The sequence below is a fragment of the Oryza brachyantha genome, chromosome 1 (assembly GCF_000231095.2).
Source record: "Oryza brachyantha chromosome 1, ObraRS2, whole genome shotgun sequence".
In the NCBI taxonomy this organism is placed as follows: domain Eukaryota; kingdom Viridiplantae; phylum Streptophyta; class Magnoliopsida; order Poales; family Poaceae; genus Oryza; species Oryza brachyantha.
Window position 1 is genome coordinate 6726462 of NC_023163.2, and position 110983 is coordinate 6837444.

General features: G+C 39.7%; 12 protein-coding genes and 1 non-coding gene across 18 annotated transcripts; 4 read left to right on the plus strand and 9 right to left on the minus strand.

Moving 5' to 3' along the window:
- Window positions 1-2752: 2752 nt before the first annotated feature.
- On the minus strand, window positions 2753-10098 carry LOC102721870 (serine/threonine-protein kinase RUNKEL). Its single transcript, XM_040529936.1, has 11 exons — window positions 10051-10098; window positions 9833-9922; window positions 9107-9159; window positions 8845-8920; window positions 8383-8444; window positions 8222-8300; window positions 8073-8132; window positions 6388-7974; window positions 5157-5472; window positions 4603-5063; window positions 2753-4391 (listed from the first exon to the last, which is right to left on the minus strand). The coding sequence occupies exons 1-11, from the start codon at window positions 10096-10098 to the stop codon at window positions 3273-3275; spliced, it is 3951 nt and encodes a 1316-aa protein (XP_040385870.1). The 3' UTR covers window positions 2753-3272.
- Window positions 10099-11548: 1450 nt separating this feature from the next.
- Window positions 11549-18781, minus strand: LOC102722152 (FAD synthase-like). Its single transcript, XM_006643952.3, has 16 exons — window positions 18376-18781; window positions 16693-16738; window positions 16421-16584; window positions 16216-16333; window positions 15989-16071; window positions 15832-15891; window positions 15342-15569; window positions 14596-14692; window positions 14365-14415; window positions 14210-14290; window positions 13804-13875; window positions 13631-13693; window positions 13156-13302; window positions 12685-12742; window positions 12504-12556; window positions 11549-12096 (listed from the first exon to the last, which is right to left on the minus strand). The coding sequence occupies exons 1-16, from the start codon at window positions 18474-18476 to the stop codon at window positions 12013-12015; spliced, it is 1506 nt and encodes a 501-aa protein (XP_006644015.1). The 5' UTR covers window positions 18477-18781; the 3' UTR covers window positions 11549-12012.
- A 4502-nt stretch (window positions 18782-23283) lies between these two features.
- Window positions 23284-26032, minus strand: LOC102717482 (probable FAD synthase). The gene is made up of 7 exons (XM_006645665.3): window positions 25901-26032; window positions 24715-24760; window positions 24456-24622; window positions 24217-24334; window positions 24022-24104; window positions 23878-23937; window positions 23284-23629 (listed from the first exon to the last, which is right to left on the minus strand). Exons 1-7 carry the CDS (start codon window positions 25999-26001, stop codon window positions 23413-23415), a joined length of 792 nt encoding a protein of 263 aa, XP_006645728.2. The 5' UTR covers window positions 26002-26032; the 3' UTR covers window positions 23284-23412.
- Window positions 26033-28467: 2435 nt separating this feature from the next.
- Window positions 28468-30835, minus strand: LOC102717757 (probable FAD synthase). The gene is made up of 7 exons (XM_006645666.3): window positions 30631-30835; window positions 29843-29888; window positions 29590-29756; window positions 29352-29469; window positions 29157-29239; window positions 29013-29072; window positions 28468-28764 (listed from the first exon to the last, which is right to left on the minus strand). The coding sequence occupies exons 1-7, from the start codon at window positions 30729-30731 to the stop codon at window positions 28569-28571; spliced, it is 771 nt and encodes a 256-aa protein (XP_006645729.2). The 5' UTR covers window positions 30732-30835; the 3' UTR covers window positions 28468-28568.
- A 173-nt stretch (window positions 30836-31008) lies between these two features.
- Window positions 31009-34174, plus strand: LOC102722430 (mediator-associated protein 2). Its single transcript, XM_015832705.2, has 6 exons — window positions 31009-31209; window positions 31518-31623; window positions 31719-31803; window positions 32516-32599; window positions 32865-32969; window positions 33564-34174. Exons 1-6 carry the CDS (start codon window positions 31181-31183, stop codon window positions 33839-33841), a joined length of 687 nt encoding a protein of 228 aa, XP_015688191.1. The 5' UTR covers window positions 31009-31180; the 3' UTR covers window positions 33842-34174.
- Window positions 34175-35520: 1346 nt separating this feature from the next.
- Window positions 35521-38941, minus strand: LOC102718041 (probable FAD synthase). The gene is made up of 7 exons (XM_006645667.3): window positions 37859-38941; window positions 36966-37011; window positions 36709-36875; window positions 36461-36578; window positions 36264-36346; window positions 36115-36174; window positions 35521-35888 (listed from the first exon to the last, which is right to left on the minus strand). Exons 1-7 carry the CDS (start codon window positions 37957-37959, stop codon window positions 35696-35698), a joined length of 768 nt encoding a protein of 255 aa, XP_006645730.2. The 5' UTR covers window positions 37960-38941; the 3' UTR covers window positions 35521-35695.
- A 12791-nt stretch (window positions 38942-51732) lies between these two features.
- On the plus strand, window positions 51733-58870 carry LOC102718321 (pentatricopeptide repeat-containing protein At5g56310). 2 transcript variants are annotated; one of them, XR_005811391.1, is made up of 4 exons: window positions 54508-54601; window positions 56547-56675; window positions 58560-58703; window positions 58786-58870. XR_005811391.1 is itself a non-coding variant. In XM_015832615.2 (2 exons), the coding sequence occupies exon 1, from the start codon at window positions 51798-51800 to the stop codon at window positions 53289-53291; it is 1494 nt and encodes a 497-aa protein (XP_015688101.2). In that variant the 5' UTR covers window positions 51733-51797; the 3' UTR covers window positions 53292-53808; window positions 56547-56613. The 2 variants fall into 2 exon arrangements, 1 of the variants encoding a protein (XP_015688101.2); XM_015832615.2 differs by lacking the exons at window positions 54508-54601; window positions 58560-58703; window positions 58786-58870 and adding an exon at window positions 51733-53808 and having other exon boundaries at window positions 56547-56613.
- On the minus strand, window positions 53915-60090 carry LOC102722710 (kinesin-like protein KIN-14B). Of its 2 annotated transcripts, none has more exons than XM_006643954.3 (12): window positions 60004-60090; window positions 59459-59754; window positions 59299-59382; window positions 59022-59186; window positions 58824-58930; window positions 58513-58691; window positions 57343-57504; window positions 56908-57123; window positions 56764-56801; window positions 56526-56653; window positions 55126-56191; window positions 53915-54512 (listed from the first exon to the last, which is right to left on the minus strand). In XM_006643954.3, the coding sequence occupies exons 2-12, from the start codon at window positions 59664-59666 to the stop codon at window positions 54397-54399; spliced, it is 2469 nt and encodes an 822-aa protein (XP_006644017.1). In that variant the 5' UTR covers window positions 59667-59754; window positions 60004-60090; the 3' UTR covers window positions 53915-54396. The 2 variants fall into 2 exon arrangements, with proteins under 2 accessions (XP_006644017.1, XP_015688099.1); XM_015832613.2 differs by having other exon boundaries at window positions 59459-59751; window positions 60004-60066.
- Window positions 60091-67235: 7145 nt separating this feature from the next.
- On the minus strand, window positions 67236-68144 carry LOC121056270. Its single transcript, XM_040529940.1, has one exon. It carries the CDS (start codon window positions 68142-68144, stop codon window positions 67236-67238), a length of 909 nt encoding a protein of 302 aa, XP_040385874.1.
- A 2800-nt stretch (window positions 68145-70944) lies between these two features.
- Window positions 70945-76002, plus strand: LOC102718605 (transcription factor Pur-alpha 1). The gene is made up of 5 exons (XM_006645669.2): window positions 70945-71372; window positions 71488-71535; window positions 74772-74924; window positions 75010-75252; window positions 75585-76002. The coding sequence occupies exons 1-5, from the start codon at window positions 71034-71036 to the stop codon at window positions 75735-75737; spliced, it is 936 nt and encodes a 311-aa protein (XP_006645732.2). The 5' UTR covers window positions 70945-71033; the 3' UTR covers window positions 75738-76002.
- Window positions 76003-82019: 6017 nt separating this feature from the next.
- On the minus strand, window positions 82020-82158 carry LOC121053335. Its single transcript, XR_005811018.1, has one exon. It is a non-coding gene; the product is annotated as a small nucleolar RNA Z247 (small nucleolar RNA).
- A 15194-nt stretch (window positions 82159-97352) lies between these two features.
- LOC102699906 lies at window positions 97353-103056 on the plus strand. Of its 3 annotated transcripts, none has more exons than XM_015832560.2 (5): window positions 97353-97595; window positions 99018-99450; window positions 101372-101403; window positions 101519-102462; window positions 102630-103056. In XM_015832560.2, the coding sequence occupies exons 2-4, from the start codon at window positions 99120-99122 to the stop codon at window positions 102437-102439; spliced, it is 1284 nt and encodes a 427-aa protein (XP_015688046.1). In that variant the 5' UTR covers window positions 97353-97595; window positions 99018-99119; the 3' UTR covers window positions 102440-102462; window positions 102630-103056. The 3 variants fall into 3 exon arrangements, with proteins under 3 accessions (XP_015688046.1, XP_006644020.1, XP_015688045.1); XM_006643957.3 differs by having other exon boundaries at window positions 97354-97595; window positions 101369-101403; XM_015832559.2 differs by having other exon boundaries at window positions 97354-97581; window positions 101369-101403.
- Window positions 103057-104247: 1191 nt separating this feature from the next.
- LOC102700187 (NAC domain-containing protein 74-like) lies at window positions 104248-109143 on the minus strand. 2 transcript variants are annotated; one of them, XM_015832659.2, is made up of 6 exons: window positions 108899-109143; window positions 107283-107457; window positions 106665-106942; window positions 106273-106444; window positions 106076-106173; window positions 104248-105257 (listed from the first exon to the last, which is right to left on the minus strand). In XM_015832659.2, the coding sequence occupies exons 2-6, from the start codon at window positions 107446-107448 to the stop codon at window positions 104568-104570; spliced, it is 1404 nt and encodes a 467-aa protein (XP_015688145.1). In that variant the 5' UTR covers window positions 107449-107457; window positions 108899-109143; the 3' UTR covers window positions 104248-104567. The 2 variants fall into 2 exon arrangements, with proteins under 2 accessions (XP_015688145.1, XP_006644021.1); XM_006643958.3 differs by having other exon boundaries at window positions 106076-106444.
- Between the last annotated feature and the right edge of the window lie 1840 nt (window positions 109144-110983).

Sequence of the window (110983 nt, forward strand, 5' to 3'; positions counted from 1 at the left end):
TCGTCTCATAATTTCTCACATAATTATGCAATTAGTTTTTTATTTCATCTATATTTAATGCTCTATCTAAATATCCAAAGATTCGATGTGATATTTCAGGGAAAAAAATTTTGGAACTAAATAGCGCCTAAATGTTTCTTTTTAATTTCTTGTGATTCATGTAGGATGTTCCAATGAATTGAATACTATAATTCTGTGCTTGATAGCGAAAGTAAAACACGTTTTGCCGTTAGGTGATGCGTGCTTAGTTTAATTGTGGGGTGGGTGTGATCACGTAAGGCGGTAGTGGGTGTAGTGTAATTGCCTGGCCGAATGGTACGGTGTTTTGGTTGGTTTTTGTTCAAGTTTGGTGAGATTTTAATTTCTGCCTAAATTGCTAGCTATCTTGTGGGAAGAAATCGTTGGAGACTCGTACGTACCAGCTCATACGTTTCAAAGAATATCTTTTTTTTTGGGGGGGGGGAATCAATCTTGATAGAAAAGAGTTCATCGAACGTTACTCTTGATACAAATTTGATTAAACATACTTCAAGATGTTCATTAAATCTACTTTAAATAATGGGAGAAGAAATTTCTAGTGGATCTTCTTCCAACTTGTAACTCGTCAGTCTCGTGGACCACATCTCTTTTATTTATTTATGACCATTTTTTTCATCCTTCGGAATGTACCACGAGGTATCACTATTTTCTATGTAAAATTTGGTATTTTCTAGTATCTAAAGTATCAGGAGATACTAAATTTTATATAAAAAACAGTCGTACATCCTGATACCTTCTCAAGAATAGTAAAATTACTTTTATTTATACCTTGATAGTGTTTTTTTTCTTTCTGTTTCACGAATCATGAACTTAACGAGAAAAATCACTCAGTAATTGACAAGGACATAACTAATAAACTATCATGTATTATTGAAGAAAAAAAGGCTGGTGCAGTAGGATTACTAATTAATTATCACAAATTTCACAGCAATACAAGTTGCAACAACGCAGCTTGAAGAAGTCCGGTGGCATGTGCATATATCATCCTTGATATGTCACAACCGTTGACATGATAAAAAACGAAGACATGAGATCCGAGTTGTAATTACAAAAATATGTGGTGCAAAGCACGGCTAAACAAATTAACGTGCCCTGTGTTGATCCCACAATCTAATAATCATATTTAACACATATTTTTTTTGTGGGGATCATAATTAACAAATTAATTGAATGGACATGTGATCCAACGACACCTGTGCTGTAAAGTAGTGAGTTTGATGATACTATATATAATGCAATAAGAATCTGGTTAATGGACGACTGGCATCAAGTATTCAAGTGTTTGCTCCAAATCAAGGCAACATTAGCAGGTGTGAGTGTGACTGAGTCGAAATATCCGAGAGGCTTCGTGTTTCTACCAAATACATGGCCTGGAATAGGCGTCAAATTGTGGACGAAATTCTCACGGGCCACAATTAGTGCGCTGCCACGGATAAGTCGCTCTCATTAATTTATTGATCATACTCAAGGGTAACATCTCGCTATTGTGTTGCACTATATATTGTGGTTTTTTTCCTAGTCTATTTAAGTGATAATTGACTAATTGAGATGCACTTGTTAGCATACTGTACGTGGTATCAACCCTACAATTCAATGTGTTTCTAATTATTTTATTTATCTTCTTCTAGGCCTACTTTTCGCTCTAGTTCAACAGAACCAACAAAAATAAGGGTCTTTGCCATACTCCCTTCATTTTAAATATGATAAATTTTATTTTGTTAGAACAAGAGTCTGATCCAAGTTTACTTTATGCGACACAAAAGTATACTCATAAGAAAATACTTTCGACTACGAAACTTATAATACTAATTTTGTGTCATAAAAAATATATCTTAATAGATTAATTTTTAGTCAAACTATTGTTCTAATGAAATAAAATACACTCTATAACAATGACAGATAGGGTTCAATATATTCGTTTGCACATTTTCTTTTGTGTGTGGGTGGGTAGGGTGGGAATTAAAAAGGGAATTGCGGAAATGTTAGCCTGAGCTAAGTCAATTTGAGCAAATTTTGATTAAATATGACTAAACTGTTTACTTTAAAAAATTGAATATGCCGGCTGACATTGACAGGAGGACCGATCCAGAATTTCTGAAATTCTTTTCCGGATATCGAACCCTATTGGGACCGTCCGCTCTCCCTCGATTCTACTCAAACATTTCTAACCACAGCACAGGTCTTTCTCAGTGGCGGTTTTGTGAAGGAAAAAAAAATAAAATACAGAAGCAAACAAGTGTGTGGAAGATGCAGTGGAAATGAGGGAGAAGAAGACTTGCCTAGTCAAAAGTTACAGCCATCTGCAATCTTCTGGGACGGAGACGAGATCAAACTGTCCTTTCGTAATCTTGAAACAGGGCATAACAAAGACCTGGAGGGTATCTATGGTCAGAGTCACCGTCTTCTGCTGCTCCACCACACACCACAGGATACGCACAACTGCAATAGGCAGACAGACATTCAAACATGAAAGCAAAGTTCTTGTCTCAACTTGTTTACCTTCTACTTTAGTAGTAGTATCATGCAAAACAGTGTATCAGTCCTGTGCTTAGAACATTATTATTGTGTAGCAAAACACAGATACATTTTGGAATGTTTAGTTCAAGATAAATAAACGTCCAAAAAATAGCATAGTAGTTAAAACTCAAAAGAGAAAAATACAAGGTCAATGGTGATCATATAAATATTATAATCACCGTAAATTTTCCCGGCCAAGGACTTAAACTTTGGCAGCTGGATTCATAGCACAACGGTCCAGTAGTCCTCTTGGTTCACATAGTCACAGGCATTCATAACAAATAAATTTCCATCCATTGCTTGGTAAGTACTGAAAGGGAGTGTACAAATATACATGTTTATGGACTATGAAGTACTACTACAGAATTACATGGTGAAACTGAAAACTGAAGAATGAGATGCCAACCAAAATTGGCAGGGGAAAATACTGAAAGGGTGTTCGGCCACCGGCTGCTTTTCCCAAATCTGGCTTGAAATAGTATATTGAAATGGCAGCTCCATGTTGCACATAAATAAATGATCGCACAGCTGATCTCCTGCACATTGGTGAGTGAAGGTTCCATCACTTCGTGGGCATTTAAGGGCAACCGATGGTGAGCCCATGTTCAGAGCTTGGTTGAAGAAACTAAGAAATACAAGGCCAAAGCCCTCTCTTATGATCCCCATAAACATCACTTGCACAATGCCGACCAACCTGCATCTGACCAAACTTCTGCTCAACCACAGCGAGGTAAGCGCTGCAGTTCAGCGCCCAGATATGAGGCAGCGTCAGCAAGGTGGCCATCATGTGAACCCTTGAATGTTGACACAAGTGCTTCTACTCGCATCAAGGCTGATAAAGATATCGAGACAATCATCCCTTGAGCTAGATATTGCCGGCAAGAGAAGGCTAGGCAATACAGCAGGCGAGTCAGCCTTAGGCAGGTGCCATGCTTCAGCAGGTCCAGAACAACACTCAGTTTAGGAAGATTGGTCAACAAGCCCACGGTAGCCTCTCGAGGTGCTGCTTTGAGTAACAATACCAAGCAATCTGATGCCAAATCGCTTATATGCGGATCTGAACTTCCAACCAGGTCAATATAAATACCCATATTGCCTCCAAAGTCACATATATCCATGACGCATGATTGTTGATCGACAGCAATGCTCATACTGAAGGCACTATCAACAATGAGTGCAGGCTGTTTGGAAAGGGCCAGAATTTTGTCGCTGCCAATGCCACGGATAATGAATGCTCTGCAAAGTTCCAAGGTTGGTTCAAGAAAGTCATCCATATCCTTTGCAGTCACAAACTCAAGCAGGTTGCCTATTCTTCTGACGACTTGAAGCTGAGAAAGAATATTGGTTTCCATATCGGGAGCGGATGCCAGAGCAAAGCAAAGCTTGACATTACTTACGTTTGCATTTGACAAATCTCCTAACAAGAACTCAAAGCACCTGGACACTGTAGCTTCATTGAGAATATCAGAAACCTTAACATAATCATGCTCCATCAGCATTACCAAAAGTTTCTGGGCATATATAGGTATTGGATCCTCATCCTCTGAAAATAAAGGATACATGGGGAGAAAATACTTTTGAGAGATCGTTTTCAGATCAGATACCGTTTGTCCATCGGACGTCAATGAAGAGTCACTGAAGATCACAATCATCACATCAGACAGTATCTTTAAACACAAGAATCTTGCATCACCATCTTTGTTGCCTTTGTACAAGACAGATAAGCTTGGGAGGATTCGACTTGTGAATATTTTGTGTTCAATAAGTATAACCTTAGGCTCCTCCGTGGCTGCCTCAAGAACCCGCAATAGTGTCATTTGAAAATCATCCCGAGCCTGGACATGAAAGATACACGTAAATAATCATACAAGGTCAAGATTTGTTAAATAATAGTACAATGGCAATGAAAAACTGTCAAGGCAGGAGCCACAACACAGCATCAAAACAAGAATGGAATTGGTTTCGCATCACAATGAAGTTACATAACAAATGTGGTGGTCGTATTTCTCATCATGGCATAACCCTGGGAAAAGTTATAGATCATACCTGAAATGGAGCTTCCAAAATTTTCATAAGATTTGCCAGCTGAAGCAATACATGACTCGTAACAACTCTGTGATTGAATGAAGCACTCCCAAGAAGATGAAGGATAACAGGAAACAAATGTATTGTGCTCTTTGGATGAGCTCGTCCAGTTAAAGCAGTAGCAGCTCCATGACGCTTACCTCCCATAACCTGCTGTATATCACTGGAGACAGTATCGAGGATGCCTGGGACCAATGAAGCAACCAACTGCACAAATGACTCTGTGCACTGATGAATGAAACCTTCCTTCTCCTTTCCCAATCTATCAACTGCTGATAGTAGCTTTGCATTGCAAAAGAAATGAGGAAGCCATCTTCGACTATTCTTGCAAAGAAGAGCAATAAATAGAAGGGTTTTGCCACGCAGAACATCAGTTCCCTGTTCTACAATAGAGATGAGTCCAGGAACCAATTGTTTCTCTTCTGTTAATGACAGAATATAGCGATTCATGGTTGGTATGATTTGGCTGTTAACTAATGCTGAGTTCAGAAGATTCAGACTGATTTGCTGCTCACGTGAATTGCCTTTAATGAGTGTGCATGCTATATCCTTGAATGATAGCCTCTCCAGTATTAAATGAATACAGGATGAACTGAAGCGAGCTAAGCGTGCCAAACAAGATCCTGCAATAAGTCTTGTATTCTCCAGCTTCCCAGTTGCTCTATAGATGTAGCACAGGTGACCAATTACATCTTGGGAAGCAAAACGTGAAGTCCAATCTGTCCCTTGGCTGCAGATGTTATCGATTGTTCGTAAAGCATAAAGCTGGGCAAGATCATCTTCGCCTTTACGCAAGATTGATGACACTAGCGCAATTACAGAACTTGGAACCTGCACAGTTTGACAAAAAAATCATAAATGAGACACAAAGGTGTTAATGTTGTAGTTGTAAATCAATAGAAATGGATCCTTCACATGTATATATCTCATATATACACTGATTGACCAGTAAGATATGAAAGTAAAGTCTCAATCATCCATTTAAAACTATTACACAGCTAACCTATAAATGGTTCCACAAATACAAGAATATATCCATTAAAAGGAAAAATGGTTAAAACATTTGAAAGAAAACTGGTATGGAATTATGTCCCCTAATCAGTGAAAAAATCAAAATGCCTTAAGTTGATCAGGCCCAGTCACCACTAATTTGTGTGGAGGGCTGGAGGAAAAGTTCAACCTAAACCTATAGGTGAGAGTGAAGTTATCAAGTTGCAGAAACAGAAATTCACCAAGAAATCGACCCTCAATTCATGGAGTCATGGACATGCAATCACTAAAAGTAACAGATAGATGTAATTTGAATAACTGCTGCTTAGGTTATCCATAAACTGGATTGGTTTGTGGCTTTCTATTAAATCATACAGGCTGATGAACAATAAACATGTATATAGACACAAAAACAAAGAGAAAGAGCATTCATATAAACATTATTTAGTCTACATATTGGAATAGTTATGAAGGTGGTCTGTGTGATTATGTGATTTTGTAAAAAATCAATACTTCAGTACATACTTTCAACTCAAAGAAGCTTCCACTTCATAATATAAACAGTTAGTAATGCACCTAATTTCCATGAAGGAATCAGCACACAGCTCTTAGACATTTCTAGTACCAGTAACATGCCTCTTCTAACCACAGGGTACTACATAAGATAGCCTAAGTACATCAACCAACATTCCAACAACATGCAAATAACTTAATAAAAATGCAGGCATAGAATACTCTTCATTTTGAGTTTCTGACCTGCCAAGAAGCTGTGGGTCTGTTATCCTTCAAAGGGGATTCTTGGGCATTGATTTCTTTGGTATCTTGATCTGATTGAGTAGAAATGTAGAACAATAATTCTCCTAGTGTTGCCATACAGAATCTCCTGAGTTTATCATGCTTGTCCCTTAGACCATCTGATAATGCATTAAGGATGCCTGAACTTGCCAGTTCTACATCAAGGATAGTCGAGTAGCGTATCAACAAACCCATAAGTGAGGCAATTTGGACACGCAAGACAGAAGTTTTTGACAGTCGGAGCATTTTTATAAGCAACAGCATAATTGGACCATTTGTGATTATATTTGCAGCATCAGAATTGATGCTTAACATCTCCAGGTATTTGATGATATTCTGTTTCTCTGAAACCTGATAAGTTCCACTTAAGCTCTGAAGTATCTGACCATTGAATGCATTCATCTGTTCCCGTGGCAATTTAATATAATCTGCAGCAGGAAGAGCTTCAAATGGAAGCATGGGGACTGTCTCTACAGCTTTATCTCCTTTCCTACTAGGCATAACTGGTTTAACAGCAAGATCTGTTGGATGCCAGAATGCTGCAGAGATGTCAGATGGCTCAGAACCAGCTGTGGCAACTGAGGTTATCTTTGCTCGTTGTGCTTTTCTCATACATATACTTGGTGGAGTGGCCACAACATCAAGATTTTCTGCACAATTCTGCTCAGTTTTTATCGTGGCTTCAGCCTTAATTGGAGCTTCATCTGTTAGCATATCCATCTGATTTATCATGCAATTCTCTTCATTTCCATCAGTCCCTTGAGTGGAAAGTTTTTCATCTTCTGTGGATCCAGGATTTTCTGGTCCATCATTATCATCAGGTGCATCACCTTCTGGATTTTCACCAAAATCAAGTTCCATATCATTGTTTTCAATCTTAACTTCAGTCTCATTCTCAGATGCTTCTGTAGGATGTCGCCTGTAGTTCTCCTTGTCCCTTTCCCTCTGCAAATTCTTCTTAGCTATGCGAGACATCCTGAGGATATTTACACCCTTCAACCCGTCAGCCTTGCAGGAAGGTTTTGTATTATTTTTCTTGCTGCTTTGCATATTCTTAACAGGGGTGGAGAACACCTTAGCTGAATTTTCATCTTTCTTCCGTAGACCATCGCGGGGCTTGGGTGGTGTAGCCTGTCTTAAAGGCTTATCACCATTTCTCTCAACTAAATATGGTGTAGCAGAAAGTTCAACCATGTTCTCAAAGGCAGGTTGAGGAGGTAAAGGAATAATTGACATTCTGCTCCTCCAAAAGTTATGCTCACACAGTTCAGACCACTGTAATCTTTCAGCGGGATCTTTCATGAGTAAGCAATTGATCAGGTTTTGGAAGGACCTTGATGGGTTATCAGGCAAAGGTGGTGTAGGATCTGAAATTATAGATTTGACAAGCTGGGTAAATTCATTACCCACGAAAGGGGGGCGTCCAGCATAGCATTCATACAACACACAACCAAGTGCCCAGAAATCTGAAGCATATGAATGCACTCCTCCCTCTCGGAACAACTCAGGAGCCATATAACATGGAGTTCCCCTCATAGGTTGCGGCACCTGCACAGAGGAGAAATTTAAAAGTTGGGAAAATAATCAAATGTAGAGGGGGAAACAAGAAAATCGAAATGAGGTACAAAGGTCAAATGGAAACTCACATCTCCAGGATCTGTCTTCTCTATGTCTTTTAAACGCCTTGCTAATCCAAAATCACACAACTAGAAAATTAAAGAAATGTACATCATTAGTTCCAAGCTACTGTCTCCTGTTTTGCTATAAGTGTATTACTTTCCGCTCAAGCATGTACCTTCATACACCCAGATTCATCAAGTAGAACATTTGATGGTTTCAGATCACAATATATAATTCCTTGTGAATGCAAGAACCTGTCCAACATGTTTTTGACAAATCAAATTTCACACATAATACAACAGAAATAATGAGACAAGGTTATCAAAGGAACTTTACTGAAGAGCTTTCACGAGATCATAAGCCAGGTCATGTATAGAATTTTCAGGAAGCTTCTTATCCTGCAGACCATTGAAGTGAAAGTGTGAAACTGAAATACATACGCAAATATACTAACAGTCTAACATGAAGTACTGATAGGTTGGATGTGAAGGGTGAGAGCATACTTAACTGAGAAAACAATAGATTCATAGAAAAAACAAAGCAGAAGTTTTTAACCTGTCAGTTTGACTATTGTTTTTCATTCCATCGATCCATTCTAGCAACTACAAACAATACAGGATGTTTTTCCCATTTTCTTTAAGAGCAATACAGAAGACATCTCAGCATGCAAACAGACAGCACAAACTTTTAAATAAAGTAAAGCAAGTACAAACATATACAATTATACAAGCAAACAGTTGACAGCATGCTTTGAACTAGAAAATTGCACGTGGTGCTTAAAACTGACAAGCAAGATACCTGCTCAAGCAAGCCCTTTAGATCTCCACCGACACAATACTCCAGTATTAACCAAAAATGAGCTGAGGTTTCGTACCTGGTACAACGGATACAAGCATAAATATGTTTTAAGGTGCAATGTCAAGGGAACAATAAGTATGATTGCACCCAAACTGCGGAATTACTTGTCATTGTTTTTTTAACAAATGAATCACTTGCTATTATTGCAGAGCAAGTTCTGCCAACATGAAAATAGATCAATACTAGTCTCTAAGAAACGTACCAAGAGTAAAATTTTAGAACATTCGCATGATCTAAGGAATGAAGCATTCGGACCTGCAAAGATAAGTTCAAAAGTATTATTAGGGAAAAGCAAAAAAGTAAGTGAACATCCTCATTTGAAGACTAGAAAATAATACCTAAGCTACTAATCTTCACCCTTAAATACTTTGCTTAAAGGGACCCAATAAGGATGCATGTAGCTCAAAATAAAATTAACAAAAAGAAGGAACATTCCTGACCAAATACCACACCATTTGACAGCACGCCAAATGTAACTTACATTGCTTTGGCTACCAGAAATAAATCATTTTGCACAATCATCAGGAAACCAAATTTAAACAGCATTCCCAGCTCAATCATATAAGGTGCTTTTCCCAGGAAATACTAAATAGCAATGCACTTGGTACAGCAAGACATTGCATGACGAACAGTGGCTAAACTCTGCCCATTTAAACATCATCAGCTTACAGGTTAACTCTACAGAAGCAGGAATGCAGGCTCAGAGAACAGCAGTTCATGAAAACCATGGTATCTATAGAGTCTAAACAGCTACGAATTCATCAATTCAATTCAAATCACTCCAAGGACCATTCACGGACCAAATTAAACAGTCCGCCCGGAGGCTAACCATCGGAACGCAAACCGGGCAGCCTCCGGTTCAAAATATCCCCCAAAATTTGCCTACCAACTAGCGCTGAGGAGGAGCAGGGAGATGCCGCCGCCTCACCTCATTGAGGACCTTGCCCCGCTGCGACTTGTCGACGCTCTTGACGGCGAAGTACTCGATGCTCTTCTTCTTCCGCCCCTTGTACACCGTCTTCCGGACCCCCAAAACAAATTTTTAAAAAACACCAAAACAATCAGAAATCCCTCCAATCTGCACCCGATCCGAGCGGATCCGAACCCAGCGGGAAGAGGGAGGGTAGCGTAGCGTAGCGGGGTTACCGAGTGCTTGCCGCGGCCGATGGCCTCGTAGACGTGGAAGTTGTTCATGGCGGAGCAGCCCCCGCCCCCGCCCCCGCCCCCACCACCACCACCTGCAGGAGAACAAGGGGTGGCTCCTCCTCCTCCTCCTCTCGTCGCCTCAGGCGGAGCTAGGGTTTGCGGTTTGAGGCGGACGAATTGGGGAGAGAGTGAGCGGGATTTGGATTTGAGAGCTGGGCGGGCGCTCGGCTAGTTTTGGAGGTTTTGGGTTTTTTTTTCTTTTCCGTTTCGGCGGAGGCGCTCCCGGTTCGATCCCGGCTCGGCTCTCTCTTTTCAAACTTTTTTTTATTTTCTTTTCGGGACTCCGGGTTGTGGTTTTTTTACGTATGGGACCTTGGATTTGTACCGTATTAGGAGGAAGTCCCTGAGTTGCAACTGTCCAGTGGACAACGGCTACAAGATGTTTTGTTTTTTTTTTTTTTGAACGCAACCGCGATGGAACTTTCAAACTGGAATGCATCTAGCAGGAACGGCTTAGGATGAGTTCGAAGATGATTGAGGAAGAAGGAGATGACCGCGCAAAACGAGGGACCTCATTAGTAAATGATTAATTAAGTATTAGATATTGTAAAAGTAAAAAATAGATTAATACGGTTGATTTTTAAAGTAACTTTTATATAGAAAAAATTAAAAAAAAATACCGTTTAGCGGTTCAAAAGTGTGTTCATATAAAACGATGAAAGTTTTCACCCCTTCCTCCATACCGAACATACCATTAGTTACTAAGAAAATATGTTTCTTCTGCAAAAGAATATTCCCACATTTAAAAGTATATGCATATTATAGCTAAAACGAGCCATTCATTCTCTCCTCTCTCACTCATATCGCTTAACCCTAAAAAAACAGTTCTAACAAAACAGAAAAAAAGTTTGGCTAAGAAAAAAAATAGTGCTTAATACACACTCTCCCAATGTTAGTCTGTCATTGGTCGTATGAGTTAGTGCTACACGGACATGTTACTGTGTGGTAAAATGTAGGGTTTAATCCCCAAAGTTTGAAATGAAATTTTGTTCAAATTGTAGGGTTACATGAAGTTATTGTTAAGTTTGTGATTACTTTTCTTTCAGTGGTGACTTTATCAACATGTGCCGATCCATCTTAAAAAGATACTCACAGGATAGGACGTATACGTGCGTGTATATAAGCTATGTTCGAATTTGTCATATTTCATGATTATTTGCATGCTTTCACATCTTGAGGGTTAAACCGGTCTTAGATTCTTCAACATATGCACATAGTAGTCAACAAGAATTTAAAATGCATTTTGGAACATGAAATTCGATGTTATCCATCATTTCACTAAATTTCAGCTTTAAACACAATTTGCACGGAGATAACTAAAAGAGAGATGCAATCAATGAGCTGGCAGCAAAGCGAATCTGAAAACGCACGAGAAAAATAATTTCAGGGAGTGAATCAGTGAACAGGTTATGAATATTCCAGTAACGAATTGTGTATATTTCTTGTTGACATGCTGGAATTTATGGCTTCTAGTAACACAGAAATTACACATTGCAACGTGCTTGTCGTAAAAAAACATGATAACGGATTTATGGAGCTATGGAATGACTCGATGCTATAAATTATAAATTTATAATATACTTTGAATTGAATTCCAAAAAGAATAATTACGAGCCCTTAGCCCGGTCAAAATATCGGCCGTGGAAAGCTGCCATTCGTTATATCAGCTGAAGGCCAGAACACCTCCATTGGTTCAGTAATTCCCTTCTAAACTTCTAGGACAAAATTTCTATATTTCTTTTTTCCTAAATAATATTTGGAGCTCCAGAGTCCAGATTCCATTCCAGCCGCTGGTGATCAAGCCATCCGAGCAACATGACGCGTCATTAGCCCTGCACGGTTTCAAACTTCCAGGCTTCCAGCAGGAAGAATGCGGAAGAATATTATGTGTTCCCAGACAACTTATTTGCAGCTGTCAACTTGGGAGAACTGTCCTTCAAAGCTACTCGTCAGCTTCTGCGCAGCTGCTTCCACCCTCTGGTTATCCTGAAATTAAGGTTGAAAATGTGAAAATCTGTAAAAATAAGTCTAGTACTCCGTAATGGAAAGCACACTGCTAGAAGCTAAGTTGTACTCATTGGCGCATAAACAGGACAGGCCTACATCTATATGCAGATCAGTTGGCGGCTAACAACTGTCTTGCTTTGATGAAAAGAAGGTGTCACCCTCCACAGATTCCTGTCGTGGTTTCAGTAACCTTGTAAATTCCCCCTTCTATCTTAATGAAAATCCAGTTGACCAGCTTCGGTCAACCGAGCAAAAGAAAAGGTGTCAAAACGTTGACTTCGCTAATGTTATTTCCAAGAGCTTGCAATGATGAAATTTTGTACATGCTAGTATCACGTTGTTCCGTGGAATCAATGGGGTCTGCTACAAAGAGTTCAAGCATATACCTTTCCAATTAAACTCACGACCAATGGCCCAGACCTTGAGATCCGATGGCAACCTGCATGTCAACATTAACCATCAGAGAGATCAGACAAGTCAGAAAGAACATATAAAGCATAGGAAAATTTTCAAAACTCATTTCCCACAAAGAAAAAATATAGGAGCATCAAATCCACAATGTCATACCTATGTAGACATCAGAAAAATCTATACATAGCTTTGCGACCACTGGAGAGATTTTAACCTGAAAATGACCACAAGAAAATTTTATATAAATACATAATGAAGTCCTCCAAAAGTAAAAAATTAAGTAAATTTGATTTTTTTTTTTTTGAAATTAATGAGAAAGGTGAAAATTAAACATATAATATAGTTAACAAGTGTGGACATAAAATCTAGAATAGAAACACAAAGAAACAATCACAAGACATAAAATTTGGTCCCAATCAAGATTATTGACATAAGTTTATATAGGTCATCTACATTTTTCTATTTTATAAATATTGATGTGTGAAGGTGAAATTAATTTATGCCTCATATATATATAGTATAAAGATCAACTTTGAAACTGATAGGGATAAAATCTGAAGAATTGTTCCCCATAAAACGTCTTGAATAAAAACAGAGCAAATTCTGACAACAGTCAAAAAGACATACATCTAATAGTGATGTGCTGAGATGCTTTGACACAAAAGGTTTAGCCATGACTAAACCGCTTCCTTGTGTGTCTAGAAGACAACCCCACTCCGTTTCAAGCTCATCCACATTAGTTGCAGCAAAAATGACCACATTTTTGCATTTGATCTGCATAAGAAACCAGTTATCGAAAAGCAAAGGCAAAAAAAGGGGATTGCTAACTCCTTGTTTTTCCAAACATAGTTTACAGTAGGCACCATCGTATCACTTCCTAAATTGCATGTCAGATTTTTCATTCAGGCATACTAAACTTTGGGTCTGTGTTACCTAACAAATGTGCATGCACTTTGTCTGTCTGTACTACATCAGTATCATATCATGTCATTGACACATGGTAGCTTTGGGGATATTACATCCCTTGGAAAGCCAAAAACTATGTTCACCAAATAAGTATTTCAGAAGAGATTAAGAAAAACATCAAAACAACATGACATACCATTGGCAACGGTAGCAGTTTGTGATGCAATAAATCTGTAATACCTTCTGGCAACAAAGCCATCTGAAAGAGATGTGGAATTATATGATAATACTGCAGCTTGCACTATGCTAGAATAAGCATCAATAGATATTCGAGAATTTAATTGTATTTGTATTTTTGAACCAGATTACCTCATTTCGATCACCAGTGTAATTGTCACCTATCAGTTGACTAAGATACTCTTCAAACTCTTCATCAGGAGCCTATCAAAATTAAAAGCAAGCATTAATTGATAAAGTGAATGGCATTTGTTCAGTCAGTGCAATTCATGAAGCAACCAGACAACAATTCAAGGCTATGCACATATTTCCAGCATAAGCAGCAGGAGAGCTGAAAGCTACGCATTGGCATTTCTACATTTCAAAGGGCAGCACAAACCACAAAACAGTGGCACAGCAGAACTAGAGCAGAAGCTCAGTACAAAGTACTAGCACACCAGAACAAGAGCAGAAGGACAAAGGTGATCATAACAAACAATTAGGCTGGGGAAAATCCTACTATGAGAAGTCCTGTAGCAAAAAAATACAATGAACGCACCAGACGAACTCCAAATGCTTTTGCAACACCAGCCAGTGAAATGTCTGAATGTAAAGGCCCGAGTCCTCCAACAATAAACACCTATAATACGATGTGAATGTCATCACACACATTAATCCAAACACTTCATAACATGAAAAGGCCTACAAACTAACCATGTCATCTGTAGATTTACAACGTTCAACTTCTTCAGCAACAGAATCAATCTGCATCACAAACACATGTAATTTCCGTTAGATTTATATGCCAGAAAATTGACAAAAGTTGGCAAGAAAATTGTATAGTGCATGACAGATGCAAATATCAATTTGTGGCCATGCAGGGCTGCAAGCTCCCACATGGAACCTATACGACATACAACTATTTTGATCCATTAACTGTCTTACTTCATTGGAAACAACTGCTACATGAGAAATTCGCCAGCCAATTGCATGGAGCTTCCTGCACAAGGCTGAACCAAGTTTATCCTCAACCGTGCCGAACCTGAAACACCATGCATATGTATCAATAATTGTATAAAACAACAGTCAGTAAGGAGTCATTTCGACAAAAACAACAATCCAGAGTATCAGCATGGTAGCACCAAATTCGCCGACAGTAGTGAAGAGGAATCCTTATTATTCTGAGCTTTGAAATGCCTGGTTACACTTTGAACTTAAGACTATTCTGAACACAGACAGATGACTCTGCCCCCCCCCCCCTCCCCACCCCACCCCACCCCACCACACACACACACACACACACACACAACAGAACAAAGATGTTTCTATTGTATCAAATAGCTGGAGAGATATGATCGTTGACTACATTGCTCTTTAGTGTCCAAACTACAAAGCAATATAACTCCCGTATTTATCCAAAAGGCAATAATGCCAACAAACTAAAGTAAATTATGCACCATAAATTTCAAAAACTAAACACCAAATTAGTTTCATTAAATCCACTGTTGAATATATTTTTATAATATATTTGTATTGTGTTGGAAATGCAGCTACACTTTCATACAAACTTGAAGTTTGACTTAGGACAAACCTAAAACATTTTATAATTTGGAGCAGGGGGGATATTGGAACTGCAAGAACCTTGAGAATGGAAATTAAATCTGTAGGGACAAACTTGAAAGATTACTCACAATACTTCATCACCGACTACAATGATTGATGCTGAGCGTGAGATTGTCTGTTCCACCTCAGTATTGTTAGTACCATTGCTTGAAACAGAGGTATTCTTCTTTGTTCTACCAGCTCTTTCAAGCCTTCCATCTGATAACATGTATGCTGGCCTAAAGCTTTTCCCAGCTGATGAATCACTAAGAAGCGCATTTGGAACAGTATCATATATGCTTCCAATGGAGGTATACCTGGAATCAATGCAAGTGCATTACATATAGTAAGGTAAACTAGAAAGTTTATATGAAAATCTGTAGTACCCAAGTGGTTTAAAATTACAAGGTAGCTTTACATGACCTGATGTACCACAAGCCATTTCAGATAAATTTATTTAAAGCAACAACACGGTAAATGGTATTTTTGAACCACAGTTAACGAAATGCTAAACATTCACTAGAAGGTATACATACAGTCAACTACAAATTTGGGTTCCGAACATGGAAAAGAACCCACCCTTGATCATAGAGGCTGCAGTATTTCACCTTACAGGTCAAGAGGAAAGACCAAACATCCCTGAGGCAGAAGTATAGTATTACTTAGCAGATGAGTTAGCAGACTAGAAGGCATATTTTGCTACAATTTGATTGATTTACATGATAAGGAGGAAAACCTGTATGACCAATCCAGTATAGGATTGACCCTCATGAAAGGAGGCCAGCCAGGTGAACTAGGCGAAAACTGTTCTTGACCAACCTATAATCCCAAAAAAACTAGTAAGTAATAGATTTATCAGGAGTCAGGGGCATCAATAAGTGAAAGGCCTATGGGCATGAGTATTGGACACAATAAGTCTATCGAGATCTGAAGAACAACTGAAGAAGAGAAAAAGAAAATTACTGCATTTGGATCGCCAATTCTAGTACCAATGAAAATTGCTTTAGTAGGCCTCTCTTTCAATAGGCCTTCTAGGCCAGACTTAAAATCAGAGTGGATAGTTTCCAGTGGCAAACCATAACTGCAGAAATCAGAGGACAAAGAATATTTCTTTAACTTCTCAAGGATAGCAAATAAACCAAGAAAACAGATCTTAGTGGTTTCTTACGTCGAGACAGTTTCATAAGTGAATGAGTTGATTTCAGGGAAAGCACAAGGGCTCTCAAAATAGATGGTGCGCAAAGGACAATTTTGGATAGTATTCATTTCATCTTCACCACCAAAGCTTGATTTGTGGAGGAAGTAGCCAGCCCGAAGTAAATGCAACAGAACCTATTGATATATAGCATCGGTATCTTGTGAAACTTGCTAATAGACCAAACACCATCATTTAAAGTACAGACAAAAAAAGACAAGCAAGAGAGATCATAAGGATATTACAGTTGAATCCTTCCCACCATTAAAGCTGAAGGCAACTTCCTCAAACCTGGAAAATGAAATTTCTAAGAATGAGATGTAGGATGTTCCCATATTCAATGTATATATAAAATGAGATCATTCAAACCAAAACCTTCCCTTCTCAACATTTATCCTGGACATGTGCAGAACCATAGAAAAACTAAAAAGGAAAATAAAGGATAGGCTGCAAAAAAACACTATCAATATGCATTCTGGGAACCTCTGCCTTGTGCCTTATTCGCATAATGCAGGTATGACTGGTCTAAGTTTTCAGAGAAGACTAAGGGGCAGTGCACTATGATGATATTTCACCTTCCCATTAGCTGTTACTTATATCATGTTCAGCACAACCTGGACATTCCACATTCCAGTTATTTAAGAAGTTTGCATGATTTGTAGGTATAATTCATCATTCATTGAAAAAATTCTTCAGCATCCTACAGAAATGTCACTGTGACTTCACCGAATGTACTTTGCATTGGAACAACATGAAGATTTGAATCAGAACATGTATATCGTCATACTTACAAGCTAAAAACATAGCAGTCAGAGAACCCAATTGGCATGAAAATTAATAAATGTGCCTGATTGCACGGTTAGAAAAATAGGTCGCCTATGGGTCTCAAACACTCAATATCCTCAAGAAATTTTCTTGGTAGACAGCATTGCATTTCACCCGAATTACATATTCTGAGCTGCTTGCAGTACAGAAACTGAAACAAAAAATTCAAGTTTATGAATCAATCGATGCAATCTTGGAAGCTATTTTAAAGACTTTTGGCACATACTCTCAACGCAAGCTCAAATTTTGTTACTATATAATACTAAGCTATTTAACTCAAAATTTTCATATGCATTGCTCTGCAAAAGAAATGTGTTATCACTGGATGGACCTTCCCTGAAACACCTCCGGTTTAAGATGACATGATAAACATGCATCATGGGTTTTCATTCCCTATATCAATGTAGTTTGATTTAGTTTCTCTCTTCTCATCCAAAGAAACTCAGTTTTCAGTTAACCATAGTTTAAGAGTTGACTGAAAAAGAAACAGCTTACAACTCACAAAACGAACATATAAATCTTTTGATCATCAGAACTAGTGTAAGAACAGCCAAGGCAACCTGACTAAGCTACAACAATAACAATGTACCTACTCCGGTTGTTTCAGGACAGCAGTCAAAACACATCTACTTCAACTGGTGGTCTGAAGAAACCAAAATGATAATCTGTGGCCAGGGAGTCCAACCAAAATCCAAGCAATTGAAACTAGCAACTTAACCTTGCTGTTATGCCAGCCAATCCAAGTAATTAGACTGTCCTAAATCACCAAAAATTACAAGTAGATACCGAATGCATGAATTAAACAGCGGCAGAGAGCTGCAGATTGAGATCTAAGCAAAAATCTCCCCAAGTCGATCTTTCCTCCCATGCGTTAGATACCGCACATCCCCAAATCCGAGGTGGATGAAAACCAACCCTGTCAGTCGTTACAGGACACGCGGCAACCCAGCCCAACCCCCACCCAATCGCGCCACGCAGCACTCACACCGCGGCTTCCCCCCCCCCCCCACAGGAATCCCAGCGTTCCCCCGTGGACCGTCACGGAGCTAGGCCACAATCACCACTACCCCCAATCTAGTAGCAGCGAGGGAGGAGAGGCGTACGGGTAGAGCGCGAAGGCCCGCTGCACGACGTAGACGGCGTTGTCGTACTTGGTCCGCAGGCGGCGGTCGCTGCTCGCCCGCACCGCCCGGTCGATCTCCATCCCCCCCACTCCTCCTCCAACCCCTGCGGAGAGAGAGAGAGAGAGACTGAGAGAGATCGCCCGCCCCGCCCGCCCTCCGCGGAGAGGACCAGCGAGCGTCTAGCAGCGGAGGAACTCGTCGGCCGGCTGGCTTCGGAGGGCGTCGTCCGCCGCCGCAGCCCGCGCTGCGCCGGAGGAGAGAGAGAGAGAGAGAGAGAGAGAGAGAGAGAGAGAGGCTTCTCCTTCCACAAGAGAAGGGAAGGGAAGGGATGGATAGAGGGGGGCACGCTGCGGATGCTATTTCTGCGTTGGAGATCTCTCTCTTTCTCTTCTCACTTCTTCCTCGGCTTCCGCTTGGCTCGGGGAGGATATCTGGTGCGGATCCTCCGCAACCGCTCACTGGCAACTGGGCCCTACAGGCTATATGGCCCACCTGTCAGTGAGCAGTGCCGCGGAGGATCTGAATGGCTCGCTCGGTCTCTCCCCATTCTTGCGATGTTTTTTTCTCCGGCGCGCGAGTCTCCTGGCGCGCACGGGGGACGGATCATGGACCCGGCACGCCGCTGACGTGGCCTGGGAGGGTGAGGCCTTCGCTGTTTGCTCCAGCTTCCACCGATTTTGGTGCGTTCTTTTTATTTTTTCTCCACATTTTTATGGGTGATTTCCGGATTATAGTGTTTTTTTAAAACGGTTTATTTATTATACTCCGAATTATCTTTCTTGGATAGATTTTTTAACTCTGTAGAGTTAATCTTTATCATTTATATTAAATAATATCTATCAAAAGATAAGATGATCGTGGGAAATTTAAGTTTTTTTTTCTACTTTTACGGGTGGTCAAAATAAATTTATCACTCGCTGTCTATGACATGTGGGTTCTTATGAGTCTATGGTATATGGGTTCAGTGTCAAATCTGTTACGAAAGTCCGTACGAGTGGCAAAAAGTTAAATGTCCCGATGATCTTTCGGCTTCATCTCGCAAAAGAGCACACCGCAGTCGTGTCACGTCCTATTTTTCGAGATGGCAAACAAGTTGAGGCTCTTGTCACACATAGAGATGTACAAGAATCCAAATCTTTTAGCCCATAAAATTCAATAGCCATATATAAGAAGCGATTGAAATTGTACGGAGGTTTGAGCCAAAAATATATAAAGGATAAGTTATGTTACGAAAGGACTCGTTGACCTTGGTTCTTTACCACCCCTCATATGAGAGATAAAGTGTGTGTTATTTTGGATAAAAATGTGTGGAATCAATTTGCTCACGTAAAATGAGCTAAGGTATTATCACATGATTAATCATGTATTAATTATTTTAAACTTGAAAATTAGTACAAATAAATGTAGTTATTTAAAACTTACCGTGATATTTATTAATTTGTGTGTAATGTGTGTACGCGGAAAGCTTATTTGCATTGGAGTATTCTAACTCTATCTCATAAAGACTTCATTTTTAGTATCCCTCCTTTGTCATAAAAATATTATTTCTTGAGTAATTATTGTAGTTATTGTATTGGAGTTTGGTAAAATGAGATAAATTTATTAAAAGTTAAAAAAAGTAGGGAACAAATAAACTGATATTTGAACAAACGAAGGATGTTCCAGTCTTTTATGTTTTTATACTGGTGTGCATGAGATACGTTAAAAATCAAGTTTTCTTTCATGAAGAGAGTATGATGTGTTCCCCTTTTATATATTTTCTGAAGAATAAATTGATACAATATATTTAATCCCAAATGACAAATTGATCGAGCATATGTCGTATGCACCAAGGGTATAGGTTCGAGCATTGAGAGTGTGGAATTTCACAGTTATGGTATAATCAGAATCAGATCCTCTGTCATTGCATATTAATGACAAACAAGACACAGTGTAGTGACATTGACATTGGCAGAATCTCATGCGTTATTTAGAGACGGATGGCTATGGATTCCCTACTACAGTACAAAACAATAAATTTATTATTATTTTGTCTAGAGTGATTTGTTATGGTATCGCACAACACGTCTGCTCCATTGTCCTGCCATTCTTCTCTATGTGTTTTACTATACTAGCCTGCTATTGCTTTAACATTAATATCAGGTGATCCAAATTCGGTCTAATCAATTTCTTTTTCAACAACGGATTTCTATTTTGACGTGAAAATCCTAAATATCCTCTTACTTAGTCATATTTTACCAGCCTTTTCATCCAAACAATGAAACATATTATTTGCTCCACACTTCAAAGCACATGTTTTCTCAAAAAAACAAAAACTTATCATGTGTTGCTTCCACCACTTATTTTAAACTTTGCTAAGTTCATCTCTTAAAATATTGAACCTATCCCTAACAAACCGATAAATTCATGGTAACAACCTGCTCAACGATGCAAGTCACTCGAAGTAACTAAGCGGGTGTTTGTTTCCCTGAATTTTTTTTAATCCCCTTGGACACTAATTAGAAGTATTAAATATAAACTATTTATAAAACTCATCACATACTTTAGACTATTTCGCGAGACAAATCTATTGAGCCTAATTAGTCTATAATTAGCGAATGTGAGGCTACGGTAAACATTTGCTAATTGTGGATTAATTAGACTTTAAAAATTTATCTAATGAAATAGTCTTTATTTATGCAATTAGTTTTATTATCAGCCTATATTTAATACTGAAAAAAATCCCTAGATCCAAATAGCCCCTAACTTTAGCGATCTGATTGGTCTTCACATATGTATATAAAATCGAGCACATGGCATTTCCTTTGGCGCATAAAAGAAACGGTTTGGACTTAGCCCTTTGGGTTAGGTTAATTACTTTACTTGCTCTACTCCTTACCGAGTCTTCAGATTAGGTAGGTGTTGGATAGATTTTGGATGGACATGCACATTCGCATGACGACGTGCCCATGCTGCTGCGGGTAGCCAGCCAGCGAGCAGCGACGTCCATAGACGAAGCTACTCTCACATGCGCACAAAATGCACCATCGTTGTGCCGTGGCGTGGCTGAATTGAACGAGCGTGAGAGAGTTCGTTACTCGAAAGTTGTGGCCATACATTTCCATTTATCTAAAAAAATGCGGTAGTGACCATACGTCCAGGGTTCGCAGTTCGTAGCCAGAAATTAATTTATTTTTAGGACGGATGAAGCATTAGTACTCCATTATTTCGAATTATGTGGTGAATTATTTCGTTAGTAGAAGAATTTAACCAAATATTACTCTGTCAGGATATAATTTTTATGAAAAAATTGATGTTATTAGATTCCTATTTGAAAGTATTTTTTTATGATTATACTTTTTATCGCGTAAGTGATAATTAACAGAATATTTTGGTTAAACTCTTGTACTAACGAAATAAAATATATTATATATTTTGAAATAAAATGAGTACTGCTTTTTTAATAAACTATCGTTTTGGTTCTTGTGAGAAGGAAAGCCAAAGACGAAAGAGGTGATGCCCAACAATCTCACACAGATGCTAACTTAAGTGCATTGTTACTAGGCGTGGGTATAGTAGCGTAGTAAAATTTAGATTTAGTTGCGTATTTTTATAAGAATATTAAGTATATTATCTGAAACTTTGATACGATATATTTATTGATTCATCTATTTTAACATGATATATGATGCGCATATTTATCATCAAATTATATATTTTAGTTTTAATTTTACCCTTATAAGATTTCTGCTACACATACTACCGTTATAGTATAATAAAATCAGATCCGTTGAATCTAGAGGAATGAACAGCTCATAATCATTCCAGTGTACCAAAAAAACCCTAACTTAATGGATAACGTGTTACGATGGGGAAGACCGTATGATTGGAATAAGGAAATGAGTGAAAGGTTAAGATTAAATGAGACATGACGAATCCATGGCTAGGATTGGAAGACACACTTCCAAGGTGGGAAAATATTTTCCAAGTCCCATCATATAAAACAAACCCAAAGAGTAAAAGGCATGAGGGTGCATACAACTTAAACTTATAGTTGTACCATCTAAATCTATAAACTTAAAAATTACTACCTCCGTTTCATAATGTAAGATGTTTGACTTTTTTTATTATAACATTTGATCATTCGTCTTATTTAAAAATTTAGTACAAATATAAAAAATGACATGTCATGTTTAAAGTTCTTTTGATAATAAAATAAGTCATAAGCAAAACAAATGAAATTTTTATAATATTTTGAATAAGACAAATGGACAAACATTGCAAGGAAAAAAGTCAAACATCTTATATTATGAAACGGAGTGAATATATCTTTAGACCCCAAACATGCTGAAGGTACCATTGATGGTCCAAAATCCCACGTAGCACACCAAATGGATGCTGACGTGGCATGATTACTAACCCTAAGCTGACTAACGTGTGCGGGCCAGTTGCATGATTTGTTTCCCCTATTTTTTCTTCTTTTTATTTTTTTCCTATTTTCTTTACGAGCCAGAATTTAACTTTAAAACTTAATTTTAGATTTGTTTTGAGGTTTTCACCGGCTCGTTTTCAACATTTGCCTCTAAATCGCAATGGACACATAATAAAAGTTATCCACGTACTATTTTTATTGCTAATAAGTGGTTTCGTCTATAATTTTCAACCGTTTACAATTATATACAAGCACAACTGTACCAGTTTCCAATTGGATTATATGAGCATAGTATTCACATAGGAGCACCCATGAATTAATATATACTACTCAGTCCGTTTCATTCTGTAAAACTTTTTAGCTACGCCTATATTCATCTATTATCTATTGATCAATGTATGTTAATGGTATATATGTCTAGATTTATTAGTATCCATATGAATCTAAGTAATGTTAGAAAGTCTTATATATTATGAAACAGAGGTAGTATCGTTTTTGTACACATGATACGTCAAAAGGTTTTAAGTGTAAAACCTTGCTTTATTTTTCCCTAAACCTTCACAATTGATGTGTATTCCATTTCTCTAAAATTTCATGAGTTTGATCTACAAACGACTCATCTGTTGTTGTCGTGGCTTGGCACTCGTGATTGAACTGGTTTCAGAATATCCATCAACTTCCTTCTTTTTGTTAACCTTATTTGCTCTACCGGCCCTTTCAAGCGTTCCATCTGTCAGCATGTACGCCGGTTTAAACCCCCCTAGCCCATCACTCAGCTGTGCATTTGGGACAGTATCATGTATGCTACCAATAGAAGTATACCTGAAACCATAGCAAGGGCAAATGAATTGCATCATTGATCTAAAAGTTCACATGAAAGAGTGAAAACCTCTATGGCAACCTAGGTTACAAGTTAAGAGTTTTTACCGAATGAGCTGAAGGTTTAGAAATCAGAATGTCCACATGTATCGATAATTTTGTAAATGATGTGATAAATTGTGCCCTAACCCACAAGGGAACATGAAGATTAACATCTACCAAAAAATGTGTGACAGTTGAAAAGAACATACCCTTGATCATAAAGGCTACAGTAGTTGACCTTGCAGGTCAAGAGGAAAGACCAAACGTCCCTATCAAAGCAAAGCATTAGAATTGGCAACTCTCAAAATTGAAGGTAAAGTACTTTGATTGATTCACATGATAAAGAGACCAACCTATAAGACCAATCCAAGATTGGATTCACCCTCATGAAAGGAGGCCAGCCAGGGGAACTAGGAGAGAACTCCTCTTGACCAACCTGAAATTGCACCATTTAACTACTATTACTACTGGCAAGATTAAAACCAAAACGGTACATGGGAAGTAAAATAATTTTAGACTAATGCAGAAGAATCATTCAGGAGAGTTACCGCATTCGGATCGCCATTTCTAGTGCCAAGGAAAATTGCTTTGGTAGGCTTCTCCTTCAGCAGGGCTTCTAGGCCAGACTTGAAATCTGTCCGGATAGTTTCCAGTGGCAAACCGTAGCTGCATAATTGAAGAAGTGTACAGTTCAATTTTTTTCTTCTTACAGACAATCAAAATTCAGGGCAACAAACAGATAGACAAAAGAAAACAGGAACAAGAACAAATCTTATCGAATCATTACGTCGAAGCAGTATCATAAGTGAACGAGTTGATTTCAGGAAAAGCAGTAGGATCTTCAAAGTAAATGGTCCGCATGGGGCAGTTTTGAATGGTACAGTCCGTTTGATCCCCATTGCCTGAACTTGTTCTGTGCAGGTAGTAGCCAGCTCGAAGCAAATGCAACAGCACCTATCGATTTGTCACGTTGTTATGTTGTCAGTTGGAACTGGCCATCAGTAAATTAATTGAAAAACAAGCAAAGGGAAACGTAGAGGTGTTACAGTTGAATCTTTGCCACCGTTGAAGCTAAAGGCGATTTCGTCGAACCTACAACAAAAGTGGGCAATGATAAGTACAGTGTGCAATTAAAAATTATGTAACAATACCGAAATACCAGTCCATCATATTCAGAGAAAAAAATAAAGACGACTGAAAGTTGTCTCAGGATTAAAATTAAAATTAAGAGCACTACTATTCGGGGTTTACAAAACCGACATAAACCGGTCCGGATTCGCATAATAAAAAATTCCCCGACCTTATCGTTAGCATAAACCGTTTGGTTTTTAAAAAATGATTCGTCAACGTTTTCGTGGAATGCGGATTTTATCATCTATGCCTTCTCTGACGCAGAGAGACGTGTAGGCTGATTATTTAAAATTTTTGACATTGAAATTGGATTTGATTTGGGGTTTCTTCGTTGTAGGGGGTAATTGTTTGGATTTCATGAAAAACTCCAAACGATATATTTAGAAACAAAAAATAATTTATAAATAAAACTTTTATAACCGTATTTTTAGCGATCTAAAAGCCAAATCTGAAAAATAAATTCAGTGAAAAAATAATCATAAAATCAACTCTGAATTCAGTGAATAAAACTTTTATAACCGTATTATAAGCACATTGAAGAAAAAGATGAGGATGCTCGTTTATTTTTTAGCCTTTTCCTTGTTCGCTTATAAATAGGCCAAGTTAATTTTCCTCAAAAGCCAAACTATGCGAGACATGACAAACTAATAGCTGCAGTTAAAAGAGACGACACGCTATAATATTTGCACTCATCGCTTCAAGTTCAAGCAGATGGTAAGGAAAGATGTAACGTATTATTATATATGTTGTATCTTTGCTCTATATTTTTTTTCCAATTTTTTCATGGCTTTTTCGTGACGCTTTCTAAACTACTAAATATTATATCTTTTACAAATTTTCCTATATAAAAGTTTATCATCTTATCTTTTTAAAATAGAATTTTAAGTTTGTAGTTTATAATTCTATAGTTTACACTATTAAATAATTATCCCAGGAATCAGATAATCTTTTATCCGAAAACCGAAAAAGAACACACCACATAAGATGTTTTCGTTTTACCTATATTTATTTTCAACTTTGAATATACAGTTAATCTCAATCTTTTCCAAAATCACTAATAGCTTCGTCATGTATCATCAATGGCGGAGGAGGAACGCTTACGGGTAGAGAGCGAAGGCTCGCTGGACGACGTAGACGGCGCGGCCGTACTTGGCGCGCATCACGGAGTCGCCGCTCGCCCGCACCGCCGCCTCCACCTCCATCGCCGCCGGCCGGTCCGTCCGTCGGTCAAGTTTTCCGACGAGATCAGAGCAGCGCGCCGGCCAAGAAGCTTGTACACAACGAGGGAAATAAAATCAAATTCGAGGGAATCGATCGTTTAATACTGCCGCCGAGAGAGTTATTCTGCAAATCGGATTAGAACTATAGCTTGAGGGACCCGAATTGGACTCGTTTTCCCCAATTTGGCATCGGATCCGGCCCAATTAGAACCCGCGGCACAGAAACTCCAGTGGCCACCGTTTCATGTAGGATTAGGCCCCGCCGCCGGCGCCAGAAATTTTTGGATTTTTAATTTTATTTATTAAATAATTCACAAATTTGAATTTTTATTTCCATTAATCACAGATCTAACCTCATTCCGCTCTTACAGAGGACCGACAAGGTGTTTTATGTAAAATTGCCGCTCATGCCCGAGAATTTTTCAATTGAACCACGGTTTTATACTATATTTATAATGTATGTAATTATTTAATCACGGGTATTGGTTTAGCTCAGTGGTCACCACCATTCTCTTCTATCCTAACCACTGAGCTAAGCTAGTAGTTGTGATTAAATAATTACATATGTTATACAATATATATATCAAACCATGATTGAAAAGTTCTTAGGCGCGAGCAGCAATTTTGCATTTCTGCGAAAAACCCTTGCCTTCCTCTGTAAGGGCATAAAGGGGCAAAACACAAAAAAATCATCGACCGCCGTCATCATGTTCATTGTTGTCCTCACACCGTATACCATGTAGGCTTTCCGCAATACAGAGGGCGGCAGGAGGTTAGATATGTGATTTTTCGAATTTATGAATTATTTAATAAATAAAATTAAAATCCAAAGAATTCCCGGCGCCACTTCCTCCTATCGGGCGACGTCCACGGGTCCTGATGGTGTGTGCGGTAGTAGTTTCTCGTTACCACGTCGGGTGCTTGGATCACAGCTGAGGGGGGGGGATTTTTTTTAACCTTTTAATAAATAATTTTATTACTAAACCTTAGAAAAAAATATTTTTACTGTATGAACCTTTTGATCATGCCAGTGTCGGTGGCGGGCAAGATAACGCCGTCACGCGACCTGGTTGACGTGGCAGTCTTCTGATAATGGTGTGGTCTGCCATGCTAAAAACTCTGCGTGGTAGCATTGTACCATACTGTTGGTGGTGGCGTGATCAAAAGATTCATATGGTAGAAATATTTTATCACAAGGTTTAGTAATAAAATTATTTATTAAAAATATTTAAAAATAAAAAAATTCGGGGGCAGAGGGGATTGGTTTGGTGGGGGAGATGGTGAAGGTTTCATCAAGCAAAGTCTGGTATGGTGAGCGGCGGCGGGGAGGGCGAGAGAAGGGGAGGCAAGGGCACGAGCGACGGCTGGGTGGCGGCATGGGCGAGAGAGGCGCAGGCGAGGCCGGGAGCGGTGGAGGCGACCATGCCCACAATGGCGGGGCGGCAGAGGCCGCGCAGCTCACGAGCTGGTCCAGCCATTCGAAGCGTACTGGAAGTGGCTCGCGACCTAGTAATTGTCGTCGTCCTATGCATCATGGCACTTGTCTGGCTCTCCTTGCCGTTCTTGTGTCTCGCCGTCGTGGCGATTGGACAGGGGTTCTTCATTGTTGTCACCTCCTGCTGGTCATTCGTCGGTCTCGTGGGCTGCTGCGGGCTGTTGCTGCTCGCCACCACTGCCCTGGTCGGACGATCGCTCGTCTACGCCGTCTGCTACGGCGGTGTTGGGGGAGAAATTGGACAAGAGCAGTGGCCTCTCTTATGCCTCTTCATGGGACCGCGTTCGGCAGCTATACTAGTTAACTTATCTTCCCTCGTTTTTCACGCGCACGCTTTCCAAACTGCTAAACGGTGTATTTTTTATAAAAATTTTCTATAGAAAAGTTATTTTAAAAAATTATTAATCTATTTTATATTTTTTAGTAATTAATAATTAATTAATCATGTACTAATCTATTACTATGTTTTCCGTGTCGGGATAAGTTAACTTATCTATTCACGTCCGAACGCAGCCTAGGAGCATTATCGTCCGTCCGAGTGAGAAAAACCAATGAAAATGGTCGGATCGGAGAAATGGCAAAACAAATGTTGTGCACCGATTCAGATTGGTATTTTAAATGTGCAATCCTGCGGAGCGGCATTTTACCGAAACTAGGTATTGGGAGTGTCATAATGTCCAACTTCTCTATTTTATAGTATCACTTTTGTACACAAGAGTTTAAGTGCAGAACCTCACTTTATTTTTCCTAAACCTTCATAATTGATATGTACAACATCCGTCCCATAATAACTTTATTTTTCGATTTCTGTGTTTAACTTTTTGACCATTCGTCTTATTTGAAAAATTTGTAAAAAAACTTAAAAAAATTAGCCACATGTAAATTACTATTTATATTTTATCATCTAGTAACAATAAAAATATTAATTGCAAAAAAATTAAATAAAACGAAGAGTCAAAACATTGTATCTAAAAGTTGAAAAATAGATTTATTTTAGGATGGAGGTAGTATTCTATCTCTAAAATTTCATGAGTTTGATCTACAAACGACTCATCTATTGTTGTCGTGGCTTGGCACTCGAACTGGTTTCAGAATATCCATCAACTTCCTTCTTTTTGTTAACCTTCTTTGCTCTACCGGCCCTTTCAAGCGTTCCATCTGTCAGCATGTACGCCGGTTTAAACCCCCCTAGCCCATCACTCAGCTGTGCATTTGGGACAGTATCATGTATGCTACCAATAGAAGTATACCTGAAACCATAGCAAGGGCAAATGAATTGCATCATTGATCTAAAAGTTCACATGAAAGAGTGAAAACCTCTATGGCAACCTAGGTTACAAGTTAAGAGTTTTTACCGAATGAGCTGAAGGTTTAGAAATCAGAATGTCCACATGTATCGATAATTTTGTAAATGATGTGATAAATTGTGCCCTAACCCACAAGGGAACATGAAGATTAACATCTACCAAAAAATGTGTGACAGTTGAAAAGAACATACCCTTGATCATAAAGGCTACAGTAGTTGACCTTGCAGGTCAAGAGGAAAGACCAAACGTCCCTATCAAAGCAAAGCATTAGAATTGGCAACTCTCAAAATTGAAGGTAAAGTACTTTGATTGATTCACATGATAAAGAGACCAACCTATAAGACCAATCCAAGATTGGATTCACCCTCATGAAAGGAGGCCAGCCAGGGGAACTAGGAGAGAACTCCTCTTGACCAACCTGAAATTGCACCATTTAACTACTATTACTACTGGCAAGATTAAAACCAAAACGGTACATGGGAAGTAAAATAATTTTAGACTAATGCAGAAGAATCATTCAGGAGAGTTACCGCATTCGGATCGCCATTTCTAGTGCCAAGGAAAATTGCTTTGGTAAGCTTCTCCTTTAACAGGGCTTCTAGGCCAGACTTGAAATCTGTCCGGATAGTTTCCAGTGGCAAACCGTAGCTGCATAATTGGAGAAGTGTACAGTTCAGATATTTTTTTGCAGGCAATCAAAATTCAGGACAGCAAACAGACAGACAAAAAAGAAAACAAGAACAGGAACAAATCTTGTCGAATTATTACGTGGAAGCAGTATCATAAGTGAACGAATTGATTTCAGGAAAAGCAGTAGGATCTTCAAAGTAAATGGTCCGCATGGGGCAGTTTTGAATGGTATAGTCCGTTTGATCCCCATTGCCTGAACTTGTTCTGTGAAGGTAGTAGCCAGCTCGAAGCAGATGCAACAACACCTATCGATTTGTCACGTTGTTATGTTGTCAGTTGGAACTGACCATCAGCAAATTAATTGAAACAAGCAAAAGGAAACAGGTGTTACCGTTGAATCTTTGCCACCGTTGAAGCTAAAGGCGATTTCGTCGAATCTGCAGAAAAAGTGGAAAACGATAAGTACAGTGTGCAATTAAAAATTCTGTAATTATACCGAATCATCAGTCCGTAACATTCAGAGAGAAAAAAAGACGACTGAAAGTTGTCTCCGGATTAAAATTAAAATTAAGAGCAATACTACTCGGGTTTACAAAATCGATATAAATTTTTATATGTTGCGTTTTTTACTCTAATTTTTTCGTAGTTTTTTATTAGCTCTTACGTGATGCTTCCCAAACTACTAAACGATACATCTTTTACAAAATATTTCTATATATGAATCCATCATCTTACCTTTTTAAAATAGATTTTAAAGTTTACAGTAACTAATTTCTCACTTTTGCTATTGATAAAATGTTTAATTTTTGTTCTTTTGTCAAATACACGCGCAATGCATGGGGGCTGAGAGAGAGGGCGTTTATGGACTTTTTTTTTTACTTGTGTATATGTCTTCCAATTATCATCCAATAGCAGTGATTAGATTTGATCGATAGAATTAAAATTTTCAAACATTTGATCACTAGGCGGACCCCTAATTTCATCATTTACACTTTAAAAATCTATCACAAAAATTAAAAAAAACTTTGATCTGAGAACTGAAAGAGAACACACCCTATATGATAAGTTTCGTTCTACCTATATTTGTTTTCAAATTTGAATATACAGTCCATCTCAATATTTTCAAAATCACCAAATAGCTTCGTCATGTGTCATCGGTGGCGGAGGAGGAGCACTTACGGGTAGAGAGCGAAGGCTCGCTGGACAACGTAGACGGCGCGGTCGTACTTGGCGCGCATCAGGGAGTCGCCGCTCGCCCGCACCGCCGCCTCCACCTCCATCGCCGCCGGTCGGTCGAGTTTTCCGACGAGATCAGAGCAGCGCGCCGGCCAAGTTTTCCGTCGCTCGTACACGAGAGAAATAAACTCAAATTCGAGGGGGGAATCGTTTAATACTGCCGTCGCAGAGAGTTGTTCTGCAAATCGGATTAGAACTATAAATTGATGAGGGACCCGAATTGGACTCGTTTTCCCCAATTTGGCATCGGATCCGGCCCAATTAGAACCCGCGGCCCAGAAACTCCAGTGGCCACCGTTTTATTTAGGGTTAGGCCTCGCCGCCGGCGCGCGCGTCCTCCCGCCGGGCGAGCTCAATCTCCGCTCCACTCTCTCTCTCTCCGTCCGCCCCCGCACACGCGGTCGGCGGAGGTTGCGCGCGCGTCCACGGGTGCTGTTCGTGTGCGGTTCCGTGGAAGAGGAGGGGGGGGGGGGGGATTGGTTTGGTGGTGGAGATGGTGAAGGTGTCATCAAGCAAAGTCCGGTATGATGGAATCATATTTTGTATACTCGAGATTCATTCCATGGTAGTTGGTTGGTGTCAGGAGCCAACGATTTTTCTCCCAAGATACTTACTACCTTACGTTCATGTAGGATAAAAGTGGGAATGCTTTTATTTGTTTGTTTGTTCGTTTGTTCATGGCATCTATTCATAGTGAAGCTCAGTGATGTTTGTTCAGAATGAAACTTAGGTTTGGAAAACTCCGTAGGAACGAATCTTTGATTGGGTTCATAGCTTACTTTTTTTTGACTTTTGCATCTGAACATTGCTCCAACCAACAATTGGTGTAGCTATGAGCCTGGACCGACATTTGAGGAGAACAATAAGGAGGCTATGCTTGACATCTCACCAACAGAGTCAACAGAACTTTGGCTAATACAATGGCCTCTAAATCAGGTATCGCGGATTATTTTTATGTTGTGCCATGTAGCATGCTGCTGAAATGATGCACAGCTGATCTTGAATTTAACGTTTTTCTGTGTTAGATGAAGGTAGATGTTTCTGATTTTCATGGGGAAGAGCTTACTCTTAAGTTGCATCACGATGGAACATTGGGCAGTCTGGAGAGTTCATCAGGTAAGATATATTCAATGAACTATTTCACATTTGATAGGTTACATCTTATGATGGTTTCTGACCTTTCTGTACAGTTTGATGAAACCTATATTTGCCATGCAATCATACCTGCACGGTTGTATCTTGCTGACTGGGCAATCACCTACATATGACCTTTCTGTACAGTTGGATAAAACCTATATTTGCACATGCAATTACTAAAGTCAGATGATGTTAATCCTATTGATGGAACTGTTTGCATTTCTATGGTGAAGCATGCCTCTTGTTTTTGTAGATAGATTAAATCAATGCTGACTCTTTGACTATAAATAGTGTTTTGCAGACCTTTCAAGTATTAGCTGTAGTTTTTAGTTGCCAGGGAACTTCCTGGTGTAGGTATACCGATACTTATTGCATGTCTTTTTCAATAGAAGTTGGAATTAAGATGCTATAATTTAGTTTACATAGTAAAGACATTCATATGCTTTGTGGATGTCCAGAAGTTTGATTGTTGAAGTGAAAATTCTTCTCAGCTTCCTCATATAATGGCCCCTAAGCTTCTCCTTGATTCGAAGCTATATTGTTGATGTACATCAGGAAGACTATTATTAGTAGCCAGGTTCTCTTATTTTGGTTTCATTGGTTGAGATCATCGCTTTTAAATTATTGTGGCTATAACATTTTAAATTTCTCCAAAAAGTTTGAGATGTACTTAATGTTCTTAATTTGACAGGGAAATCTTATGAACTTGTCAGCTTTGCCTCTCAGCAACCAGATGCAACTGTTTTCCTGCCATCAGGATCAGAAGCAAAAGCTGGTATGCTAAAATACCAACATTGCAGTTTATTTCTGCAGTATTTTGGGTGGATGCTGTTTTTACTAGCTATTAGTCTTGTTAAACTGAGCTTTTTATTGACATACTTGGTTTTGTGTGGGTTAGTTTTTTTGGGTCATATTTGATAGCATAATTGATAGGATGTGCCTGCCACATCTTCCTTTTCCCAGAGGCAGCTATAAACTCTTGTAGTGTTCTAACTTGCTGTATGCATTTTGTGTTCCCTAACCCCAACAAAAAATTCCAGTTGGGAAGATTTCACGTCGAGTTAGCTTAGTTCGGTATCCTGATCCTGAAGAACTGGAGAAGCCTAGTTATGGGAGTCTTACTCCTAGCAGTAAGAAATCTGCAGGTGAGTACATTTTTTTGGACTTCTTTTTTTAACTGATGCCACTTTTCTTCTGTCAATATTATGCATTATAGACTTCTTAAGCACAATGTGCCATTCCAGTTGGCTACTAGTCAAGCCACTAGATTACGTCCTGTTTTAACTAAATATATCCAAAATCACCAGATTTGACTTTGTAAGTGCATAATGCTGTTCAGTCCGCTGGCATTGATACGAGTGAGGTGAAGAACCCAAATTCCATTTGCGTGCTATTTGTGTTAGATTTGTGACCTCATTAAAAGTTGAGAGATTAGTCGAAATTCCCATTTTACCTTATGAAGGCTCATGTCAACGATGCAATGTATGCACCTGTATTCTAAGATGGAACTACAGTTCTGAGAGTGAAATACTAAGCCCATCTATTGCCAACTTAATTTGTGCACAAGCCTTGATAAAATTGTTCTGTAGTTTCCATTTATGTTGGTGAAGGTATGCACTTCTGTGACAACCAACAGTTGAGGTGTTTTGTCCTTTTCTATCATAACCCCCAGTTAGTAAATAGAACACGTCAGTAAGCTGCAATTGCATTCACTGATCAGAGTTTGCCCGGTTTTCCAGGTTCCTCGAAGAGGACAAGGTCTCGGTTCACTAGCGGATCGAAGAACCGCAGCAGCCAAGGTTCAGCGCTGTCGCTGGGCCAACAAAGCGCCGAGCCCATGCACAAGCACAAGCAAAAAGGAAAGGATGAAAGCAGCCTGGCGCACTCAAATGTATCAGGCAAGTCCACCGAAGGATCGCAGGCCCGTAGCGGTGACAGCAACACGACATCGGAGATGCCTCAGTCGTCAGCTGAGAGATCCAAGAAGAAGAACAAGAAAGTTAGGATCGCAGAGTAGTAGCATCACCATCCTACCATGAGCCGTCGCTGCCCAGGAGTGACAAGAAGGTCAGCATCTCCCAGGAGCTCTATTATGAAGGCAGCTCCTTTAAAGTTTCCTGCACCTTTGATGGATCATTATTTTGCTGCATTTTGGTCGGCTGTTTGGTTTGTATTTTTTTGTGATGAGCAGCCAGCTCTGCACGAGATGCTGAATCGCCTTAATTTTTACCGTGTTAAGAAGATGGCATTTGGTCTAAGTTTTGATCGACTGGGATTTCACCATATGAATCACCTTGTACCTGTAGCTGTCGCCAATTTGGGCGTGGAATGTAAACATTTTATTGGATCACACGAACTGGTTCATTTTGTCGGTCAAGCCGTGGTTGTTTTGACCCTCTGGACAAAATCATTTTCGAGGCCGTATAATGACATTTTCGCGGTGATAAAAACATTTATCGGTGCCCCCCCCCACCCCAAAAAAAAAAGAGAAGGCGAGGTGTTCAGCCAAAAACCAAAAAAAAAAAAAACGGGAGCATTCTCTGCATCTGGAGACGACCCACATGGGCTTGGGCCGGTGAGCCGCATTGTGGGCTTTAGGGGCTTACAGAAAAAAAACTCTCGCAAAGAGCTACGATGTCACACACACTGACACACATATAAAACTATTTTTATTAACTCTGCTTAATAACATATTAATGATATTTTTTTAATAAAATTCTGTTGCAACGCATGAGCGATCTTATAGTAAAGTAGATAGAAAACAATGAAAAATAAAATAAATACAAAGCATACATAAAGAATGTTTGCACATATGACATTTCTTATGGTTCCTTATGTGCATACGAATCAACTTTAACTTAACATAATTTACCCGTATATATTGTTTTTGACTTAGTTCACACGTACTAAGCAAGTTTATGCATCATAATAACCATTTTACGAGTTTATATATTAAATGACACCCACCTAACAAGTCCATGTACAATCACGCAATTTACTCCTAATTTAAATAAAGGGAAATATTGTTTTCCAAAAGAAAGGTAAGAAAAATCATTCATCTTATTCATAAAAACTATGTAAACATTATTTTTTACTTGTTTTATTATTAAACGTATTTTAAGCCTGCCATCTTTTTTTATGTTTGCACTGGTTTTTTAAGTTAGATGATGATTAAGTGTCATGTTGAAAAATCAACAATATTACATATTTAAAAATGGAAATAACATTTTATGGCTATGTGTGCATACAAAAATGCAGAACTATTGCATTAATATTCTATTTATGTTGGGTCTCATCGTTTTGCTTCAGCTTCTCCTTTTGTTTACGAGCCAAAATTTAACTTTAAAACTTAACGTTAGAGTTGTTTTGAGGTTTTCATCGTAGCTTGTTTTCAGCATTTGATTGTAAATCGTAATTGACACATATATAAAAGTTTTATCCGCATACTAATTTTACTGGTAATAAATGGTTTCGATTATTATTTAAAACCTTTTTACAATTATATACGAGCACAACTGTACAAATTTCCAATTAGATTATATGAGCATAGTATTCACATATGAGTACTCGTGAATTAATATATACTTCTCCCACTATTTCATACAGTAATACTTTTCATCTATGACTATATTCATTTGATCGTATGTTGGTCGTATATATGGCTAGATTTATTAACATCCATATGAATCTATGTAATGTTAAAAGGTCTTGTATTATTAAACAGATGTAGTATCACCCTTGTACACAAGATACGTCAAAATGTTTTAAGTGCAGAACCTCACTTTATTTTCCCTAAACCTTCACAATTGATATGTATTCTATTGCTCTAAAATTTCATAAAATTGACCTATAAACGACTCATCTGTTGTTGTCATGGCTTGGCACTCGTGATTGAACTGGTTTCAGAATTTCTATCAACTTCCTTCTTTCTGTTAACCTTCTTTGCTCTACCGGCCCTTTCAAGCGTTCCATCTGTCAGCATGTACGCCGGTTTAAACACCCCTGGCCCATCACTCAGCTGTGCATTTGGGACAGTATCATGTATGCTACCAATAGAAGTGTACCTGAGATCATAGCAAGGGCAAATGAAATGCATCATTGATCTAAAAGTTCACATGAAAGAGTGAAAACCTCTGTGTCAACCTAGGTTACAAGTTAAGAGTTTTTTACAGAATGAGCTGAAGGTTCAGAAATCAGAATGTCCGCATGTAGCAATAATTTTATAAATGATGTGATAAATTGTGCCCTAACCCAAGGATACAGGAAGAGTGACAATTGAAAAGAACATACCCTTGATCATAAAGGCTGCAGTAGTTGACCTTGCAGGTTAAGAGGAAAGACCAAACATCCCTGGCAAAGCAAAACATTAGAATTGGCAACTCTGGAAATAGAAGGTAAAGTTTGATACTTTGATGGACTCACATGATCAAGAAACCAACCTGTAAGACCAATCCAAGATTGGATTCACCCTCATGAAAGGAGGCCAACCAGGGGAACTAGGAGAGAACTGTTCTTGACCAACCTGAAATTGCACCATTTAACTATTATTACTACTGGGCAAGATTGAAACCAAAACAGTAGTACATGGGAGTAATATAATTTAGACCAATGTGGAAGAATCATCCAGGAGATTTACCGCATTCGGATCGCCATTTCTAGTGCCAAGGAAAATTGCTTTGGTAGGCTTCTCCTTCAGTAGGGCTTCTAGGCCAGACTTGAAATCTGTCCGGATAGTTTCCAGTGGCAAACCGTAGCTGCATAATCGGAGAAGAGAAGTATACACGTTAAATATTTATTTTTTGCGCAGACAATCAAAATTCAGGACAGCAAACAGACAGACAAAAAAGAAAACAAGAACATAAACAAATCTTATCGAATTATTACGTGGAAGCAGTATCATAAGTGAACGAATTGATTTCAGGAAAGGCAGTAGGATCTTCAAAGTAAATGGTCCGCATGGGGCAGTTTTGAATGGTACAGCCCATTTGATCCCCATTGCCTGAACTTGTTCTGTGAAGGTAGTAGCCAGCTCGAAGCAAATGCAGCAGCACCTATCGATTTGCCACATTGCTATGTTGTCAGTTGGAACTAGCCATCAGTAAATTAGTTGAAACAAGCAAAAGTAAACGTAAAGGTGTTACAGTTGAATCTTTGCCACCGTTGAAGCTAAATGCGATTTCGTCGAACCTGCAATAAGAGTGGACAATGATAAGTACAATGTGCAATTAAAAATTCTGTACCTATACAGAACATTCAGAGAAAAAAAAGAAAGACGACGAAAAGATAGGGTGATAATTTATTTTCCAATCTTTTCTTGTTTGCTTATGAATAGGCCCAGTCTTTTTTTTCCTAAAAAGCCAAACTATGCAAGACATGGTAAACTAATAGATCAAATAGTTAAAAGAGTCGACACACTATAATATTTGAACTCAATGCTTCAAGTTCAAGTAGCTGATAAGGGAAGATGTAACATATAATAGGTTGTGTTCCTGTACTCTAGATTTTTCTTAGATTTTTCCTCGGCTTTTACGTGACGCTTTCCGAACTAATAAAGGATGCTTCTTCCGTAAAATATTTGGAAGTTCATCATCTTACCTTTTTAAAATAGATTATTAAGTTTATAGTAGCTAATTTCATTAATTACACTATTAAATAGTTATCACAAACACCAGATATTCTTTCATCTAAAAATTGAAAAAGAGCACAACATATAGGGAATGATTGTTTGACTTTTTTGGTAAAACCAAATAACATATTTATAAACGAAAAATATTTTATGAATAAAAAAATTTATGTACGTATTCTTGACGATCTACGAGCCAAGGTTAGAAAATAAACTTCATTGAAAAAACTCTAAATAACTAGTTAAAAATTTAATTATTTGGCTTATACAGGGATGCATATGATATGATAAGATGCTTTTGTTTTACCTATATTTATTTTTAAAATTTGGATATACCGTTCATCTCAATCTTTTAAAAAATCACTCCATAGGATCATCATCTATCATCAGTGGAGGGGGAGGAACGCTTACGGGTAGAGAGCGAAGGCTCGCTGGACGACGTAGACGGCGCGGTCGTACTTGGCGCGCATCACGGAGTCGCCGCTCGCCCGCACCGCCGCATCCACCTCCATCGCGGCCGGCCGGTCGAGTTTTCCGACGAGATCAGAGCAGCGCGCCGGCCAAGCCGCTCGTACGCAAGAGAGAAATAAACTCAAATTCGAGGGGGGTATCGTTTAATACTGCCGCCGAGATAGAGAGTTGTTCTGCAAATCGGATTAGAACTATCGCTTGAGGGACCCGAATTGCACTCGTTTTCCCCCAATTTGACATCGGATCCGGCCCAATTAGAACCCACGGCCGAAAGGTACAACCGTTCTACTATTTAGGGTTAGGCGGCGATCCACATGGGCTTGGGCCGGTGCGCGGCATTGTGGGCTTTGGGCTCCCCAGAAAAAAAAATCTCTCGCAAATCGCTACGACGTCACACACCCTACGATCGCCGCCGCGGGAGCGATCCGACGGGTGACGTCGACTCCCTCCCTATGTGTATCCCCCACCCAAACCCTAGCAATCTCCCAGCCCTCCTATAAACAGAAATCAAATCCTGCGCTCGTTGCTGCGCCGCCGCCTCGCTCACCGGATGGATCCACCCTAATGTGCAAATCTTGCTTTGCTTTGATTCCCCTCCGCTCCGTTGGTTTTTGCTCCTCCTATGCTGTGCTGCGTTTTGTGTTCTCGTCTTGATTTTTTTTGTTCTCGTCTTGATTTTTTTCTCCGTTGATTGGATTTGATTAGGGTTGTATGGATTTGGATTTTTGACGCACATGTAAAGAGTCCCCGGGTTGCTGATCCTGAATGCCCGGGTGCCTAACCTTGGTGTGCGACAGCTAAACTTCGCCGGCGATTGACGCCTCTTTCCGAGCGCGCGGGTTCTTCCTCCCCGCTCGCTTCTACCGTGATTCGCCGCACATTATTGACCGTCTCTTTTTCATTCTGTCTCGAGATTAATGTAGACCTGCCAATGGATTTGGATTCAATCTAAATCCACTCTAACTTATTACTAGCTTGTCTATCAAATTAACCTATCTTAATTATTTTTTATTATGATCCAATTCAAACCTAGTCTAATACTAAAATATATCCAACCCTCTAGTAAAATGAATGCACACATTTGGAATGTATAAATTTGGATCTAAAATTTTAAAACTTATGTTTAGACTATTAAAATTTATTAAATTTAATTGAAATTTGGTGGAATGATTTATTATGTGTAAGAGCAACTTTGTATAAATTTTGATTAATTTCTACATATGAGTCACACGTATGTCTATTATCTTTGTATTAGCTATCTAATTAAAGGATTCATTTGCCATTTACGGGTTAAATCTTTTTAAAACTTAAAATCACCTTCGTATGAGCTATCTAATTATGTGGCTTATTTACCATTTACGGGTTAAATCTTTTTAAAACTTAAAATCACCTAGTCGATACCAATCCATCTTTGTTTATGACCCAACCTAATCCAATTTATTTGCACCTAACCAAAAACCATCTAAATTAAAATCCAGTCTATTTAATCTATTTTCATCCAATTCATTAGCAGACATAGCTCTTGTCTCTGATTGTGCGGGCGCTGTGTTGATTTGGATGAATTTATTTATATATACTTTGTATATATTAACGATGAAATAACAAAATTTGGTAGAGCTGTAGGGCTACTGGTTTAATGAATTTTGACTAACTGAATGATGCTCTTGTATTTAGAGCATCACTAAGAAAATAAAAATTGCTCTCCAAAAAATTACTTTGTCAATGGTCAAATTTGAAAGTGTTCAGTTTGCAAAACTATTTTGCAAAAATATTACATCGATGTAAGGGGTAAGTACTCTTCACCTTCTGGCGCTTCTTCGGCGAAGAACTGCTTCTCTGAACCACACTACCAAGAATACAAGTAGAATATATGCAAGTAATATAAGGATATGGGGTTAATCAAGATGGGTTGATAACAAGCCTATTATAAATAGTTTTTCCCTATTTTGATAAACCAGTTTATTTGTAAACATTTATAATTCGTCAATTTAAAATGTAGCAATATTAATCACCAACATCCTCATCTTATTCCAATCCAAATTTTAATTATAAAATCTACTTATACCACAAGAAATAGGAATCACCCAATGACACATCTCCATTAACCGGGAGCACGGCGTATTCGAATACAATACGACTCTGTAGCGTCTGTCCAGTGTTACCCACACGATACTACGACTGGCTCAGAGTCGAGATAACAGAACCGTTCATTAGTCCCACTTACTACTAGTACCGTCTAGTGGGATATCGTCCGTCCTAGCAGTCGGGCACTCGCTCGGCCACAAGTAAGGCATAGTAGGATCGCTGCTTTCACGGGTGCCACTGTTGTGAGATCATGTCAACTTGGCCCACGGCCCCTTCCACATGTCCACTCCTATATGCTCCTAGAGCCTCTAACAGTCGTTCATATAGTGGGACCACGTACTAGGTTAAGTCCGATTACTCGGTCCTGTGGATGGGCGCAAACTATATCACTTTACATGGCATAAGAGGGTTTATCCTTATATTCGGGGAAGCAATTAAATTAACACAACACATGCATATAATAAACACCGTAATACATACCATAATATCCAGAACATCAACCTTCACCCAGAGTCACCTTCCATATCACTCCAGACGAGTGATTTATATGAAAACAATATTTTATGCAGCCCGATAGCTTCATCATGTGACGACGGGCAAAATGGATGTATGTGTGTAGAAGTTTGGTGGTATTAGCCACTACAATATTAATCTGGTGAAGTGTACAACCTATGCTTAGGTTATTAGGGAACATGGTATGGTGGTTTATGGTATCGGCAATAATAGTAAATTAAGTACAGGCAATAACTAGTGTAACATGATTATTTGAAAGTAACAATACGCCAAAATAACTTTGCAAGTAAATAATGCGTAAAATAACTAAGTGGTTCTCTACTTAGGTTCTCAAGATGATCAAAGGATGATTTCGTGGCTTGCCTTGCACAACGTGGTCTTCTGAAGCTTCAACATAGCCCTCAGGGTCCACGTCAGCTCCTACGTGGTCGACGAAGGCTTCGGGTCGATCTATCGCACACACACAAAAAAACATACCAAATAAGCCTATAAACAAAATCTATAAATAAACGGAACAAATAAAATAAAGAAAAGGCAACTGGAGCTAAAATAGATAGATTAATGAATCAAAGGGTTTTAGAATGGCTTCAAATGAATTTTGGGAATATGGTTGTTATGTATGTGGTAATTGGTGAGGGGTAAAGACAAAATAATTTAGAATCTTGAGGTTTAAAATGGAGGTGTACTGAATGGGAATCATAATGAGTTGATATATACTAGTTTGAATTGATTTTCTAGTGGTTTGGTTACTATTTGGAAGACTAAAGTGAAATGGTTGGGCTCAGTCAAGAGAGAACAGTGTCTAGCTAGCACTGTTCATCTTCTTCCCTGGTTCATATGTACAGGCAGAGAAACAAAGAGAGGGCATTGCATATGGAGTTAGGGCTACGGTAGTGAAACGATGAGAACGCCATAAGAAAAACATGTCCCCAGGAATGACGAAAAGAATGGTGCTTATAGTTTTCAGAGAGGATGCCCATAATGGCTGAAACACAAGTTCCAGATCTAGAGCTTCAGTGACCTTGGGTATAAAAGTGGCAGCTCCGGTGATGGAATCGATTGGAACGAGGAAGCATCATGTGTTCTAGGTCAAGGGGGTTCCATTTTTGTAGTTTCTTGAAAGAGAAATGGCGCTGGCTGGACTGACCACAGTGGCAGCCATGGCACCAAGTGAGAGCTTGAAGGCTGCTTGCCACGTTCACTGGGAGGAAGGGGAAACTTTAGAGGAGGTTTACCTATTGCTGGGAGATGCTAGAGGCGCGAGGAGGCTGCACGAGTTGGCCGGAGATGGCGAAGTATGTGACAACCCCAATGGTGGCATAAAGAACTGGAGAGACAAGAGCTTTTGAGCTTTCTTTCCTTCTTAGCAAAGGAGGAGGGATGGTAAAAGAAGGAGAGGGAGGAGTTATTGGCTTATCTAGGGCTTCTCTTCTTAGGGTGGCAGTAGCGAGAGAGAGGAGGCAGAGAGGAAGATTTGAGAGAGAGCAGAGGCGGTGGTCAGAGGATGGCGACGCCTGGCTCGGCTTTGAGTCGGTCGCCGGTTACTTCGGTGGCAAGGCGTGCGTCCAACGACGACGCGTGGTGACGGAGCTGCTGCGTGGCTACTGTCTTAGCAAGGCAGTGATGGCAGTGCTGCACGCCGGAAAGAACACACGGAGAGAGAGACTGTGTGCTAGAGTTGGATAGATAGCTGGCTGGATGGATTTGATTGGATGAATAAATAAAACAACGATTCGAGCGAGATTGGATTTGGACTATTTTGAGTGTGAAGTGGTATGGTTAGAAATTTTGGTGGCGATGGTTTGATGTCGAATAATTGTGGAAGAAATTAAATTTGGTGGTAGATATTTGAGTAGACGGTGACAGATGAAAAGATAAAAGAAAAAGAGAGTTTAGAAGCTCCAACTCGACGAACAAAGAACGGAACTTTTTAAAATAATTTCGCAAAAAAATTTTCCTGGAAAAAAAATCTAGTATGTTACAACAGGGTATTGAAAAAATATGTAATTAGCCGGCGGACATGGTAAGATTAGGAATTTGCTTTGTGGCACCACAAAAATATGATAATTAGCTAGTAGACACTCTGACCATTATTTTAATAATTTTAGAGTTAAAAATTATAAAAATGACGAGAATGTCCTCAGTGGCCAACCCGTTATGCTGGGTCAGGTCAAACCAAGGCTCAGTCGTTCTCAGCGCCATACCACTCCCAAACCCTAGCCTACCGGGCGACTAAGCAGGCGACGGCGACCCAGCTGCGACGAGGGCAGTGGCAACCCGACCATCGAGGGCAATCTCGTCATTTTAAAATTTTTTGACTCCAAAATTAATAAATAATGGCCGGAGTGTGTACCAGCTAATTACCATATTTTTGTGGTGCCCTGCAGCAAATTTGTGATCTTAAGTTGTTCATCGGCTAATTACACGTTTTTTCGATGCCCTGTAGCAAATTTTGCCTAAAATATATGATTGGCTCTTAAACTAAAACCAGTTTAATCTTGGTATGTATCACCCTAGATCTAACATTATCCATAATGTAAATGACACGGTTTAGACATTAACATACGCATCTAAGTTGGTAAAATTCTTATATTTAAACCTCTTTGCTATAATATGATGTTAAATTAACTGGCACATGTGAAGGGATGATAATTACGAGACAATAATTAGGATAACGTATCTATGATTGATGAACACATCTATGATCGGTTGTCATTATTGGCCAAAAACCTACATATTGATTCTGCGAGTCCAATGTGACATGATTTTTGTTGCGAAGATATACAAACCTCAGTTTTTATTATACCATATTTCTTGTTAAATGATTTTGTATGAGCAGCAGAAGTTGATTTGGTGGTATATTATATCATATTTCTTGTTATCTTTTACCCTATATGGTCGCTTCTATTTTTATTTATAAGTTATAAATTTAGACTTAGATTTTGAGATTTTTTTTACCGAAGTCCAACCTTGTTTATTAGATCGCTAATAATATATGTATAAAAGTTTGATTCATAAAATATTTTCGTTTACAAATATGCTAAGCGAAACAATCACACCTTGGCTACGTCAACAATTGAGATATGTCGTTTGTATTTGGATATGTACTGATATGTTAAACATAGATTAAAACATGTATACATGTATTTTATGTGTTTATGGGCCAGATAAATTGGCCTCGAAGTGTCTTGTACAGTGAGAGCCTGATCCTATCCTATAAAGATAGAAAGCCATGATAGGTTGAGCTCATCGAACAACTGAGCTATACATAGAGATGGCAACGGGGACCTGATCCCTGATTCTCCGCGGTAAATTCACCTATTAGGGGACATGGATGGTAGATATTTAGCAACCATGGGGAATCAAATGTAACAAAGATTATCCCTGTAGGGGATGGCGGGGACGGGGACGGTGAACCACTCCCTGTCCCCATTCCCCGTGGTGACCCGTTTACCCTATAGAGGGATCAAATATAGACTTTATATGTGATTTGGCCAAAAAAATGAAGCCCAATAACCATGCTATACAAAGCAAAACCCTAGTCAAATCTATCTCCACCTCTCCAGCTAACATAGCCACCGCCCCTCTCCATCTCATGCCCCCACGCGCCGACGCTGCCCTCTCCATTGACTGCCTCCGCGCGCCGCCCTCTTTGTCGCTCGCCAGCGCGTGCCGGCACCGCCTGCATTCGCCCGTCGGTGCCGTACTCTCCGCCATTTGCCTCTGCCCGCCGGTGCCACCCTCTCCGCCGCCCACGACGCGTGTCGGCCACTCCGCCACCTGCCGGTGCTGCCCTCTTCGTCACTCTCCCCCTACGCGTTGGCCTCTCCGCCGCTTGCCGGCGCACACCGCCTCTCTCCTGCACCTGCCCATCGTCACCTGCATCTGACTGTTGGCTGACGGGCCAGGGAAAAACCACGGGGAATTTTTCCCCGTGGTGATCGGGGATGAGTTAATTATTGCCCCCGTGGAGGTTGACGGGGACGGGGAATTTTTGTCACCGCGGGGACGGGGACACGGTGATGATCCCCGGTGGTGAATTCCCCGTTGACATCTCCAGCTATACGAACTGTCCAAAGCTAATTTCAGCTTATGATTTCTTACTCTCTCACTATTTCAATAGATAACGCTATTACTTTGCATGTTAGGCTATTCATCTAATTTAAATTATTTTATGAATATGTGTAAATGTGAGTCATAATAAAAATATATTTAGTAACAAATACAGTCATAACAAAATAAATAGTAACTATGAAATTTTTTTAAATAAGATGAATGATTAAATACGCGTAAAACGTCAACTACGCCCTTTACTAATATAGGAAGGGATGGGATGTAATTCGAAAGAAACTTAATTTAGCTCAGGCCAACAGCAATTTTGGACAATGGCCATGGACATTTGTTAGGGAGATGGATTAAAAACCGGCTCTACGTCAACATTCTTATCTTTTTGTTTTTTTAAGCATAAGTGAAATTACTTATTAATGATGACAAAATTGTTTTGAGTTTAACTTTTATACCTGTGTTCTTAGCGATCTAAAATTAAATAATAAAAAATAAACAACGATGAAAAAGTCCAAAATTAATTTCAAATTTAACTTTTAAAACTCATATTTTATATTATCAGTGTAAGCATGAAAAAAAAAACAGGCCAACATACACAGCCAAAATGAAGATGGGCATGAGTCTCCTAGAACACTTTGTAACAGTGGGTTCCGAACGTTATGTACATAGTTGTTCACTAATATTACTCCCATCTTTTTCACTTATGTTTTATATGTTAAATTTTGATTCTTTTTTACTGTATAGTAGTAGTTAATTTTTTCATCATTTTTTTGCATACCTCGGTTGTAAATTGCTAGGAAACGTATATAAAAATTCTATTTACAAATATATCATTTCACTTTTCACGAAAAGACAAAAGATAACCTCTATGTTAAGCTGTTTCTTTTTTAAAATGATGAGGAACCGTCTTATTTTTTTCGTTTCTACTCATGCTTATAATCCAAATTTTAAATTTTTAAACTTAAATTTGGGGTTGATTTTAATTTCTTTTGTCATAGTTTTTTCTTCTAGTCTTATTTTTTAATAGCTAAGAACACATATAGAACAATTTTATTAAATTTTTTTTGTTTATAAATATGTAGTTACCTCCCCAAAGAATGCCCCATAAGTTGATGTCTCATTTTCTTTTTGAAAACTAGTTGATCTGTCATCTGTCCTTGGTTTGATCAATGGAAGACCAATAGGGATGGGGCTTGGGGAGGGTCGGTGATGAACAGGGAGCAATAGGACGATGGAAATTATTGAGTTGAGAGGCACGGGCATACAGCATGACCACCGATGCGAGATGGCAATCATTGTAGTCACACGCACCGATCTTGCGCGCTCCTTTCGGTTTTGGTCAGATTTGCCTACACAAAAATGGATAATATATTTATACTAGTTTGGATTGCAGCCATTTTGTACTCAATCTATTATTTCTTGATAATTTTAATAGTGACATGTAGATGTTTGATTGTGCCAAAACTTGGAAATATTTTGGTAACAGATGAGATTCTTATAACAAGAATAAGTAGACTATAAGCTTATGTCAAGGTACTAAATAGCGGTGGTAGCTATAGCGGCGCTATTGCGGTATCAATCCACATCCACTGCCACTACGAGGTAACGGGTTAGATGTAGCGGTCTGGAACTTAGCGGCCGCAATAGCGTCCGCAGAATGACTTAGCAGGCCGTAATCATAATGGAAATATGTATGTAACTCTAATCCCAGCCTATCGTTTCATTCGTATCTTCTCATATTCCTATCTAATCACGCTGTCATGACTCACGAGCACTACGTCGCTTGTGTTGTGCACGGATCAACACCAACGAGCCAACTAGACGTCAGGCGGCGAGCAGCGGTTGTGGTGGCTTGTGGTGGAATAAGACATTGTTAACTTTTAAGTGCACATAAACGCCTATTATGCTCTTCATTTATAAGTGTACTGTGATTTATCGCTAATTTGTTTGCAATTTCTGTATGAATGTGTTAGAAAACCATTAGTCATCTACACATAATAAATATATGTGTTTATTAAACACCGTTATTGGAACTTAGCGACCTCTATAGCGTCCTCTATCCGCGATCCGTTACGTAAACCCCAATCCACTACCACCTCGCTATTCGCTATTTAGTACCTTGGGTGATGTGGAGGAAAGAAAGAATAAAAAAAAAGTGAGGTTGACTTTCATGTAAGAGCTAGCTATACACATATTTTAAAGAAAAATATATTAAATTCAAGTATGAGAGAAATAGATAGAAGATAAAAATTATAGTCAATCTTATAGCTAATCTGTTATATCTATTGACTCGCTTATAGCCGTAAGTTGGTTTTAGTATTAAACTTACTCTTAGTAGCTTGAATGGGGATGAGCTAAAATTTAGGGGTATATAAATGATTAAGCAAATTCTTAGAGGTAGGTAAGGAATTAACACATTAGATAACAAGGATAGAGTTTGGTACTGTTTCCTCTGTTCCAAATTCAGCAGAAACCAAGTGGTTTGAGTGAAATTTGTAACCCTGATTGTGGCAAAAATGAGGAAAATATCCAACCAGAGGATCTAAGCCGGATCTGTACTTTCATGCTGAATGGTTGAATAACCGAATGATTTATGATAAATAGCTGAATAATTTGTGATGATTATTCGACAATACAAACAAATGAAATAACTCAGTATATAGTAGAAGACGAATTTAAAACAGTTTCTAAGGACATATATTGGAAGTTTTTATTAATAAAACTACATCGTAAAAGTTTAGGAAATGTGCCACCGCTTGATTGTGTTTCTTTAGTAAAGATCTTTTAATATTTTGATAGCTATTTAATATAAATGATATAATTAAATTGAAAATCCATTCTATAAATATAAGATACTTATAAGATGATGAATTTCTATTCATTATACTTTTTAAAAACACGTACCGTTAACGTTCTGTAAGCGTGAACACGAAATATCACGGAAAAGTCTGATAAAAGAAACTATTGCTCCATCCATTCTAGAGTTAAATTAGTTGGAAAATGACTAAAATGCCCACTACTAGTTTCAATTCATTTATAGCCAATCTAATAGCCAATTCATATAATAGTTACTTATAAAACATCAATACATGCCCCCACATGTTATACACATATTTTATCTTGGAGCCCATATACAGCTGATTACAAATTAGTAGCTCACCTCTCTTCTTTCTTCACTCTTATCTTCTTATAGCTGGCTTATAGTCTGCTATTATACCTGCTCCCGCATGTGCTGCTGGCCGGCCTAGCCTAGCTCTCCATTGGCCCACACGCCGAGATCACTCCAGGACTGTCTGCTCAAAATTGCGTACCTAGTCAAGCGCCTTTACGGTTTAAACGATTTTCATAAGAAAAATGAAGAAATTAGACTGTTTTCTTTAAAATTCTCCAAAGAAGCCCTAAATACACTCTTCTTCTCTATCTACAGTCCCAAATAAACCTCTTTAGCTCTGGAGCCTATAGAAAAAATATTTCAACCGCTAAATTACGCTGAATTCATATTATAACAGTATTGATTTGATATAGTTACATATAAATATAATTATATTTATACAAAATAGTGTTTGATAGCTGTATATAAAATCCAGTCAAAACACGTAGAAACGAATATTAGAGATGTATATGAAACAAAAACTTTATAAAATGGAAGATACTCCGTCTCTCCCAAAACATAGCTACCTAGTATGAGATATGATACATCCTAACCAAACCTATATAAACAAAATCTGAAAGTTCTATTTGAAATCTAAAGAAACTAAGAGTTATATACGGGATTCACATATACTTCAACATAATAAATTTATAAATAAAAAATTTAAAATATATACATTAAATCTAACTATATGTAAATTACGCATTTCCACGCAAAGCGCCCCCAATCCTCTGCTTGCCCCTAGATTGCACGGGCCCTTTCTTCCGCATCGCAGCCCGTTGTTTGGAGAGGGTAATCACCCAATGCATTTAATGCATCTAGGAGCTACGGTGTATTGGTCAGGGTTAGCCGACCCTGATAACCTCCGACGAAATCCATTATTATATTCTTTAGTCAAGTAAAATGATATTAAAAAGAAGTAATGTTAGTGTATTTTTGATCCCAATGACCCTAATAAATTAAAATTTCTAGCTCCACCCCTATATATATAAGGCCCATCAGTGCGTGTCCCTCAGCTCATCGCTCCCTTTCTCTTCTTCACCCCTCCTCCCCCTGTACAGCGGCAGCCATGGCCATGGCCGCCCAAAGGCGAAAGCTAGCTAGCTAGCTAGGCACTATAGCCTTTGTATATATATAGGCATATAGCCATGGATGCATGGCCTTCGCCGGACTCTCGCCGGCGGCCTAGCATTGGGACCGGAGGCCATGGTGCAGCCAAGGATGACTTGCCGATCGATTGATCCATGGCGATGAAGAAGCTTGGCGCCGTCGATCCATGGATGGATGGATCGATCGGCGAGTTGTCCTTGGCTACGTCTTGGCCCCTGCTCCTCTTGTAAGGCCGGCCTGTGGCGACCAATCGACGACGACGACGCAACTTAGTTAGTTAGCTATTTAGCTTATTTCTTTTGACCAAAGAGATAGCTCCCGTGCCACGATTAAATTAATTAACCAGCATGGTTGCAAGCTTTCTGCCTCATATTTCCGCTTCTGTTTATGTTTATAAACTAAAATTTTAATTTTACAACATTAAATTTAGAGTTAATTTTAAAGTTTTGCACCGATATTTAATTTTCAGTTTTAGCTTTTAGATAACTGGAAATAGGCTATATAAAAGTTTTTTTTTCAAAAATTATTTTTCGTTTACAAATATACGATTTGACCTTTTCCATATAAAAGACAAACAATAATCACCTATTTCATTAATATTGCAGTGAAAACTGGTCAGTTAGCTTGTTGTTAACTCCCTACTAACATTTCAGATAAGCCTGGGTCACTTCGATCCACTGCACACGCGTTGATTACTATTTTGTTAATTAATCTTGTTCTCTTTGACTTTGATTTGATAGGCACATATATATGTCTCTGCCTTGTTTTAGTGTTTTGTATCAATCAAGAGAGATCTCTGTCAGTCAGCTTTCTCATCAGGGCTTCTCACGCCGGTCAATTAATATATCGATCAAGATAAGATATGCAGTGTCCGTGTGACGTCGATTGTGTCGTCGATCTTATCTGAACATACACATATATCGATCGATCGATCAGCGGCGATCGAGCACGCACGAACGTCCAGTTCAGATGAGATTACAGTAGCTCGCAGAAGAAACTATTTTGATTCTGTGTCTGTCTGAAACTGACAGCCCAGCTATTATCACTGTGTATATATTCCAGTATGCGTTTTGATCATGAAAATTTCCAACTTGCAGGTTGCAAATTGCACTGGCGTTGCGCCGCTGGCCGCATGGACCACGGTCGATCGATCGGTCGAGATCGTGATACAATGTATGATACTGACGAAAAAAAAAAGGGTGTTTAGATGCATGCATGCTGCATGCATGAGTTCGTGTTTTTGGAAGAGAATCCCGACATGGCGACTGACTGGAGTAACTGGGCTATATATAATTTTTTCCTGAAATGTTTATAGCTACAGTATGTACAGGTGTAATTAAAATTTGAGATATATTGGAATGCATGATATGGAATGGCCTACGATATCAGTATAATGAAGAGGAATATTAACAACGGGGTAGGTTGGGGTTGGGTTGGTCATGACCTGGACCTCGACCCCGACCGGAGGCCTGCGGGTTGTCAGGTGGACGACACGGCGTGGTGGCGGGCGACGCAAAGATGAGCGTGGATCCATCGGCCGGTGCAGAGCCGAGGATCCATGACGGCGGTCGCATGACTGCGTGAGTGGAAGGAGAGGGGAAAACTATGGTCATTTAGGTTTGAGAGTTTATACACGATGCTCTAATAATTAGGTGGTTGGGCCGATTGATTTTAAAAAAACAAAAATTTAGTGGGCACGAGAGAAAAACTTTTTCGTCCCCTGCCCCGTATTATTTTGATGGTGCTCACTGGCTTGCTACATATAGTGTGAAGAGGCACTACGAAGCAGTGTAGTAGACGATTATTGTCATTAGAGTATTTTATGTCATATACTCTCTCATTTTTTTTATCAGACAATATTTCTTTATTTGATGTGATTGACTTTTGCCTTACGTTTGATCGTTTGCCTTATTTTATAAATTTACATACTTATTAATTAATTTATTGTGAATTAATTTATTACTAAAATCACTTTAAATATGACTTATAGTTTTACATATTTGCATAAAATTTAAATAATATGAAATATCAACCGTATATCTAAAAATCAACTGCGTCAAATAAAAAATCAAGGAAATATAACACACATATTTTAAATAGATTTCTATTACTAATAACAATAGTAAAATAGTATTAATAGCATCAAGCTGTCTATGATTGGTAATCTTTACTTTTATTTTCTTTGCTCCGCATCTATAAAATTTCAGTGCCATCTACTAGCTTCCTCCTCCCATAATAACACCATTTACCATTATTCCAAAATACTATTAATCCTTCATATATTTTTTCATATCAACCAATCATTATCGTCTAACTTCTCTTTAATTAATTTGCCGTTTCCGGGTAAAGACCGGCAACAACTACCCTTATCTACCCTGAAAAACCATGCATACATATCGTCTAACGTCTCTCTCAATTTAATTTGTTCTGTTCATTCTCGCAGGTCCGTCGCCGTCGTATATGTGAAGGATGTATAAGGAAAAGCATATATATTCATCTAGACGAAAAAAATAATCCAAGTTATTTCTACTGCCATAGAAGCCTAGTTTAAAATTGTAAAAAATTTAATACTATCAAAGGTGAAGGAATCAATTAAAACCCTGTCTCTTATGTAGAAAAAATTGTACCCGTTGATTTTTTTATATACGTTTGGCTTTTTATCTTATTAATTTTTTTAAAATATATAAAGCTATATATGCATAAAAATGTATTTAACAATAAATAAAATAATTAATAATTATGTATTTTTTTAATAAAGAAATAGTCAAACCTATATAAAAAAAATCAGGGTGGGCCTCATCGGTGTGTACCCTACGGAGATCTTGGCCCAACAAAGCGTTGATCCTTTTTAAACCCAAAGGCCCAAGAAAGTGCTGCGCGTGGAACCGCGCGCCTCGAACGCACGAGCTCCGAACCGCCTCGCCGCCGGCCACTGCGGCGGCCGCACCACGCCGCATGCCGCCGGCGCCTCTGCCACCGGAGCTCCACCGGGTGCTCTCCCTGCTCCCCCGCCTCGCCTCCCGGCGCCACCTCCTCCAGGCGCACGCGCACCTCCTCCCCCGCGGCGGCCACCGCCACGCGCGCCTCGTCTCCGCGCTCCTCCTCGCCTCCCTCCGCCTCCCGCTCCGGGACCACGCGGTCGCGCTCGCGCGACGCGTCCACCCCTCGGTGTCCGTCAGGGCCGCCGCGCGCCTCCGGGGCGGAGGAGTCGGGCTCGTCCCGCAGCTTCACTCCCTGCTCCTCCGCGCGGGCCTCGCCGCCGACCCGCACGCCGCGGCCAGCCTCATCCAGGCCTACTGTTGCCTCGGAGGGGTTGGCTCCGCTCGGAGGGTGTTCGATGAGACGGCTGCCTCCGGGGACGTCGTTTCCTGGAACGTCATGATCGATGGGTATGTGAAGTCTGGTGACCTGGCTCGTGCGCGTGAACTGTTCGATGTTATGCCGGAGAGGAACGTGGTATCGTGGACGACGGTGATCGGGGCATACGCGCAGATGAAGCAGCCGGAGGAGGCAATCGAGGTGTTCCGAAGGATGCAGGTGGAGGGGATCGAACCAGATGGGGTGGCACTGCTGTCGGTGCTCTCAGCATGCGGCGATCTGGGCATGGTTGATTTAGGGGAATGGGTGCACATGTTTGTGCTGCGGCAGAGGTTATGCCGGGAGATAAAGCTGATGAATGCAATCATCGACATGTATGTGAAATGTGGGAGTGTCAAGAAAGCGGTGGAAGTGTTTGAGGGCATGGAACAGAAGAGTATAGTTACTTGGACTACGATGATTGCTGGATTTGCATTGCACGGCCTTGGTTTGGAAGCTGTGGGGTTATTTCGCCGGATGGAGAGGGAGAATGTGTCACCAAATGATGTCACTTTTCTCGCAGTCCTATCTGCATGTAGCCACGTTGGACTGATTGATTTGGGCCGCTGGTACTTCAGAACTATGGTGTCTCAGTACAAGATTAAGCCACGAGTTGAGCATTATGGATGCATGATTGATCTACTTGGCCGTGCAGGTTGTTTGATGGAAGCTCGTGGTTTAGTTCATGACATGCCTTTCAAGGCAAATGCAGCAATATGGGGAGCTCTTCTTGCTGCTGCTCGCACACATGGTGATGCAAAGCTTGGAGAACAAGCCTTGTTACATCTAATTGAGCTCGAGCCTCATAACAGTGGGAATTATATTCTTCTATCTAACATCTATGCAGAACAGGAGAGGTGGGATGCTGTGAGAGAACTTCGAGTATCAATGAGAGATAGAGGATTAAGGAATGTGCCAGGGGCAAGTTCTATTGATGTTGATGGCATGGTTCATGAGTTCACTTCCAGAGATGGATCTCATCCTTCCTTGCATAAGATGTGTGAAGTTCTTCGTGCAATCAATACTAACATAAAATCTGTTGGTCAGATCACGGTGCTCCCTGAAAGTCTGCATAACGTTGAAGAAGGGTAAGATGCATATAATCTAGTAAAAGCATTGTTCCATCACATGCCAACTTGCCAACTGTGCACAATTGAAGTTCTGGTGAGATTGATGGCAGTTCACAAGTCCTACTATTCACCCCATCCTTCCTTCCAGTCAGACTCAAGAAGACTGATACAGAAAGTACCTGATGCTATGCTTTATACTGAATCAATTTATTCTGCAAAACAAAAGTGAAAGCAATTGGCAATTCCTTGATGGTAAAATGGATTCGATGGTTATGCTCAATATTCCAGGAAGTACTTATTTGTATTGGAGAAGGACAGAATTCTTTGGTACACTCAGAAAGAGTCGTATCTGTATTGTGTAATAACTGATAAGTGAACATAGCTGGAAATTTACAAATGGTTTTAAGGGAGTAGTTGTTGGCCAAGTGATTGCATGTGTGAGGTTGAAACTCAAGAGCTGATTCTTGTTGACTAGTTTTTTCATGAGGTTTAGTCTTCTTAGGATCAAAGTTGACCAAGCCTTTGTTCTTCAGTTCAAGGTACAGGCAACATCTAAACAGAAGTTTTTTTTTTTTATGTTGACTGACTATTTGTTTCATCAGATTTCTCCTTTGGCAACATATGTAGAATAAACATGCCATTCACTTTTCAACTCTATCTCAAACAAATATTCTAGCGTCGTGATTTAAATTACTCTTTAAACAAGTAATTATTGCACACATTACTGAGACATTTATCTTGTTTTAGGTGTGCACAGAGGCAAATAAGTTGAGATGCTTTAGAACTATAAAACGATTCTTTCTCAGAGTTAGTTCAGTGCAATATAATAGTATAATATAACAAACTAACAATTATTGTGTGATAGAATGGTTTGTCAATTTTCTTGTATGATCATTCCTTCATATTTACTCAAATGCACCTTTTTTTTTGGTTTTCTGAAAGAATTCATCTGAAATCAAAGGAACTCTCTTATCATCAGATCAGCAGTTCACCTGCCATTGTGGTAACTGGCAGGACACATTTCATTGCAGGCTCGTTGTACAATATACACCGAGAGCATTTCTTTCATGTAGTAGCCACTCTTAGAATTGAATACTATATCTTAAAGTGATGAGATTCTAATTAATTTAGAGCGTCAAACTCTGAAAGAAGCCGTGCTCTAGTCCAATGCTAAGAGTTCCCAGTCCTAGAAGAGCACCAATCCATGCTGTCTGAAGAGCTTGAAAGAACTTTGTCAACTTCCCTGCAGTGAAGGATCAACAAGTAATATAAAGCTTACTGAACAAGAAACACATTGCAGACAGACAGACAGAAGTCCCAAGTTGGTAAATGGTAATATTTGTTTGCTAGTTGTGCAGTCTGTTCAAAAATGATAATACCAAAACTGAGAAATTATTGTTATTGTCTTTTACTGAGGTATTTTTGGCTAAAAATTACAGATGTCCATGTTATTGTTGAAGTCTCCATGTTGTCAACTGAAATTTAGAAACTTCAGTTTCTATGTAGTGAAGTTTACTTTCAAAGTTTCAATATTTATTCTAGTTTAACTCTAGAAATAAATTATACTGGCAAATTATCCGTGCGTTGCAATAGATTTCAAAATATATATCTTAAGTTATTAACTTGAAAATTATATATTTTTTAGAAAAAAACATATCGATAAATATATCTGGTGCCATGAACTTTTCTACATCTATATATGCATATTCTAAAATGTTTTGTCGCTAAGCATTCTCTTACTGTGGTTTCAATTTTAGGAGTAACTTTAAAAACTCCAGATGGTACTGGCCTACTGGCAGTATGTTATGCATAAATTATCCTGGATGCTCATTCTCCGGTGTAGGATAGAAAAATACCTATTTTGTGTTTCTCATCCTGTAACCTGTGTGATCTAGAGTCCTTATCTGGCTTCTCTAGCATACAGTCTTCCAGTTCTTCCTGTAATGACTTTCTGGGCCTCCCATGGTACACAAGATTTTCGTTTTTATGTCCCTTCACTTCATTGTTGATGTAAAATTCTTTAATTGGTGGAGTGCAGAATTCCTGTGCTGCGAATTGATTAAGAGCCTTGGCTTGCTTCATATCCTCTACATAGTCTGTTGAGGGTTGAAGAGTTAGGTAAATTCCTTTGTCCTTTACCTGGCTACCAGCTTTAGTGCATGCCATAGTAATTGGTGAAGGGATACTAGAAACATAGATAACATCTTCAGTTACTATTGGAATATCTAGCTCCAGTTTACTTCGACATGTGTTGATCTTCTCAATGATTTGTTGGTGGAGCCAATTTTCAATGTCCACAATTCCCTTTTCTTCGATTTTGTTCTTCACATCTCTAGATTCTGCAAGCTGATAATCTGTGTAGCAAGTCACTTGATCATGTAAAGATTTATCATGTTCTGAGAAAATCACTTGTTTAATCTCGTATTCTGATGCATCCTGGCTACATTCAGTTCCATCTCGTATGCTTGGTGTCCAATTCATGTCACTTGTCATGGACATACTGCATTCTGATTGCCAAGGTGCAGCATTTCCTGGGATTGTTACTGACTCAGCATAAACTGAGGATGGCCGCCTCCTTGGTGGTACCGGTGGTTTTTTCCTGTTAGTAACATGAATGCAATTATTTAAGCCTATCCTGTGCTGGCTAGAAGCAGTTGGCTTCATGAACCTTGGTAGCCTGGAAGAGACTTCTCTGCGATTCTTTGAACTCCTCACATTACTTGATGCATCTGTTTTCAATTCTTCCATGAATAGATGCGACATGTCGAAATTAGAATCAATAGTTGGCTGAGATCCTGTCAACTGCTCCATACTCTCCTCGAGATTCTTAATTTTTCTTCTGATTTCTTCACATTCATGTTCCAAATCATTGACCTTCAGTCCTAAATCTATTAATAGTGTTTCCTTCCTTGCTTTCACCTCCTGTTTGAGATCAAAATATGTTCTATAGTCATTAGTCAAGTGAGTTAAAATTTACATAATTTTTTTTTACAAGTGTGCATGAATGCAGATACCATGTTCTGTAAAAAAACAAACTGAGTATTAATTACTCTTGGCTGATGAAACAGATCTCAACTTTTTCATAACAATGATCTTGTTTTTCAAGTTGTCCTTTTGCCAATTGAAATGTGAGTATTAACTATCTTATTATCTTAATTTATGTTTGGCTTATGCTATTTTTAATAGGTTAAATAGTCATCTGGTAGTGATAGTTCTTGCATATGCGCTCATTATAATGGTAAGAGCAAAATCTTACTGGTGGTTCTTCACTTTCCAGGCGAATGCTTCTTACTCTTGTTGCAAAACCCAAGGTGCAAATTGTCTCACATAAATCACCCTCATTGGGGCTGACATGGACAAGCATCACTGTTTTGGACTCACATCCTGTCAACATGAATATGTCAAGGTAAGTTGTGAGAAATATGGGTTTGCAAAACAAATGAGCCACAAATGTTGTTCTGACTTTTGAAATAGCTAGCAATAGACTAATTTACCTAGAGAATCTCTCAGTACTTGTGTAAGCTTACTATTTCTGCAAATTTCAAATGCTGAAATGTTATTGTTATGTCATATTTTTCTGATGAAATGGCAGTCATGTACCAATTTCCATACAGTAGTGTATTATGAATTTCATTTACCTGTAAGGGACATGGGGTTTTTTAGTCTGTAGTGCATCAATCACATCTCCTAGAGCTGACAAAGACAAATTTATGGCTTTCCCTTCCTTGAGCCTTTTCCCAGTTGCTTTTGTCTTTACAAGTCTTTCACTCCCACCTAGATCAATCATCCACAACTTGCTCGTAGCTTTTCTCCTCTCAGTTGCATTCAAGCAAGTCAATGAGATGCGAATCAAACTGTTTCACAAATGAACAAATAAATTTACAAGGCTTTAGTAAAGTGATTATTCCATGGTTATCTATCTAAAAACAACCATTTTAATCATCCAATATGTTTTTGTAAACATTTGCCATGTAACTTTTGCTGAATCCTCTTTCAATCAGGTGCACCCATGGTTGATATTCAAATTGTTATAGATAAAAGAAATGCTCTTCTTCAATAAAATGAAAAAATACCAGTGAGATCTGCTTGATGTAGAATTTGCCATGGTGGAAGCTGTTGATCTAAGACGAGTCCCCACTTCATACAATCTTTTCACTTCTTCAAAACTATTGACAGTAACTGCTACTAGGTCTTCAATCTCAATGCCACCATCAGGGCCTGATTTAATGGAGAGGCTGAATGCGAAGATACATTAAAGAATAGTTTAGTTCAATAGATGCAAAGTTTATATTTGTGCGCAGATATATATGGAAGCGAGTTAACCTTTTACCATCCAAAAAGTTCAGGAACAACCTAAAGCAATTCACAAGTTAATAACTGTAGGACTATCTTTCCTTTATTGACAGGAAAGGGTTATCTTCCCATATAGATCCTTATTAAACATTCAATATTGGGTTCTACAAAATGATAGACCACATCGATTCATTGGGAGGACACATAGATTATACTACATCATTGTAGCATTCTGTCAGATTTGCCAACAGGGACTGAATAATTTTTAGAAAGAAAAGCTAGTAAATTTTTAATATTTTCATATGATATGTGATATATCTTCAATTCTTCATAGAGTTGTAGGAAGCCATGTTACGTGAAGTCAAGAATATGTCACACTTTTTCCTTCTCTCTTTTTTCTATAATTGGAAAGGACGCTTGTGTATCAACATTGTGATCTACCCTGCTTGTATATCAACATTGTGCCATGCCCTGCTTGTATATCAAGATAAGTGATTCTGACAGCCTCGTATCAGTGGTGGCCACATGGAAATCCAAAATTTCAAAATATCGTCAAGTCAATAGTGCAAGCCTAAGTAACATCAGGTAGAAAACAAGGGCAGATGTAAGTCCAAAAATGCATCAAACTGTATTAGCATCTGTCTGGTACTCTGGTAGCACATTCATGAAATATGCTATATCCAGAATACATTTTTAGTTTCTTTGGGATTCAACATAATTTTACAACAGACATGCATGACACATTGACATTTGTAGTGCTTCATTGCTGTTACCATGACTGCAACATCATAGTCAGAACCTGGCTCCAATATACATTTCATTTTATTTATTATGCATGGGAAGTTCAGAACTGACATATTCGAGTACTTTAATTTCCTTTTCTTATTTTATTTTTATCATTATTTATTTTGCACAAAGTATCCTCCTTTTGAACAAATATAGAAAATTACCTTGATACATTCTTAAGCCCATTACTCTTGCTTCTTGGGGCCAGCAGATCTCGTATGTTCCCCATATATATCTCAAGCATACTGAAAGTGAAGAGAAACCTGTTGCTGCACTCCGAAGCTCGATTAAACAATGTTTGAATCCCACGTGGTATGACACCCAGATTTGTAGGCTTCCCCTCCTAATTCATATGGTAATGGACTGTAAGTAAAACATTTGAATCCTCAGTTGGTTTGGGGTGTTTATACTTTTCATTTATCCTTTTGTGCATGTAGGGATGGAGGGGATAGGAGCGATCAATGAGGAATCTTACCATTGTATAAGTTTTTCCACTACCTGTTTGACCATAGGCAAATATGCAAACATTGTAGCCATCTAAAGCAGATTTAATCACTGGTTCAACTTCGGAAAATACATCACCTGGAAAAGCATACTATTATAACTTGATTTTCATTCAAAAAAAATTCTTGAGAATGTGCAACTTGTATTAAGTATTGGTCTGATTCAATACCTTGTGTTGAGAGCGGGTTGAAAACCTTATCAAACTTGTATTGCTTTCTCTTGGTTTCAGCAACTTGGAGGAAAATGCTACTCTCATCCAGAGTGAACAGATTTCTCGAACTGTAAGTTTCTTCATGGTGAAAAGGCCTTATACGGCAAAATACCCGTATATTCCCTGTGGAACAAAGGCATGCTAGTCAACATGTAGCAGCACCTGTTGTCTTTGTTGAAACTTACAAAACCAAGCAAGATTTTTGCAGATAGAAAGTTCAAGAAGAAAGCTCAACCTTTCAAATCCAAATAGTTATTTAGTGCCTCTCTCCTGTGCAGTGTTATCTGCTTTAGTTGAGCATTCAGTGAAACCAGTTCATCTGTCGTAAGCAAACAAAAGCCAAGAAATTCTCAGAAATGCTTAGAGCTTTTGAGGGCAAGATTAGAAGTGCATACCTTGAATCTTTTCAACTTTATTCTCTGATTCTGTATTGTCATCACCAATATTTTCAGTCTTCTCGACCACCACTTTCATTCGTGGTAACCCATCAATGATGTGAGACACTGATTCAATCCAACTAGGTGTGAGGTGCTTGTTGAACCCCATGAGGGATGACAGAGTATCTGGAAGATTCCGCATGGTTCTTGCTGGTTGCACATCCATGTATAGTACGCCAATTGTTGCCAAGATTCAGTGCTGCTGATCTCTATCCTACTGATCTTATTTGCTTCTTTGCTGGTGATTCCACCTGCTGTTGTGGAATGAGATTGTAGATCAATCAGAAAAAAAAGGTTTGTTGAAGTCTTAGTCAGGGATGAATCAAACTGGACTACTTCAGCAGCCTATTCTGACCACATGTAGTTGATAATCAAGGGTTTTGCTATGATTTTCTAATCAATATCTGACCAAGTGTTTTGTGGCAGTTAGACTTGAGAAGGATATAAAAAGAATGACTCGAAGACTGTATCCATAAGGACAAGGAGATATTTGGAGTTCGTACCTGCACAGTATTCACTTCCATACTTAGTGAAATGTCTACGGGCTGCAAGAGCAAGGAGAATGTTGGATGTGGGAGTTGCCTTTGGAGAACCCATACATTGCTTAAATCCTTCTTGGAGTTCCAAGGTCTCTATCACTTCTCAAGAAAAGGTCAGTTCTACTTCAAGATCTCCAACCACTGCATTTCCTAGGTTAGATAAAACAGAAACGATCATGAAACAAGATAAAGGAAATAATGCATTGCTTGTTCTTGCAGGGTAATTGAAGTGTGAAATAAGGCTTGAAAGTATTGGAAAAGAAGAAACTCTACCATACCTCGAGTCCTCAGCTAGCTCTTTTCACCTTCAAGACACAGGTTTTGTGCTCTATATATATCAGCATGTCACCATCAAGGGTGAGAGTGCCAACCGACACACCTAATCAGAGAAAATCTAGATCAGAATATGCAAGTACCTCAGTTTGTTTCAGCATTTGGAATCTTGACAGTAGAATCCACCATAGTTGCTACCTCCAAAACTGTTCTTATAACTGCTGATCAAACAGAGACCTTGGAATACCTAGCAATGGAGCTTGCTATTTCAGATATGCCATCTATACATACCGAAGGAAGCTGACAAAGCAAAGCATATGCTCCATGCTTGGGATTCTTTGGTCAAGGGAGCTCAAGCTCAGTCAGAACCACAACAGCTGTAACTCCCTTAGTGTATTTTGTCTGTCACAGGGACACAGAGTGAAGGAGGGAGTAGTGGTGATGGTGATTAAGTATGGCAGAGCTCATGATAGATTATATTCCGTGGCACATGGCGACAACATTTAATGGGTGGATGTGAGCTTGGCTAATGAAACCATTCTCGTTCTGCTGTCATAAAAATGCTCACCTACCATGTGCCATGCTGAACTTTTCAGTGAACCAACAGGTGGGACTGTGCCTGAAAATGTTGGATTCTAATCCATCTTGTGACCATCGCTCAAAACAAAAGGCGATACTGTTTTTTCAGTGGTTTCTTACCGACAGACACTGTTCCAGTTAGTTTTGCTCTTGTAATATTTCTTTATCTAACCAGCATGGTGATGTCAGCAGATCAACTAGTGCTGTACATTCTGTTGTATTGATTCGTTCATGTGATGATCCCTGCAGCCTTTGCAGATGTCCAGGTATCCTCACGATAAATGTATTTAGAAGTCTGTAGCTCTTGCCTGATCCTTTTTTATTTGGTGGTTACATATAGTACATCCAAAGTAATATAATAGGCACTCTTATATTTCCTGGTGGTGATTATAGTCTTGCACTCTTATGGACCAAAGGGTTGTAGGGTTGAACTGAACTTTCTTTGTTTCAAGCTAGTACTTTTTATGTGTAAATAGGTGTCCGCAGATAAAATAAAATTTCTTCCAGAAATGCATTTGTTATTTACAAGACAATCCAGTTTGGCATTTAAGCAAGGGACGCATGATTGGATTGATAAGTGGATCTCAACAGGTAAGTTTCACCAGTGAGGCAGTGACCAACTGTGGACTAATAAAATCATGGACCCATCGGCCTTTTGTAGGGATATGGCTTGTCTCTATTTTAGGGGGTGTTTAGATTGAGAAAATTTTTAGGAGAAGTATCACGTTAAATGTTTGATCGGATATCGGAAGGAGTTTTCGGACATGAATAAAAAAACGAATTTCACGGCTAGCCTAGAAACCGCGAGATGAATCTTTTGAGCCTAATTAATTTGTCATTAGCACATGTTGGTTACTGTAGCACTTATGGCTAATCATGGACTAATTAGGCTCAAAAGATTCGTCTCAAGATTTCTTTCGTAACTGTGCAATTAGTTTTTTGATTCATCTATATTTAATGCTTTATTTAGGTGTCCAAAATTTCAATACGATGTTTTTGGAAAAGAATTTTGAGAACTAAACGAGGCCTTAGTTAGCAAGTAATGGATCTTGCTGTACTCATTGCTTTCCAATGAAAAGGAGAAGTGAATGTTCAAAATTTGTTTTGAACGGAAAAAATATTACAGACATTCACATCCAACCGAAAGGAATTCTGAATATTATCTTCTTTTCGTTGGACACCAAAGGTCACTATACTGAAATTCATCTTTACGCTCTAGAAAAAAAATAACTCTGGTTAATTTGATGTGAGGTTTTTGTTATAAAATTTCAGCTGCTAAAGTGTCGGTATTTGATACATTGATATTGTTTATGCATGTGCAGATTTCTCAGTGATATGCCTGATCAAATTCCACCTTTCTGAGCACAGAAAGATGATAAGAGGATCTCTTTATTGATCTGGGCAGATAAGATATGGAGGAGCTATGCCCTATGGGACATAAGAATCGTAAGATCATGAGTACGCTGCGGGCTCTTTAAATTTCCTATCTTCTTTTTTCGTGCGCACGTTTTTCGAACTACTAAACGTACATCTTTTGCTAAAAATATTTATGTGAAAGTTGTTTTAAAAAATCATACTAATCTATTTTTAAGTTTACAGTAACTAATACTTAATTAATCATATGCTAATGACTATTCTTATTTTGCGTGCGCTGATTAGACTGCTTGGAACCCTATCTTGCGAACGAGCCGTGCTTCCCCTATGTATAGCCTGGAATCTTCCTTTGCTTGCAGCTTCTCTCGCTGGCAGAAACACTTTTTGAGCCCAGGTGAGTAAACACCATTCTTCTTCTCCTTTCTACTTTCTTTTAAGAAAAAGAAGGCATGGGCACGTTGATGGCCATGTCAGGAGTGGAAGATAAGGGCATCCACAATGTATATATGTAGCAAAAATAGTTTATATATATATATGGGACCTGCATATATAGGATATAACTATTGTTATCTCCACTATATATATATATATATATATCAACTAGTATTAGGAGAGAGGAAATAGAGACAAATAACATATTTTATCCTTTATGGGTAGCCTATATACTTATGAGTGACTTTTACTATTTTCTTGCTATGGACTAGTTTTATAATGTTGTTAGGTGACTGAATAGAATATTTTATTACTTATGAACTAGTTTTAGATTACATCGTGGATGCCCTAAATCAGGAAAATTAGAAAGAACGTCACAGAGAGCAAGCAAATAGTAGAAGAAAAGAACGTCACAGTCTATCCAACAACTAGTACTAAATGCTGGGAATGAATGTAGCACGACCCACATTTTTAAAACTTTGATGAGAGTAGAGACATGCAAGCTAAGCAACAAGATGAAAACAAATAGGTTCAAACAAACAACAGCCATGGTGTCTGCAAGCCTGCAAGGACCGATCAATCGGCAGTTGAAACTTCTTTTAGCCCCCCTAGGCCCCAACCTTTCTTAGAGCAAGTTCAACAGTACATGCAACTACTGGCTTCAATTTATCTATAGTCAATCTAATAGCTAATTCATACAATAGTTACCTACAAAACATCATGTATGGTCCCACATGTCATACACACGTTTTGTCTTGAATCCCGTGTGCAGCTGGCTACAAATTAATAGCCCATATCTCTTCTCTCTTTCCTCTTATATCTTTAAAATATATTTATAGCGGGTTTATATCATGCTATTGTACCTGCTGTAGCAGGCCCATAGACTTGGACGGGATCCAGCCTTATTTTTCAATCATCGGTCTTTTCAAGAACAATAGTTTGTGTGCGCAACTTAATAGTGAGGGAGGAGGATGATTGCACCCTTAACAGTTGTAGAGATGTTGGACTAGAGGGCCTGAAGAATACATTGCGAACGTGCTTGTAATATGGCGGTAAATACGGAAGCTACTGGTCAGAGTTTAAACCTTAGTAATCGTATAACAAAAGGGTCACTCGCTGGTTCCAGAAAATGCAGCTTAAGAATTGACCTATAAAAGAGTAGATCCTTGCATTTGGGACAGAGGTCGATCCTGGTTTTAGTTTTCTCTTAAAGTAATTCAAGAAGGTATTTCCTCCTTGCCCTGAGTTCTTTTGGATGGCCTAGAGAATAGCGCTATGTTTTTTTTCACTGCCAAACTGTTTAGTGATCAGAAAGTTTCATCTACATATACTAGCTGACAAGCTTTCATCTTTCTGTCAACCACCTTAATTAGTTAATAAGTAATCAGTGTATCTGCCTAGGATCTATATATCTCATCGTATATATGCCTCTATTAAAGCCAACTACAATGGGCCAAAGGTTGGTGCCTGCGTGTACGTTGAGTATTACAGGCAGCGGCACTAGAATAAATAAACATATGCTGTTGAGAGCCTTGATGTCAGCATCAATTGATTGTTGATTCCTAAAGTTTAGATTATTCTGTCTTGGTTTTGGTTGGAAAAGAAGTTACACTTTTGGGTAAAGTTAATGAAATGAATTAATTGGAGCTAGAGTTTAGGTGATGAAGATAATGAAGTTCAGCACATTGATTGCTCATGAAGCAATATATAGGAGTATATCATCTGGACTGCCCGGTGAAAAATATGAATAAAAATATGAATATGGACTCTTATCAATAAAAACGAGTAATTATGTATTATTTAATCATTTTTATTACATGGAAGACAAATGCACATCACACTCGTCTATCCATGAATATGTCCCCTACCACATGTGAGCAGCAAATCTCTTACCTTGCTAAACTTTTTTGAGTAAACTGCATGCTAGGCCATATTATTTTTGCTATAGTTGCAACTTGGGCTAGGGGTAAACGTACTTTGTCATGGTAGATGGCCAGGGATGGATCTAGCATGGGGACAGCGGGGCCCGAGTCCCCATTATCTCCGTTAAAGCCATTGAGTCTCATGAAGACTTCTTTAAAATTTTATGACAAGAGATTTGCTCCGGTCCAATAAAAAGTATCTTGAGGTATTGGTATCTCAAGGTACCAGATCATTTTCTATCATTGGATCTAGTTGAGTAGGATGTACACTGTTAGATTTAACGATCAGAAACAATTTGGTACCACGAGGTATCGGTACCTCGAGATATTTTTTATTGGACTGGAGTAAATCACTTATAAAGGGAGGCTGAAACTCTGTATAACTTGTTCAGACCCATCTAACCTCGTTGGCTAGATTCGTCAGTGGCTTGCTGCAGACGGCCTATCTTTTACCGGTTGTTTCAGTTTGGCCGGTTCATCTACCTCCAGGCTCCAGCTCGGCGAGCGGTGATCCCAGCACGTACCGAGTGCGCCGCCGGCCGTGGGCCACTCCTGCTCGAGCTGTGTCGATCACTGCCGGCCTGATCCTCTCCATCAGGAAGCCAGCAGCAAGCAGGCCCGGTTGTTATTTGCACTCCTCGATCTCGATTGGCCATGTGATGCACGCGCGCGTTATGCGATCGATCCCTGCAGGAGTCACAGACTGTGGTGATATGCACCGCTGCTCATGCGCGCTATCCCGCTAATGGAACGAGTCTCTAACTTACTGTTCTCTGATGTGAAATGAGCTTCACCTCAAGCCTTACCGGTCTCACCACGTGCTCGAACCATGACCTCGAGCAAGGGTAAAATGGGACAACTAGGGCTTAAGCTCTAAACTTAATTATCCCTATAATCCCACTAATATCTTTTATCACCTTGTGAGCTGTGAATTCTAAAATTGGTGAAAGACATGCTAACTCAGCCCTATGCATAATCGGTTTTCTATTCCTCCAATGACCCTCAAGCCACGTTGAAGCTGATCCCGCGCTCGGCCTCGAGACTGAAACGGCCGGCGTGCCTCCGTACTACACCCAAACCTCGAGCCGCCGGGACTGGTGTCAGGGCCCGAGCTAGCTTTACCTCCCCCATGGCTACTGGCTAGGGCTGTAAATGGGTTGGATGAAAATAGATTAAATGTGTTGGTTTTTAGTTTGGGTTGTCTTTGGTTGGGTGCAAATAAATTATTATTTAAATGGTTTGGATCGGATTGGGTCATAAAAACAAATGAATTGCTATGAATTGGATTTGGTTTGGTGATTTCATATTCTAAATGGATTTGATCCGTGGAGGGTAAATAGATACTTTAATTGGCTAACCAACGGATAAAAGAATAGACATATGTGGGATCCACATGTATAAATTAATTAAAATTTGCACAAAGTTGCTCTTATTCATAATAAATCATTTCACCAAATTTCAGTTAAATTTGATAAATTTTTTATAGTGTGAGCACAAGCTTTAAAATTTTTAGTCCGAGTTTATACGTACTAAATGGATGCTAGAGTGGAGCTAGAGTGATTGGATCTATTTTAACCAAATGGTTTTGTATAGATTGGACTAAAATAAAAGTTGGATTGGTTTAGTAGACTGTTTTGTAAAGAGATGGATTAAAATGGATTTAGATTGGATTACAGTCCATTAGCAGGCTTACTCGTGGCAATGGGGAGCTTTTCTGTCTTTTTCTTGCACTTTCCTGTCACACTCACGTGCGAACCGGTTTAAGCACGCGTGAGCACGGCGCCGATGGTGGCCCGCTTCACTTGTGGTGGTGGTTTTTTCTGCATACGGTGAGAGGGAGAGAAGAACTGCCCACAAAGTGAAACATCTCGCAAATTAATTTAGATGGTCCAATGAGAAAATGTTGATTTGCACGTGGTTCATAGTAAAATGTAATACAAAGAAGATATTTTTTAGAGAAGATATGCAATTTATACGGTTTATAATAGACTTCCATAGGCCAAGTCATATGCAATTTTTTTTAGAGAAGATATTTTTTACTCGGCCTCTATATCCAACTGGATAAATCTAAAATTGATTTCTCTTGAGATTTGAAGTCATGATCTATGAGGCAACGAGGTTACTGTAGTCACCAGACTACGTGCCCTTTCTCAGATAATAAGCTCGAAAAACACAAAGAATATATATGGGCAGCCCATGTATATCCTATAAAGGAAACAGTATGGGATTTGAATTTTCACTAACTTCATTTCATTTGTTTAGGTTCGGTGAATTTTGTTGCACGGATATCTATTGCACGGAAACAATGCGTGGGAATCAAACATTTATAGACAGATAGCAAGCTTACAAATAAGTATAAAAAGCTAAGTTAAAACTAAAAGGCAGATAATTAAATCATATAAAGATAAGCAAAACCCAACAGTAAATACATACCATCACTTTAGCTCTTTTTAAAACATGGAGCTGTTCGCTAGTAATGCAGACGATTTTACATGAAATTAGTTTCATGTGAGAACTAACATATACTAGGCAATATGTATCTATAGCCACTTGCTATATATGCTACAAAAAAAAAGATTCACAAACGCATTAAGTAATTTAATTATTGCACTAATTTCAGAGAGGAAATCGAAATCCCCAGCCATCTTCCCCGCCCCTGCCCATCCCACTGACGTTGGGCCCCACGCTGGGGTGAAGGTCGCCAGCGTGGCACGCGCCCAAGCCTGCCACGTCATAGCCATGCAGCGCCATGAAGAGCCTCTCCTTCTCCAGCTCCGGGAGCCCCTCCTCCTCCTCCCTCCCCGTCCTCCTCACCCTCCGCTTCCTTCCGCCGGTGATAGCGGAAGCCGGCGGCGGTGGCCCGCTCGTCTTCCTCCTCCCGCCGGCGGCGCCCCTCCGCTGCGCTACTGCTCCCCTGACCGGCACCGGCACGGCGTCCAGGCCCATGAGCTTGGCCACTACGCCGGGCTTGCACCACACCACGCTCTCGCCGGCCACCGTGGCCGGCATCCGCAGCGTCCGCTCCAGGTCCATCTCGTACCCGTTCCCGTCCCCGGCGGCGCAGCACACCGACGCCCTCCGGTGGCCGCTTCCGCCGCCGGCGCCGGAGGAGGAGGCGAGGCCCATGCCGTCGTAGCAGTCGCTGAAGGAAGCCCGGTACATGGCGTCGCGGCCGTCGAGGGAGAAGCGCGGGTACTGGCTGAGCGCGTCCCTCGCCGAGCGGAGCACGCGGTCGGAGCTGTTCACGCACGACGCGCGCCGCGGCTGCTGCTGCTGCCGCTCCTTCCTCCTCGCCGCCGCCGCCTCCGCCTCCTCCAGGTCCAGCTGCAGGATCATCTGCTCCAGCGTGACGGCCGGCTCGCCGCCGCTCTCCTCGGCCACGCCGACGGACTGACCCGACGTCGACGACGGCGGCACGGTGAGGAACGACGACGACGCGTCGTCGGCGCCGACCAGCCGGCGCCGCTGCATGGTGGACGTGGAGTCGACGCCATGGCAGAAGCTGCGTATGCCGCGGCGGCGCATGACGGTAGCAGCTAGGCGATCGACCGAGATGAGGATGAGCTGCTCCTACGAGGAAAGCTATTTAGCGGCGAGGTGGGCGCGCTCGTGATGGTGTTTAAAACGGATCGAGTGAATGTGACGTGACGCCATGCATGGATGGATGTAGCGGAAGAGCGAGGTGGTGGCGCAGCAATTGGGATCACGTGAGGGAGCCCAACGTAACGTAACGTACGTACGTACGATACAAATCGGATGGAGTATCATCCATCTTGCGACACTTTCTAGCCTTATTTAAATTTATTAATTGATGAATGTGTATAATTTATATATATGTCTAGATCTATTAGCATTCATATGAATCTAGACAAGGCTAAAAACTCCTATATTATGAAAAAGAGGAAGTACGTGTGTCGCGCAGTCGATCAGTTCACAAAACTGATAATAACGAATCAAAAAAAATTCGAGAGTAGTACCTCTGGATTTGGGGAAAGAAAGAGTTGGAAAACCGACGAAAACCGATAAAATCGGATAAATTTTGTTATCAAAATTAAATTAAGTTTGTATTTTTCTAACATGCCCAAAAAATCGAGAGGTTTATATTATTGATATCCATTATTCGTAGGTGTGTATGATTCGGGTTGGATGATGTGTGTGAGCAAAGTCATCCTGGTGCCCTTCCCATTGTTTTTGGTTATTCATTTTATCTCTACTCATGTCTAATTTGATTTTTGAGTAAATTTTGTTGATGGCACATAAACTTGTTATTCTCTTTGTCAATTGTATATATCAAAATTGACCGGCACATCCTAAACCTATATTTGATACGATCTGCAGTGAAGTTAGGCAGATCTCCTGGGCCTTCAAATGTGCTAGCGTGATTTCGTAGGAAAGCATACAAATTTTGCGTCAACACTCCCCTTATCACTATTCAAGTGTTGTTACACATTGACTTGGCACTAAGAAGTTGAGTATACCTTTGGTCACCAAACAATGGTGGAGCCATCTCTAGCGTAGGTTAGGCGGCTGCCCAACCTTCACTATTGTCACCTCCATTAAAGATAGTCATCGACATCTATACAAACTAATCGACCACTAAAAATATTAGCCATTTCGGCTCCACGGTATCCTTGGCTATGTCATGCTTGTCAAATTTTAGTGTTCTTCCCTATATGCAAAAAAATCTATTCAATTTAATGTTAGGAAAATGGTCACTCCACCCCCACAATAATCTAATTAACTTTCCCTAATTCCAACTCCTAACGACTCAGGTAAGCAAGGCACATGTTTTTGCATATGACTTCACAGTTGAGAACAGTGAACTCATTCAACCAACAATAATAGGGGCAAAACAAATAAACTTTGCCTAGAAAACGTTGTTTTAAAATGAGCGTTAAGTATATGATATCCATAGGAACTATTATATGGTATCACTAATATTTTAGAAGCATAATATCCCCAAGCAACTTAAAAAGTTTGATGGAGAACTCTGACGATACATTGAAAGAATGTTGAGTAACCAAATACCAAACATGTCTTAAATCTTGCATACTCCCCTTTATGCATGGCTACGGAAAAAAACACTGCCATTCCATTCTAGGGTTGAGTAGTGATAATCCAGTAGGATTCAAGCACAAATTACAAATGTTTGGCAAAGCAATAAGGAGAATTAGCTTACACCAATTTTAATTCTTAACACCCCATGTAAAATGGTAAATTACGGCCAATTTACCATTTTACTCTAGGATGTCAACCCTACGGAGTACTCTCTCCATTCCAAAACAAACTTTATTTTTAGTCTACTTCATAAAATCAATACAAACCACAAATACTAAATATCATTCACAATCTAAGTGCATTTATTCCTTACTTTTAAAATTTCAATGCATTTATCCTATAAATTACTAAGAGCAAATTTATAAGAGGGGTGAATGTCATATCTAATGTTGATCCTGTAAGCAACTCAATTATTTAAGAAGTGACTCATTATATTAATTTTAACAAATAATTAGCTATTATACTGTTTCAATTTCTCTTAGAGAATATATACAGGTCGCATTCGTGAGAGGTGTGGATAAGTTAACTTATCCGGTACGGAAAACGTAGTAATAGATTAGTACATGATTAATTAATCATTAATTTTTTTAAAAATATAAAATAAATTAATATGATTTTTTAAAACAACTTTCCTATATAAAATTTTTGCAAAAAATACATCATTTAGCGGTTCGGGAAATATGCGCGTGAAAAACGAAAGAGGTAAGTTAACTTACCGGTGGGCCGAACGCGGCCACATACTGTCTCTTACCTGAGAGGTGTTGTTCATTCTCTCCCATCGCTTTCTTCTTACACCTTACTATTTTTTAATCCTATGTCATGTTTTAGGTTTATGTTAGAATACTCAGATAACTTAAATTAAAAATCTAATACAACAATTACTTAATAAATAAAATATTTTAAAACAAACTAAGGAAGATGAAAATGGAGTCTCAGTGAGATGTCGTGGTAACATTCAACATTTCAACTCCGTAGCAGCACACTGTACTCCTAGTACAGACCTTACCCTTTCCGGTTATGTCAGCGTCATGGTGCGACCAATCACGCCCCGCCACGTCACCACCCGCGCCGTCAGCATCCCGCAGAGCGCACGGGCGCCCCCCGCCCCCGAGCCGCCCACCAAACTCCCTACCCCACCCACCGACTCCCGGGCCCCACGCCATCCAGGCCCCACCCGTCAGTGACGTGGCGGAATCCGGAGACGGTAACGCGGCCTTCGCGGGGTAAACGCCACCCGCGAGATCTATCCCAATTCCCAACCTCACATCGCCTTCCCCCTCTCGGCTCGAGCGAGAGAGAGACAGTTTAAACCCAAACCCTAGCTCAAAACCCTAGTTCACGGCGGCGGCGGTGGCCATGGACGGCGGGGGAGGCGGCGGCGGGGTAGGGGGAGGCGTCATGGCGGGGCCCGGAGGGGTCGGGGTTGGCGGCGGTGGGGTTGGGGTTGGGGGTGGAGGAGGGGGAGACGTGGAGCTCGTCAGCAAGACGCTGCAGTTCGAGCACAAGCTGTTCTACTTCGATCTGAAGGAGAACCCGCGGGGGAGGTACCTCAAGATCTCCGAGAAGACGTCGGCCACGCGCTCCACCATCATCGTCCCCGTCGCGGGGGTCGCCTGGTTCCTCGACCTCTTCGACTACTACATCCGCACCGACGAGCGCGACGCCTTCAGCAAGGAGCTCCGCCTCGACACCAAGGTCGCCGCAGCTTTTTCTTTTTCTTTTTTTTTTCCTCCACGACCGTGCCCGATTCCGCCTTTTTTTTTTGTTTGCCCCCGCTGGTGCTGATTTCGATTTTGGTTGCGCCGCGCAGGTGTTCTATTTCGATATTGGGGAGAACAAGAGAGGCCGCTTCCTCAAGGTGACTGACTTGGCATTGTCTCTGTGTCTGTCACCAGTGAAATTTATGTTTATGTTTGCGTTTAATAGGGAAAAACATGCCAAATTTGTGTAGCAAACTTCATGGGTGAGCAGTGGAATTGATTAGCTAGGTCAGGAAACTAGGCGTGTAAATTTAGCAAGGGAATAGTTGACTTCAGCTTTTTGTATGATCAAAAAAGGTACTCAGCTTCCATGTCATAAAAAGGCATGCCGAGTAAACATAGGTACAACCTATCGATTTTCTGTCATTGATTTGCGGAGCGTAGACCCACCTGGCAGTGTCACACTGCCACCAATTTTTTTTTCCTTGCCAAGGCCTATGGTTAAGGGAGGTGCTCCGGGTCTTGAAAAGGATTTTAGGGAGGAACAGAGTTCAGAGTTGGACAACAAAAATGGGACTTTCCCCTTTAGTGATTCTGTCTTCCTCAGAGTTTTGTTTCCCCTGATCTGGCAATTTCACTTTTATCTGGTTCTTACTGCCAGCTACTAACAAAGCCAGTGTCAACTGGGTGAAAACAACATATCATGTCATTAGTCCATTGTGCAGAGCATTGTTGTTCGTTAAGTGTACCAATTTTTGCATGGTAACTAGTAATTGCAAATGTGGTGCTGTGGGTTTGCTCATGTCCTCAATAATGACTATCCCCTCTGGTCATAAATACTTCATATCCTCATAAGACTACTCCCACCACTCCAGTCATAAAGACTTGACATTTTGTTGCTGGGCAAACAAAACTTGATATTTTGGACAAGATCCAATCAAACTTTTAGAGCTTTGACCATCAATGACTTTTAACTTGTTTATTTGTAAATAAAACATAAAAATGTTATGTTTTGCTTTGAGATGTGCTTTCGTAATCCCATGAAGTTATTAAATTGTATAAACATCCTATAAAAGTTCTGGTTAAATTCACACCTTGAAACTGTGGGAAAAGTCAAACTTCAAGCGTTGTTTTACTGGAGAGAGTAGTACATATAATTGGTTTGGAGTCCTTGATAGAAATGCAATCATTGCAGAATAGTTTTTGTTTTTGTGGTTATGTTGACAAATTGCAGTTGCAGTTGCATTTGTATTTTGTGGAACATTCTGCATGTAACATTTTTCAAGTTTCTTAATTGCCTGATCTTTTGTTGATGACAGCCAATGTCATGTAATTAATGAGCTATAGCTTTAATATGACATTGACATTTTCAGAGTGCTGAACTAGTCATAATTATCCAGGTTGGCTGTTCAAAAAAAAAAAAATCCAGGTTGGGCACTTGTGGTTCAAAAGTGGGAGAAGTAAAAGAGTGTGATTGGTCAATGCCCATGTTGATTTGACTATTCGTAAGATACTAAGGGTTAAGATAGAAGCGACATATTCCTGTCTAGAATTAATGGGGAGTTCGGTGAGCACCTGCGCCAAGCAGGGCTCAAATGAAGGTTGGCAAGATTGCTTGTCAGCTCTCTGCCAACTGAGCTATGTGTGCTATTCTGTTGGTTTGATTATTTACTCTGGATATACTGCCGCTAGTTTGTGTTGTATGTGGACAATGTGATTAAGATGTCGATTTGTTTCTTAAGATGATGTTTGTCCTTGTGTAGTGGAATATTTCAAATTCCTGTATTGTCACTTGCATACTCTGAGTTTGAATTGTGATATCTCTGATGCTTGTGTCTTTATCAGTTAGCACGATGGACAATTTGAGCAATATATTTGAGGAACTGAAGAAATGTTTTCAAGTTGTCCGATTAGTCGTCCTTATCGGTGATCTGACCTCGATCAGGGACTGGCTCGATTAGCTCAACTAGAACCTTGGTCGTCCGACTAGTCATCGACTGGCCATGATTAGTCGTCCGACTAGAGGGTGGACGACCAAGTCCAGGTTGCTTCCCAGACAGGCCTACTTACTTGGGCTGCGAGATGAGCAGTTGGCCTAGAAGTATGGCCCATTAGGGTTATCAATTTACTGCCCGTTGCTCAGGACTTAACCCATCGCATGCCTGCCTCCTATTCGCTATATTTTCTACTGGCGGCTGCGCTTGTTCCTCTGCACCGGTGGCTGCGTCCTCCTCTCATCCTCCGCTTCTCTGGCCTCTTGGTGAAGCTCCTGCCAGTGCTGCCCCTTTGCATCCAAGGGGCTGACGAAGATGAGCTCCTCTGACGATGGTGACATGGAATTGCGCCATGCAAATGTTGAAGTGATCATGCCTGACCTGCATGTAAATGCTACTGCCTCCTCGACTGCATCAGGTGCTGCTGCTGCTGCCTCGGTATTATTTCAGATTCAGCAGCAGCAAGACACCAAGAATATTGACCATGGGACAAGGATATTGACCATGGGACCAAGGAAATCAGTGTTTACAAGTAAGCCACCAACTGACCATGATATAGTATATATAACTATATATATAACTAAATATAGGAATATATATTATATATTATGTATATGTCCTGAAATATAATGGACGACTATATGGACAACCAGGACCGACCATAGTCGACTAGTCAGTCTGGTTGATGACTAATCGCGAATAATCACCTGGTCGGTTCCATGGCGACTAGAGTTGACTAGACAACTTGAAAACTTTGAACTAAACATATCCTTTTATGGTCTGATAATTTTAAATTGAACAAGAATATGAAATCAGATAAATGACTCCAAAGGGTAAGGGTGTAATCAGAGCTATGTTTGCAGCAAAAGAAAAAAAGAGGCACATTGCAAATATATATCATGCCATGATGAGCCTTCAAATCTCAACCTGAACGACTTCTGATTTAAATATCTGAACATGTTACATGTATCACTTAACAAGAAGATTATTATGTGTGTGTAATGCATTGCCTACACGAAGTGGCCCAATATCGACAGATTGTATTCTATTTTGTGTTTGCCAAGTTATAATGTGGAAGCAATTATGATGTTGAGATACTCTGTAGGAGCAAATATATGGTCTCCAGATTAAAAATAATGTAACATAGTCAGAAATCACATTACTTTTAGTATTGTAATTTTTATCCATAATTAATTTCCCTGTACTCTTTATTTACATTCCAAACTCTGCATTTAGAACCTGCTGTGGTTGTGATAAAACAATTCCCAATTAAGCATCACCATATTAACTTCATATATGCTAAATGCTGTTGGGTGCTACATTTCAGTGTTTCATGATTAAAATTAACCTTGAAAAGTTAAATGTCTATATTTCATCATCTGACCTATTTTTTCCTTTAGGTTTCAGAGGCATCTGTCAATAGAAACCGAAGTACGATAATTGTTCCAGCTGGTAGTTCTGGTGAAGAAGGTTGGGAAGCATTCAGGAATGTATTGTTGGAAATAAATAATGAGGCTTCCCGACTTTATGTTCTACCAAACCATCCTAATCAGGTACAAATAGTTTAAACATTTGTATGACATATTTATGAAGTTTCAGATGGGATCATCATTAAGTTCTTGCAATTGTATTGTGCAGCAACACTTGGAACCTCCAGAGCGCCTTCCTGGACTTTCGGATGATGTCGGTGCTGGGTTTATAGCTGGACATGGAAGCCAATCTGCTTCTGGACCAGAGGTAGATGTTGAACGCCTGGTTGATCTGCCTCCTCAGGAAGAAATTAGTGGCATGGGCATGTCTAAGGTCATAAGGGCAGATCAAAAGAGGTTCTTCTTTGACCTGGGCAGTAACAACAGGGGTCATTACTTGAGAATTTCTGAGGTATCCTACAATTGTCCATAACTTTGGCTGTGTTCTACTCCAATTTTGGATTTTGGATTTTTGCGGTCACGGTTTTCAAACTCCTAAACAGTGTGTTTCGTGCAAAAAAAAAAAACTATATAAATGTTTCTCATCTGACCTTTCTAAAACAATATTATCACTTTATAGTTGTTAATTTAGTTGTTTATACCCTCAAATAGCTATCACAAAAATCACATAATCCTTCAATCCTAAAATCTCAGCCATCTTAGACACCCCTTTGTGCTCTTTATCTCTTCTCCCAAACATTTAAAAATCCATGGGCTTTGTTCTTACTAGTTATCAAATTGCAGGTGGCTGGAGCTGATCGGTCGTCGATAATCTTGCCACTTTCTGGTTTGAAGCAATTCCATGAAATGGTTGGCCACTTTGTAGATATAATGAAGGACAGGCTGGAAGGGATGACGGGCGCGAATGTGCGCACAGTGGAGTCCAGTCAGAGATGATTTAGCTTGAGTGCTTAACCATGGCCGTTACTGCTGTTATGCCTCCTCTAGGTTTGTCATGTGGTGTGTGGCTGTGCAGATCACGCAGTATTAATTCATCTGGTGGGGATAATAATGTTATTTCTCTTTTTTCTTTCTTTCTTTCTTTCTTTTTCTGAATTCAGTGGTGAGGATTGATTTGTTTGGGACTTTTCTTGTCGAGGAATAATAAGCAGTATATTGTTCGTGGGGGTGGTATAAGCTGGTGATTAGCGTTGTTAGCATGCACCATGTCCCTGGTTGAGCTAGCTCCATTTCTGCATTGCATTTTATACCATTTCTGCATGTCACTCGTTAGAGTAATTAGTTAACTGTGATTACTTGAGGTTTCTGTGACATTTCTGAAATTCTCCCTCCTATTTTCCCATGAATTATGCCTGATCAGGGCCATCAGGCACATCGGAAAGTTTTTGGTTATTTGGTCCGCGAACTGAGCCTGTGAACATATGATGAAAACATGGCCATGGACAGCAAGCAAAGCAGCTAAATGGGCCGTGGCAAAGTTGAATGCTTAACTTTGCTCCAATCTATTTCTCACATTGAACCACAAAACTAGTCTCTTTACCTTGCAACCTTTATAACTGGACAAGACTTGAACCATTTTAATGGTGTTTTTGATATACATAATAGTTGATTTTCATAAATACGAGCTTCAATTAAAATTTGGTATCGTGAATTTATGCATCGGAAAAACTTGCATAATAAGATTATAAACTAGAAAAACACCTTCATGTGTCTAGTTTCGCAAGTAGTGGTATTGTAGTTTGCTATAAAAAATAAACTCCAAGCAAAAATCAAGTAAAAAATTCATCGGCAGCAGTTTAGTAGTTGATACTACTTCACAGAAAGGAATTCTATATTTTTTTATTGACCGTATAGATCATGCTAAGATTTGTGTTGTTGAGCCACTCGTCAACCTACTTCCTATGTAACGCATACCACATGCGTTATCGTCGTGCTTCTCCCCACTCCTATTTTCACCTTATCGACATCTATATTAGCTCCAATAGGCGGAACGAGATTCACTGCAGTATGGTGCATTTGGTATACCTCTCAACCGTTGGATCAAAACGGACGGCCAAGATTTATTGCTACATTAGCAAACAGTGCTTTGGGTTACTATCTCTATAGTTTTGTCTGCGCTGTCCATGTCTTCGATGTACTGTTCTCCTCATATAAACAGTGCTGCTCTGCATTTACTACAGAGAATCCGAACGTCCACTATGCTAGCTTTATGTTAAACCTGGGCAATAGTGATGTGCTCTCACCTCACCCTGTATCTCTAGTTGTCCTTCATTAGATATGCAACCTTCCATTCCATTTCTAACTACTTGTAAAACCCATGACACTACTGTCAATTTAATCCACCATTCTTCGCCAACAATGTGGCTTCGGTGGTATAGTATCGCCTCATTGGTTGCCATTGGCTATCTTTCTAAACCCATGCCCTACCCTCTTCTACCACCTTCAACCTTCTAAATTCTAATATAAAAGAAAACTTGCTAGAGTTTGGATGTCGCTGGCAGCAGGAACCATTTGGTATGTACCTATTGTTTGTGAGTCAAGCCCACCCTCTTCTCATTGGGCCCCTTTTCTCTCCTCATATGTCATTGGGTCATTTTTCAAATGCAACAGTGCCAATACATATAGATAAAAGCAATTTTCTATTGGTATTTGTGAAAGGCTATGAAAGTGCACGTAGCCTAGCGGTTACAGTGACCTAAATAACAACCAAGGTTCTGGGTTCAAATTTTCATAGGATCATAAATTTTATATTGGTTATTTGAGTGGCTAAGTTGATAAAAATACCTTTCTCTAAGAATTTTTTTTGCGAAGGGTATTAGTGTTAAATGTCTTAGTGATAGGTGATTCCCATTACGTAATAACGTTGCTACTTATAACTCGTGTCCACCGTGCCTGCTAGCGAGGCAGAAACGAAGCCTAGAGAGGGCGAGCAGATCAGCCATGGCGGAAGTACCTCCGGCCTCGAGCGTCGTCGGGGCCTTCAGGACCGATCTCAGAGGCCGCTCCTCGCCGACGCCGCCATCCGCGACTGGCTCCGCATGCATGCGAGGTAGCTCAAGGACGTCGCCCCGGCCACGACGTCGATGGCTTCCCTCGATCGACGCCCTGCATGCCACACCGACCTCCGCGCCGTCGCCGAAGAAGCGACGGGCGTGCGGCGGCTTATTCTTCACGCTCCGCTCTCCCTCTCGCAATGGCGCACGTCCACAGGCTCAGGCCGAGGCTGCAGCCCATGACGGACGGTGGCGGCCGGAGGAGCGCCGCGACAAGGAGAAGATCGCCGTATCAAACATCAGAGGTTCAGAAGCGTTCAACCCTCTCGGGCCGCACCTTTGTTGATCTTATATTAGCGTTAATAACCATCGCCATGGGTTACAAGGATTTGCGTTGGTGGCTGGATAGATATAGTCTTATTCTGTTACAACAAACTTTATCTAGCGTTAACTGCTCATATCTATCCAGCTAACCAAGCCGTGTATACACACGCAAGCATATTACATGTTTAACACCCTCCCTCAATCATAATTTTCCTAAGTTAAGATTCTACTTAAAATTTTCTAACTGTCGAACCGGCAAAGCCTTTGTAAAGCCATTTGCAACTTGATCTCCTGTAGGCACAAACTCAATCTCCAATAATTTCCTTGAAACTCTTTCTCGAACAAAATGATAATCAACCTCTATATGTTTAGTTCTAGCATGAAAAACCGGATTAGCCGAAAGATACTTGGCTCCTAAGTTATCACACCATAATTTTGCCATGGAAGGACCCTCGATTTGTAATTCTGTCAATAAAGTTTGTACCCACATAATCTCTGCTTTATATTCTGATTCTGTACTAGATCTAGAAACAGTAGCTTGTTTTTGTGCACTTCATGACACAAGGTTATCTCCTAAAAATATTGCAAAACCTCCTGTAGATCTCCTGTCATCTAGGGAACCAGCCCAGTCTGCATCTGAATAACCACTTACCAACATAGACTTAGACTTAATTTAAGTCCAAGTCTAGTACACTGTTTCAAATATCTTAAAATTCTCTTAACAGCTGCCCGGTGATGTGTGGTTGGAGCATGTAAAAATTGACAGACCTTATTCATAGGAAAAGCAATATCAGGCCTAGTTAATGTTAAATACTGTAAAGCATCAACTACACTCCTATAATGCGTGGCATCATTTTGTCCTAATGGATCTCCTTCATTTATAGATAATTTCTCACTTGTAGATAGAGGTGTACTAACTGGTTTGCAATCAAACATATTTACCCTTCTCAACAAATCATTGACATATTTATCTTGAGTGAGAATTATACCACTACGCACTTTGGTTACCTCAACACCAAGAAAGTAATGAAGATCTCCAAGGTCCATCAGAGCAAACTCCTTTTGTAGGTCTTTAAGTAAGGCTGGAATAGCTTCCTGTCTAGAACTGGTGATAATAATGTCATCAACATAAATGAGTACAAATATAATCAAATCTCCTTTGTTATAAAAGAACAACGAAGTATCAGCCTTGGACCCTTGGAATCCTAAAGCATATAGCTTTTTACTAAGCCTAGAGTATCAAGCTCTAGGTGCTTGCTTTAAACCATACAGTGCTTTATCAAGCTTACACACATACCCTGGAAAAGAGCTGTTTTTATAACCTGGAGGTTGTTTCATATAAACTCGAACTCCACGAAGGAAATCATTCTGAACATCTAGCTGTCTCATACACCATCCTTTAGAAACAGCAACAGAAAGAATGATCCTGATTGTAGCAGCTTTAACAACAAGACTAAAAGTATCTTCATAATCTATGCCATATCTTTTCTTAAATCCTTTTACAACTAGACGAGCTTTATATCTGTCTAGGCTCCCATCTTGTTTCCTTTTAATTTTATATACCCACTTACAGTCTATAACATTTCTACCCTTCTGAGGTGGAGCTAAATGCCAAGTCTTATTATTTTGTAAAGCCATAAACTCTACATCCATAGCCTTTTTCCAATTATCATCTTTTAAAGTATCATCTAAATTTTCAGGCTCTCCAGTAACAGTAAGGAAGGTAGTTTTATATTTAACCGTACCATCCATATAGATTTTCTCCTTACGGATACCACTCTGTAACCGCGTGGCCGGTCTAGATGTTACCTATTGTTGCTGCTGTGTCGCTGCCTCCCCTGCATCAGTAGCATCAGGAGACGTGGATGGCACCGCTGTGTCAATGGATGCATCAGGAGACGTGGCTGAAGACTGCATGCTCACGGGTGAGTGCGCCGGTGAGAAATCGACACGCACGCGATCAAAAGAGAGCTGGCACTGGAGAGGGGGAGAACGTCCTTGCGACGGTGACGTGGCAGCCATGGGAGAGCCATCTGTCGCTGCGTCAGGAGAGGCTGGAGGGGGATCACGTGTGGCATCTGCTGGTGTAGCTGCAGCAGCTGTGTCATCATTTAGTGCCACCGATTTTTCCTGTGAAGGCAGCATATCTCCAGAAAATTGATTAGCAGAATTAATAGGAACATTAGCCACAGTGGTACTCATTTGTTGCACCCCAGGAATTATAGGAATATCAAGATGGGATGGCAAGGATAAAATGTCAGAACGCAATTTTGCTCCGGCATTGGGATGGAAGGAAGCAAAGGGAAAAATATTCTCATCAAAAATTACATCACGAGAGATGTAAATGTGACCAGTGGAGGGGTCTAGACATTTGAACCCTTTATGCAAAGGACTGTATCCTAAAAAATACATTGTTTCGAGCAAAACTGTAATTTGCGAGCATTATACGGTCTGAGATGAGGCCAACATGCACACCCAAAGACACGAAGAAGCTTATAGTCAGCTGTTTGTTTAAACAAACGTTCCAAAAGTGTTGCAAATTTCAAGAGTCTGCTAGGAGTACGATTAATGAGGTAAACAGCAGAAATAAAAGCCTCATCCCAATATTTTAATGGCATAGACGAATGGGCAAGGAGAGCAAGTCCCACTTCTACAATATGTTTATGTTTTCTTTCAACTGAGCCATTTTGCTGGTGAGTGTGGGGACAAGACACATGATGGGTAATACCTATTTTTGTAAAGAAGAAATTAAGTTTTTCATATTCTCCTTCCCAATCAGATTGCATTGCTATGATTTTTCTGTTAAACAATCGTTCAACAAGAGCTTCAAACTCATGAAACCTTTGGATAACTTTAGATCTAGATTTAATTAAATAAATCCAAATAAACTTGCTAAAATCATCAATGAAACTCACATAATAATGTTTGCCCCCAACAGAAGTGGGAGCAGGACCCCAGACATCAGAATAAATAAGTTCTAAAGGATGACTAGATATACTAGACGATATAGAATAAGGTAACTGGTGACTCTTTGCCTTTTGACAAGCATCACACACAGACTGTTTATTAGACTCAACTAAACATGGGAGATTATTATTACTAATAACCTTCTCTACAATAGGAGAGGAGGGATGACCGAGACGACTGTGCCACCGTTCAAAGGATGGCTTGGAGTCTACATAAACTTCTTTGGTTGAGTGTGCATGAGGCGGTGTAGATGGAAGAGCGTAGAGACGACCACGGCAAGGCCCCCTAAGCAGAAGTTTCTTCGTGGCCAGATTCTTAAGATTGAAATATTTAGAATACAGTTCCATAAAGGCAGAGTTATCAGAAACAAGGCGTTGAGCAGAAACTAAATTTTTGTTAGCCTTAGAAACATGCAAAATATTACGTAAATGAATGTCACGACTGGGGGTTTTAACAATAGAGTGACCAATATGGCTAATTTCCATACCTGCACCACTAGCAGTGTGCACTTGATCATTTCCTTTGTAGCGATCACGAACGGTGAGCTTCTCCAACTCTCCAGTTACGTGATTAGTCGTCCCGGTATCCACATACCAGTTGGAATCAGTACCGTAGGAGGTGGGAGAACCTGCATATTTCTCATCTGGAACAAAGTCCTCATCATAGCGATACCAACAGTTGATTACCGTATGTCCTCGCTTGTAACATAGCTGACACTTGGGCCTGGTGTCAACGCCTCCTTGACGACCTCCATTGAAGCCGCCATGCCCGCGGCTACCCCTGCCGCGATTGGCACCGTTGTTGCCTCCATTGTTGCCGCGTCCACGATTGTTACCGCCGCGTCCGCGTTGGCCTCCATTGCCATTGCTGGTGCCGCACCCTCGGTTCGCCAGATTTGCTGACGAGTCGTCGTTCTGACGGAGATTGTTGCGCTGCTCAAAACTGAGCAGTTGAGAGAAAGCCTCCCCAAAAGACATTGGCTCAGACTTGCCAACGATGGAAGAGATCATCGGCTCATATGTATCTTCGAGGCCAGCAATGATGTAGGAGATGAGATCTTCGTCGTCGACGACCTTGCCGGCCGCCGTCATGTCATCACCGAGCGCCCTCATCTTGGCGACATATTCGGTGATAGACAGATCGCCCTTTTTCGTGGTGGAGAGAGCAATCCGGGTGTTGATGAAGCGTGCCCTTGTCATGGAGGTATACATCTCCTCCAGCATGCTCCATGCAGCAGCTGCAGTGCTGCATGTGGCCACCTGCGCCAGAACATCCCTGGACAGGGTGCTCAGCAGGAGCCCTAGGATCTGCTGATCCGTAGCCACCCATTCATCATAGGCGGGATTTGCCGCCCTGGTGGCCTTGTCGCCTTCTTTCTCTCCTGGCACAGAGATGGTGATGGCCGGAGTCGCCGTCATGCCGGTGAGATGTCCTTCAAGTCGAGCTCCTCGCACCGATGCAAGAACTTGTGCTTTCCATAGCGCATAATTGTTCTTGGCTAATTTCTCTGAGATTGTGTTTCCTCCGAAAGGATTGATGGCTGTCATCTTGGACGAACTAGCCATAGATTGGATCGGGATTGTTTAGTGGAAAGGCTCTGATACCATATCAAACATCAGAGGTTCAGAAGCGTTCAACCCTCTCGGGCCGCACCTTTGTTGATCTTATATTAGCGATAATAACCATCGCCATGGGTTACAAGGATTTGCGTTGGTGGCTGGATAGATATGGTCCTATTCTGTTACAACAAACTTTATCTAGCGTTAACTGCTCATATCTATCCAGCTAACCAAGCCGTGTATACACACGCAAGCGTATTACATGTTTAACACGCTGATCATGAGGCTGGTGCTCGACGACGGCGTCTCCGTCGTCATCTCCGGCGGCCCGCGGCAATACGACGCTGGCGCTGCTAGCGTTCAAGGATCAGAGGGCCAACCTCGATCCCCCGTCATGGTGCCGCTGGTGGCCAAGGCCACGTGGTTTTGTGAATATCGGCGGTTTTGTGAAATTTTTGCTTATGTTTTTTTCTTGTGCTTATGCTTAAAGTCAAATTTAAATTTTTTAACCTTAATATCTATATAAAAGTTTTATTTAAAAATTATTTTTTGTTTGTAAACATCGTATACGAGGAATCAAGGAAAAGGAGATGATCATATTGGCATCTCTCAAAGTTAACAAGATCAATCCCCACCTGCTTTGAAGCAGTGATTCACATGCTGTTCAGTGTTTCTTCCTAGAATCCATGCGATTGACAGTTTTTTAAATAAAAAATTAGTAACAAAAAATCACAAAAATAAGGGTTGAATATATAAATCATAAAAAATAGGATTATATGAACTGGTCCAGATCGATAAGAGGCCATGTATGTTTGATATTGGGCCTGTCAATAATAGGGACTTCCAAGGTGGCAAAACAACTCAGTTGAGCTACCAGCTTTTGAAGGTCTGGAAGGGAGAGAGTCTGTCGAACTAGGTGCGTTCAAGCTGGCCCATAACTGTTGTAACTCAATTTGATATGACCATGTTGTTCGGCTCGGACGTTAGTCCTCTATCCAATTAGGTCCTATCGACCCCACAAAGTTTGATATGTTCCTGTTTTTAATTTTTTTTCTCATCCGACATATATTTTTGTAATTTTCTATTTAAATCATATTTTTTTAAAAAAAATCATGACACAACGACCAGCACAATACCTCATTGTAGCTCAGGCCTAGCATTAGTTCAAAACAAATTAGTGTAAAACAATTCTTCTACCGCATCTTCCAGTCATATGGCACTAAAGTTTTGCTTAGCTCAAGATTAACCATGCTCCAGAGTCCCATAGCAGGTGGCAAAATTCCATGCAATTCAGTAGTCCTGAACTCCTAATGTAGCAGGTGAAAAGTTGATTTGACTCACAAAGTGTGCTAGCAACAACAGTAGTACTACTCATCCAAAGCTGTTGCTGGGAGATCTTTGCACAGCTTGGGCATAACAGCACAGAGACATCTCAGATTCTCAGTGGATCAATTTGTACCAAATTGTAATTGTATATGTGATTTAGGAAATCCCTTCTTTGATTGCTAGTGCCCTCCTGAACAAGAACAATTAAGAAGCATGCTGCTGGGCAGCAACACCACTTGCCTCGTTTCAATTGCATCAGGTATGCTAGAAGGTTCACTGTTCACTAACACTAAAGCTGCCCCGAACAGCTATGATCTCACAATGATTATTCCTCCCATTGTGGCATTATGTAGTGGGAAGCTTGTTCCTTTGTTGGCTGCTGAATAGCGCTCTATCTGTTTCATATTATAAATATTTTGACTTAGTTTAACTAAGTTTATCATTTATAACCCAAGACACACGTATATATTATGAAAATATATTTAATTATAGATTTAATAAAACTAATTTGGTGTTGTATATGTTAATATTTATCTATAAATTTAATTAAATTTAAAATAGTTTGACTTTAATAGAAGTCAAAATGACTTACAACTTAAAATGGATGGAGTAACAAACCGAAGAACCCATTGCAAGAGTACAGAGAATCTGAACCAGAATATGGCAAGCCGTTCACAGTGAAAATCCACTCTTCTCATATGCTCCAATAGATTCACATGACGGGAAAAATCTCCAGAGATTATCAGTAAAAAGACATTACCACCAGAACAACCATCAGTGGCACATCCACAACAATTTGACCAAGAACCCATTCCACAGCTGTGAATAGCTAGCATCCGAAGAGCACCATGCGATCGGGTCTCTTTCTATGAGATCGTGGCCAGAATTTCAACTCAACCCACCACACAATGTGTCACCCAATTATATTTGAACACATATACTGCAAGCAACTTCCAAGTATTCCAGATAAGGGAAGCTAATAGCAGCAAGTATAAAACCTCACAGCTGGGTTTCGCAACCACTTTAACATGGGGTATTTTGTAGTTCGAAGAGATTACATACATAGCACTCACCAATTAAGGAACTGTGTAGTGCTCCGACTTCAGCTTTAGCCTTTGCTTGAGAAGGTGATGGGCAGGGCTGTACTGTACTATACTGTACTGTAAGAGCTAGCTTCATCAGTCATCACCACGCCTCCAAATCCAATGCCTGCATTGAGTACTCCACCATGGAACTGCTGGATCGAGATTCTCTGACGTAACGTAACATAGCAGCTGATATGTGGATCTTATAGTCATCCGACCCCTACATAGGAGGATATATACTCGTCCAAAAACTGCCGCTATCTAAGATGGTGATGGTGATGGTGGAGGCCTAGCAGTGTATACTGAGCCCGACGAGAAGCAATGTCAGCATACCTCCAAACTTTGATGAAATGGAGCAGATCGAAAGGTCAAGGCTAGCTCAAGTGCCAGATCGATCAAGTAGTTCCCGGAAGAAATTTGCCGTGAGGCCTGGCCTGGCCATGGATCTCCTCAATGTTAAGAACACACGTGCGTGCTGGCCGGGTGAATCTCGTAACGGATCCACGTACATTCCACCCAATCATCGATGGCCATTAATTCATGACGTCGACGTTATGATCAGCATCTATCGACAATTAATACTCCATGTTTCTTGCGTTTCGCGCGTCCCATGCATGCCATGGCTGTCGAGATACATAGTTGAGGGTGAGGGTAGGCCTGCCAATCGATATTCAAATTCACTTCAATCCATCTCTTTACTAGTCTACCAAACCAACCCATCCTAATTATTTTTCATTAGGATCCAATTCAAACCAATCCAACTTCAATTTTAGTCCAACCCGTACCAAACTATTTAGTTAAAATGGATCTAATCCACTTTAGTAGAATATATGCGCCCATTTAGTATGTATAAACTCAGACATAAACTTTTAAAACTCGCGTTCACACTATAAAGATTTATCAAATTTGAATGAGATTTGGTGGGATGATTTATTATGTGTAAGAGCAATTTTGTGTAAATTTTGATCAATTTCTACATGTGGGTCACACGTATGTCTATTCTCTTATCCATTAGCTACCTAATTAAAGGATCCATTTGCCATTCACGGGTTAAGTCCATTTAAAACCTAAAATCACCTAACCAAACCCAGTCCATACCAATCCATCTGTCTCTATAATCCAACCCAATCCAATCCATTTAAAGTAACAATCCATTTACACCCAACCAAAGACAATTCAAATTAAATCCAACCCATTTAATCTATTTTCATTTAACTCATTAACAGGTCTAGGTGAGGGTGAAGATGAAGCTGTCGAGATAGCAGTAGGAGCGCCTTCACTACGGTTCACATCCATGACATGTTTATATATATGGTGGTGTGTACCTTGATTAGTCAGGTACTGTCAAACAATAATACGTGGGCGATACATAGACACCATATATTCTCGGGGAAAGACGGCGCGCGTGTATTATTGAATGTGTCCAGCAAAAGCGCATCCCTCCCTTGTTGCACATGTCCGTATAGGCTGTATTATTTCCCAGATGAAAAATTTTTATAGTTATTTACTGATATAAATGGTGGAATTAACCCCCTTCTAAATATACAACACAGTTGGGGCTTAAAAAATACAAAATTAAAATCTACTCTAAAATTATAATTATGGGATGGTGAACTTATATATATATAATATGCAAAAAAATACACACCGTTTAACGGTTTACGAAGTATGCACGTAAAAACCGCAACCAAAATTATTCTTAGATGTTTGCCGTCTACATATTTTTGTTCTTTTTATTGTGATACTGGTTTGTTTTCTTCCTCATCAAGGTAAGATTAGGATGCTCATTTGCAAGATATTTATTTGATTGACATCCGATCAGTAAAAATGATTATTTATTACTGACGTTGCTTCATTAGTGATGATTTAGAAACTGCCATTATACTAATTTGGATGTCAAATTGTAACAGACCATCATATATCAAGGTTGGATTTGTCCTTGTAGGAGTACTCTAACCGGTTTTGGTAAAGCACATAACTTTGTAGTTAATGATTGATTAGACTCGGCAATAATTGAAGACAAACTGCACTTTAAATGTCTCCGTTTTTGTTTAAGGACTGGTTGAGATTAGAGAGAAGTAAATGTCGATAGAATACTTACCCTATTCTGGGCACTATATAGGCTGAATTGTTTCTATATAAATTGAAATTTGTGTCGGGTATGGTGTTATTTGTTAGGTTATTGTATCCCGCATACCAATCCTCTGCAATACTTCCTCCGTTTTGAAATATAGAACCTATTTTATTTCATTAGAAAAATAATTTAATCAAAGATTACTATTAGTATATTATTTATGTGATATAAATGTATAATACTACGAATCTACTTTCAAATATAAATCTAATAGTATCGATTTTGTTTCATAAACAATCTAATTAATAAATTAGTTTTTAGTCAAACTCTGGTTCTAACGAAATAAAAAATATATATATATATATATATATATATATATATATTTATCTTGAAATAGAGGAGTACTGTTTAGACAGTGAAAAGCCATTGAGATATGGCTCTGCTCTTCTATACCTCCATGCATGCCAATGACTTAATTTCAGTGTAAAGGCTCCAGATGTCAATCACTTGCATGCCTCCTCTCTAGCCAGTAGAACAAGTTTTATAACTTTATCCACGTAATCAATTTATTAATTAAGAGGTAACTCATACAACACATCATCTCTACACTATCTCTACTATACTAATTTTAACTATTGATTAGTCAATAATCGACTCTTTTAGTTTCTCTTTTTTCCTTAAAGATTGGATAGAGGTTATCCCTTACATGAGGAGTGACTCATTATCTTCTCTTCTTTGTCTTATCATTTAATTCTACATAATATCTTGGAGCTTGTATTAAAAGGCTTACAAAGAAAATTAATGGGTAGTGCGTGCATGCATGCACGCACAAGTGTCTTCGTCTCTCCGTTTCTTGTGCAGTTCAATCAGCCGGTGTGGCCATCCTTTCTTTGCGACGTCGTCGAATGTTTTTGAACCCTACTTTTGCTCTCAACATCCATGCAGAAAAAACACTTGTACTTATCTGCATGTCCAGTGATGGGTTCTATCCATATAAATACCATGTCTGCCCATTTGCAAGCTGCTAGGATCTAATCTAATCCTTCTAATAACAGCCAAGATTGCAAGATCAGCACTGTGTCCGTCAGATGTCTTCTTGAGCAGCTGGGCTGATTAATAAGATTGGTGTTCTGATCAAGCTCTTCGTCCATAGCTTTATATTGTTGTTTCAGCTGACTTTATACATGTATGTATTCTACTCACCATAACTAACCATTGCTGTTTCTTGCAAAGCATACCTGTTTGTCAGTTGCCACATTTCCTTTTTATTAAGGCTGTTTTATTGGTACAGGTATTTGGGTTATGTTCTTGGTTCTTGGCTCTTCTTGCTCATGAATCTAGCCCTCTATCATGCCCCATCCTTTTTCATTTTTTTTCCTGATATTCAACATGTCAGTAATGGGAGCATCATGGAAAGATACAAATATCTATATCTCGATCATCATTTCTTTAAGATAATGGAAGTTGAATAAATATGTTGAATTTGGATTTTTGGATTATCTTTTTTTGTAATAGCTATTTGAGAACAGCTCAATTAACTAGTAAAAATAAAAAAAAACATTGCTTTTGAAAGGTCAGGTGACAAACTTTTATGTAAAAATGTTTTCTAAGAAATACACTATTTTTTGTGTTCTCAAATTAACGCGACTTATATATATGGAACATTTGTTCCTATCCATGGTTTTGTGTTCTTTTCCTGAATTCTTTTATGGTAGATTGCACATCTTGTCCCAACATATGTACCAAGCAGTAGTGCCCACCACTAGTGTAGCTCCATCATGGCCTTTCCACTAGAACAAACACTTTGGATTTATTCTGTCAAATTTCTCTTTAATTTGGTCATTTTTGTTTAAGGGAGTATTTGTTAATTACTTAATTATATGGTACAGATAGATGTTCTGCTATTACTGTATCATAAATTGGAGCAGCCAAGAAAGAGAGATAAAACACGCATGGTAGCCTTGCCGTCCAAAGAACGACAACATTATTCTGTTTGTCCATGACGAACCATGCTTAAAAATGTAGAACATGTCTGAACTTGACGTACTACAGGTCATCATCCTCAAGTCGACTGAACTAATTAATTTCCTTTCATCATCTGAAGTAATCATACTTAATTAGTACCAATCAACTGAATAAACATATGTGAGAGACTACTAGCCAGATTGGTTTCCCCATTTCTCAAGCAAAAGCACTGGATGGCACAAATTAATGAATTGAAATAATTAATGCACCTGTGCCAACATTATATAATTACACATTACCAACATTAAACTTATCATGAATAATATAATCCACATGACAACTGATATGTATTATGTATATGCATGGCCAAAAGTGCAGAAGTGTGCCAGCATTAATCTTTCTGAAATATCATACAGATGAGATTCAGAGTTAGCAACATTCAGCTTTAAAGCAACTATAGCCCGCTGTTGCCTGCATCTGCATGATATCATCTGCAGTTCGACCAGAGATCGGATGGAGAGATCAGAGATGTGTGCATATGTATTAACCCTGGCTAGACTACTACTAGTATATACTTTTATCATCTTCAAAAAGGAATGGTTCAGCCATGATGCATGGTGTCTTTATTCTCCACTAGTGTTAGCTCCAATTGTCCTTTCCAACTATTCCTAACTTAGCTAGAGAACACAATATTCCCAAGCAGAAAAAGCAGTTCCCCACTAACAAGGCGGCCACCCTCCTTTGATCAAATTGTTTAATGTAAAGTCTTTGTGATTTAAGTAGATTATTTCATTGCCCATAATGTTGACTCCTCCTAACTATCCAAATATTTTTTTAACGCTACCATCTTTGTATATAATTGTGTGCACTGCCAAAATAAACTATTTGTAAGCTATATATAACTAAAAAGTATCTGGAAAGGTATGCAGTGAAAAATATATAACTGAAGTAGTAGAGATACCATAATTCCATGCCCTTGCATGCCTGAAAAGTGATTAGTCAGGCTTTAGTTTGAAACCCTAGCTCATCATAGTTTCTACCTCAAGTAGCCAGTCAAGTGAAAAACTTTTGATGTTACAGGCATGTCTGTCCCATGTATGGCCATCAAGCACCCTTGCAGAGATCTCTGACCAATGGCCACCACTCTTGTCTAATTAACCATAATACATGCACACAAAAAAAATTTTCTGACAGATTTATTTCAACAATATATCTTAATCTCTTATTCTACCGAACTGCACACACAAGAATGATATGGCAAGAATGACATGATGAACAACCACTAGCCACAACTAGATTGCTTGCAGGGCATATTTTCCTTTTTCTAAAATAAAACAGCATGCCATTATTACACTCTAAGACTGCAGATAGTATATCAGCTTAGTCTAATTATTCAATTATGGTGGGACTAGCTAGCTATACTACTTGCATAGTTGCATGCATGCATGTAGCTAGCCCTAAAGCCAGTAGTTGCTTTGGCTTATGGGGCTAAGTTAAACAGGCTGCACACACCACACCAGCAAGCCTAATGATGACAGTGCTGTCTCTGCAAAAAATAAAAAAATCCATAGGGCAAATAAAGCACTGAGACCATTACTACCCTTTAATCCTGCCTTTTGATTTTAATAAGCACCACACACCTGCAGGCACCTGCACTAGGCACTTAGGCAGAGAGGGACTCCACTGAGATTCACATATCCCTATCATATCATCTCATCTCATCTCATATCATTCCATCTCTGAAAGAGAAGAGAATGGAAGAAGAAGAATAATACTATTAGTAACAATTTGCAGCTATAGCATTCTCTGCATGCTAATTTGTTCTTTGTTGCTGCAGAGAGACAACTCACATCTGCAGGTTCCTTTGTGTCCAAACCAAGGAAAGGCAGGTTGCAGGCAGCCTCTCTCCTTCTCCTTCCTCCTGATCGATCTCCATCCACACACATCTATCTGCTATCTTGATCTCTCTCTCCAAGAGGAGGAAACCTAGCTAGCTAGCTGCGAGATTGATCTTGAACTCTTGCTGCCCCGGCTTGCCACGCCATGGGAGCCGTCAGGAGGTCCAGCTATCTCTTGGCCATCGTCGTCTTCGCTTTGCTCCTCCTGACTTCCACGGCAGCTGCAGGTTAATCATCTAGCTAGCTAGCTTGCTAGCTATATGTTCAGATCTTGTTGCTTTTTCCTCTTTTTGATTCTTTGCATGAACTGTCTTGCTAAATTTTCAGTTTCTTTTAGTGATTTCTGGAGTTTTGTTTGACGCAGGAGGGAGGAAGATGTTGATCGATAAGCATCAGGTTCAATCAACGGTATATATATATATCTATCTATGACTTTGTATTTCTGTTAATCTGTCTAAAAAAGTTAATTTCCATTATGATCTACAAAATCTAACAAAGTTATAAATATTATTAGTCTTTTGCATTGTACTGAAGTGAGGGAAAAAATTGCTGCATATATTCCATTAAGGTAGTTTTGATTATTCCTACGTGGCTTCAGAGTCTATCTCACCTTGATTTCAGAAGGATACGGCTGTAGAACATGCAGCACACGTTGACTAAGCACAAAATGCATTATTTTTCCAACCGAGAGAGGACACATTTTGTTTGACCATTATATTCTGTGATCCATTAATCCTCGCATCACAATTAGTTTTGTTTGACAGGTTAGAGCAGATCATATATACAAATCATGTCTTTGTTGTCATGTCAGTTGTGTCATACAGCTAGGTCTACATCCATATAGGGTAATTAACATTCACATACAAATATAAGTATATAACCCTATAAGTGTATATATTCTCTATATATGTTCTCAAATATAGATAGCGTTCTAGAAGGTTAGAACGTGTGTATATATAGTACTATAGTTAAATATCAAGATATTAAATTATTAATAAATACAAATATATGAGGATCAATTTTGACGCATGAAAAATGATATTAATAGATTTGTTATCATGTACCAATTTCATAGGCTTATGTTTTTAATATATTTTTAAAATACAATTAAAATAGTGATAAAAACAAATAAATTAAAGACTGTCCCGACATCAAAAAATCATGTAAAGGTACTACATCCAGACATCCAGTAATATGTAGCCGTCCTAGCCACACTTTTACCTAGGATTCTTTATGAAGTAGTATATATAGCCATAGATATAATGAAAGTTCAGTACTGGACTGGCCGTTTTTAGATCCTCTTGATTCTTCAAAAAGGAAACATTAAGATAATCAATAATCTAGCTTATTACATGCATTTTTTACCAGCTGCAAATATTAGAAATCAGCTAGCTATCGACAAAAAAGATGACTGCAAATCATAACCAGTACGCGTATGGATGCTATTTCTATTGAACTGACGGAATGCGTACTTATATTTGGCACTGAAATAAAACAAGATACGCTAGCTAACAGTTTGGCTCCTAATTCGCTAATAAAGAGACTTGCAGGTGATTAGGCGAAGCCGTACTGCAGGTGATATTAGAGCCCTGTGACAATATAATATAATATAATATAATAGAAATATGCAATTAATGTACGTGGATTAATTAGATCGACCCATTCGTTCTGCATATAGCTATTTAATGCCCTCTCTCCTCAGTACATACGTGCTCCCCGTCCCAAAATAAATCAATTTTTCATTTTTTATCTTTAATTTTTGACTTTTCGTCTTATTCAATTTTTTTACGATTGATTTTTTTATTAGATGATAAATTATGAGTAGTATTTTACGTGTGACTAATTTTTTTTCTAATTTTCTAAAAAATTTTTAAATAAGATGGATGGTCAAATGTTGTACACGGAAACCGGAGAATTTATTTTTTTAAGACAGAGGGAGTACTGAAGAATCTACTATAGTATTATATTTTAGTTAAGGAAATGTCCGCTCCAAAAACCATAGCATACAATTCGGTAAATTTATTTTAGCAAATTGATAATAATTATAAAATTGACAATATGATTCAATATATATATATATATATATATATATATATACACTACGTAACACGTATTCATATTCAGATGAGTTTTTTAGAAATACGCATACATATAGATATATACCAAGTATAGAGTACAGGTATGCCAGGGCATATCTGGCATACCCTGTAGCTCTGTCTATGTACCCTCTCGCATCTAGCTTACATATATTAATTAAAGCAAACCGATTATATATGTTGGTCTCTGTTAAGGTTAATTCATAATGTAAAACTTTATTGTCTAAATTTATATAGGTGCTAATGAATTTAGACATATATACAAGCGATATATATTGATCAGTAGATGAATTTATAAATAACCAAAACGTTTTTGCAATATAAAAGCGAGGGAGTAATTAACTTGAGTAATCGAGAACAATTGTAGCTCGGCTGGCAGAGCCAGTAGAGTGTGCCGTTTGGCCTGAGTTCAATCTCTCCGGACACTAGGTTCTCTCGTCATTTCTCTTCTCTTTCAACATGCATGGCTCGAAGGAAAAGACTCCATAGGCCATGTCCCTCTTGCTTACGCGCCCTCTCCTTTGAAGTAGAATAACTCCGTCCCTTTTTTTAATCTCTTGTTATAGCCATTGCTAATCTCTTAGGCTTTGTTTCTTTCAGCTTGGGATTATTATAATCCAGATTATTGGGAGTAAGCTGAAAGAAACAGACAACTTATTAAAGTAACTTATTATAATTTGGAGCCCAGCTTATTATAATCTGATAAGCTCATTTAGGTGAGCTTTTTCTAGCTTATTGGCTGAAAAATTACCCACCATGCCACTCCACTCCCTCTTTAGACTTACAAACCCAATAATTTATGCTCTAATAATCTAGAAAATAAATAACTCATAGCTTATGCCGCTACAGATTATAACAATCTAGCTTATAATAATCTGACTCAATAATCTAGATTATAATAATCTTAAGCTAAAAGAAACATAGCCTAAGCCTCTTCTTAGTATATCATAATTTTTTGACCTCAACTTGTGTAAACACGCTATTTGCAAATGCTCCAATTAATGCACTTTATCAACAAAATTTTCGATGCAGGGCATTTGTTTCTCTGTGTAACCTTTTTCATGTTTAATTTGAAAAATGTCGGAGCAAATTTAATATGTTTATTTAAAGGAAAAGTTATACGGTTCTTAAAAAATACAAATACCAGGATAGAGAGGTACCACATTTTACGTTAAAATATGGCATCTCCCTATCTTTTTAAGGATGATCTAAAAAAATGCATTATCTTCGTTATAGGACTAGGTGCACATTCACCTGCATCTGCGTGTGCGTATACATGGAACGCGAATATGGTGTTGTGAATTTGCATGCGTTTACATCAATAGAGTTACAATCTATTATACATTCAAAATGCTAGTCAACTCTAAACAAAAAGAAACCCTGTGGTCATTTGGATTCCTATTTCTTGCCCTAAGATCATCAAATTAACTATCTAACGATAAGCAGCGAGCATGTGCTCGGTCTAATTATGAATAAGATCACTTTAGCTACCGTATGCATCGAACAGTACCTTTCCTGCATATATAGTCGAAAAAAATGGTTTCCTCTTGCTCATGTATTAAATTAATAATGATATATATATATATACACGGCTCGGAGAAATTGAACTATTTCCTATAAAAATTCAACAAAATTTCTATGTTCCGATCGAAGAAGCCCTAAGTAGCTAATGTGCTATATATATGCATGGCATGCAGGAGATTTCTGATGAATCCATGCAGGAGCAGCAAGACGACGAGACGCTGGTGATGGTCCATGAGAGAATTCTGAAGCAGGTGAAGACGAACGACTATGGGACCTACGACCCTACCCCGACCATGTCTAAGCCTCACGCCAAGGAAATACCTAATTAGCTATATAACTGGCTTCTCCTAGCTGCATCCATGCATGCAAAAAAAAATTTATATATGATCGCTATATATATCCTGAATATATATGATCATATATATATTAATCGCCGTATATTTCGAAATGTTAATTAGTTGCTACATATATATACTGCTGCTATATGGGTCGGCCACATATACATTTTGTCGAATAAACACTTCATGCACGTGTCATGGAGAATATTATCGATCATACGTGAATCACTAGTTGTACCTACTTGTGGATATATATGGTGTACATCAGTCGTGTCGAGTGCATGCTATTTGTTTTGGGATTAATTATTAGGAGGTTGGAGAGATTAATAGTTACTACTACCTATGTTTCCCAGTATAAGATTTTCTAGCATTGTCTCTATTTATACGAGTACTAATAAATCTAGACATACATATATATCCACAATATACCTTGATCAATAGATGAATCTAGACATAGTCAAAAAGACTTACCATATAAAACGGAGGGAGAATTCATATGAAATGGAGTAGCACCGGAGTTTCATTTACTGTGGAAGGGGCCGAAGTTGGTCCTGAGCGAAGCGGCAATAATCAACAATAATCGCGATTATCGTTAAAAAAACCATGCAAATTTAAAACTCAAAAAATCCAAAAAGAAAATTGACACGGTTTTAGACGTCAGACCACACGGTTTGACACAATTATCGCACGGTTTGGTACGATTATCTTGGCAATTTTGAAGACGATGGTAATCATGGTTTCGATCATGATAATCGCGTGGTTTCGTGTAATTTTGAATACAACGATAATCATGGTTTCAATCATGATAATCACGTGGTTTTCTGTAATTATCGCACAGTTTGCTACAATTATCGTGATGATTTTGAATTCCTACGCATTAGGCTGTGTTGGGCCTCAGGAACAGTGTGATTTTTATTTTTTATTACCTTTTGACCTTTTTAATTGATTCATGTCTTGTTTTTGAAATTTTTCTACACCACTAAGTTTAGGATAAACATAACTATCACCATAATTTTTTGGATTTTTCTACATTTTTTTGAAAATTTTTGGATTGGAAGGATATTTGTGTACGCCAAAAACCACTACCGTATCTTAGTGATACGTGCGATTATGTATGTATGTGTGTACGTACGTATGCATGTGAGACCAAGAAGCCAATATTTTCCTAGTTTCAACAAGTCAGAAATTTGCATATGTGCATAGTCACTGAGAGGAGGAGAGTGGGTACCTTAATTCAAATGAGGAGGGGATGGTGAGGAGGTCGACGCACGTTGAGGACGACGATGCCGGGCACAGGGGTATGAGGACGTTGGTTACCCTTCCCGAGCCCGCCTAGACCACAGGTGACAACCCTTATTCAGGTCCATCAGAGATGAGCAGGCTGTGATGGACCACTATTAGATCATTAGGGTTGAGGGGATGTGACATACCGAGAGAGAAATGGGTGCACCGTAGCTGTAAGAATTGAGATAGGATGAGCTTGATGGAGATGGAGCTATGCGCACACTGGACACAACATCTAGGCATTGTGTAACTGGCGAGTGTGAATGGTCGAAGAGCTCGATGTCTACTTGAATCGACAACAACAGAGAGACCCATGTCGACATGACTAGCTAGGAAAGGAAGAGGGGGGGGGGGGGGAGGGATAGTATTGTCACCATCCTGTATGACTTCATGACCACAACCTCTCGCTCATGCCCTCCCTGACGACAACCCTGTCCAAGCTCATGATCAACGTTGCCCCGCACCAACACCGTTGTTATCCTTGTCAGATGAGGAGAATAAGAGAGAGGAGAGAAAGAGGAAAGGGATTGGAGGGAGAGAATAGGAAATGGAGATGAGTGAGGAGATGTGGGTCCTATATTTTTATTTTTCTTGAGACTTCCACGTCTTTAATTAATTGTTTTAATTTTATTTGTCTTAAATGCCCTCGCAAACGCCACATCATCCAAAGAAAACTAAGTCAACATGCCACGGAAGAGCCACGTTAGCAAAACTATTGATACTATTTCGTGACTTGATTTGCATTGGTTTTATAAGTTACGGGACATTCTGCATCCGGTCTTACGGTAATGAAACCAGACCACAAGAACGAGGTACCTCAAGTGGACTTCTTCCGATGCAGCAGTACAGTAGGCCACGTGGATCGTCGTGCCAACTCCAGAGTGGGCCGCCAATGGCCCACCTTAGCATAGTCAAGGGGGGGGGGGGGGGGGGAGCCACGTGGCCCAGCACGCCCGCGCGCCGTCAGCCGGGAGATGGGAAGCGTCGGATCCCTCCCCACCAAACCCGCACCCATTTTTTTTCTCTTCTCACGCATAGAAAGAGAGAGAGAGGGGGATCCTTCCCCATTTCCCTTTCTTTTCTCACCCGCTTTTATACCCACACTCTCCCCTCCCCCCTCCCCTCCCCCCGAGCTGACTCCCGAACCCTAGGTCGCCCACCCATCGGCGCGCGCGGCGCCGAGGTAGGCGAGGGGCGCGCTCTCTCTCTCTCTCTCTCTCTCGCTGGCGGCGGCGGCGGCGTCTTGCCAGATCCGGACCACCCCGTGCCGCCCGGTGGGAGGTGGCGCGATTCGGCTGCGGGCAGCGGCGGCTCCTCCTCCTCCTCCTCTGATCGGTGGTGCTCCGGGTGGGTGGCTCGAGGTAATTCACGCCGGTCGGTTTGGGTGGGGGTCGGAGGGGTTGCGTTGCGGTAGGTGCGGGAAACGCGGGGGTTTCGGTTCGTCGTCGGTGGGGTAGCTGGGAACTGTTGGGGGAGGTGGGTTGGGGTGGGGGTGTGGGGGTTGATCGGGTGTTAGTTTGCTCCGAAATCGCTCCTCTGTGTTGCCCTCGCGTGGGAACTGGGATGCCTGATTTGAGAAATATATGCTTGAGCCTGATCTCTGTGTTAGTTTTTGGATTGCCCCCCAATTTTACCTGCAAGATGTACCGATAATGTTAAATGGTGTATTAGTTGTTGCTAGTTCGAAATTCGGAGCTAAATTGCAAGCTGTAAAAATGTTGTTGCGGAGTAAAAACACGTTTTCCATGATAAATCGGGCCTATAGTTGCATTAGAGAATTATAGTGATAAGTTGGCATGCTGCGTTTTTTTTTAATATTGCTTTAGTCTGATACTGCAATATCATGAGTAATATGTTATATATGTGCAATTCGGTCCACAAGCTTTAGTGTGAGATGCTAAGAGTGTTGTGTGGGTGGAATCAATCCCCTTTGAGTGTGTTTTAGTGTTGGAATGTCCTGATTCTGGTCTACCTAACTGTGGCTTTCTTCCATCACATAGTTGCACCCTCTGTGGTTAGCCAGCTTCCCCCAGTTTGTTCCTTCAATTATACTCAAGCATCTTTTCCTCTCTCTCTCTCTCTCTCTCTCTCTTTTTGGCTTTCTTATTGTGAATTAAGCGAAGTGGTTGCTTTATGGATGCTGATGTTCAGTTCGTGGGGTATTTAGAAATGGCGTGAGTGATTCCTTACATATGGACTACTAATTTCATGAAATAATTGATGCCTACACTCTTCAAAGTCAATTAGGAACACATGTTTTAAGATTGCATGCATGATTTTTGTGAGACTGAGTTTATTCTTGTATGTTGCACCCTTTGGATTGCTATCTGGCCATACACAAGTATCAAATATGTGGACCCAAAATTAGGTCTCGTCTCTTTATTTTAGTTAAATATCAGCTATTCACTTCTCATAATATCAACATATGTAAGTGGGTGCTCCTACATGTGCTGCTTTTATAGGAACATGAAATAAAGAAACTATCATCTGCAAGATAGGATTCTGTTGTTAGGAAAGCTTTTCCTCAAATAAAGAAACTATCATCTGCAACATTGAAATAGAAGCCTCCTCTTTAGAGTTTAGAATAGTTTGGTGCCGAAGTGTTCATTTCTTTGTTTGTGGGGTTTATTTTATTTTTTTGAAGTTATACCTCTGGCTACCTCAGGAGGAGGCTTCCATTGTAGCTCAAAGTGCCATCGTCTACACTAGATAGCTCCCCCTACCTTTTTTATTTCTTGGTTGAAATATCCTTATTGTTGCTATTCTTTCTCTCTGTCATGCAGGAAGTATGAGTGTGTTATGATTTGCTCAAGAATTTGCTTCACGCTGATAAACTCTTAGCATTTGGATGATCAACGCATATTGAATTATCTTTCTCAATAAATATGGGAGCTAATTGCTGTATAGCTGCAAAAGAGAGCCCTCAGCCATGTGTTACTCCAATTGAAGTGTCAGCATTCAGGAACGTAAGACACTCTCCATCATGGAGCTTCCGGTGGGACAACCGCACACACATAGAAGACATAATGGAAATTCCTGCCTTGTTTTCCAACCATAGTAGTGGAAGCATTCGGCCTGAAACAAAGAGTGGTTCAATTGCACCAACTGATGGCTTCTCTAATGGAGGTAGCCCTTCTGATATGTTTAACAAGCTCAAGTGCCATAAGTCTGACAGGAAGAGGGAGTCATCCAGGATTGCGAGGTCTGATCTCCGAGGTAAATTTATAAATTGTTGCCATATTCTTTCATTTGTTTATGTTTCTTTATGCATTCCTTGCTCTGGTTAAAGAATGTTGTTGAATGCAAGCAATCGCATATAGATCGAAGACCTGAGACCACAAAAATACATTCCATTCGTTTTATTTTTTGACATAACAATATGTTTTATGATGTTATTTTTCTGAACCAGCACTTTGTTGTTTACATCTGAATCTTGCATGTTTGTTAATTCTATGCATTTCAACTGCCTTCCAGAGGTAGATTATACTTCTAGAATAATGTTGTTTTGTTTAATTTGCTATGCCAACATATTTATTATACAACTAACAACAGGAAATAAGCTGCCACCTGTACCATACTAGAAACTTGAAGGGAAATCAGTGAATATTGCCAAATACAACACTCTTGTCCTTGCCAATCGTTTCATGTATTTCTTTTATAACTGATATTCAGATGTAGTTATAATTCTAAGTGCATACATGAGGCTCAATTTACCTCTGAATATAAAGCAAGGCTGTAAAGTAAGCTGTAGGTTCCCCTTTCAGGATCTTTTGAATTTAAACATTAATTTTTCACATTTTCCCATGATCTGGAAATTTGCATTCCCTTCAACCAGTGTAGCAACCTAATTGATCTTAGATTCTGTTGCCACCTGCAGCAACTTATCTCACTCCGTGCATTTCCTGATATTTCAATCCAATTTGTCTACGTGTTTAAGTCAGTACCTCCTCGCGTCTTTTTCCACTTGCTATCTGTGTGACCTGACTTGAGTTTTGCATATACCAATCAATTCAGTCCTTGCATACTGAAGTTTAATTTGGTAGCTCAGGCTTTAGTTCTTGTCATTCCCCTCCAGATGACAGCCTTACTGGCTGTTTGTTTCTTCATAGGATTCTTAAAATACTCCCTCCGTTTCAAAATATAGCTACTTCTAGGGTTCAAGTTTGTCTTGAAATAGAATTACTTCTCCACCTACATCCTCATCTCAACCAATCACAACCTTCCCTCATTTAATTTATCCACCTGCTTTGTCATCTTAATCAACCACAACCATTCCTCACCTCAATCCCTCCAAAAAAAGGGCATAAGTCTATATTTTGAGACGGAGGTTGTAAATTTTAGGTTCCAGTATTTGGTACTCATTTCTGGAACCTTCCACTGTATCCCTGAAGGTGGAGTGAAATATATCATTCGCATCACTCTTTTATGCATGGTTTTTCTCATGTTGTCCTTTGCCAAAGGGAACTTTATTGGCTTGCAATATGTCATTTATTTGTGAGCAAGGTTCGGATGACCAGTGGTAACCAGCTGATAACCATTCCAGATCTCTTGACTGGTACTGGTTAACTGGTGCAAACCAGCAGAACACTTTTAAGAAATTTGAATGGAATTTTCTTTTATCTGTTATAGGATAGCTGTATTTTTTCCTGGCAGTTACCAGTTGGTGACCATTATTGGATGGCAACTACTATTTGAATTCATATTCTGTCCAGTAAAATCTGGTAACATACTGATCTGGCCTAGGAAAATTGTATTCATAAGTCAATTTCTCAGTGAACTACTCCATTTGTTCCACACTGTAAGACTTTCTAGCCCTTTCCAAATTAATATGGATGCTAAACTGCTAATGAATCTAGACATATACAAAACATATGCATTTCATTGATGAATCTAGGCAGGGCTAGAAAGTCTTACAATATGGAACGGAGGGAGTTCATAATTTGGCAAGCCTGCACTTACTATTTCAAGCACTACCTGTTAAAACAGACTTGCCTTTAATCAATAATTCAGTGATATTTCTTCCATTCATACTTTTAACTTGCCTGTAAAGCCTTAAGATAGAATTTGTCATCCTTATGCAGCACAAGCAATTCTTGACAATTCCCCTGTTGATTTCTTCTTTTTTTGTTCTCAGCAGGCAGATCCACAACAAGCAATTCTTCCCCTGAGGTATGAGATACTAAGCTATATAGCTGAAATTATAAACTGCTACTATTTAAGCTCTATGCAATTTGCAAGATTGAAACATGCTGTTTCTGATAGTTGTGTTCAACATATTATATAGGCAAAGCTTTCCAGAAAATCACTAGACATGGCAAGTGTGGCTTCAGATTCAAAGATGTCAATCTCTGTTCCTTCAACACCACCCGCAATATCTGGAGCAGATCCTTCATCATCCTCCAGGGGCCATTGTCTACCAACAGACCCAGATTCAATGAGGAAAGCACGTCGATCACCAGGGTATCAACTGTATAGACAGGTCTCTGACAGCAAGATTCCATCTCTCAGGTCTCTCAATGAGAGTGGCTCTCCTGACGGAAGGCCATCTTCCTCCATGCTCTCAGTCTGCAGCAACGATTTATCTGCAGCAGGATCGCATGGCGAGTCATCTGATGGTTGGTCAATGCGAACATTTTCTGAAATGGTTGCTTCATCTCAGAGAGAGAGATGGTCAGTTGATAGCGAGCTCTTAGGTTCCGTTTCCAGTAAAATGACAAGATCAAATGCTTCTAATCCTACGCCACCTGATCAAGAGGTGTGCAAACTATGCTTAAAGCTATTAAAGGAACGGTCCACATGGAATGCTCAGGAACTGGCCGTTGTCGCTGTTTTATTGTGTGGCCATGTTTACCATGCTGACTGTTTGGATAGCTTAACTGCAGAAGCTGACAAATATGATCCTCCTTGTCCTGTATGCACCCATGGTGAGAAATGTACAGTGAAGCTATTTGGGAAGTTGGAATCAAAGACAAAGAACAAGATACCTAAAAATGTGATAGTTGATGTTAATCTAGATGGGAGTTCCAAGCACCAGAAGGAAAGTAGGAGAGAGCCCAGATTAGGCACAAGCTCTAGCTTGAAGGGCTCATTAAGTCGCCCATTTTTGAGAAGGCATTTCTCAATCGGCTCTCGACCATCCCGGTCAATTTCAGAGAGCGAGTCAGCCAGAAAGAAGGGTTTCTGGGCAAGGCACTGGAGGGAATAGCATAGTTACCACCAGTCATTGAGGTGAGCAGTTGTACAAATTCAATTCCAACTGCAATTTATCAGCTATCCTCCTTTCTTTTTTTCTTTTTTAAAAAAGGAAAATTCTACTGGCATATCGCATCCCTTTGTCATCACCATATATGATTACCAAGATAAGTGCTTATCTTTCCACTATTTTTTTTTCCTAGAAATGCCCTTGGAGAGGAGTTGAACTCCCAAGCGAGCAAAGCATGCGGGAGCTGAAGTCAAGCCAGATGGGTGCAAATGATATTTGGCCGTTGAACGACCTCCGCATTGAAGGTTTCGCCTGGCCATTATCATATTCGGCCGCAAGCACTTGGCGTGCTGGAACGGGTCTCAATAGTAGAATAACAGTTGATATATACTTGTGCCACTGAGGTTTATTTCAGAGCCCAGTCGCAGTTTAGTAGCGAGTAATCTAACAGAAAAAAAAAAGGGGGTGATGATGGCCTTCAGAGTTGAGACCGAAGGTCCATTGCTGGATCCCAAGGTTGTAAGATCCAGCATCCCAACAGTCTAGATTATTACTATGTTTCGCGGTTTTGTATTATTGGTTTATGTGCACCCATTATTGTATGGTCGCAAATTCATATAGTTTGGGAACTTGCGTACATATCTGGAAACTAAACCTGGTAGATGCTATTTATTCATGAAAACGCATAAGAGCAAGTATAATGAAAACGCATAAGAGCAAGTATAGTAGTAGACTATAAGTTAACTATAAACTGATGTTGAGGAAAGAGGTAATGAAATAAAAGTGGAGTTGGTTCTTATGTAAGAGCTATTTATATACCAACTTAAAAAAAATGTATTAAATGCAAAGCTAAGAGAAAGAGATAAAAGATAAAAATTATAGCCAACCTTATAGCTAATCTATTATATGTGTTGACTATGCTAGTATGTTGACTTTAACTGAAGGTGCAACTCGGTTCGTTATGCATGAGTCGTGCACGTTTCAACCAGGTGGAGTAGATAGCACTGGGCGTTCGGTTACCTGAAAATTTTGGGTCGGGTTTTTCAGGTTTTTTAAATTTCAGGTTTCTAAAGTCAATACTTGAAATTAATGAAAAAATTATAAGAACTGATATTTCGGGTACTCGTAAAATCAGGTTTACGTTTCGGGTTACCTGTTATAACCTAAACAGTGCTCAACGTACCAAAAACAAAATATTTTGTAGATCTTTTTGCACAAAAAAAAGTAGTGATTTAGTGTCATTTTCCTAACAAAAATAAACCAGTATTGTTTCAACGACATTTTAGTTCATAGCCATCAAAAGCACATTACCTCAATTCTCAAATCAGAACATAAAAGCACCAAAAAAACATATTTAATCTCAAGTTACTAGCTCACACGTTACCATGTTGGTAGTAAAGTTAAAGTTGCTTCGTGTTTGTGTCATATGTGTCTTTGATGTTTTGGGTACCGGAGATAAACCCGATTTACCAAAAATAAATCCGGGTTCTCAAACTTAGAACCTACAAATACAATTCGGTTATCGGTTTCGGTTCTTTTAGGTTCGGGATCGTTTTTTTGTTCGGTTTTCGGGTCCAGTGCTAGGAGTAGATTGTTTTCAATGGATTTGGATTTACAATTCCTTAAAATCCCTTTCTACAAACTACTAGTACCTCTATAACACGTTCCAATGTTTCGAATAAATTAATTAAAGCAGACAGACCAAGGGGTTGTACCCGGACAACATTGTGTATTGAATCAGAAAATCAGAACAGACGCAAATCCAGATGAACAAGAACATCCTACTGCATGTTTGAAATAGCATATGATCATTGGCAGAAAGACATACGTTGCAAGCGATTAATCATATATTATTATAACCGTCAAATTTTTTTTTCCTTTTGCTCTTTTTTTTGGTTTTTCCCCCTACATACATCAACATTGTACTACGAGACTACAAGGTGGCCAGATCAAAAGTCGACCAATACGGAGGATATTAATATGTACAAAACCAACTCAAAAACCGGGGCAGACATCAAGCGTTCTGCACCAACCAAAGATCGGAGTCTGTTAACGTTTCTCCAGATGGGAGGCATAGAAACCCAGCGACCTGTAAATCCAAAAGCTACGCATGCTGATGATCTATCTTCGGCTATAGCCTGAATCCAAGGCGTTGGCCTACATGAAGCGCTACTGCAGCGACTCCAACAGCGAAAACAGTGATAAGTATGACATTTGATCCAGCTTCTGAACAGCCAGTGAATGCATTCCGGATGCTCCTCAGAAGTCCTCCATTGCTGCAGAGGGGCTTCACCGCATCTGACCGCTTGCTAGGAGTGGTGGCATCATGTTCACGGTTCTTCTGGTGTTCAACAAGACAGCTACTGCTGCTCTCAAACGTAAAAGTCTGGTTTATAGATTCGGAACTACTCGTGGCCATCTTGTTAATCCCAACCTGAATTTTAGCATGTCTTCTACCCTTGTACTGTGGCACGCTAGTTGTAGGTATTTTGCCTTCACGATTACGTATTGTAATTCCATTATCAGCAGCTTCGTTTGCCTGAGTAGGCTCACTGTTGTCCTGGGGCGACCACAGTTCCTTCTGAGTTCCATTCCCTAAGCTGTTTGCGAGATCGCAAGGATCCAATGCCCCAGAAGGGTACACGCAAGGAAAAGCAAGCATTTCCTGGTCAATCGGATGCTGGAGCATATTGAAGTCATCAGTACCAGGGTTCAATATGTTGTACAAATCTTCAGCCAATAGGTAATCTGTATCGTCTGCTACGTTCTGGTTAGGACTAGAATAGACCTGTTCCACCTTCGGAGCCAAAGCACTTATGTTCTGTAAATTTAGAAGAAAGATAGTGCAATGAGCACAGGCAAAAAACTGCACAATGATACTATGACATACTCCTATGTAAATGTAAAAAAAAAAAGATAACATTATATGGAAGCATAGTACTTTGCAGAAAAGGTGGAACAAACCATAGCAAATAATATAGCTTTAGTCCATGGTATAAACAAATCAGGCGGTATTTTTAAAAAGTCATACATGGCATGGACGGATCATAATAATGCTGAATGGTTTTCAAAAAATTTATCCATATGAATGCATTACTTCAGAATTCCTATAGAACAAACATAAAACAAATCTTCTCTTGTCAAACAGCAAAAAAAATCAAGCCTATATTAAGTCACAAAAAATGTTGGCCACAAGGCCCACAACATTATGATTTGCCTACGTCTAAGAATCTCTTATCAGTCATCACTAGTCACATGCTCTGTAATTAGTACCAATCTCCAAGCACTAATTGGATTATGTACCAGGCTCAGAAATTCTGCTATAATGCAATGTTGATTTTGATTTCTATATCATGAAGTTCTTCAGTATTGGTCTAGCCAAAGTGCATTATGCAGATATGGTTAACTTTACTATATTAAACAGCGATAAGTACGCACGTGTGGACCAGTGAAGATCAAATTCATTATGAGAACAAGAAAGTTAGCTCTGTCCAATAGATTATTGTTTACGCAATAGCACTGCTCCCTTCCCATTCCATTTCTTTCTCCTCTCTTAATGAAATGATATGCAATTCTCTCGTGTACTCAAGAAAAAGAATTATTTAACCCACAAACTATAACGAGTGTTAAGGAACTTACCGATGATTCAACATTTTGTTCATCTCGAGACAGATCAGCAGAAGCTAGATCCTGTTCAGGGTTGAAGGAAGGATCAAATAGCTCTTCCAACCATTCATCTATATTGATGCCATCAGTATGAGATGCTTGATCAGCAGTGATAGCTGATGAAGTAACACCTTCAGGTGATTCAGCAACGGTAACTGATGTGGGCTCACCATTTCGTTGTTCAGTACCAACAACTGAGGATGCAGCAGGATCTGGCTGTTGAGGACTGATGACTGGTGTAGGATCATCATTTAGTTCTGGAGGGTCAGTGTTGTCCAACTCATGGCCATTCCCTGAGATCCAATCTTCTCTTTTGGTAACACGGCAAAGGACAAACGCATCCTGAAGAACAATAAAATAAGAGCCTACATTAGCGTACTGAAATTCACCCTTAGGCAGCAAATCATAGGGATTCATCATCTAACCCTAAGAAAGTTGCTTGAAGAGTGGCATCAAGAAGGTATAGTGCACAATTAATTTATGTGTCATGTAAAGCCACAAAATAGTTCTCACACTCTTTTGTAAATATGCACCTTTCAAACCTTAATCATTAGTTCAGTACCTTCATATCAGGGCAGGCTTGACATTCACGCTCATCTATGTAGTACTCATGCATGATCCACTCAGTACGCCTCCCAGATGGGGGCCGACCCTCATGAAAAACTAAAGTTTTCTTTGTTCCTATAGTCCGCTTGCCCATTTTTATGGTTCGATCCTTTCCAGTAGATTTCCAATACCCAGCAACTGTTGCCCTATTTGACCGAGCACCATTGGGATACTTTCTGTCACGGGCAGCAAAGAAATGCCACTTATTATCCTGGGTTGGAACATTGCACTTCTCTGTAATGTAAAATATCATCAGCAATTTATATGATCAGGATTCAAGCAGCATAACAAAAAGGAAGCCACAAAACAGAAAGAAACTCATCTATTGAAACAAGAGAGCAGAGTATTGGACAAAGAAGATACATAATTGGCAGTCAATTGCATAATAGTACAAAGAACTGACATTGAATATAGAAAATATTCTACTGCATTATCCAGTTGTTCTTGCAACAGGACTGTTTCCATCTACCAAAATATTATCTAGTTTCCATTGTTAGTCAAATATCATCCCGTTTCTCATCAGCTCTCTATTGATCAAAATGATATAGGGTACTATGAAAGAATGATAGCTTACCAGGCAAATCCCATGGTTCATGCTTGTATATATCCACCACTGGGATGATGTCATGTTCAATCTGTTGACCATGTACTTTCTTTTTCAGATAGTGAGAAATGAGTTCAGTATCTTTTGGGTGGAATCCAAATCCTGGTGGCAGGACTATGTCACGTAAAGAATCCATTCTACAAATCTGTGCATGAATCATAGAACATTAAACATGATCAGCATTTAGAGTAGGAAACTAAGAATCTAAAACTGTATGGGTATTTAGCACAAAGAATTAGTACTACATACAAACTAAATGACAATCAACACAAAAAAAAAAACTAAGGACCTATTTTTTCAAATCACTCCAGCCCACTCCACTCCATTTTTTGGTGGAGCTGAACTATTTGGATGGGCTCCCAAGTCCAGGAAAGGTGAATCTGGGAGCTGGAGCCCTGCCAAACTGGACCTAAGGTCCTAAGCTCCATCTGTATCACAGTATGGACTCTGGTCTGTACTAGTATCAATCAAGCATCTTGAAAAAGACAAGGCTATACCAGCAACTGATGAAAAGAGCTTGTATGTGACTTAATTCACTAAAAGTCTCGAAGAAGCTCATAGAGACATGGGAAGAGGTAAATTAACAACTAACCCTGGAAATTTAGAAGCTAATCCAATGCACCACATCCTAAATACATATGAACCATGCTGACTTTCTCATTCCAGGTAATTTCATCTTGGAAGCAAAATGGGAAGAGGAAAAATGCAAAAGAGTGGACTAAATTTTTACGATAGACTAATTAAGCGGGAAATGACAAAATTTCGCTGAAACAATAGCGCAGAACCTAAACATTTACAATATAATGGAGCTAATATTTTCTATTTTACCTTAATCCACACCCAACTGGCAACTAAGAAAGTCTATCGTCTAGAAGTAATGCTCTCAGTGTCATAACGGGATTGAGAAGTAATGCTACAAAAGACCAAAATAACAACCCATCCAATCTTCTAAAAAGCATCCAACAAACGAAAACAATGGGAGGAGGAAAATCAAAGGCATAAAAAAAACAGCCGATCCAAATTGCGTACTAAATCAGCCAAGAAGAGTGAAAAGTGGTGAGGAAAAGTGAAAAGTGGTGTGATATTTATAGTAGACTCTTTTTAGATGCTGAAGCAATAGCGCAGAATCCAAACGTGGAAGTCGTTTTTTCCTTTACCACCACGCGAAATTCGACGGGGTCGCAACCAATCCCCATTCCCCGTCATCCGCGACTCAAAATCTCCCAGCCCCAATCGAAAACAACAAGAGCAACAAGAGAAATTCCGCTCAAGGATCCGCAATCCGTGACTAATCGAAACCCCCAAACGAAGAGCTCGATCGAAGAATCTCCCACGATCACCCATCACCCCCAACCCCGCGAGACGAAGCAGCCCTAGCGCGACCACCACGAGACAACAAAATTCCCCCGCGACCAAGACGAATCCCGAACCCAAACCCTAGCGAGAACGAGCGCGCCAAGCCCAGACGAAAGCCACCGCACCGAAGGAAAAAAAAAAAGAACAAAACACGCCACACGCCCGAGTCGAGAGAGAGAGAGAGGGAGAGAACGAGAGCGAGAGAGCGCGGGGCGCGGCCACGAACTCACCTCCGGAGAGAGCAGCAGAGCAGAGCGCCCGCGACGCGGCCCCCCACGGTGCCGGAGCCACTACTACCCTCGCGCGGCGGGTGCAACCTATTGGTTCGCCATGGTAGGAAGCGAGCGCGCGTCGGTCGGGGGGTGGAAGCGGCGGCGGCGGAGGGCGGAGGAGAAGAGGAGAAAAAGGGAGAGGGGAGGGCGATGACGTGGCAGGAGGAAGCAGCGAGGAAGGAGGCCGCACACAAGTGGAAGGAGGAGCGAGCAGTAGAGACGCGTAGCGCTGCTGCGACGCGACGCGCTTATATACTACCGTGGCCGGGTCGTTTGCTTAACGCGGGCGACCTGCCTGCCCACCACCCCTCCGTGTGCGGCTGACGCCTGGGCCCCACCCGGCCAGTCGCCGGCTGGGTCGGGGTCTGACGCGCGGGGCCCGTGGCCCACTTGGCGATCTGGTTTGGTTGGCTTCTCCTGCACACTTTCCCTCCTCTCAGTCGTGGCGCCCAAGTTTTCCGGCCGCCGACGCCACTTGGATCCGGGCTCCACCAGCCCACCCGGCGTGACACGTGGCGAGCTAGTAGGGGTGGATGATGCTGCATCCATTTGGATGACGGGAGGCAGAATCGTCCCCATCCAGTGGTGATCCAGCTGTTGCCTAGCTGCCCGTGCCCAGATGATGCAGAGACGAGCGTTTAACAATTAATCCAGTTTTGACTATAATTCAGCCCGGGCCTGTCCGGTTGTGATGTTTTTTTAAAAAAAATTTCTGGATTGATTCTTTTATAGCTATTTAACTACTCTTTTATATTATAATATTTTCTAGCATTATTTAGCCTTATCCATTCACCCATGTTTATAATTTATACATGTGTCTCGATTTATTAATATGAAATGGATAAAATATATATTATAAAAACTTTATTTAGATGGATTATTATATAAAAATCTAAAATTTTTCAATAAAACACACATTTTAGGAGATCAAGAGGTATGCCTAAAGAACTGGACAAGGATGTAGATTTTTTTTACGCTACCTATGGGGATGTTTAGTTCCAAAAATTTTCGCCCAAAAACATCACGTCGAATCTTTTTTTTACACTACCTATGGGGATGTTTAGTTCCAAAAATTTTCACCTAAAAACATCACGTAGAATCTTTGGACACCTAAATAGAGTGTTAAATATTGATAAAACGAAAAACTAATTGCACAGTTACGTGAGAAATTGTGAGATGAATTTTTTGAGTCTAATTAGCACGTGATTAGCCATAAGTGATACAGTACTCACATGCGCTAATGACAGATTAATTAGGCTCAAAAGATTCTCTTGTGGTTTACAGGCCAGCCGTAAAATTCGTTTTTTTATTCGTGTCAAAAATCCCTTAGAACATCTGATCAAACGTTTGATGTAACATACAAAAATTTTTATTTCACCTACTGGACACCCCCGTATGATTGAGCACGCTGTTTTGGTGTAAAATTTTCACTGCCGTAAACAAAACCCAAATCGCTTTCGGTTTCTTCTCCGGAGACACACACGGTTTACCTAACGAACGAGTATTTTATATTTTGCGTTTTCGTTTCATTTGTCACCTAGCTTAACACGCACGTGGTGATTGTTTAGCTTTTTTTTACCAAACAACATATTTATAAATAAAAAATAATTTATAAATAAAAATTTTATATACATATCTCTAGCGATCTAAAAGTAAATGCTGAAAAATAAACTTCAGAAAAAAGACACTAAAATTAACTCTAAATTTAAAGTTAAAAGTTTAAGTTTAACTTTATAAATATAAGTATAATGCAAGCAGAATCAAAACCGAGAAAACCACGTACGGACCCGGAGGAAGAAACTACCCGGAAACGTAGAGGCACGCGTGTGTCGTCATCGTCTGCGTAGAGAAAGCAGCAGGCCGCGTCGCCCAGCCAATGGCGTGTCATCCTTCTCCCTCTCCTCCTCCTGCTGTTGCTGTTTTCTTTTCTTTTCTTTTTGTTCGGTTCCATCTGCTCGGGATCTCTCCTCCACGATTGCATCAGACCAGCTATAATAGCAGGCTAGTTATAAGCATATCTTAAAAATATAAGAGATGAGAGAG

What these genes read in the sequence shown, in the direction of transcription:
- LOC102721870 (XM_040529936.1), bottom strand. Translation starts at nt 10,098, where the DNA reads ATGAACAACTTCCACGTCTACGAGGCCATCGGCCGCGGCAAGCACTCG. An exon ending in TAAAGGGCTTGCTTGAGCAG is followed by an intron (nt 8,445 to 8,844) that starts GTATCTTGCTTG and finishes AATGGTCTGCAG; the next exon opens with GATAAGAAGCTTCCTGAAAA. An exon ending in TTTTGGAAGCTCCATTTCAG is followed by an intron (nt 4,392 to 4,602) that starts GTATGATCTATA and finishes TTTCATGTCCAG; the next exon opens with GCTCGGGATGATTTTCAAAT.
- LOC102722152 (XM_006643952.3), bottom strand. Translation starts at nt 18,476, where the DNA reads ATGGAGATCGACCGGGCGGTGCGGGCGAGCAGCGACCGCCGCCTGCGG. An exon ending in AAGCATTTGGAGTTCGTCTG is followed by an intron (nt 13,876 to 14,209) that starts GTGCGTTCATTG and finishes TAATTTTGATAG; the next exon opens with GCTCCTGATGAAGAGTTTGA. An exon ending in AACTGCTACCGTTGCCAATG is followed by an intron (nt 13,303 to 13,630) that starts GTATGTCATGTT and finishes TTTCTTATGCAG; the next exon opens with ATCAAATGCAAAAATGTGGT.
- LOC102717482 (XM_006645665.3), bottom strand. Translation starts at nt 26,001, where the DNA reads ATGGAGGTGGAGGCGGCGGTGCGGGCGAGCGGCGACTCCGTGATGCGC. An exon ending in ACTTATGATACTGCTTCGAC is followed by an intron (nt 24,335 to 24,455) that starts GTAATGATTCGA and finishes TCAATTATGCAG; the next exon opens with CTACGGTTTGCCACTGGAAA. An exon ending in GAAATGGCGATCCGAATGCG is followed by an intron (nt 24,105 to 24,216) that starts GTAACTCTCCTG and finishes GTGCAATTTCAG; the next exon opens with GTTGGTCAAGAGGAGTTCTC.
- LOC102717757 (XM_006645666.3), bottom strand. Translation starts at nt 30,731, where the DNA reads ATGGAGGTGGAGGCGGCGGTGCGGGCGAGCGGCGACTCCCTGATGCGC. An exon ending in ACTTATGATACTGCTTCCAC is followed by an intron (nt 29,470 to 29,589) that starts GTAATAATTCGA and finishes CCAATTATGCAG; the next exon opens with CTACGGTTTGCCACTGGAAA. An exon ending in GAAATGGCGATCCGAATGCG is followed by an intron (nt 29,240 to 29,351) that starts GTAACTCTCCTG and finishes GTGCAATTTCAG; the next exon opens with GTTGGTCAAGAGGAGTTCTC.
- LOC102722430 (XM_015832705.2), top strand. Translation starts at nt 31,181, where the DNA reads ATGGTGAAGGTGTCATCAAGCAAAGTCCG. An exon ending in TACAATGGCCTCTAAATCAG is followed by an intron (nt 31,624 to 31,718) that starts GTATCGCGGATT and finishes TGTTAGATGAAG; the next exon opens with GTAGATGTTTCTGATTTTCA. An exon ending in TAGCAGTAAGAAATCTGCAG is followed by an intron (nt 32,970 to 33,563) that starts GTGAGTACATTT and finishes CCGGTTTTCCAG; the next exon opens with GTTCCTCGAAGAGGACAAGG.
- LOC102718041 (XM_006645667.3), bottom strand. Translation starts at nt 37,959, where the DNA reads ATGGAGGTGGATGCGGCGGTGCGGGCGAGCGGCGACTCCGTGATGCGC. An exon ending in CGAGCCTTCGCTCTCTACCC is followed by an intron (nt 37,012 to 37,858) that starts GTAAGCGTTCCT and finishes CTCTTATTGCAG; the next exon opens with GTTCGACGAAATCGCATTTA. An exon ending in ACTTATGATACTGCTTCCAC is followed by an intron (nt 36,579 to 36,708) that starts GTAATAATTCGA and finishes CCGATTATGCAG; the next exon opens with CTACGGTTTGCCACTGGAAA.
- LOC102718321 (XM_015832615.2), top strand. Translation starts at nt 51,798, where the DNA reads ATGCCGCCGGCGCCTCTGCCACCGGAGCTCCACCGGGTGCTCTCCCTG.
- LOC102722710 (XM_006643954.3), bottom strand. Translation starts at nt 59,666, where the DNA reads ATGGATGTGCAACCAGCAAGAACCATGCGGAATCTTCCAGATACTCTG. An exon ending in TAACTATTTGGATTTGAAAG is followed by an intron (nt 59,187 to 59,298) that starts GTTGAGCTTTCT and finishes TTTGTTCCACAG; the next exon opens with GGAATATACGGGTATTTTGC. An exon ending in AAACCCCATGTCCCTTACAG is followed by an intron (nt 56,802 to 56,907) that starts GTAAATGAAATT and finishes TGAAATTTGCAG; the next exon opens with AAATAGTAAGCTTACACAAG.
- LOC121056270 (XM_040529940.1), bottom strand. Translation starts at nt 68,144, where the DNA reads ATGCGCCGCCGCGGCATACGCAGCTTCTGCCATGGCGTCGACTCCACG.
- LOC102718605 (XM_006645669.2), top strand. Translation starts at nt 71,034, where the DNA reads ATGGACGGCGGGGGAGGCGGCGGCGGGGTAGGGGGAGGCGTCATGGCG. An exon ending in AGCTCCGCCTCGACACCAAG is followed by an intron (nt 71,373 to 71,487) that starts GTCGCCGCAGCT and finishes TGCGCCGCGCAG; the next exon opens with GTGTTCTATTTCGATATTGG. An exon ending in TACCAAACCATCCTAATCAG is followed by an intron (nt 74,925 to 75,009) that starts GTACAAATAGTT and finishes TGTATTGTGCAG; the next exon opens with CAACACTTGGAACCTCCAGA.
- LOC102699906 (XM_006643957.3), top strand. Translation starts at nt 99,120, where the DNA reads ATGGGAGCTAATTGCTGTATAGCTGCAAAAGAGAGCCCTCAGCCATGT. An exon ending in TGCGAGGTCTGATCTCCGAG is followed by an intron (nt 99,451 to 101,368) that starts GTAAATTTATAA and finishes TTTTGTTCTCAG; the next exon opens with CAGGCAGATCCACAACAAGC. An exon ending in CAAGCAATTCTTCCCCTGAG is followed by an intron (nt 101,404 to 101,518) that starts GTATGAGATACT and finishes CATATTATATAG; the next exon opens with GCAAAGCTTTCCAGAAAATC.
- LOC102700187 (XM_006643958.3), bottom strand. Translation starts at nt 107,448, where the DNA reads ATGGATTCTTTACGTGACATAGTCCTGCCACCAGGATTTGGATTCCAC. An exon ending in TGAACCATGGGATTTGCCTG is followed by an intron (nt 106,943 to 107,282) that starts GTAAGCTATCAT and finishes TTTACATTACAG; the next exon opens with AGAAGTGCAATGTTCCAACC. An exon ending in AACAAAATGTTGAATCATCG is followed by an intron (nt 105,258 to 106,075) that starts GTAAGTTCCTTA and finishes CTAAATTTACAG; the next exon opens with AACATAAGTGCTTTGGCTCC.